The following is a 124,523-nucleotide window of genomic DNA, read 5'->3' on the forward strand; positions in this document are numbered from 1 at the left end:
AAAAAAGTTAAAAAGGCCAAATAAAGTACTAAGTTGAAGAGCATTGAGGACCAAAGTTCCTAAAAGTTTTGCCAAATACAGCTAAGGTAATCTATTCCTGAGATAGAAAAGCCTTAGTCTTTCAAAAATTCAAAAGTTTTGTAAACAGTTAATTTATACATATGACCATATCAATGATAATTCATGTCAGCACAGAAGTACTGACTACAAGTGCAATGCACAATATCTATACTGCAGTGTTTATTTATTCTAGAATAAATTTGAAGGTCAGAAAATCTACAAACCTTTCATTCATATTGCATACACATTCAGATAAACATTCTCTTCCAAAAGTATTTTCTGGGCATGGTCTGCAAGCTTCACCAATAAATGAAATGAAACCCTTTTTACACTCTAAAAATAATTAACACAAAATGATAATGAGTAAGAAATATGCTTACGGCGTATGATGACCCATACTAGTTATAGTCATTAAGTCATTTGCGGAAAGTTTTGGCAATCATACCGCATCTTCTTAATTTATATTTGTATCAACATTAGTCCATTAGAAAGGTCAGAATTTTATTTTAACATGAATAGTTTTGAATAGTGTTCTCTTATGAATTCATTTCTGTGTAACATTTCTTATAGGTAATATTCACGCTCAATATCCGGAGATTAGCTAAAACACTGTTGGCGAGTACCCATACAAAGCAAAAACAGCGCACAGTATACATTGCTACATGATTAAAAATTAGGATATTACTATCCGAAACTTAATTATGTGCCGACATCAATTACTAGTATCAATTTATTAGATAAAAAATAAAAACAGAAAATGAACTGTGCATAAAAGTGTATAGTATATACTAAATGTATAGCCATATTGCATATTTTACTGTATAAAATGGGGCTAATTGGTGTGTAGCGTTTATTTGGGTTCTATTGTGGAGGGTAGGGTGAAATATACTTATTATTCAAAAAAATGTAATTGCCTTTTCTCGTTAGTTATAATACACAAATTAACTTTTTTCATCATAACGTACGATTACTCCAATCGGATTATATAAAAACTCCTGTAGTATCGATTTGTCTGTAACTGTACGAGGGTTAAGACAGATAACAATTTAATTAGGTTTTCATTCTTTGAATTGTTTTACTTATAATTATAAGTCGTTAATTTAGAAATTTAAAATCGAAAACAGCGGCGAGGAATTCACCCTGTGTGAATATCTTGCACTGTGTTGTATGCTATTTCACAGTTTCGACGACTTTTGGTTAGTTCTAAAATACAGTCGACTCTCGTTATCTCGAAGTCAGCTGGACCAAAGAAATATTTCGAGATACACGTAGTTCGACTCAAACGAAAACCGGAAGTTTGACAGACCAAGGGACACAACTCTTACTTAGCTTGGTAAAGCTAAAATAAATCCGGATGAATATGAAAAGGGGATCGATATTCTGGTATCAGATCGATGTATTTGTATGGCATGGTCTTTCATTATTATTATTATTATTATAACATTATTTTTACTTATTCAATTGTTTCAGTTACAATTTTTTCCTATGGCTTTTATCCGAGAGAGGAATTTTCCAATCGATCTTAGCGTTATTTAGGTCATTTAAAGTTGACAAAATTGTTTATTCTCGGATACAAGAGATTTTAGAAAATTTAGATTTCTCTTCGTTTTCTTTCATCTCACTCTTTCTTTTCAAAAGAAAATACAAGACTAAAGACGAGAATTTGAGTCAAATCGATGAACATGAATTTAAGAGATAATGTCCCTTTGAAATTAGGTACTAATACCTTTTGCGAAATATAAGGCATTTACATTGCCATTTGTTTTATTCCTTGGACACACATCTTGATAAAAGACCGATACTTAAAAATGTATGTATGTTCTTACCAACACACGTTCCGTCCCTGTGTTCGAAATTGAAAAAAACACAAGTATTCATTTAAACTGAAAATAGAAATTGAAATAAATATTTACATATAATACTAGCCTATCTTAATGGTAAATATGATTTATTATAAAAGGTTGAAATAAATGAAAAAGTACACTATCCGCAATGGATGATATTATTTACTTAACTTTTGTATATTGTCCATTTCCAACATATTCGAGAAAAATATTAATAAGGCCTTTAAAATAGTATATACAATATATTTACCCAGATGAACAAATCTCCTGTTTACAATAAACTACAATACACAAATAAAAAACAATAATATAAACCATCGACATCATGTTTGTAGAATTAATCAAATGTATATATTTTTAGTAGGTCAGACAATAAGGAAATATTCCTGTAAAATAAATTTGAATTTCATTTCTACATCTAGTTCATTTAGGTTCAAACTATTGTGTAAATTAGAGAGACGAATCACATGAGTGTGTGATTCAAGTACTGTCTGATAGTCCAAGTATCTATTCGAAATTTGGAAGGAAAACTGTTTCTAACTTTAAAATTTCATTACTGATGTAAATTCGAACACAAAATTATTGTAATTTCTTTAAGTAAATGACAACTATCGAAAAGAAAGAATATAGATTGAATAATTTTTATTATCATTCATCACATAACACTTTTAGAACTATGCTAATACTTAAGAAATGGTCACAACTTCTCATATCTGATAATGCCTGGTAATGTTATAAAAGTGTGAATTATTCGAAATACTAAGGATTTTCTTATTCCAGTCATAGACTACCTTAACCCTATTTAGCACAACTTTTTGGAATTTTGGGTCCTCAATGCTCTTCAACTTTATATTTGTTTGGCTTTCTACTATTTTGATCTGAGCGTCACATATGTTTCTTTTTATAGACAAACGCGCATTTGGCGTATTAAATTATAAGCTTGGTACCTTTGATAACTATTGACACCACTGGGTCGATGCCACTACTGGTGGACGTTTCTTCAACGAGGGTATCACCAGCCCAGTAGTCAGCACTTCGGTGTTGACATGATTATCAATAATATGGTGTTTTTTTTTTATAAATCAACTGTTTTCAAAAGTATGAATTATTCGAATGACTAAGGATTTTCTTATCTCAGGCATAGATAACCGTAGTCCTATTTGGCACAACTTTTGGGAATTTCGGGTCATCAATGCTCTTCAACTTTATATGTTGTTATGCTGAAAGCAGTGTTGTTATGATGTCGTTGTTCAGTTCTTTTATCTGTTATTTTCAGGACGAACATCACTTTGTACGTTTGTAGTTTGTAGCAGGAATGTGGTTCAATAGATATAAGAAGATGTTGCATTAGTGCCAATGAGACAACTTTCCATCCAAGTCACAATTTATAAAGGTAAACCATTATAGGTCAGAGTATAAGTCAAGTTCAATTATTCTGCATTGACATCCTGTATACAGCTTTTTTTTAAACATTCACAAGATCGTGGCTTCCTGTTTTATGAATGTGCTTTTAAGTCATTTCATTTTACTCTTACTTCATTTTGGTCTCTGGTAGAGAGCTGTTCCATGGGCAAACATACCACATCTTCTTATTATTATATCTTAAGTACATGTGCCGATGTTTGAGTAAAGAATACCTTGCTTTCTTGTCATCAGATTCACTACTTTGAGATTGCTTACGGTAATTGATAGCATTCTCACGTTATTGTTAAACACTTTCTTAGAGTACATATTATGTTTTGTTATGTAGCTTACTATTATAACAGATCATGTTCTGATTGTTATTTAGAGTTCTTTTCTATACTTTCGTAATTCTACCCATAGTGCTACATTTGTGAATAACGTATTGTATATTTTAACCCGCCACATGGTTATGTTAGTGAAAAGTAAAATAAAAAATACAGAACTCCAAGGACAATTCAAAACGGAAATTCCTTTATAAAATGGCAAAATTAAACGCCCAAACATTTCCAACGAATGGAAAAGTAAATGTCTCATTCCTGACCCGGTACAGGTTCCTCCCAATGTATACCATGGTGGACTCAACCGGGCCCTATGTCTAGCTAAACCCCTGTGCGGCAAACGTCAATATTGTAATGTAATCTTAATCACAATAAAAAAAATAACTGTTTAAACAAAGAGACACAAAATGGCAAACATTGTATAAACAACGTACATCAGCAAAAATGAAAGACAAAAACTCAAAATTGACCATTGCACTATGGCGGGATGTACCAATCCATGTCATAAGTATATAATCCAAAATTGATAAACAGTTGTGGTTAAAAATATACAAGGACCAAAAAGGGGAACTTTGATACGTAATTAGGATGATAAACAACTTCAGTACCTAGAATCTATACTTTCAGACCATCATATATTGTTTGTGTAAGTAAGGAATAACAGTAGTGTAATTGAAAAGTTGTCACCGTCAAATCAAAATTGACGGTGGCAACTCTTCAACTACAGATCCTTTATTCTGATTCTAATGCATGGCAAAAAGAAATAACATGTTAGACCTTTAAAACATATATAAACTCTTTTATATGGTTCTGAAGTTTTGAGGCTTTGAGAATTCGAAAATAATTGAACAGGTGCATTTGAAATTTGGCAAAATGAATTTTAAAGGTTCGAAATACTACACCGAATGTAATGGTGTATGAAGAATGGGTAATGTTTCCTTTGCAAATCCGGGTAAAATGTAGAATGAGTTCGTACTGGTGTAAAGTTGTAAACAATATCAATAAACTCAGTAGTGCTTTGTACAGGCTGATGTTATCATTGAAGAATCATGGTCATTATGTTTTTAAATGGATTAATTTTGTAGAATCGATATTTAGCAAAACTGGTCTAGGTTATATTTTAATGAATCAGAATGGCTTTTGTCATAACATCTGAACAGATTAGAGGTTGGGTAACAAAATTAATGACATCGAACTTACGTATTCCAATCGAAATGTGGCGTTGACAAAATATACCTAGAGATTTTATGTTTTATTAATTTTTACTTTTGTGTTATGAATTTGTTGGTATTTTTATGTTTTATTTGTATGTCAACATGATTCTATTGTTAATTATAAAAACCAATACTTACCTAGATGTTATAGTATTAATCATAGAAAGGATTATTGTACATATGTCATATGGAAATCTACAAAGGACTTTCAGTTTTTATTAAAAAAAAATGCTTGTTTATTCTACAATATTTACAAATAGGTTTCTATGTGTTTAAATAGTACTGCATGCTCATTTCGTCATTTTATAGTTTATGTATAAAACTTCATATTGTATGGATGGCATGAGTCTTATGACTGTATACGTAAGTTTATAAACTTTATGAACTTAATCATATAAATTATAACAATCATGTTTTTACAGTCTCAATATATGCTATCATAATTCCAGTGGTTTAATTCTTTAAAATAGTATAATAGATTTGTAATATACAGTATAAGTGTATACAGCTGAAGGTAACAAATATCAATTAAGGTAAATTCAATTTGAACATGCACACTCACAATCAAGTGTAACCCTACCATATTCTATATGTACCTACTCTAAGTCTGGAGCATATAATTCAGTTATTGGTATGGAGCTAAATTAACTAGGCTATTCCCCAACGATTTATTTTGGTTCAGATTTTATTAGATCAATAATAATAATCGGCGGGTCTTGCAGAATGTCCCGAATATTATTTTTTGGTTTGAATTTTATAAAAATAATCGGCCGGTCGTGATTTTTAAAGTCGAATGTTTTATTATTGAAATAATCGGTGGGTCGTGATTTTTAAAAGCCGAGGATTTTTTTATTGAAAATAATCGGCGGGGTCTTTATTTTTAAAAGCCGAAGATTTTATAATTGATAATAATCGGCCGGGTCGTGAATTTCTAAAAGCCGAACATTTATTTTTATCCATGTATTTCTAAGGGAAAAATGATAATAAACGGGGGGTTCACTGTGGCTTTTAAATAATTCATGTACTGTGGATTCATTATTATTCGTTGGATACCAATTTTCGTGGATTTCGTGGGTACAAGTGAACCACGAAAATAAATGTTGAACGAATAACAAATTTTCTATAGGCTTGTATGCAGACTTCGTTAAAACCACGAAATTAAATATCCACGAACATGTACGTTTTCCTTAATCCACGAATATTGGTATCAACGAAAATAAATGAATCCACAGTATGTGGAATTAACTGTCTAACCATGATTACTGATCTAATCCAATTAAACATATTTGTTTATGTGTTCGCTATGATACATATTATTCCTCGAAGGCAAATATCTTTTGGTTAAAGATAAAGAAAAACTTTCTTAGAAATGTATGAATGTTTTTGAAGTCCAAAGAATCAATATCTATTTTAGTGCATGTTTCAAAGTGTATATTTACATCCGAAGTAACTGATATATCAAGTTATAAGTCTCTAATATTGTTTTCAGTAAGAGATACCTTGCAAATGTTTTAAATAGCTGTTTGAGTTCATGCAATATCCAAAGATTTCCTTTTAGTATCATGGTTATGTATAAGATTAGAGGGCTTACAAGTTCGGGGGGTAATTCGTGGATAAGGTCTTCAGTTAGATCATCAAACATATAAACTGTAAGTGTCTTTAAATATCAGCTGTATTTGTACTCGGGTCGAATCAGAAGTAATAGCTCGCTGATGCCCGAATTACACCTGTTTCTTAGTCCCTTACAAATATAGATATATGATATATGAAGACACTAAATAGTTATTGTGACGTCTATGTATTATATTCCATACAGTCAAAATGTTATTCAGATTAAAATGTTTGTGTTATAGACACTGTTGCAAATCTTAAGTTTTGAAACATTTTGCATGAGCCGACATCTTTAAAATGATTAATCAAAATAAAGCATTTTTTTATTCTTTTAAATTTCGTTTTCTTAAAAGATAATTTTAAATATTATGCCAAAATCAATCAAAATTGAACTTTTGGACGATTGACATTTATTGTTTATAATTTGTACGCTACATGTTCGAAAAAAACGCTCAATTTTATCAAATTGCTATGTTATGAAATAAGTACGGAGGAAATCAGCAATTGAACTTTCAAAACTTCATTTTGGTGTTGTAAAGTATGAGTTAACAGATGACAAAGCTAATGACAATGGGACGGAGTAACATTTGATAGTGTACAAACTGAACCACTGATCCAACAGTAGTGTTGTTACGGTATGATATTGATTTCCACTGTTATTCCGTTTGATGATTTTATAGAGTGAGTTTCCTTTATAAATTGGTTGTCATAAAGTCTATAAGGAGATATGAATCATTTAGGCTAGTGTTATTTATGCAACACGCAAAAAAAAAAAAAAAAAAAAAACTATACCAACATCTACCATCAATAGATATTTCTATCATTCAACAGCAGAATCCAACGTTGGTAAAATGTACATGATGTAGTATGGAAAGATTAATGTCACATTATAAACGACCTTCAGAAATACGAATGATGGATTGTGACAAGATTTTCCTTCAAACTATTCAGATGTATGCTTAAACAATGAACAGTTTTTCGTGCGTGATGTTAAGTACATTTGATAAGCCTTTCACGTTGATGATTCAGCAGAACTCGGTTTAGAAACCGGAAATTGTTACGTGCAACACTGAACACTAGAAATCACAAGGACGGACAGTTTATATACAATTTTAAATACCAGTTACCAATTTTTGTCAGCTCATCTTTATGATGTTGATTAGGAACTTATATCATGTTTGATATTTTACATTCACCATGCTCTTATCAGAAAAAAATCAGAAAAATCGAACCAAACAGATAAGAATAAAATTTCATCTTGACCTCGCATGCGCACCTACTAAATGTTTAATAAGTGCCGTTACATTGTTATCGTTAATGTAACTGTTACCACTTGATCGACCTCTGTTGGTAGTGGTTAGTTACCAAGTGTATAACTAGCACTGTAGCATTAACTTCGTAACTGTCATGAAAATACGAGTATTGTTTGATTGAAATTTGCATTTGAAGGAAACATTTTCAAATAAGATATGAGTCTCCTATTGGCTGTACTCTTGGTAAAGTCAGTTTTGTATTATTTGTAATAACTTTGGGGTTTTCAGAAATGTTGGCCTCAAGCATCACTGCAGGTACATAAATAGATTAAATGAGTATCTAGTGCAATACAATCACGTTGATTGTAGGTTGTTTCCTTGTTTTTTTTGTAAAATAGACAGAACAAAGTCGACCTAAAGCAGCGTTTGTTTCAGTTTTTATTATAAAAAAAAAATCCAAAATGTTTCTAATTGTATATTGTTTTGCAAGATATATATCCTTCCCGGAAAATATATGATTCAACAAATATAATATAGGTGAGACCAAATGTCGAGTACTATTCCATTATGTTTTGTTTTAAAATTTATCAATTTCATTCCATAACTTTTAATCAATATATCACCTTTCTAAGTCATTTACATGACAATAACAATTATAAATTCTATAAGTAAAAATAATTATTAACCTTATTCTTTGAATGCCCAACCATTCAACAACAAGAGAAATGTGTGCATTTCTATAAAATCTAACGACGCGTATTAAAATATAAAATAACCTAATAAACTTTGGAAAACTCACATGCAAGAAAAAACAAATCATCATAGATACCAGGCTTATAATTTTGTAAAGCAGACACGCGTTAGTCTACAAAAGACTCATCAGTGACCCTAGAAAACAAGAAAAAAAAGGCCAAACTGAGTACGAATTAAAAGAGTATTGAGAACCAAATATTCCGAAAGGATTTACAAATTACAGCAAACGTAATCTATTACTGATATCAAAGATCCTTAGCAAAATTACTGTTCTGTCTCTTCATTATATTGTATGTACATTTCAAGTTACAGAATATGTTAAACACATGCATATATAAATAATGGTACGACAGTTTTATGAAAAGTTTAACATGATTCACTTTAAATAGATAAGAAAAGAAGTATTATGAAAAGTTTACCATGTTTCACTGCAAGTAGCTGAAAAAGCTTTAAACTGTTTGGTCACTTTGATTGCCTTCAACTTTTCAAATGAAATAAAATCAGCTGTTATTGCGACGTAGTTACCAGTTTTAATGTGTATCGAGCTGCCGACATTTATATTATTTTCGAGAATTCAACATTTGATTTTTCTGTGAAACCTTAGATATTCATACATTTAAAAAGAAAGTCGACTAGGATATATCATTATCCTTAAATTTTGTCATAGAACAAATAAAACGTAAATGACGCAAATGTATATAACACCACATTGGGATAATTTATTGTCATTGCTTCTCGAGTGTGTCCGGCTAGAAAAGGGTTTTACTGTCGATTAACCTTGCAGTTAATCATTTAAGAGCATCTACATGTAAATGATTGTAAAATTGATTAATCTTATTAAAGAAACCCCTGTCATGATATGGTGTCCAGAACAATGCAGCATACATAAGTGGTTCGTCATGCTCAAATTCTATGAAAATAATATACAAAATGTTGCTACACTACCTTACACATTTTGTTCACAAAATTTAGAAACAAAATATATTTATGAAAGTCGTACTTACAATCAAACCTATATTTTTAGAGTTGTGTTCCATAACATTGGTACACCATCTTAAACTCCTATTCACCAGCATAGATTATTTTATAAAATATACAGATACACATTTATAAAACAGTGATGATTTTATTTACAGTTTTATCAAATTATAAACGTTTTTCAAACTAAATTTCAACACGTATGTTAGATTTATTGAACTGATTTGTATGAAACAGTGACACATTGAAACATTCAAATATCAAACGAAAATAACAATACATTTTGACAGTCATGATTTTTTCCTTTATTCGTGAAGTGTATCAGAACATTCGTTCTGATTTTTTGGGTAAATCGGTTTCTCTTGTTCATGTTCGGATTGTTCCAAATATGGTCCTTGCCCAATTGTAATTGCTTTGGATTAAAGAGCATGCTAGGGATTCAAATATCCTTCACTGTTTGTGCCACACATGCTGCTTTCCAAAATCGGACTGCAGTCACCGTTAACGTCTTGTCCTTCTTATTGTAGGATCGCGATTCAAAAATTCATCATTAACTTCTTTACATTCCTTCATTGCTCTTAGTGCATGTGAAAACTAGTTTCAGTGTATTATAGTTCAGAACAGGGCCCATGTCCAATTGTATTTTTTTAATTGTATATTCAGATTTGCTTCACTGTCTGTTCCACAAATGCTGCTTCAGGAGAACTTACACTGCGCCCTTTTCATCATTTATCGAAAATTCTTAACTAAACAAATCCATCGTCTAATTCCTCGTATTCATACGCAACCCATTGTTTCCACTGGTTTGAAGATTAGTTGGGATGAACGGACGAAGAGACGGGTTAACAGACAAACAGACGGACACGCGGTATGTGTTTGTCCCCCTCAACGCGTCACGCAGTTTTACGATAGAATTATTCCAGCGTTTTAAGGATTTTTTTCAATTTATAAGGTCCGTAAGTTTATAAATTGGTGCTTATCAGTTAGCATAAACATAAGTCTTTTAAAATACAACTAAACAGTAGGAATCGTAATGATGCAACTTGAATATTTAGATTGTACTTCGTTTTTCTTACAGGACAGAAACGAGACAGATGTCCCTTATTTTCTTTATTTCTTTTTTCTTTTCGGCACAAATATTCCTTCAAAATTATTTTATCTAGATTTCTTTCTGCTCCCGGAAGTGTGGTTCCTTATATGTTATTCCTTTTTTGAACACTTTAAAATCTAAATTAACTTTTTTTGAATTATTTAAAAATTCTATCGAACTAAGTTTAGACCGTGTAGCTACCTAAGGGGTTGCAAATTTTTAGAGTTTATCAATACAACCTGACGTCCGCCTGATTGTTGCTATTTATACCTATATATGTAATGAATACTGTATTGCTAAACTTTGCACATTCCAATAACCTGCATAATATGTATCAGTTTGACAAGTTTATATTATTCATGATTTGAGAATATATAATTCATTCAAATTTTCGTCTTTCTTTATCGACTATTTCAGAATATTACTTCTGAATGTTGAAATAATGTGTGTTCTCCTCTGTATGTATGAAACTGGTTTCTATGTCGGATAGTTCGGAATATGGTTCATGTCCCAATGACATTTCTATTGATTTCAGTGCATGATAGGGATTCAGATATCCGTCACTGTCTACTCCGCAAATGCCACTTCCCCTAGCCGAACTCCGACTGCTACTAATATCTTGTCCATCATTTATTGAAGATTCGCGATTCAAAAATCCATCATCTACTTCCTCGTACTCTTGAGCCTCTCCTTGTTGCAGATGGTTTCCTGATGAATTGAAATGCATTCTGTTTGTGTCAACTGTTCTTTGTTTTCTCTTCTTGCAAGATACTTCATATTTCCAACAAACACATGCGAGAGAGAGACAAAGTAGTAATATCAAAACTGTATTGGAAATTCCAATTGAAAGTATTAGCAGTTGATTTTCATCGATTCCTATCAAAAGATGAAAGGTTAACATCATGAATGCAAACATATGATCGATTACTCTTTCCACATTATTATTTGTCATGGGATCGACTTTATGAAACGATATACTAAACATTATGTTAACTATTTCAGCTTATGTATTGATTGACTAACAGCTTAACTCTCACCATTTCTAAATCTAAGTAACAGAAGAAAGTCTCATTTTAAGAAACTGCTTCATTCTTCATATGATTCACTTAAGGATGTTCGCTACTCTTGTTTTTCACTTTTTGTTAGATATTCGGAATCCTCTAGTTTAATCCATGTAGTGCAAATCAAAAAAATTGTCCACTAACCCTTACTTTTCTTTTCATAATTTTACAACATATAGTTTAAAACTCTATTTTTGAAAATCTTATCAAATCCTTGTTACTTTTTCATTGTTTTTGAAAGAAAAATGGTGTTAATGTTAAACGTATGAATAATCTAGAGAGAAATATTTCCCGCCAAATTTTCAATGGCTTACATCTCGAAAACAAGCACACGGACCCTTCATTTTTTCTGTTTTTTTTTTTTGTTTAGTTCCTTTATTTACATACTATCAAATTAACAGTCTTTTAAAAAGCTTGTTATTTTGAAACAGAGAAGCGAACATCCTTAAATCTAAGATTTTTCTTCTGTGTAAGAAAGATAATGCAGACATCATTTTTAAAGAAGAAATGTTATTTGCAAATTGTCAAAAAGTTCAATTGCAATTGGTAGCATCTAAGTAACACTATACAATTTTTGTTCTGTTTGATATGCAATATATCTGTTGAAACGTCAGTAAGTAATCTGATGGATGCTGGTTTAGTACATGTAACTGCCAGTAAAGAGTAACTATCACTTATCAATTTTTCAATAGTACGCACCTCAATATGGTCAAAATAGGAATGGTAAATTAGATTCTTCGTATAGGATGAGGATCCAATTTCTAAATTTAGATAATTTTTTTAAGTGTCTTTTTTTGGCATGTTGTAAGGCAAAATTTCAATCCTAACCTACAAAGCCTCATTTCCAGTGACAGTTCAAATTTCCCGTCATTTATTCCAATATGTTTTCCACGAAGAACCTACCTATTGTACTAATCTTTATTTGTTCTCGTCCTAAATATGCACACAGTACTTACTACAATACACATTAATCAAGTGTCAATCTATAAATGACGAACGCACAGGTTGAATAAATTCAGCACACTACCGATAACTAAATTATTATTTATAAATGTCCTTTCGCCGATCTTTATGCAGATCTTGCTTTCCTTTTTAATGACATCTTTAAAAATATCCGTAATTATATGTAACGTCATTGCCATTAACAACCTTCGTTTTCAAATTTAAACTTTTCGAACAAAAGTATTTCTTGAGATATTTTTAAATTAAAAATAAATTTGTAATGATCACTTTTATCGCTGTTCATGTCCTGGACCACAAGTGGTGTACATTATTATTGAAATAAGCTTAGAAAGTGATGAAAGTTTTAAAAGTCACACTATTATTCAGAATTAGTAAATTTCACATTATTTTGTAGAAAGGTTATCAAGTGATAGTAACTGGTCATCAAACAATTACATGCCATGCCGATAATTTGGCATCCGTTTTTGTGCTAGAATATGTTCAAACTGAGTTCCTGAATATGATTGTAATATTTTTGAAAATAATTTTTAACTTCATCTAACATAACTTGATTCCTCATAAGCATACTTTTATTTTAAATTTTACAAAGTTCGTAACTCACAAGTGGATAACATATCTAGAAAATTATGTTATGCGCCTCATGTTCACGTTCAAAAAGGTTAGTAGTTTCCTTGCAATATCAATATAATTTATTTCAATGAGTTGAGTTAATCCATATACATCTTATCTTTTCCAGTACATTTGAAATATGGGTAATTAAGAACATGAGAAGGTATGTTTAACATCAAATTTCTTTTTCAAAATAAAGATAATACATGAAAACTTTTATGAATATTGTGAATTGATCTTTTTTGTTATGACTATAAGAACTAGGAGGACGATACAATGTTCTAGGTAGAGCCAATTCGCTAAAATTATTTCACAGCAATACAATTTGTTGTATCATAGCTTCCTGTGTGTACTGTATGTTTGTTAAATCCTGTTTTTTACATGTCTTCTACTGATAAAAAAAATTCAGTAACGATGTCCGTCGGTAACAGTTTGTGTTCTTCTATATCATCTTAAAAACGTTTGAAATTAACAATTTTGTTTCATAATTGTTTCCTACGTTAATTAAAGAGAGAGGCGAAAGATAACACAGGAATATTCACAATGCAATGGCAAAAGACAAAAACGACCAAAGAGAAAAAAAAAGGAACCGTCTAAAAAACACAATGTAGAACATTTATTTGACGACTTAGCAACATAAATTCAATCAAAAACAACAATGGGTTATATCAGATGATTCGAAAGGTTAAGCAAATCCTGTCGTGACCGTTATGTTAGAAAAATTTCAGATATGTCTAATTTCATATTGTCGCATTCGAGTAAAAGAAATTGGTTTTGTGATTTCAACAATTGAAATAGAAGCGTCATAATGGTCAACCGACAGCTTCCGTTCAATTTCATTTAAAAATGTTTTAGGTATATTTTTAAAGAATAGAGAAACAAAACGGGAAATGTTTTTAACAGACAACAACACTACTAAGGAGTAGAAAATAGCCCAAAGCCACCAATGGTTCTTTGACGCAGCGAAAAAATCTTGTAAACGGAGGTTGGCCTCAGCTGGCCCATAAACATTAATGTCACTTGTTCAGCGAAATGGGTACCCCCCTTACTCCGAAACATATAAGTGAACCAAAACATGAAAAAAACGCACAAGACTAACAAAGGCTAAAGGTTCCCGACTTGGAACAGGCGCAAACATGCGGCGGGGTTAAACAGGTTTGATGAGATCTAAACCCTCCCCTATACTTCAAGTCAAGCGGGTAACTATAAAGGTTATTCCAAAAACATTTGGACTATTCAAATTACGACACGTTATTAAATACTTATGAAAAAATACAAGCCAAAAATGATCTTATCATATTTTGAAATAAATGCATTCTTAAAATAATTATGTAATCTATATTGCAATACTTCATCTTCTTTATCAAATTACCATTAATTTCAGAAAATAATTTGAAATTGGAGTATTTAAAACGAGTGTCAATAATTAAAGGCGCGAATCGTTGTAAACACAATTTTAATCACATTAATATAGGCTCAGGCAGTCTGTTATTTTACCTCCTGAACGTAATCGATTTATTTCTATCAATCAAATCAATAACTGTTAAACGTATATGGATTTACCTGTTTTGTCCTTTGTGTCTGCAGTAAGTTCTAGTTTTGACAAGGTGTGCCAGCAAATACGTGACATTTTGTTTTCATTAAACATCCACATCACACAAATTAAACAAATTGCATGGTTGATCTAATAGTTATTGGTTTGCTAAAAAAATATTATTTTTAATTCTCAAATTTTTGTAGAATTTTATTATTTTTCAGACATTTTTTTTTTAATCATTCAGATCTTCAGTATTGAGTATCTTTTACAAAAGCTTGTACAAATGCTAAACTCATGACGTACAGGTTAACTATTACTGTGTATGTAAAACCTCGTCAATAGGCAAGACTATAATTGTGCACGCGCTTTCGTATAAATAAGACTCATCAGTGACGCTCGAATCAAAACAGTTGGAAGGCCAAATCAAATACGAAGTTGAGGTGCATAATTTTGAAATTTCCTTAAAGTTAGGACAAAGTAGGCTAAGACAATGTATACCTTGAGATAGAAAAACCTAAAGCCCCTCGAATAATTTAATATTTTTATAACCAGTAAATTTACAGTAAAAATAACATATCAATGATAGTTCATGTTTACACAAAAGTTCTTACTACTGGGTATGTGATAAAATGTAATACTAACAAGAAAACTAAAATAGTGCGTTCTAACAAAGAATAACGATAAATGCGATATGGAAAACGTTAACTGACAACTTTGCCAAAAACAGTCATATTGGTATAGCCTTTAAAAAAGAGCCAAGGTGACAAGTTTTCTTTTTTTTTTTGACATGGAGTTTTCAGTTCATTTTCGACTTATGAGTTTTAATGTCCCTTTGGTATCATTTGCCATTCTTTTACAACAATAACAAACAATGATTGATGTTCATCCTTATGTAATAATAAAAGATATATCAGTAAGATATCAATGCATCAAAATCTTTATATTTTCTTCCAATGGACAAAGAACCAATCAGCTGACTTCATTTTCAGACAAATACTTATCAACAGATCATGTTAATTATGTTAAGTATCATCATAATAATCAAAGAAATCAACGAAAATAAACAAGTCAAAATGTCAACCAACCTTTCCTATGTAATTGGATCTTATGATTATTTGTTAATCAGAATATTTTACTGTCAATAAAGTATTGTAAATTAAAAAGATAAAAAGATTTATTGCTTTACATTCGTTAAGTCGAAAAACAGGACCCGTGTCTTTGAGTTTTAACATATAATATTGCATATATAGCATTATATAAACAATGTCCATTTCATTATATGTATGCTTGGTATTGGAATTTAAAAAAAATGATAGTGACACAATATTCACAAATACTATAATGTAATTACACTTTTGTCGTAAAACCGATTCATTTCATGAGGAAATGGCATTTGTATTGCCGAACGGAATGCCAATTAAGCATTAATAATTTCCTCGTTTGTGAAAATGATAAATAATTTATGAGCTCTTCAAGTATGTAACTACATGTACATGTTACATGTTACATGTTTATAATCTAGACCCATGTACCTGTTGTTTCAAATATAAGTGTTAATCATCTGACATGAGTGTTGTCTTACAAGGTCATTTTTGAATGGCACAAATAAAATATTAGTATTTTGGCGAAAATGAAAACTTTTCTTTTGTGTAAATGAATACTAAGTTTCAAAAACCAATTGGCAAACTCACAATATGCTCGACTATTTACAAATGTATTCACAAATTCAAAAATTGCAGGGCAGAATACCCTTATGTGTATGAAAAAAGCTTTAAATTATGATTGGTGAGGTAATACACTTGTGTCAGTTATTTAATGGATCGTTTTGTTGTAAAAAAAATGTATTTCTTAAATTCATTACTAGAGGCTCAGACAATCATTCAGTATTAGTTTAAACATATTGTACAGTCTGTGCGCCAAAAGAAAGATCGTTCTAAGAAATGTAATTACAAAACTGAAATCGTCTCTCTTGTATATTCAAGTTTCGATTTTTCCATTTTGTACCAATACAGTTATGTGAAAAAAATGACAGTAGTTGTCTGTTAAAAATAGCTGTATTATGCTGAGATTTGTTTTGATAAATACATTCAGCACATTTATATCATCTGCGAATTATCAGCAGTTAGTAAATATTCAAGGTTTCTTCTATTAATTTTTTTTTTCATTCATGGGAGATGATGTTCCTAAAATGTTTTGACATCCGGATTTGTTACGTCAAAGATTTTTGTTTCAGACGAAGGTATCTGTAAACACTAAATGACCTTATTTTAGTTATATTGTGTCACATTGGTGTTAAAAAAGATCATAAGAGAAGGAATGAACAATTACCATCAGCATGATCATCAGTTGTAACAGCTTCTGTATTAGGTAATAATTTTAAACACCCTTTCACGTGGTCGCACCTGAAATAAAGGTATTTGATAAATCTGTTTTATTTATTTACAATTTAGACTCGGGGTGTTATAATATGTGGACACCAGGTTGCACCTCTGTAAAAAAGGACAATTTATGTCCATACTAATTGTAGTAAAGTGATATTCAGGTAGACCAAGCAATTGATCACGTGACACAATATTTTTGCATTTACCACCCCAAATGTCCAAATGAGAGATAGTTAATTTATCGTTGAAACTGATTTTGCCCTATCACAATTCGACTTGAACAAATTCATTAAAGATGAAACGAAAAAAGCAATCTTCCGTACAATTAATTTTTAATTTCTTTTCATAAAATGATTTCGTGTAAAACACGTTTGTGTACTGCTTTTCTAAAGCTTTACTTGGGGCAAAGTCGTACAAATACATTGATAGACTATTTTGAAAAAAAAATTGTGGAGGTTTATAGTATTATCAACGCAATTCCAAATATATGTTCACTTATAAAGAAAGCGCTAAGTTACAAAATATAGGAAGAAAATTAGTAAACATAGTAAAATGTCTTTATTTTTTGTTTAAATTAAATGGAAGATAAATAAAAGTATTGACTTTATCTTGTCGTAGTAAATGAGAAAAATATTGAAGAATGCAGATTGAAGAATGCAATACTATTAACGCTATGTCTTTAATTGAAGCAAAATAGTGTCATACTGTTCGTCGAATTCTACCTTGGCATTCACTTTTTAACTAGAAATAAAAAAAAAATGTATTATGTACTTTGTTTTCTGAACTCAAAGAAAAATATAATGCTGTACAAATTGTTGGCTATCTGTGATAGATTCGATGAAAATGAAATAACATGCTCGAACCTTTGTGTGCAAAAGATTTTTTTGTGTTTGTTTATAGTAGAATAGTACATAATGAAAGGTTACTATTGAAATGCTATCCATTCAAGCGTAGATGTAAGAACATTTTGCCCACAAACTGTTGAAAAGAATGCTTAAACCATTTGATAAGTGTATATATAAATACTATGTGTTTTTTTCTTTAATATTTACCCCTACAAACAAAATTAAAATAAATTAGAAGTGGCAGTTGGTAGAGGACGCATTTAACAAGAGTGTGTGTACATATGGTACCATGCAATGCTGACAATATAATGTGTCAATGTTCAGTGAACCCTGAAATCGTCCTTTGGCATACAATTGAATCAAAAGCCGCACATTAAACATGCATCCTAACTTACAAGTTGTTTGGACCATATCCTCATGCTAAACTACTTTAACTAAAACTTTAACTGAGAATATTCTTCAAATTCAGTGAACCATTTTCTTTGGTTTAAAACACTTATATGGTATAAAAGATTACATCATGATATAAACTTGTGAACAAAGTTTCAATATGTTGCGACCTTGTTCCTTGATACATCTGATATTCTTTATTATCGTTTTAATTTTATAAGCGTAACAACATTTCTTATCATCACAATGATAGGAAATGTTGTTACGCTTATGAAAGTATAAAGATACTTGTAATTTCGCATGTTCACTTTGACAAATACAAAAATATGTTTGGAACAGGCAGAATAAAAATTCAGTGCAGTTAAAAAGCAGGTAGTTGGGTCAAAAGTGTACGATAAAATGAATATGAACTCACTGAATGCACGAGTGACTCTATTCATAAAATGATTTCGTGTAACACCCGTTTATGTAGTTTTTCTAAAGCTCTGATGGGGGCAAAGTCGTATAAATATTTTAATTGACTATTTTTATTAAAAAATGTGTGGAGGTTTATAATATTATCAACGCAATTCAAAATAAATGCACACTAATTAATGAAGATAGCTCTAAGTTACAAAATATTGAAAGAAAATTAGTAGACACAGTAAAATAACTTTAGTATTTGTTTAATTAATTGGAAGATAAAGAAACGTATTGACTTTATCTTCTCGTAGTAAATGGGGAAAATAATGAAATATGCAGATTGAAGAAAGCAATACTATTAACGCTATGCCTTTGATTAAAACTAAATATGTTAAAACTGTTCGTAGGATTCTACCTTGTCATTAACTTTTCAACTGGAAATTAAAAAAAAATGTATTATGTACTTTGTGTTCACAAATCCTAGAAAAGTATATAAAAATAAAGTACAAACTGTTGGCTATCTGTGATAGATTATATGAAAATCAAATAATATGCTATTACCTTTATGTGCAAAAGATTTTTTTAGAGTGTCAGAGGTTTTTGTTTAACATGTTGCCCGCAAAAAGTTGAATAGAATGCTTAAAGTATTTAATAAGTGTTAATAAAAATTTGTTTTCTTCTTTAATACTTTACCCTACAAACAAAATTAAAATAAGTTAGAAGTGGCAGTTCGTAGAGGAAGCATTTAAGGTAACACGATGGCATATCTCCCGATTTCTAAATGTTTTGGCACACTGGTACTTTGAATCGAGTTACATCGGAATATGAAATAAAAAATGGGGGTCACTATTTTTGTTTTCTTGTAATTTTTATAAGAAAACGTCAATTTTGGCGACAAATTTACATAGATATATAGGGAAAATGCCCTTCTTTTAACTTATTTTTTTTAGATTTTTCAATGAATGGCTATGTTCTTATATACGGAGAAAGACTAAAAACTAACATAATATCAAGGATTGCATACTGAATCCAGGCATGGATAGAAAAACATATGTCACCATCCTTGTTTTTTAGATACATTGCTTCAAAGTTGACCGATACGCTTAGAATTTGACAGAAAACGTGTGACGTTACTGAATACAGCAGAACGTTATTTTTTATTCAGAGGTCTTGAAAAAAAAATGTAACGGGATCTGAATGGTGTTTGTTATTTTGTTTCAATCTCCCTATCGTAAATTTCCTAATAATTCAATACAACATTCGACTGATTTCATTTTATTTCGTCCTAACTAGGAGCAACTTTAGCTTTTCAAAACTGAATCTTCAACTTAACCCACCAAACTAGACAATGGCGATATCACCGATGTATTCATGCATGAATAAAAAAAAAGCTGTAAAAATTTGGTTTTCTTAACAGTGATGTTGAAGCACAATTTGAATTGATTGAATGGTAGTTGAATAACGTCCAGTGGCAAATACTTCATGCATTTTCAGGACGATACAATACCATTTGAAATATTTGTGTCTATAAGACACATTTGATGCAGCCATCAAAAAAGGTTAACCATTCTGTTAGTTGTGAATTATATAAAACATGATCCTTAGAATATATATGCACCTTCAATATGACATAACTCCGCGCAAATTATTATCAAAATTAGGCAACCTGACATAAAAAAAATCTGACATCTTCAGTATATTTACTAACATCAGGTACATAATTTAAAGTTAAGCTAAAAAAAAACTGTACTAAGAAATGAGCCGTATAAAACCTATAAAACGAGTTGGGGACGGACAGTCGAACGGACACGGTTAAATAATATTCTTCCAGAATTTTGTCAAGGGAGCAAAATATATATTAGCATATATGATCATGTTCTATTTTATAAATCATTTGGAGACAAAATATCTTTTTGAATAAGCAGTTCATAGTGGAATGGTACATCATCTCTTTATTTCATAATGGATTGAGTTTTCATCTAAAATTCAAGAAGTTTAAAGACTTAAAAAATACGTACTAGGAGACTGAAATATGTTTTTGTTAAAAAATAGTCAAAATTTAACTTTTTTTAATATGTGATGCTATAATTTGATAGATATAATACTTGCCATACTAAATTTTTTTTGGGGGGTTTTGTGTGTCGTTAATTGTTGTTTTATTGTATTTTGTATATCCCTCATTTCCATTATTCACACAAAGAAATAACAACCCTTTTAATTTACATCAACACTTGTATACTTGTTGTAAAAACTCCTTATAAACTGCAAATACTCTCGGGCTTTTCCCGACGCCTATTTGAGCACTATGCCCATCACCGAAAGGCGCCTTTGCTAATCGTCTGTGAGTCGTTTTGTCTCCACACTCTTTGAAAAAATGCGTTTTTTATCAGCTGTACCTGTACATCATGTCCAACTCACATCATCAAAAACACATCCATCACCGAAGACCAAAGTGCAAATTAATATGAATCTAAAATCAAAAAATGATTTCAAGATCTCGTTGGATTTTTGTCCCCGCGCGATGTGTTGTGGTGGACATAGAAATACCAGGCGTCCGTCCGTCCGTTTATCCGTCCGGTCTTGTTAGCTTTCTAACTTGTACAATTTTTGCCAGATCTTTAAATAATTTTATATCAAAGGTTTATATCAGCATTGTCTTGTATAATTTCTAAAGTGAGTGCCGATCAAAAATTTTAAAAAGAGGTATATGCCCTTCGAAATATTGATTATATCGGAAATTGCATTGGATTTGCTCTGAATGCTTTCAAGCCTGCATTTCTCTATTAACGATATTTATAAAAAGAAAATCAAAGAACAAACCTTTTTTTTAAGTTACAATGGCCATTGACAGATACAATATGTACAACGCGGGAGTGAGGAGGGGGCACTGGAACTCTGTTCTATCAATTAGTTTGTTTTTGCCGTTTGAATATGTTAATGAAAGTATCTTTTTATAACTTGATTGAGTTCGAAGCACTTTTCTGGATTTACTGTCATCGAAGCCGTGACAGATCATTCATTTAATGTTGGGCCACAGGTCTGTAATGAATTGTTTGATTGTAAATTTCGAGAAAATTATTTATTTCAGAATGAAATTGAAAGAAAAAATGCCAGCAACGGGATCTGAATGGTTTGATATTATTTTGTCCTAACCAAATGCACATTTAGTGTCGACCGTGGCATCCCATATGTTTAAACCTTTTTTTTTTTTAACTTTCTCTTTGTTCCGGTGTAGCTGTCATATTAAACAGTGCTCATGAGATTACAATGCTAGTAGTTGATTTCAAACAAGCTTCCGAAAAAAAGTATCGGATTTCTTCTGTACAGTCCAATAAATTGCAGACTGTTTGCACTTGAAACACAGGGAAAGTTGTTCGGCCAAATAGCCAAATTCAACTACTCTTCTTTTTTCATTCCATTCCAAAAAACCATTTTCTGTCTGAGTTTCAACATATAAATATAAATATATGTGCATGGTATGATTGCAAATGAGGCAACTCTTCACAAGAGACCAAATGACACAGAAATTAACAACTATAGGTCACCGTACGGCCTTCAATAATGAGCAAAGCCCATTCCACATAATCAGCTATTAAAGGCCTCGAAATGACATGTAAAACAATTCAAACGAGAAAACTAAAGACTTAATTTATGTACAAAATAATGAACGAAAAGCAAATATATTACACAGATAAAAAAACGACAAACACTGAATTATACATCTACTTGTACGGTGCTTTTTTTTGCTAAATTCTATCGGTATTCTTTTCAACTATTTTATACCATACTGAGGCAAATTGTTTGTTTAATTTGTTCTAATTTATTATAAAACATCAGGTTTTACGTTTGCCGTCAATTTCATGGATGTTGACAACAGCAGAAACGATAACTCGTTGCGTAACGACATTCGGTATCGTGTAACCTTAACAAGAGTGTGTGTACATATGGTACCATGCAATGCTGACAATATAATGTGTCAATGTTCAGTGAACCCTAAAATCGTCATACAAACTGAATCAAATGCCTTACAATAAACAAGCATACTAAGTTACAAGTTGATGTGACTTTACTAATCTACCTTAAAGGGAAACTCCGCAAAAAAATGAAAAATTGATATGTTGTTCTTTAAGCAAAATAAAAAACTTTTATTCTCTATGAAAAGAGATCAAAATCGATTTTTGAAATTCACTATCAGTTCTCGACATATCGCCATCTTGTCGGCATGTTCGATCTAAAAAGTCACGTGATATCTATAAACCACAAAGACCAAAATGAATCGGGGATTTACCGACCGTGCGTTAAAAACTCCCATCATCAATCGGGGATTACCGTAGATGATCACCCATTGTGAAAATGTCTTATCAAGCGTACGGTTGTTCTGTCTGACAAGGTTATGACAAAAGTCTAAATAGTTTTCCCAAACCCACAAAAAAAAGAAAATAGTTAGGATCTATAGCAAGCACAAGTTGATGTGTGAAGACCATTTTGAACAATCTTGTTTCGAGGGAGATTTGATGGTAATTATACTTTTTTTAATAACAAAATAACCTAGCAGTTCTGAAAGCTATAGTTATCAAATCCTTATATGATAAGATCACGTTTATTTCAATAAAATATAGATTTGATGAGGAAGAAAAGTTTCAATTAAAAGAAAGACAAATGCAGTGTTCTTGTAACAATCACTGATTTACAAAAGATTCATTAGTATGCCTCTTTTATATAAAGTGCATTGGTTTATATAAAGAATAGTTCCGTATTTAGTCAAGATAATTTTTTAAATTAATAAAGTTATACGATAAATAACATTTTTTAATTATGATATTTAACGGATATTGACGGGGAGCAATGTTAGGAAGAGGTTTTAGCTAAGACAATATATGTTGATATAGTATAATATTCCCAGGTTATATAAATGTAAATATCGAAATATTGGACATCTCAATTTTAAAAAAAAAAAGTTTTTTAACTAATCTTTTAACTATATCAAATTGATACGAGATCAATTCGGAACAGTCACTTATAAAGACACTTTACAGTTAAATGTGTGACCCTATCTGGTATGTTTGGAAAAAAATGTATATTTTTTTTTTCTTTTTAAATTTTATTTACGTTATCTTATTATATATATATATATATATATATTGGCTTCCTCCCGAATTGATAATAGGTATGTCGATGTCGTGTCAGAGCGACACATTCAGTTAGTTATCCCAAGGACGTATATTAGATACACGTCCTTAGTTATTCCAGTGACATCCTGTCGACTAAAAATTCCTATTACACAATATATTATACAGGTTCATGCATGGCTTCTTAATTGAGGTACCCGACGTGCACAGGTAACATTTATTGAACCACATATATTTGTGTTCGACGTTATTTATCTTGTGCGTGTTTGAAATTATAATTCCACCTGTTAATGAATGATGTTCTGATAATAATATTATCCACTATTTTTGCTAATAATAAGTTTAAAAATTTTATAAACATGATCTTTAAAAAAATTTGTGAAATACATATACTGTTTTGTCATGATTCTGGACCCTTCTTTTGAAAAAAAGAATCTTCACGCAAATGCAAGCTTTTGACGATTGGCAAACATGCAGTATAAAGTAATGCAGCACTTATAGTCAGTATCAAATATTTATTTATTGAAGATAAGAGAGCTGCTTCTATGTCTAATGTCCCTATCTTTATACGGATTAGAACGACAGGTGAAACAGACACTGTAAAGGAACGGAGATAGAGTGGCATAGTGAAAAAAATTAACCGATTAGAAAAAATTATACTACATAGAGAATGATCGACGAAAAGGGTAATAGTTATTGTAAAGGAAAAGAGATAACGAGAGGCATGTTAAAAAAATGTTTGCTAGACAAAGTTACTGCTCGCTTTGATATTTTTATACAAAATCACACATCGTGTTCCAAATTGGTATTCACGTGCGTTAACTTGATGTGTTAAGTTTCTGCATACTCGCGGCATGGTTAAAAATAATTAAGTATCCCATTTGTTATATCGTAGTGTCGCTGTGTTTCTTTGTTCAATTTATTTAGTTTGTTAATGATAATGTAAATAAGAATAAATCTGTATAAAACTTCATACCCGTTTAGTTATTGCCTGTAGGCGTTTCATTGTTGTTACATTTAATATATACATAGAATCTTTCATACATCTTAAAGTAAAAGATGTGTGTCTGAGTCAAACGGCGACATGAGAAGCCTGTATACTAGTACGACTCGAGTATAGCATGTAAAAATCCTACTCAATATGGTTGTATTGGAAATCTTTTCATACAGATAGATAACTCATAGTCCGACATTTATGTAATATTTGCCACATGACGCTCATATTTCTTTCTACTATCATCATCTTATTCATTAAATATTGCTGTAAACATCGATGGTTCACACCCAAACCAAAATGGGGGTAATATACCTTTAGAGCTTCTCCGTGGTATACACTTGTCACAAATATATAGACGAAATTCGTTATTGAAGTGAATCTACATCTCACAAACACCATTTTTGAATTACGATTTTGAGTGAACACCCACCAAACCAATACAAAATGGCAAGATATAACCATGCAGGCATTTAGTTTTCGTCAGACACAAGATAAATAATACGCTCATATTGCTTTCTACTATCATCATCTGCTTCATCAAATATTGCTGTTAACAACGATGGTCCACACAAAAAAAAAGGAATTATATACAATCAGAGCTTCTCAGTGGTATACACTTGTGAAATATATAGACGGAATTCGGTATTGAGAAGTGAAATTACATCTCACAAACATTATCTTTGAATTACGATTTTGAGTGAACACACACCAAACCAATAAAAACGTATAGCAAGATACATAACCATGCAGGCATTAAGTTTTCGTCAGGTACAAGATAAACGAAATAATCGCTCTCATAAACGTACATGCATGCAGTTTATGATATCAAGAATAAGAGGTCGATGTCTGTAGATCATTGTTCAGTTCGTTTACTGACTGTTCAGAGTCAGACATGTCACTTATTCATTCTTGGAAGCATTCGTGTACCCCATCCGACGATAGGAACTCTTTTCCGATAGTGTTGACAACTATGCTTGTATGGTGATTCTGTTTTTCTGGGCAAGTGGTTGGCCTCCACTGACCCAACAAACAAACGAACGATACGCTATTAGTCTGCTTTGTCCTTTAGAAAGAACATCTGGAGCTCGTCTTCAACGGCGCTTATACCTCAGGAAAAGTATACTAGTACAGCTTGTTTCAAGGAGACGAACTGTTCTAAAATCGTCATTGTCAGCAATAATACATTACTAAGCTATGCCATTAATTACTACAATTACTATTTTGGATTAATGACGGCTACCCTGTAGAGTATTACACTAAATTATAATATAATATAAAAATGATTATATTTAATTTTCATATGTTCAAACCGTTAAAGACAATTAGAACACCTCATACAAAAAACAGATCAAAAGAAAAAAAAAGAAATAAAAATTTCCAGACGGAATAAACAATTATTTTAATAGCTTAGATTTATAATGAATGAAATAAATGATAATTGGCATTCTTTTCACAAATAATTATTCTAAGAGATTGTTAGTTGAATTTATTATGTAGGAATGAAATTTTAAAAAGAAGATAAAAAATCATGCATGTTGTACTATTGGTTTTTTTCAATAAAAACTTTTAAATTGCGATAGTTTTTCGATTGTTAGCATTTAAACATCGCCAGATTTAAATACAAGTTAAAGAATTCCGGTAAAGTAAATTAAACAGATGTGCAATTATTAATTGCGAAATGTTAAATTAATTTTCTTATAACTTCATATTTTAATTTTATGCTAATTGCATAGAGCGTAATCGAAAATTGTTCCATTTCAAAATACACTTCCGGAATTAAAAAAATTGAATGTTTATTTTCAATTGATTTATACATTTTAATTATTGTTTCTCTATTGTCATCGGGTATTTCAGCTTGGTGTATTAAACACGCTATACTCTTTCTGTTAATCCATTCATATGACAACATTCACACCTGTGTACGCTTGAATTCACACCTGTGTACGCCTGAGGCTAAATTGCTGCAAGGTAAAGTTCAAACGAATTCTCCTCAAATCGATAAATAAACAATGACTTTACAAAATAATATACACACTCTGTTCACAAATATTTTGCCTTGAAATGGTTACCAAAATTATAACGGTAAATAAAACGTAAAATATTTTCAGTTTAATATCAGTCAAAGTGTTCAACAGATATTTTATGAAAAAATCTCAACAATAATTTATGAAATTAATTCGAAAATATTTATATTTAGATAACTTCATATAGGAAGTTTTATACAATCAATACAAAACGGTACACACATATTCATTTTCTTTCATTCTTATATTGTGGTTATTAACTACGACCAACGGTCATCTGTGCGCTTTTAATTACGTAAAAATCTGATAGGCAAGTAAGACTTTAACAGATTTTATTTTTTCCCATGATTCAACAAATCGGGTTAAAACGTCACAACCCAGTGACGTAGGTCAACCAAAAAAGTTACAAATACTTGATTTTCTCCGTTATTAGAAAGAATATAAATTTAAAACTTTGTGAATGTGTTTTTTATGTTAAGATGAACATATTTAGATGATAAGTAAAAAATCGCTGACTTTCCCTTTAACCAAAACATTAAACGGAGAATATACTTCAAATTCAGTGAACAATAATCTTTGGTTTAAAACTGATATTTGGTATAATTTTCTAAAAGATTACATCATGATATGAACGTGTGAACACAGTTTTAATGTGTTGCGACCTTGTTCCTTAAGATATCTTATATCCTTTATTATCTTTACAATATTATAAGTGCAACACCATTTCTATTCATTGTGTCTAAAACTGTATTTCGCATGATCAAAAAACTTTGACTTTTTTTGCAGAATAAAAATTTAGTGCAGAGTTGAATCATACGGATACACATAATAACATGTAAACATGACAGACCAAAAACCGTTGCCAATTCTATCTTTTCACGAATTAAAAGGTTACAACGAACAACGTGAATTAAAACGTATTAGGACATTTTTGTTTGTTCCAAATATATAATTAAAAAAAACAATCGTGTCCTTTTTCCATCTTTATGCAAAATGAATATTAACGAACTGATTGTTGAATAAGGGAACATCTAGCAGAAATTGATAAAAAAAATCAATAAACTTACCTCTCGTGTATGTTACAGTCACAGATTTGGGTACACCATCTTCCGAAATATCCTTCGGTACAAGGTCTACATTGACTATTAACAATCGTTTCAAATCCATCCAAACATTCTAATAACATTTCAATAACCATAAAACAATTCGAATGGCCACATCATTGTACATTGAATAATGAAAATCTGATTGCTGGAATGATGTGATGTGAAACTAGTATACTTAGGTACACTGTAAAATTTTGGTATACAAATTTGGTTTGTCTGTTTAGTTTAGTGAGGAATGGTTTTTAAACAAATTATTTATACACTTGCAACAAGATCATCTGTTTTTGGTTATTTTATTTTGATACGCTGGTGGTATTTGCAGTTTGCTGTTATGTCTAGTATTGATCACTATACGATTTCAGGAGCCTTAAGTCAGTGGTGCTCTTTGGCTGCAGTCTGTCGTATAATTTTTTTCTTTTCATTGTTAATATTTGGTAATAAATCTGGCCGTTTTTATTTTCGTTTGAATGTTTGACATTTTTCATTATAGGGGCTTTTTTATAGTTGACTATACCGTATGGGTTAGCTTATTGTTGAAGACCACAAGTCTTTCCATTGTTGCAAACATTTGCGAAAATGGTGGATAGTTGTCTTATTGGCAATCATACGAAATCGTTTTATTTTTGTAAAAAGAACACATTCTTATAAAACCTGTATCAAAATGTTTATTAGAATTGTATGACGAAATAAAGTTACATGCTTCCCTCTTAAGTAATCTTCTAAGATTCTTGGCTTGACTATGTATTGTTTAAAAGCTTCTTAAGGTAGATAGGGTGTCTTCCTCCATCTTAGATTTTGAAATACCAGAAAACAATCGGTCTAGATCTTTAATAAAAGATGCAAATTTTGAGAGTAGTAGGTAATTCATGTGTAAGCATTTTCATTTCAATATATAAAATGACATATTTTATCATATTTATGGTTGTATTTTACAAAAAAACAGAATACTTTTGTTTGATTCTATTTTTTCCAACTTTGCCACATAAGGGGAGGCAACTCAAATGTAAGGGCAGATAATTCAGATAAAGTTACTTTTACAATAGAATGTGTTAGGAATTTACCTATTTTATTATGTAGCAAGAAAACGGGTCCCGTGACCCCATTTTTTCTTTTTCTTATCTGAAAGCATACTATTAGAGCTATCTTCTCATATTCTATCTCAAAATTCTATGGTGTAGTTTTCGTTTTATGGCAGAAAATTGGGTTTTCCATGCATAATCTATACAAAATCTGTCAATTTTGCACAACCTGTATCGTGAAAATAAGCCCCGTGACCCATTCTTTTTATTATTTTTTTTTAAAAAGCATGATATAAACTACATTTTGGCAAATTATTAAAAAATTCTATGGATTATAATTTAGACACCCCATCTACCTTAACTGACTTATAACCATATATTTTATTCATACTCCTATACATAAATGAACCACAAATCTGCAAACTTGTCCTGTTTGGATGATCAAAATATAACTTGTTTCTATTCGATTAGAAATTGTTGGCATTTCAATCGAGGAAAATGCTTAAAATTTTTATATGGAATCAACAAACATTATGTTTTAGCAAATATAACACTTTATTTATTGCTACTGACCACGTGAAACGTTATATAAAAATATTTACTTACAAATACAACATGTACAAGTACCGTTAACCTCTTCGTAATAATGGCAACAAATCCATTTTTCTTTTCCAGAACTAAAATAATATTACAATATATTGATGACAGACGTTCTCCATCGAATAACTTTTGGTTTTACTTGGCATTTAAAAAAATTGCACATATTTCGTCTGAAATTTAGCAAAATAATATTTTGTTCTTCCTTCAGGGGAATTTCAATCCCTGCTCATAGGACATAGTGACAACAGCGCCAGAACCATGACTAACGCCTAATACATATATAATGTACTGTTGCATCTAGATGATATTTAGCCCAATACTGTTAGGTTTGTCAATTTATTACATTCTTCCTCAAGGATTCAAGCCCCACTGTTGGGTTGTGATAGCGATTTCCTTAAAAACGAGATAGAAATACAGTGTATAATGGTCTTTCTTCACCTTAAACTTAATGCAAAATTGAATGATGAGAGAGAATTATCCCCCTTGACGACGTTGCATAAGGACGGAATATGTAATCTTTAAAATTTCCGTTAATGATGTAAGCGCAAGATATGTGAACGTTCATTCTGATTTAACGTTGACGAGCTTTGAGTACGAACTAAGAGGTGAACGCACGACACGACCTTCACAATGACCATACCGTTCTATTAATTATCGAAATATATCGGGTCCTGCTATGGTTAATGTGAAAGGTTTCAAACTAAACATAACTACTGGTATAATTACTTACAATAACACAAACCAATAAGAATGACAGCAACCAACGACTGCCACAGAGAGAATGCATAGGCAATAATATATACAAAAAGAGATGTGGTATGGTTGCCAATGAGACAATGTATATCGGAGTCGAATGAAGGGATGTAATTAGCAATGTTTGTGTGACCACGTAACATCCTGTAACCTTAAAAATATGGTGACGCAGCAGTATAAATCATTCAGAAAGGGATTGACTCATCATTTTGACACAACACAAGAAAATGCAAAAACATGGCGGAACCGATCTCAAAGTACTCGTAGTTACAGAAAGCCAGTTCGAAGCAAATTTAAACTCATAAACAATTTCTATTTTTTGGAAAACTATAATGAAAAAAAATATAACTATTTACCTATTTGAAAACAAATTACGGCAAGAAAAAGCTTAATTTAAACTGATTTTAGAGTGCATAATTGTGACCGCATAACTCATAACTCATTCACGTGGAGAGTGTGTGTCAATTATCCACGAAGCAGCAATTCCTCCTCATGCATAAAAGAAAAAAAACACACCACTCTCTTTTAAACATTGTATATTAGATTACATGTATATCGAAAAATGTATCAAACAAATACTTAAGTGAAATAAGACAGTAAATTAAACTTAAAATAAAATGATTAGAAAACACTAATCTAAATCTTAAAAAGAAAACCATTACATTTAAATCCATTGTATAATTGTAAAGACAGGGTCAATCGGGTCATACATGATTTTCAGTGTATTGTATTCCCCAATCCAAAGAACTCATACAATAGCACAAATTCAAATATTTGTAAATATTGACATTTTAAGATCACCGAGTTAAGTGGTGGATCTGCTCCCTATTCCCTGGTTCGGCTTGATATGATTTCAATGTATACACGGAGGATACGGTAACTATCGAAAGAATAATAACCCGTAAACACTATTAAAATATGTGAGCTTAAAAAAGCAGCTTTGATAATACACAATTTGATATTAATTATTTTCGGTAGACTACAGGACAATTATTTTAATGGGGATTTCTGTACAACTAATTGGCATTTTAATCCATAGACATTTATCAGCGTAGTTAGTTATGTATGAGATTGCAGACAACGTTGTCTAAAAAATCTTTTACAGATACAAAAAGATAAATAGGTGAAAAATTTACACTAAACCAGCACAATTTAGTGTAAAATTGAACATTATTGCAGATGATCTTCCTAATGGAGAAAAACAGAAATAAATAAATTCATAAGATATGTGAAGTCCTGAAACGGTTTCATCGTGAATCCATAACTGGGCATCAAACGCCTGATATCGAATCAATCATTTTTTTTTTCTGTCGCTGAATACTCTTTACACTTTTATTTTTATTTTTTGAATTTGTACGTATACTGGAAATCCAATCGTTATGAATCAAAGCCACCTTTCTTTGTTGAGTTGTATTTAATATTCACATGAATCTTAAGGAATTATTAGAACATTTTATTTCATATGAAACTGTATCAATCGTTTTGATTTAAATTTACAAAAAAAATATTTGTATTTTTCATTAGGTTAATTAGATACCCATTTATAGAATCTGTATCTAAAATCATAGTTAAGCTCTTTGAATATGTTTGAATTAATTTTTTTTAATACCTTAAATTAGAGAAAATGTTCTTTGATTACATAAAAACAGTTATCCATCAAAGAGTAAAAGTATAAATAACATATTCCACTGAATGCCGCTTATTTGTTGAAATTACCTTAATGTCCAGGGGGCAAATTTTTCATGAAAATTCAGGAAGAAAAAAAAAATTAATCAAATACGTTCGTATTACAAAATGAGTCGGACGGGTTGAAACGGCAATTGTCCTGATTCCATTACAAATAGTTGTGGTCCCCTCAGACACAACCCCAAGTAATATCGTTTATGTTTATAAATCATATTATCTTAACTTCTTGATTACGGAATTAGGTTAGGTATTTGTTATTCAATTAGAAATCCTACATATGCTCCAACAACACTTACAAACGAGGAAATCCTGAACAATCAAAGATCGGTTTTATGTTGATGATTTTCCTTTGGAATTTTATATTAGATGAAGAACCGGATCTTATTTCACTCTACATGATTCCTAAATTACGTTAGTATCCTCATAAAGAGCGTTATATTCCTGGGTCCAATTTCCCAAGAATCTTTTTTTGGAATTATCAACACCTATCGCACCAGCAATCAAAACTAGTTTTCAGAACTACTGTGAATACCTACTCATTCTATCTGGGTGGTGTGGATCAGATAATCAAAGCCCGTCTCTTCATGTGAAGTATAACATTTAACTTCTCGACACTCGACAGTTACATAACACAAGTAAACGAATTTCGAACTGAAAACCAATCTTTTAGTCAATTTTTAAAACTGGTCCACTGTGGTAAATTCGGTACTGATTAGACAATTCACTTACAGTCAATTAGAAATATGTCCAGTATATGTTCGGTCTATTTAGTAATTGTTATATATTTATACACAACAACAACATACTGAATTATCTGAAAAGCTACTGAATAGTAATGAATAGCAAAATGTATAAATAGTACTAAATTCACAACACGAAAATATCTGACAATTAACTTAAATTCTTAACAAGACTTATAACCTTCAACTGCTTTTTTATAGTTTGTTCTAATGTTGTACTGTTACACTACTGTCCGAGGTTACGGGAGGGTTGGCACGCCTTCACACTAGTTTAACCCCGCTACATTCTGTATGCGCCTGTCGCAAGTCAGGAGCATGAAATGTAGTGGTTGTCTTTTGTTGCTGTATAACATATTTGTTTTTCGTTCATTATTTTGTACATAAATCAGGCCGTTAGTTTTCCTGTTTGAATTGTTTTACATTTGTCATTTCTATGCCTTTTATAGCTGACTATGCGGTGTGGTTTTACTCATTGTTAAAGGCCGTACGGTGACCTATAGTTGTTAATTTCTGTGTCATTTGGTCTCTTGTGGAGAGTTGTCTCATTGGCAATCATACCACATCTTCTTTTTTTCATGTTAACGTTTTAGTTTCAGACTTTATAGATGATAGTAAGGTATAGAACTACAGAAAGAACATACGAGAATCTAGTACATATTTAAAAAGAATAAAGTTCCTACGCATAGCTGTAACTTTGTCAATAAGTACAATATTAGGTTAATTTTGTTATCAAATGAAGCATAAGGACTGTAGAACCCTTGTTGAAAATTTCTTTAAGATAATAAAATATTTATAAAATAAATATATATATGAAATAAATTGGAATATGAGGGTAGATTTGTCCTGTTGGTCAGATCAGACCAGAAGAACCTGTTTTTGTACTACCAAAGTTCCCGGATCCACTGCACCCTAATATTCAATTAAATTGAATGTTTTTAGCAGAAGTCAGGATAAGGTATAGTTTTGAAATGAGATGACAGTCACTTTATTTGATAATACAAAAATATATGAAATTAAAATAGGAGGTCAAGCCGTTATCCTTGTCATGTATGATATATGATGTATGATATGTTCAACCCGTCTGTTTCATCGATTGTAAAATTACCGAAAGTGACTTACATCAAGAAACAACTGAGTTTAACCCCAGTTTTTTTATGGAGTTCATGGTGCTCAGTCTCTTTAGTCTTCTGTGTTATGTTTTTATTATTGTTGTTTTTCCTTTCATCGTTTTTTTATTTTTGGCCATTGTGTTTCCTGTTTTGATTTTCTTTTGCCCCTTTTTGGTATCTACTCATTAGCTCTTTTTTACACTCTGAAAGCTCTTACATGCACATCAATTGTGTTGTCGTCTCATTGAGCTGTTGTAGTCTCATTGAGCTACTTTCATTCCTATCAAATATATATTATGCCTATTTTTTTTAATTTTTATTGTGTTTTTTATTTTATTCGAGGCGTTATCTGTTATCTTGGAAATTTAACGTTCGACGTTTGAGTGGATTGTATTATGCATTTTAACAATTACTTAAAATGTTACTTTGTTTAATCATAAATGATCCAAATACATTAATCTGTAAACAAATTTAATAAAGCAGTTGGGAATTTATAAGAAGTACTGGATTCGGAAAAGATAATCAAAGAGCAACGTTAGTAATGCTAGTTCACTACTTCTTATACATTCTGCCGACTGCCTATTTTTAGTTTTGACCAAGGAAATAACATTTCATGGTGTGAACTCAATACTATCTACAGCTCAGAAATGATTGTATTCATATGGTTCTTATCTATATTAAGACATTAGACAAGTTAAAGAAGTTAGAAACACATTTAACTTAAAATTAAATTCATTGTTCGAAGACTATATTCGATGCAGCTATTAAACATCATGTATAACCAAATTTGGTGGCACCCGTCATTGCAAGTAACATTTGATGATAAGTTTTATGCGGTAAAGTTATTATCGAGTAAAAGAATCGTCTGGTTTGGGGCTCTTTCGTTGCCTTCGTCCCGAAGGTTATTGTGGAAACTTAAAAATCGGTATCACACGTTTACAAATGAACTCAATTTGTTCACATTAATATAAAAATTTGAAGATTTAGTAGGATTGCAAAAAAAGCAAATATTCAGCAGAGCCCAAATAACATGTATGTAAGCAACTTAGTTTTTGCATTAAAATACAATTCCCCTTTCGTTTTTAGTGCAAATATTTCTCTTGTTTTTTTTCTGTAGAATTGTATTGGTAATGAATCTCTCTCTCTATCTATCTCTCTCTCTCTCATATCATGTTCTGATAAACGCATAATAACAAGAAACGACAGCCTGGTGTATAAATAACATATAATACAGTGTGATCAAACATTTGAAATCTTAATTTCAAAGAGTGACTTTACATGATAACATTTTAATCCTCATACCAAACGTGTATTTTCTCAAAATACTGAACATTTTTGAAAAACGAAAGTTGTCTGAAATTACTTCTTGAAGTTAGGATATACAAGTTTAAACAAATGGCAATAGTTTTAACACATCGTTTTAGATTCTAATTTAAATGATACTTTAACTGTCAGTAGATAAACAGTTTACACGAAAAGATTCCACTGTGTTAAATAATAACAGTAATTAAATTAATATAATCATTGCTAAATATTCATAAAGGCCTTTTACGAAAATATTTGATATTTTTGTTGGCTTTATCAGGAAATATTTTCGTAGCAGTAAAGTGTTTTAGGAAGTACATATTATCAAAACCATGTGTGTATTACTTCGTACAATTAAATACTTTGTTAATAATCAAAGTTAGTAATAGGGATTAGTTCAGGATGAGAAGCTAAGAAAGTCGCGTTCTCATGGAAAACAACTGCACTTGATTTCGGTTATAAAAACCATCACAGATATAATGCGTAGATGGTTTTTCTTATTTTGCAGCCGACCGTGCAAGGGCTGTATAGTCAGTCAAGGTCGTTAAAAACTTCCATTTGTTTTTGTTTGCAGTTACATGTTACATTCAAACCATCGTATTGGAGTAACATATTGGCGAACATTTCTGTGACTTGTTGATACTTTCTAACATAAATTGTTAGTGGTGTAGAAGTGTTGGAAAAGCGACAAATTGCTGCTTCGTGATCTAAATTGCATATTTTCAACCAGACACCCATCAGTATAGTTTGCTTTCATTTCAATTCAGATGCTCTATTCAAAGTCAGTACATCTTAACATCAGCAGTGCTTTTAAACTGACCTAAATGCTATTAAATAAATCAGATATATCATGCACAATAAGGATAATCATATCATAGAAAAGGGGACGAGATTGTGGTTCGGATGATCAACGCATATACCATTCTTCTGTGACACATATATTTGATAATGGTCAACCAATTTGTAAAGAACATAGTTTTGTTTTCCTATTTAAATTCATAGTCTTCCATCCTCTCCATATCATCTACTTATATATTGGACATTTTACAAGATCATACTACTATTGTCGGACTGTTCATGAATCCTATACACATAATGTGTTAGATGTGTACTGATAGATTCTCTAGTTTAAGAGGGCGAGATTTGATTTATTAACTTTAAACTAGCTTTCCGTATCTACAAGCTCACTTAGTTCTGTACATTGCGTCTTTTGTTTGCATGCCATTCTAAAAGAGGAGTGAAAGATACCAGAGGGAAATTTAAACTCATTGATAAAAAAAATAAATATGACAACGTCATGGCTACAAAAGAAAAAAGACAAACCGCTAAACAAAAGTAAACAAAAAAACACAACATAGAAAAAAAAGACTAAGCAACACGAACCCCACCAAAAACTGGGGGTGGTCTCAGTTGCTCCGGAAGGTAAGCAGATCCTGCTCCACATGTGACACCCGTCGTGTTGCTCATTATATTACAAACCCGGTAAAAGTCTAATTTGTTAGGTGACATTCGTGAGGGGAACGGGATTGAAGCTACGATATTATGAACATATACGGTATCATATGTGAAACGGATATTCCATAACGGTCAACCAACTTGTGATGGCGTCCGTACAATTTACGAAAGGATGATTTCAACTTCACCATTCAGAACTCTTGGTTTAATAGCTATCTTGTGAGCAGGAACCCTCTATCATGGAAATTATGATAGGAAATACAAACTTATGATTCAAGTCATTTCTAACATCTCAATACTTTTAGTATCTCACTTCATCTGTAGTATCATTTATTTCCAGTTTGATGGGAAAGATCCGTTTCACAAAGGTATCAAAATCCAAAAATGTTATGGATAAGACATCATCTATGTAGCAGAGTGTGATGTTGAATAATAACAATAGTTTTTTTTTTACTGATTCTGCCTTATTTAACTAAAGAGATTGTCAGTTAGAAGATTCACACAGTTAGTTCTCGTGGGAATTGGTCCTTCATTTGTAAGAAATATGTTGTCGATTCAAACAAAACTCGAGCATCTTAATGGTGTTATTTTCAAAAAATGTTTTGTTAAAAATTAAAAATGGAGAGCACTATTGTAGAGGCTAAAGAAGCCAAATATTTGTTTACTATTGCAATAAGAAAGAGATTTATCTTGGTGTAGTGTTTTATAAGTATCAACATTTGATTTACGTTTTTCCTGCGTATCATAAGTTGGCTGGCTTTGATTGTTTATATAATTGATTTATAAGGTTGTATGAACTAAAATGGCCAAATATAAACGTTCTTTGTTTTGAAGTTGTGTAATTTTGGCATGTGAGGAGTCAACAACAAATTTGTCAAGACAGATGTAAAGTAACATTTGAGAGTATGAAGATATATATAGTATGAATATTCATATACAAATTCAATCATTTTAATTCTAATTGGTATCAACATCCTCACATCTTTAACCAAGTTGGGCAGAGTAACAAAGCCAATACAAAAATGTACGCCTGGTAACTTTCGTGAGGTGTTTGGTTTGTCCGATTGGCATAATCATAGACTGAATGCCTTTTACAGTGAGCAAAGCCCATACCGCATAGTCAGCTATAAAAGGCCCCTAAATGACAAATGTATAACAATTAAAACGAGAAAACGGCCTAAAAAAATGAACGAAAAACAAATATGTAACACATCAACAAACAACAAACACTGATTTACAGGCTCCTGACTTGGTACAGGCACATACATAAAGAATGTGGCGGGGTTAAACACATTCTTTTTTCGTGCTGTCCAAAGTACTTCTATGCTATTCCTACTCACATACACGTCTATACATTTCTATTAATCTTGATCGAATTACCTGATCACAATGGGTCATTATGAGACAAAACAGTAGAAGTGAAATGGAAGTAAAAGTACAATGTGAAAAATGCCAGAGACACATGTCGAAAACAAACTTATAATTCCATGGCAAAACACGAAAATCGATGGGAAACTATAGACTGAGCAACACAATTTAAAACATTATAATACAAATCACCAATACAATTACAATATAATCATATCTTGCTGAGCATAACCTATATCGTTATTCAAAGTACTGACCAAAAAATGATTAGGTATCTGGAATATCCTAAAAACATTCACACGTTAGAACTCACAGCCAACTGTATGGCTAAATATGGAGTTCAGTTTTATTGCAAACATTTGTGACGGAACACTTTCATGTAACGTATTGCAAAAATCACAGTATCGGCAAACAGGACGTACTGACTGGTCCAGAGAGTGATTACACGTTACAACACAAACGCTGCTCACCAAAGATGAATTCGTTTAGTGTAATGGTTCCTCCTTAGGAACCAATGACGAAAAATTTGTTAAATGAAATAACAAACAGACTGACAGACAGACAGACGAACGGACAGAAGGACGAACGGATGGGAGAATAAGGTAAATGCAATATAGCCCATACTCCTTGAGCGGGATGGTAATTTAATATCGGAAATCAAGTCTTAATAGAATGAATAAATAACACAAGCGACATAAACAATACTAAACTTATGTATCAGACGTATCCCGCATAGAAATAGAAATATCATATGCCTTCTTTATTAGACCAATCATGGACCCTTGCGGTTTTTTAATTTCCTATCTTGATGTACATGCAACAACCAGTTACAAAATATAAATATAATGGATTGGTAATGTTAAGGAATTTATCCTGGTAAATGGGAGATAAGCAAAGTTTAGCCATGACACTTCCCGTTTTATAAAAATGCGTCATTCATTTGATATCTATGTTAATATAAAAAATAAGATGTGGTATGCTTGCCAACTATCCACAAAAGACCAAATGACACAGAAATTAACAATTATAGGTCACCTTATGGCCTTAAAACAACGAACAAAGCCCATACCGCATAGTCAGCTATAAAAGACCCCGAAATGACAATGTAAAACGATATTCAAAGGAGAAAACTAACGGCTTAAGTTATATACAAAAAATAAACGAAAAACAAATATGTAACACATAAACAAACGACAACCCCTGAATTATAGGCTCCTGACTTGGGACAGGCACATACATAAAGAATGTGGCGGGGTTAAACATGTTAGCGGGATCCCAACCCTCCTCCTAAATTGAAGTACAATAACTAAAGGTCATTTGTTACTGTCAAACAGAAAAACCAACGCATTATAATGCAACAAAGTTAGCAATCAAAGATTAACATTTTTGAACCATTGCACCGGATGTATATTTTTCCTTGTAAATATAGGGCTTACATGAATAAAAAAAATCATTTTACTGCGTTCATATTTCATTAAGTATACATTATATTGTGTCGTGTTTTTTTTTCTCCCTCTCCCTCTTTAAAGTTAGATATGCATTGTGCTTATGGTTTTACGTATCGAGTTTGCATTGGATATGCTTTTTCGAGATTACAAGTGGGTGTTTTATTTAATTCGCACAGAATTCGAGAGCTTAAGCAAATTAAAGATCTAACATTTCTTGGCTAAATTTGAGACAAATTATGTATCTACAAATAAATGAAAAGGATACGATGTGACGTATACGACATTTTTTATACAGATTTTGTTATTCAGGTTGGTATGATCTTGACAAAGTCCAACAATAAAAGTCAGTTTTCGTTTATTTGTTTTAAAGAATGAACAATTTAAATATATACTGAGTAAGTTATGGGAGTGTATTTTCCTTGACAAAGTACAATAACTAAAGGTCATTTGTTATTGTCAAACGGAAAAACCAACGCTTTATAATAAAACAAAGTTAGCAATCAAAGATTAACATTTTTGAACCATTGCACCGGATGTATATTCTTCCTTGTAAATATAGGGCTTACATGAATAAAATTAATCATTTTACTGCGTTCAAATTTCATTAGGTTAATACTTAGAATCCTATTACTTTTATTGACAGAAGTAAGTCCTGTTTTATTTAAACAACTGACAATACTACTACATACAATAAGGGCGATTGTTCTAAATGTGCTTAGATCTCATCCTTTAGATTGCGCCCAATACTATGATATTAGCAACCTATAAAATATCATTTGTCAAAACACTTTAAGTATATTGAAATATATACAAACCCATATCAGATAACGTACCTTATATAACACTTTATATAGAAAGACATAAAAAAAATAAAGGCAACAGTAGTATACCGCTGTTCAATATTCATGTACAATACTGGGGGAAAATATGAAGTATAAGCAAGATAAACCGATAAAAGTTGGTAAGTCCCAAAAAATACCAGATGTGATTATTGAAAAATAAAAGTCAAACTAAAACTTTTATCTATAAGGCAACAAAGCCAAACAAATGCTTTAGAATCAAATCAGTGAAAAGGGAATTCTCACGACTACAACCGAAAACGTACTACTTAGATTAATCTATAGACCATTTTATAACATAACAGAGAATACATTACCATCAAAGATGTTACCTAACCTTTGAAGGATAGTTGCTTTTCCAGTGTTTTCCTGGACATCAGAATAGTTTCTTCACTACTTAGAAATAGTTTATAAAGATAATAATATTATCTTTGTCATAATTTTGTATAACAAAAGAGGGACGAAAGATACCAAAGGGACAGTCAAACTCATAGATCGAAAACAAACTGACAACGCCATGGCCAAAAATAAAAAGACAAACAGACAAATAATAGTACAGATGACACAACATAGAAAACTAAAGACTAAGCAACACGAACCCCACCAAAATTATTCATTGGCAATTGTAAAAACACAAGGCAGAACAACCTAAACATATGCAGCTGAAACGGTGTCTGGATGCAGATTAATTTCAAGCAAATTAAATTACCAGTTAAATTAAAAGAAAAGAAGTGAAACTGTTTATGACTGAGGGTAAAAAGGCCAAGTTGGCATATTTGAATTGTTTACATCGTATTCTACAACGTCATCAAAAGTTATTGGAAGTGCAAAATTTATGACGTTTGTGTCTTATATATATACAAATTCCTAAAAGAGTGTAAGAAAGGCCAAGTTCGTATATTTGGATTGTTTACATCTACTTCTATAGTCTTTAATATTTTAATTCAAATGTATAGTTTATGTACTATATATACCAGGGTTCTTATGAGTTAACATATGTAAACAAACGAATCCAAAGGATGAGTTTGTTTAAATATGTTAATGAGTAAGACACGTGGTATATATAATTTGTAATATAAAAAAATGATTGACAGCTTGAACTTATGTTAGAAATTGATCACGTTACCTGTTTTATCCAAGTAAGTTTTGCGCCTAATATATGATCGTATGCGCAGGTAATTTCATTATGCCATCAAAAAGTAAAGATAATGTCGGAATTTCAGCAACAAGGATTGAATAATTATTCTAATGGCGGTAAGGGTTTTTTGGTGGTTTTCAAGATATCATACAAATCAGTTATATCTTACAGGTTGTTCATCTCATTGAATAAAAGGCTTATTTATACATTTAAAGTTTTCGTACAAACTGCTTTACTTCGTTTATTTATATGAATTCGATAATTACATTGTTAATTAAAACTGTTGCTGATCCAGGGAGCGTAGATAGTGTACGTCCCCCTATTTGATCACCAAAAAAAATCTTGTTTTTTACAATTTAAATGAATCTTAGAAATTAAATAAATCGTCCAAAAAGTGTTTTGTCTTGCTCCGCTCGCCGATATTTATTCCTTTTCCTGGAGTAACACTCCCCTGAATCTAAATTAAATGGAATTTCGAAAGGAAAAACTGGAACTAGTATTTATTTTTTTCAGAACTGAATTAAGGGAACTTGTAACAATCCTATTTAGCTTGAAAAAGGTTTCTTGAGATGTTGTACATGACCTTGTACTTTTTTCATTTTCCTAAATATTTCAGAGGCGGATATCTTTCAAAAAAGGAGTGGAGCTTAAGCCATGGAATAACATGAAAATGATTATGTTGTACCATTCACAAGAAATGCACAGATAAAAAAAATGGTATTTTTTCATGTTTTTAAATCAGATTATAGAATTTTTATGCTACATGAATAACTATTTTTTAAATTCACGTGAATTTCACGTATACAAATTTCATAAGATTTTTCCGTGAATTTCACATAAACAAATTTCATGTGATTTTCTTAAATCTCTTCTGAATTATTTCAATTACAAATGTGAGGGATCATAATTTACATATTAAGTTCAATTTTGAAAATTGAAGAATTATGCTGTAGGTAGAACTGTGTATGTACAAAATGGTTCCTATGCATGATTGTTAAGTACATTATGCATACTCCATCTCGATTTCATTCGATTTAAGCGTATGATAGGGATTCAGATATCCGTCACTGTCTATTCCACAAATGCCGCTACCCCCAGTTGAACTTCCACTGTTTCTCGTGCGATGAATATAATATATTGGGGATTCCCGATTCAAACTTCCATCATCTACTTCAATGTACTCGTGAGCCTCTCCTTGGTGTGCATGGTTTCGAGATCTATTGGTATGAATTGTGTTAGAGTGAACTGTTCTTCTTTCTCTCTTTTTGCAAGATACTTCATATTTCCAACAGACATACGTAAGAGATACACATACTAGTAGTAGAAATAATATCGAAACAATGCTGATGTTTACGATTTGAAGTATCGATAGTGGCATGACATCAATGCCTATCAAAAGATGTAAAATATACTACAGAGTATCATAAATTACTTATTTTTCAAGAAAATATAAAAAAGATATATTTATTATTTCAGTTGAAAAATAAATTGACACTGTAAATCTAAAACACATGTAGGTTTTTTTTCGCGACATTCTTACGATACGTTTATAGAAAAAGTTTTACAAAAATCATATAACTTGCAGTCAGGAGTCGGTATTTAAGAAATAGATGATAAAATTTATTTGCGTGCACTTGAGGTTCCTGCTTTGTTTGTGATGCACTTGACTTGTTCCTTATATATAAGAATGATAAATAGAGATACCAGATTTCAAGAAGAAATCATATTTTTGGATAGTTAAGAATTTCGAATGAAGTCGGTGGCATTCTAGTAAAATTATAAAACTTCCAATCCTATTTACATTCAGCACATTTTGAAATTCTGGAAGTATTCAATTAAGTAACAGTCAGACAGAAGTAATCCGTCACTTACCATTTTATGCACAAAAGAGGAATTATAGATACGCATCTGAATCCGGTTGGAATTGCAATGTTAAATCCGATGCCAGGTGAAGGGTGATGGCCTAGTCCCTGCATTTTAAAACAAGAACTTGCAGTTCTCCGCTGAGGCTCTAGAGATGCCAAAAATGTGTATCCATACCAACAAAGTCTCATTTTTGGCAGTCATACCTCGCAGAACATATACTAGAATTGTTCAAGTGTTCTTGTCCTGAAGATGCAGGCATGCAATAGTTGCCACCTAAGACATATAAATTACGCAAGAACTGAGCACATTGCGCATTATATCACTAATTTTTCTTAACGCTTATTATTTTGTAGGTGTTCATTTCGAAAATAAGAATCAAGATAAAAAAAAACTGATATCATGCTACCGAAAGGAACGAAAACGGGTGCCACTCCTGCTATTCACGCATCACTTGGAATGCGGATCTACATTCAGTAAAAATATCACAATCGGGTTTAAGTATTTAAAAACCACCGTAATAATAAATTTTGGTCGTTGAATTCAGCCTTTACTGTAACATAATATAGAAAACTGTAAAGGTTATGAAATGAAAATGCCGTAAAATTAAATCTTTTGTACTATTTTGAAAATTTTGGGGAGCAGATGCTCTATAAATTGCTATTTTATTTAGCATTCCAACTGTTTGGATCGAGGGTCACTGGTGAGTCTTGAGTAGACGCAATACGCGTCTTTTGTTTACGAAATACGCGTCTCATGTAGACAGTATACGCGTCTTGTGTAGACGAAATACACGTCTTGTGTAGACGAAATACACGTCTTGTGTAGACGAAATACGCGTCTTGTGTTGACGAAATACGCGTCTTGTGTAGACGAAATACGCGTCTTGTGTTGACGAAATACGCGTCTTGTGTTGACGAAATACGCGTCTTGTGTAGACGAAATACGCGTCTTGTGTAGACGAAATACGCGTCTTGTGTTGACGAAATACGCGTCTTGTGTTGACGAAATACGCGTCTTGTGTTGACGAAATACGCGTCTTGTGTAGACGAAATACGCGTCTTGTGTAGACGAAATACGCGTCTTGTGTAGACGAAATACGCGTCTTGTGTAGACGAAATACACGTCTTGTGTTGACGAAATACGCGTCTTGTGTAGACGAAATACGCGTCTTGTGTAGACGAAATACGCGTCTTGTGTTGACGAAATACGCGTCTTGTGTAGACGAAATACGCGTCTTGTGTAGACGAAATACGCGTCTTGTGTAGACGAAATACGCGTCTTGTGTAGACGAAATACACGTCTTGTGTTGACGAAATACGCGTCTTGTGTAACGAATTATAAGCGTTGTATCTTTGATGAATTGTGTGTCTTATGTTGGAGCTTCAATATTTTCTATTTTTTACAAAATATACAGATATAAATTAAATGAACAATGTTGACTGTATTGTTAACCTCATCTAGCTGTAGTACTTTTGTACAAATACGTTCACCTTGTGTAATGAAACTCAGAAAAAAACATTCTTTTTCTTCTTCGTCCAAATACTGCCCACATTCAACATGATGAATATTCTGGCAAGTTACGTTACTAAGGTATCCGCTATATTTAGAAAAGTTGAATACTTTCTTTGAATCTCTTCAGAAATTATTTGCATTAAAAATTTAAGGGATCATAATATACATATTAAGTTCGATTTCGATAATGGGCATTATGCGTTGAAGAATTATGGTGTGGGCTGGAATTTAATTTTTTTATCCTCACGTCGGAGAACAAATGAATAACTTCATTAATACCTTTAGTATGATCATCTGTTGTGACAGCTTCTGTGATATGTAATACATCAGATACACATCCTACTGCATGGTGGCATCTGAAAAATATCGATCTATCATAAATCTTTTCATTTCATTCCAAATATTTCTACACCGAAGATACTAGTTCTCAGTTGCTGCCTGTATATTCACTACTAGATGTCATTTGTGCTGCTTTTGGTGTGTTATTTATAATAGAAAACTATTATAAATGAAATCATACCATTTCATAGAATATGCACTAAAAAGACCGACCGTACCGACGAACGCACAGACCTCAAATAATAACCACCCCTACTAAATGTATCGTATGCTAGGCGTATAGAGATAATTCTTCTGACAACTGCATATACAAATTTCATTTAAGGTGCTTACCACTTATAGCAGACTTGTTTCCATCAATATTTTATGGTTATGCTTTTTCATGTCGACCTTAAAAATGGACGGAAGATACCAAAGGACTTTCAATTTTCATAAAATCATGGGAAAATAGCGAAAAAACGACGACAATACAAACAACAGTCTAATTATCGTATCGCCGTCATGGAGGCTATTGTAATACCTCCAAATCGTTTTAGGTTAACGCTTACTCAAGAGTAGTTTTTCGCAACAGACAATTTTCCTTTTTTTAACCAAAAAAAATGATAATTCCAACAGTGAAAGTAGGGAGAAAGGGTTAAAAGTAAAAAATTAATTCCATTTTAAAATCTATAGTGAAACTGAATACGAATAGGATCTAATTTAAACCGAAATTTACTAGTCATGTAGAAAAGTATATGCATCCGGTTTAAAAACACATGAGTGAATTTCTAGTTTTTGTTTTTTAATTCTTTATTTTATGTTTTCTGTTTATTGTTGTTTAATGTTGAATATCTGAAAGGTAATTTTTCGTTTAATGGTATTGGTTCTCTGTTACATATTCTTTTCTGGAATCTTACACAAAACATATAAATCAAACAGCAGTAACTGGATTGTATATTGTAACAGATACATTAAACATGTGACCCGAACCAACATACATAAGTGGTGCTTTAATATCCAAGCATCCCCTTATTCTCTTAAATATTAGAGAAACGTTAGTGAAGAAATTTAAGGTTAAGACTATAATAAAATAACCTCTCACAAATTAGTGCAAAGACAAGAGGTCAGATGAGAACAGAGGTAAACAAAGCATTATGGTTATTCAGAATACTAGACAGACATTTCAGGAACCTGATGTTCAGTAGTTGTCGTTTGTTGATGTGATTCATAAGTGTTTCTCGTTTTTTACATAGATTAGACCGTTGGTTTTCCCGTTTGAATGGTTTTACACTAGTTATTTTGGGGGCCCTTTATAGCTTGTTGTTCGGTGTGAGCCAAGGCTCCACGTTGAAGACCGTACTTTGACCTATAATGGTTTTTCTTTTACAAATTGTGACTTGGATGGAGAGTTGTCACATTGGCACTCATACCACATCTTCTTATATCTATTGATTTTCATCGCCGCATAGTTTGTATAATACATAGTTTGACAAACGATATTCAGACTGTCAAATTATTGACTTTATATGTAACACATGTAGTATATTTCCTTCATTGATGCAGCTGGAGATTCAAATAATATCTGCAAACCTTTCATTAGTTCTGCATGCACATTTACGTCTACACCTGTATCCATAATAAGGTTCTCGGCATCGTTCACAATTGTCATCGTCATATGTATAGAAACCAAATTCACATGCTATAACCAAAAAAAAACACATTAGTAAAAAGTAAAATAACAAAAATTACCGAACTCCAAGTAAGTAAGGTAGATAAATCAGATACTAGCATACACTCATTAGAATATTTAGAATCATATTTTTGAACATGAATTGAAATTTTTGTCTTAGGTCATGCATTTCTTTGGTGTATTAATTCCCAGTATTCTTAAAGTCAAATTCATTGAAACTGGAAATTGTATAGACAAATTGTACAAACCGTACACATACCTGCTTGATTAAAAAGGTAGGACAGACTTTCCTAATCTCTCTTCATCCTATTAATTGTTTCAAAGACTTTCCATTTGTCTAAATTATTAGCCTACAAATATTTTGAAATACGTTTTCCCTAGTTCTGATGGTGATATAAACTTCAACAATATTTTGTATTTACATCAAACAGTTTTCGTTTGTTCAAAAATTTACATTGATATTCTCTGCTTTACTTTCGACATAATTGATAAGCATTCCACGAGTTAAAATAAAAGACTTCTTGTTAACTTACATAAATAAATATACATAATGATAGATATACAATATTAAATAGAAATTGTGGTTTTATTTTGTGTTTTTGATAGTTTGGCAGTACTTAATTAATTATGTAAAATAGAAATTGATTGTTTTTCTGTATTATATATCTAAACACACACACATCGTTTGGGGTTTTGAAAGAAGACTCATACTGTCATGACTGTAATGATTATGCCATATATATGATCTTACCAACACAGCGCCCGTCCCTGAGTTCGTAACCGTCACAACAAATCTGTTCTTTTAAACTGCAAATATAAATTAAAACAATTTTTTAATATAATCTTTGTCAGTCGTGAAAGCTTTTTATTCAAAAAAGCATTATTTAAGGTTTAAACTGCAATAACTAAAAAAAGTACTATATCTGTTATTCATGGTAGTATTAAGTTTACTTCTGTATGATGTAAATATCTACGACATATTCTTTGATAAAGTATTGATGAGGTACAACATATTTACCCAGTTGTCGTTAGCCTTTTACAAAATCTTCCGCTACAATAAACCATGCAAGAGCACAAAAAGAAAACATTCACATAAATCACCGACATAATGTATGCAGAATTAATCAAATGTATATATATAGCAGTTATGACGACAGGGAAATATTTTTTTTTAAATGGTGAGATAGATTGGCTTTTTTTTTTTTAAATACTGACTCTTTGTGAAAGAAAATACAACGGTTTAAAAGTAAAAGTGCAAAAACACTTTTTATTAAAATTTAAGTAAAAATAATAAATTGGGTTAAATAACAATGTCATTTCGAATGAAGATTAGATGAAGTTGCTGTATGAAATGTGCTCTGAAGTACATTCACCGATATTAGAATGCAAGACAGCGTGCTTTCATATCGGAAGATTCAGTACTTCTTCTTTTACTATATGTTTAGCGCCGATGTCCAAGTTTAGAAAGTACGACTGTGGTCTAAATACGAAGGCAACCAACTGACTTTCTCTTTACCGATCTGAACAATCGACTATCAATTATTCGTTGTCAACTAATACCAAGTTTATCGGCACTTTTTCATCAATATTTTGTCTACGTTTGTAGCTCTGCCAGATTACTCTGCCGCATCTTTTTAACTTTCTTTCTCTTGCCGTTTCTCATTACGTCAATACTTGTAAGATTCATTGCTGATGATATCTCTTCTTGTTCCAAAGCTAATAAAATAATTATATATGATATACATGTATGGAAATGTATATAGTAAACGCTTCAGTTTAATGTTGACTTACACTATGGACCCTACAATTATGTTACCTTCCTTGTGCAGTGCTTTCATTATATGAATATCTTCTATCAGAAGTCCATTACTAGACTAGTAATGGACTTCTGCTTCTATCTATTTGTTCAAGTTGTTTGCAACGTTTTGACTGTTTTTCTGTGTCTCCATTTTTACAGAGGATGACCGTGAGGGAATTCCGGTGTTATGTTGCCGCAGATATTTCTACCCACGTGACCCACGTTTTTGACTGATAACCGAACGTATTATCGAGTGCAAAATAACATTCCTTATTGCTTGTTATATATTAGTTTCATCAATAAATATTCATGAAAATATTTTTTAAGAACATAGATAAATGATATGAAAATGTTTTGTCGTGAGAAATATATATCAATAACAAATCAAGAATACCGAAAATTTGTGTTAAAGGGGCACTAGCTGTCAAATTCATGTTCACCGATTTGACTCAAATTCTCATATTTGATTTACAAGGCCGTAGCGTAATGGAGGCAAATGAGGCAAACGCCTCACTTTTAAAACGACGATCAAACTTGAGAAACATCTATTTTCTGCAAAATTTGGAATTTTAAATTATCAATATGCGAGGTTCAAGCAATACACCGTTATCATTTATCACAGTGCTTTTCCATTCGGCGGCAACGATTAGAGCTTTATCCACACATTAGACAATTTGCTCTCATTAAAAAGTTGTGCAATACGTGAACTGATTAGATGTTTTTAAAAAGTTGACATACATTTGACGAATTTGTTGTGTGAAATGAAGACATTTATGGATTTCGTTTTGTACGACTGTTTGGAAATTATTCTTCAAATTCCTTACTTGTATCTATTTTTTAAAGAAAATGAAACAGATTTGAAGACTTTCATATTAAGGAAACGTTTAATCTGAATTAACTTGTACACAGGCAATTGCAACCTACCTTTTGAATATATAGAACAAGTTTGAAACCTCAAATGTTTACTTAAAACAACTTGTTTGTTCGAACAAATTCGCCTTCATATGTGTAATCTACTTCCTTTGGAAAATTCACAAAAATGCAGGAAGGGGATATTTTATTTCTTACACGATTGCCTGACAGACAGAAGGAAGCAGATATTATTTTAATCAGGCCTGAGAAATTGAAAAAAAATGTTTTTGAGAAGATCACCTATATGAGGAATACTGATCTAAACATTGAATTAAATGATTTGTTACAAAGCTGTCGTAGTTTGCGCTTTTGAATACAGCGTGTGTTATGCATACTGACAACGAAGCTGTACATATAGCGACATAGACATCTCTTCTGTCGCTGATTCGTCCGCGTCACACTTTGTTGATCCAAATCTCCTTTAAAACGGATGAACGAAATTCTAACAAAATTAAATAGCATTTGCTAAAGGACATGCAGTTGTGCACTTGCTATAGTTACTTTTGATCTAAGTGATTTTTATGGGTTACCATACCAAAACCAAAAGCATAGACTTTGCCAGTTCTGCTAGAAAATGAGATGGCAGGCGACATACATCTTCTGCCTTCGGCTGTTGTCTGCTCTATGGTCGGGTTGTTGTCTCTTTGACACATTCCCCATTTCCATTCTCAATTTTATCTTACTTAGAAGACTCACATATTTTGTTCAGAAAACTAAATCATCTCTTATTCAATTTATTACTCAATTGCTAATTTATTCTTGCAAACCACATACAGGTAGTCTTTTATAAACATTTACTTCAAATAATTTTTATCACATTGACCAGAAGGTTTAAATTATCAGAAAGTCATCGCCCCAACGCTATAGAATATCGAATATCAACGTCTCTGCAAATTCCTTCATACATGTATCTCTAGCCCTTTTAGAACTCAAATTCATATTCATGAATCAACAGTTTCATTTAAATCTCGATCTTGCATTTTACACTCCTCAAGGTTGCAATAAAAATTCGATTTTCCAGAGTTAACTAAGATTTTTTAAAAGATTTATCGGATTCAGTGTGTGTTTGTTTATTCTACATTGGCTAGAAGTATAGGGGGGTTGAAGTCTCACAAAACATGTTAAACCCCGCCACAATTTTGCGCCTGTCCCAAGTCAGGAGCCCCTGGCCTTTGTTAGTCTTGTATGTTTTTTTTAATTTTAGCTCATTTATATTTTTTAGAGTTGAGTATGACGTCCATTTTCACTGAACTAGTACACATTTTTGATTAGAGGCCAGCTGAAGCCCGCCTCCGGGTGCGGGATTTTCTCGCTGTGTTGAAGACTCATTGGTGGCCTTCGGTTTTTTTCTGCTCTTTGTTCGTTTTGTTGTCTCTTTGACACATTCCCTATTTCCATTCTCAATTTTATTTGTAACTTTATTTTCTTGTAAGATGGGTAAAAACTGGATACGATAGATTAGTCACAAGGATACGATAGATTAGTCACAAGTGAAACAAGATAATACCAATGCGAGATGATGTAGGAAGTCTTCAAGAAACAATAAATCTTGATGAAAGAGACTTATATACTAAGTTTTTATTGTATTAGAAATTCTTCTTATTCTGTCGTTGACCCACTCTCTTGTGAAAGATCTTATTATGTTTACGGCGGCTGAAAACCTTGGAACGAACTGCAATTGATGGTGATAGACTTAGTAGTTAGAAATAAACACATAATTTCATGTTATTTCTTATTATATATGCACCAACCGTTCCTTTAGTTTCCTGGCAGGAAAAAGCAAGTTAACAGTTCAATATAACGATTTTTTTTCGTCCCAGACTCCCTTTGCCTCAATTCCTTTAGGGGTGCGCTACGACCGTGATTTATAACAATGTAAAACATTTATCCAAACTATTAAAAGTCTAAAATAAACAGTTAACAGGACATGGGCATGATAACACGCCATCTAATTAACTATCGAGTTGACCTCCAAAGTCATCCGATGACCATATAAGCGATGTAAATATAAATAAAGATATAAATAGATTAAGCGAACTCGTGCTATTGGATTTTTCTAGGTCTGTTTAATTTCATATTATAGATTAAAATATATGTTTATCATCGTTTTTACCTGTATAAGAATGATTTTTTGTGGATCGGATCAGTCAATCAAATGATTTACCTTTGTTTCACTTTCAATGTTGACATTCTTTTCCTTTAAACAACTTTACGCATACAATTCACGTGTTATCCATCTCTAACTAAGGGGTTAAATTGAAGTTCACATGAATACGGATTCAATGATATTTTCTTTTTCACTTTAATTAATGATTGAACAACAAAAAAATCATATATTAGATTTTTTATATATCTCGTAGCTAGTGCCCCTTTAACGCATGCGGAAGAATATCTCAAGAACGTTTTGCAACAAACGCGGGAAAATATGAATGCCTTCTAAAATCCAATCTATTAGAAAAACGAATTATTACAGAAGAGTGTCCACCACTGCACTATCATTAGAATAGTAGAATAGAATGATATACAAATGGATGAAAATTATATATAACTGTTATACAAATATTAATATGATATATAACAACAAACCAGAGTATACTGATAACAAATGATTATATCACTACAATATAATAGTTATTACAGTGAGGTTGAATTCCCTGTCATTTATTCATCATTCACACAGGAACTTGTCTCAGAAAAAAATATATCTATGTACCCTAACCTAACTCTCAGGTATAGAGATGTGATTTTTTTTTCGCAGACAAGTGCTTGTGACCATCCACCAGAACTTGCGGTCACCCGATGTTCAGTACTTCAGTACTTTGCTTAAATATTGATTACCCAGTTTAGGTAACATAGTTCTTTGGAAAGGTATGCTAGCGTATACGAAATAATTCATATAAAATTGAGAATGGAAATGGGAAATATGTCAAAGAGACAACAACCCGACCAAAGAGCAGATAACAGCCGAAGGCCACCAATGGGTCTTCCATGCAGCGACAAAATCCCCCACCCGGAGGTGGGCCTCAGCTGGCCCCTAAATAAAAATGGTACTAGTTCAGTGAAAATGGACTTCATACTAAACTCCAAAACATATAAATGAACTAAAATTAAAAAAAACATACAAGACTAACAAAGGCAAGAGGCTCCTGACTTGAGACAGGCGCAAAAATGCAGTGGGGTTAAACATGTTTTGTGAGATCTCAACTCTCCCCCTATACCTTTAGCCAATGTACAATAAACAAACACACAGTAAACACACAGTAAATATGCCATCTTTAATGACCTGACAACAGTATCGTAACTATATCCCTTCTGATTAAGTCTGTTTAAAGGTTTGGTTAGCTTTTGAGGTGAATGCTGACATTTTTGTGCTTTGTAAAGAATATTACCTTAAAAGATTGGATGTGAAATACCTGAACGTATAAGATGTCTACATGTTGATTTATATTTACGAATGATGTCCTTGTACCGATGATAAAATTTAGTAAATGTTATACCGGAGTTCAGAAATTCTCGTATGATATGCCGTCCAGCCTAACTTTAAATCACACCTATCCTAATGAAATTGCATTTCTATTAGTTGATTTAAATCAGGTTAAATTGGATGATATATTAGAAAATAAAATAGAGTTTATTTCACAGTTGCACTTTTGACTTTTGAAATAGGAGTTGTCATGCTTTGGTCAGGAATAAATCATAACAATTTTCATAGTATTAAATGTAGAAGAAGTATACAGACAAGAGTCATAGCGCTTTGTATCTTTACAGTAACGGTTGTTGTTATTAAAATGATTGCGTATATATATATGTGAATTTCAGTTATATCATATATTTTGTATTTGTCACAAACTTATTGTTTAAGGATGTTCGCTACTCTGTTTCAAAATAACAAGCTTTTCAAAAGACTGTTATAAATTGATAGTAAATAAATAAAGAAACTAAAAAAGTAGAAAAAAATGAAGGGCATTGAGAATTTGGCGGGAAATAATTCTCTCTAGATTTTTCATTATTTATAATAGGCACCTTTTTTCTATCAAAAACGATGAAAAAATAACAAGGATATTATAAGAATTTCAAAGATCACAGTTTAAACTATATGTAATCAAGTTATGGAATGAATAGTAGGGGTTAGTGGACAACATTTTGTAAATATCACTACAAGGATAAACCCAGAGGATTCCGAATATCTGGCAAAAATTCAAATGGCAATAAACATTTGAATTGAATTGGATACATTTGATCACTTATGAGACGGGTTGTTTTCTAGCAACTGGTTTGTTCATTTTAACTGTGTCTGGTGCGTTTTATTGCATGTTTGATTCATGTGCCCTTTTCTTGGATAAACCTCAACTCCTTGCTTTTTCCACCTATCCTTTCTGCTATGCGTTGAATACCCCTTATTCCATGCATTTAAAAAATTTGATGACCTGTACAACATGTACATCTTTTTTTAACTTCTTCACAAATCCATAATAGATTTGACCAAATGCAGCTTAGAACTATTCGATTTCGACTACAATCCTAGATGTCGATCTAATTGTGTGTTTAAAAGAGAGGCAAAAAGATACCAAAAAGATATTCAAACTAATAAGTCTAGAAAAATTTCAATGTCATGACAAAAAAAAAAACGACGACAAGACAAACTACAGTACACAAAACACAACATAGAAAACCAAAGACTGAGCAACACGAACCATGAACCGGGGGTGATCGCATGTGCTCAGAAAGAGTAGGCAGATCCTACTCCTCACGTGGCACCCATCGTGTTGCTTATATAAATACAAACCCGGTGATGAGTCTAATTCGGTTGGTCACATTCAAGGAAAAGAGTACGGGGTTGTAGTTACGACGATTGGAACATAACCGTTGTCATATGTGAAACAGATATGCCATAACGGTCAACCAACTCGTGATAGCCCCGCAAAATTTTCGATTGGATGAGTTCAACTTCAACAATTGGAACTCTTGGTTCAATGGCATCCTTGTAAGAAGCAACCCTCTATCAAGGAATTCATGATAGGAAATGCAAGCTCTGGAATGTCGTATCAACTGGGAGATACTCCATATGCAGGTGCTGCTGGAATGTTCCTATATATAGATATGGAAAGTTCAAAACTTGGCAGCTGAAATCATATCTTTAGTTGTAAAGGTTTGTAATCAACCGACGCTCATTGTCAATTTTCTAGATGTCAAAATATGAGGCAGACTTAATAGTATCCTTTATTTCGAACGGAAGCCGAGTGGTGTAAGTAGTTCAACTACTAACTGCCTGTCAACACCGAGATTGTGAGGTTGAACCTAGCTAATGGCAGGTGCGCTCGACTCCAATCTTAATTAGCTGGATTGTCAGTTTCCTGCCGTAGGTCGTTGGCTCTCCGGCTTCCTACAACCGACACGAAATAGCCTAACGTGTTGAAAGGGGCGTTTAAACACCAATCAATCAGTCAATATTTATTTCAAGTTCGATAGTATAGATGAGTTCAACATATACACCTTTGAATTATTTTGTGAGAGGAATATATACATTCTATATCTATATAACGGAATGTTAAGTTAAAGGATAATGCTAGCTTCCTTTCATTCTTCCTAAGGAGCTCTTGTATAAAGAATATGATTACAGTTGGTTCCCATTGTAATGCCGTTTGTTTGTTGAAAAAAAAACGTTCACCAAACATAACTAATATGTTGTCAATCTTGATGATGTCAGTTTAAGAGAATTTGATTTTTAAAGTCAGACTGATTATTTACAAAGTACGATTTATTCCTACCTAAGACAAGATAATAGTACCTATATACAATAGCCATTCTTTTTCATGAAACAAAGTTGAGTAAGCGTTGTCTATTGAATGTATATAAGATGACGAAATCGACTGAATTTTTAATTAACTGGTGTACATGGCGAATGACAAAATCAACCAAAGATGTAGGTAACTACGGGTACCGTATTTAAACTGATACCGTATGGTGAGGACTCCGGTATGACAATATGTGAAGGATTTAAACATTGAGAAAACGTATAGTCGGCTAGCTTATTTACTAGCATTAGCATTTCTATATTTTGCTTGCCAAATAAGAAACAATAGTGCGAGAACATAAAATTCAACCAGTAACTTTTCATGTACGTAGTACAGTTCTCTATGATTATCACCCGCCTAAATCATTCAATTGTAGAATTTCTGTGAACCTCATAAAAATAATCAGCACATTCAGGAAGAAATATCATTTTGGTATTAAAAAAACAACAAATCTCTCTCTCTCTCTCTCTCTTTCTCTCTCTCTCTCTCTCTCTCTCTCTCTCTCTCTCTCTCTCTCTCTCTCTCTCTCTCTCACACAATTCTTTCTAGAACCTGTACAGAACTTAATAAGTTCTCTCCTCTGCCTGCTATAGCAGTTACCTTTCGAAAGACGTCTCGAGACGGTAACGAAGTTATACTTTGTCTGCGAATTTTAGTTTCTATCAATTTAAATTCCATTAAAATCATTAAACGGATTTTAGGATTAATTTTATATACATTAAAGATTAATAAATCTACCGAAACATAAATATTCCTCAAGATTCTAATGTCTCATATTCGTTGTTTTTATGACTGTCCATTTTGTATCAAAATGGTACACATCAATTGAAACTAGATTTACGATTGAAATCCTTGTAATTTTTTTCATGATTTTCATGATAAATTAGGTATTGGGCACATTTAGTGTTTTGAACCTCTTTAAAATGTGTTTAAATTTAAATTAAAGACGACGGCGTCGATTTTTGTCAAGAGCAATGCAGCTGTTTTTGTTGTTTGAAATTTTATGGTCAAATCGAATATCATAAAGTTCTACTTGAACTTTTTTATTGTCCATTCACGTGAATCTGTATCCTTGAAGTCACAGAAGAAATTCTTTAATTCCTCTTTTTTACCTTCTGATGAGAGAAAAGGATCCCGCATAATGTAATATAACTTTGTTTCTTTTTTTTTTTTTAAATCAAAACAAAAACAAAAACTTTTGTTTTAACAATAACATACAAGAATAAGACGTTTATTAATTTATAAATATTGTTTTAATTTTTTTATGTAATTTCCAATACATGCAATTTATTTTTCACTTCCATTTTGAAATATCTTTTTTCTTAAATTTAGAATCAGAAAATTAACATAAAAAAAAACGTTCCCAGCCATCCCTAAAAATCAAATGAAATTCGTTGCCTTATATATAATCTTGCTTTAGGTAAACGAGTTAAAACACAGTTCAGACTACTTACATTTTAGCAACACTTTCCTAGAGAAGTACACTTTTGTACATATGTAGGGGATATTTTCCTCAGAAGTTCATGGTGTATTCTCTTTTTGATGACTTATTCATCAGTTTTACTTTTTCTTAATTATTTTGGACGGCAATGAAGAGGATTTCAATTTTGTCGACACCAACAGAGTACTCATATTAACTAAAAGAGTTGATGAAATATCATGTCTTATGATTTAATTCACCTTCACGAAATGTGTGTTTGTTCGAAAAAAAGATCCGACCACATCAAGTTTCCTTTGTACAGTAGTTTGCTCCGTGAATGTCTTGATTAAAATACCAAAAACAAGAATTTTTTTTAAGTTTCGTCGTCGCTCCTTTTCCCTGAATGTTAACATATTAAACTTTTTTTATCTTAGTTTTTTTTCTCTCTTTCCTTGTGAAAAGTTGAGGTCATCCTCTTGAACGTTTTACGGAAGCCATCAGGACTTGGTTTCCCGTTATGTAATATTTGATTAAAAAATGACAACTGATATATGCAAATTTTCGTAGTGACAATCCCGTCCTTTTTTCCCCGATTGTGACATCATCGACTGAGACTTATCATTGATATTTATATTTGCCATGAGAACACGACGGGTGCCACATGTGGGACAAGATCTACGTACCCTTTCTAAGCACCTGAAATCAACCCCGGGATTTAGTGGGGTCCATGTTGACTCTTGGGGGGCCCCCTCCCCCCCACTCTTGATGTTTCTGTGTAATGTTTTGTAGACTGTTGTTTGGTTTTTTCGTGGTTTTTCGTTTACAGTGGTATCGTCGGTTTTTCTTCGACTTATGATTTTTTATTATCCTTTAGGTCTCCTCGTGTATATTTTTACGTATACACTGATTAAATAGAATCCATTATAGATGTCTGAAGTTGATACATTCTGTCCCCTTCCAGATTGTATAGTTAAAAAAAATGCACTTTATAATTTTGGTGTGTTCGAAGCGTTTTTCTGTATTTACTCTCATCAGGAACAATCAAATTTAAAACTTTTAAGGTGGTACCTAACACTACAGGGAGATAACTCTGTAAAAATCAGCTAAACGTTTTAATTACGTTGTATTGTTAAGAAATATTAAGCTTCTCAACGATCAAAATTAGTGTTTGTCAAACTGCTATATAACCAATGAAATTTTTCTGATAAAATGGTTGGTTCAAATTTTTTGAAATTTTTATATTTTGTCAAAGGGTCAAAGTAAACATTTTGTCAAAATTTTATGAAAATTAAACGAGCCAAATTAATATTAGTCAAGGTGTTGGGTACCACCTTAAATGCAAGAATGTTTAAATACTGAAATACTTGAGAAGCTATATGACAAAAAGGGACCTAAAACAAAAGTATAATCCACCGGAGGTCAACTTTATCTAAGGTAGCTGTAACCCGATTTTGTTATAAACTTCTGAATTTATCAAAGCAGAATTTAAGAAAAGTATCTTGTTAATCAAGTCAGTACTAAAGCACTGAGAATTGAGATATATAAGGCATACTAGATGATTCCTTGTTCTTTTTGTTGTTAGTTTGCTGACTCATTGATCTTTATCCTACCTCGCCTTTTATTCATATACACTGAATATTTAGGGAGGGAACCAATCTAAGTAAAGGCAGAAATCATTTAATGTTCTTTTAGTATGATTTCAGTAACTGCTAGTATTCTTTAATACAGTATATTATTATACTTGTTATTGCTTGTATGCACTTGGGATATTTTAACTACATAAATTAAATATAGTTGTTTTAAAGATAAAGGATTTCTTTCCCATTTTATTTCGGTATTTTGGAGTTAACGGCTATTTTTACTGATCTTTATTGTATACAATTTTGGCTTTCAATTATTCGGCTTTAATCATTCTTGGTAAATGTAAATCCCAAAAAGCGCTTCGGACGCATGAAACTTATAAAGTGTTTGTTTTCATTTTATGATATCTTTTCTTTTTGTTAGGGGTTAAGGGACGACCATTTGATATTCTGAGGAGGAGTGTGGTGTAACAGGTCAGGAGTATTTTTTTGCGGATTGAAAATTCATTTTCATCTGTTGGTTGCTGTTACGCCGCGGAAAAGCGTTTTGTGTTGCAAATATTCATTTTCATTCATTTTCACAATTTCAAAATCCCCCCCCCCCCCCCCCCCTGAAAATCAAATGGTATTCCTCTAAACGACAGTACATAACTTTGATAGTCCTAAATCAATTTATTCTTGAGGGACTTTTTTACACTGGACGATTTAGAGCATGATCTACTATATAGACACATGCATAGAGACTGTAATTTGAGCTCTAGTCATCTTTAGGTATTTGTGTCGTTGGGTTGCTGTCTCGTATAAAGTATAGCACACATCTTATAATTCAATTCAACATGAATCTATAAATAAAAAGATTGTTTATTTTTTTACATTTTTTTCTATTCATTTTAAACAGGGACTTAAGCCTAAAGGTTGACTTTTACAGAAGTAATGTTAACATTGACTTCTCTCATTAAGGAAGTTCGCTTGTCATGTTTTGGAATTTGTGTCAGGTTTTCGGAATCCTTTGGTTTTATCTATTTGAATGCCTTTAAAAAAATTGCCCATTGACCCCCATTTTTCTTTTTTAAAATATTTTACATGCATAAGTATGAGCCATCTGTAAAAGTCTTATGAAATCTTAATTATATTTTAATAGTTTTTGAGAACTTTAACTTGTCAATGATAAAGCTATGAAAAATCAAGAGAGAATATTTTCCCGCCAAAATTTCAATGGCTAATATCTCGAAAACAAGCACATTGACATATATTTTATTTTTGCTCTTTTTGTTCCTTTATTAATCCCCTATCAATATATACTAGTGTTATGAAAAGCTTGTTATCTTGAAACTGAGTAGCGAACCTCCTTAAGGAGTAAACCCTTGCTGAGGAAGGCGTCCGCCTTGATAGGCTCAATTTGCAAATACTCAGACGCGTTCGCTCCTAATGTGGAAGTCAAACTCGATGTCATGAGCTAGGAGAGTATATATAATGATTGCTCTTTGTATATAGAAGACCCGTGTTGCAACAACTCTTTGAGGGGTCCGTATGTGGTCTGCTACAATGCAATGGTCTGTCCCTATCCAACGTACCCTCATTTTACAGTGGTATCGAGTTCAAATTTATCGTTTTTCCATCCCGCAGGATTACCTTGGAAGAACCAACTTACATGATTTTTGTTAAATTTATTCTTATCATGAATATGCATGAAATATTTGCCACTGGACTATAAACAAACAATAATCCTATATGAGTCGATTTGGAGGCAAACACTAAGCCTCTGCCAAAACTAAATGATAAAGATATTAAACTTTTGTTTCCACAGTAAAAATGCTGAATTTGCGAGGTGTGTCTTTGTGATCATAAATGCACCAACTCAAGCGCAAGACATAGTTAATGTCGTGTGTCTAAAATTATAATATTCATAAATCTGTGTCACTTTTTAGAGTCGACAATTAAATTATATTAACATAAAAAGCTTTAAAAACAATTATATGGTAAGCCCGTTTGCGTGATGTGTATGAAATTAAAATTGACTAGAAGTACATAACTTGGTATAATAAGTTTTGTTCAGTTGAAAACACGCTTTATAAATCACGCAAAGCTGAACACAGTTATGGAACATTATAAAATATTTGATAAAGCCTCGATTTATTAACCTTTTTGATGTAAAAAAAATAAAAATAAACTTTTTTATATTTCCTTAGTAGTTTGATACCGCATCTCTTGTTTTTATTATATTTTTTTCATTTGCAAGTTTGGTTCATTTGACTATTAAATCTTCTGCAGTCTACATATGTTTTTTAATGTCCCGTTTTAATTTTGAACAAAAAGTGCCTTTTTATGTTTTGAATTGAATAGTTTGTTTTCTGGTACAGGTGTAAACAATTAACAATCGAAGAATATAACCTTTTGTTTTATTTATAAAAAATTATTAATTGTTGAAATATCTTCAACATACAATTCATAAGTATTAGCTATAACCAAATACTAGGTTTAGACAGGGTTCACATATCTTTACATGCACAACAAAACGAATAGACAGCATATATTATTAGTTCGCATGCGCTGATGGCGTTGTGACAGTTCCTGCCAATGAACTATGACGTCGCATCACTTATGTTAGTAACGTCTAAAAATGGAGGAACAGACAAATGGTCAAAACGTTGTTGATAAATCAAACGAAAAAATAGAATGGAAGTTTGGAATAAACACAAGGAAAGAAGACGGAGTTGAAGGGTCAACTGTGCAAATCAACACAAGACGAAGCGTTGGTGAAAAACATTTCGAGATATCATATATTACTATTTTATTGGCGAAGAAACAAGAAGAAGTATCAGCCGTCATGAAGGTTACAAGTATTGATGTGACGAAAAAGAGGAAGAAAAAGAAAGTTCAAAGGTGTTGCAGAGTTATGCGTCGGACCTTGAAAGATAAGATAAATATTGAAGAAAATTTTAAGGCAATGAAAAATTGGAAATTTGACAACACAGAATATATAATATGCCTTCTAGCAGAATTATACAGAGAAGGTCAATTGGCTGACTTTTTAACTAGTCCACAGTGGGCATCTCTGAATTTGGACATTGGCACAACGAGAGATAGAAGAAATAAAGAACAAAAGAAAAAGAAAGGCATTTGGAAGAGAATTCAACGTATTTTTACAGACACAAAAGGACATTATTCAAATTTATTTTCTTGTTTTAATTGATCTTTGAATAAAAAATTTATGTTATTGCTTTTTGTGATTATTTAAAAATGGAATGCTCTATCGAAAAATAGATTCTTATTGCTTTGTCTTGATTAAAAACAAGTTCAAAACACAGAGTCGTAGTGTCACTTGAATGTAAAGGGTACAAAGGTCTTCTTAATGGTGTGTTCGGAGAAGGAAACATGCGTACACAATGTCGTATATCTGTAGTATTTTGTGTACAGGAATTACCTATTTGATAAAGAAATGAATATAAATGAATGTAACCCAAATAAGAAACCATTTTATCTGCACATTTTATAGTATTTTGTGTCTCGTACCGATCGTTTGAGTTAAGCCAATTGCAACTGATTTTTACAGTGTGATCTAATGTTGTGCTGTTGCATCACTGTCCCAGCTAGGTTAGGGAGTGTTAAGCGCTCACAGACATATTTGATCCCGCCACATTCTTATGTGTCTGTCCAAAGTCGGGAGCCTCTAGTTCGGTGGTTGTCGTTGGTTCATGTCTGTCATATATGTTTTTCGTAAATTGTTTTGTTTTAAATCATGCCGTTAGTTTTCTAGTTTAATTTGAATTGTTTCACATTTTTCGTGTTTGTGCCTTTTATAGCCAACTATACGGTATGGGTTTTTTTCATTGTTGAAGGCCGTACGATTGCCTATAATTGCTCATATACACTTCATTTGTCTCGTTCGCAATCATATCACATCTCCTTGTTTTTTATACAGTAATCAGAATTGTACCAAAACGAAACAGTTTTGTACCTTATATTTTGAATACTTTATAGTTTTGAAATGATTTGCTGTCGTCTCGGTGCGGCTCTCGATGCAATTTGCTAGCCTCGATTGTGGGAGATCTTGGGTTTGAACTTGGGAGCTTCAAACCAAAGACGTCTAAAGTGGAAATGTGTTGTCTCTGTACCAATTAAGCTCTAGTAAGAGCACAGACTGGTCGGCTTGTAGTCAAAATAATGTATTCGGGTAGGGTGACATGTCTTCCTATATGAACTGTCACATTGCAAACAAGCACGTGAAAAAATCCAACACAGCTTGTTAGCCTAGTACATAGCAGGGTTCATATTCAGAAATCACATAAAGAAGTTCTCGTCCTGGATGGTTTTTTTTTGTCGCTGGACGACTTAAAACACCAATCCATTATCTACATTATTCAACATGTTTGAAGAACAGTAGTGTTTAACTTAATTTCGGTTATTGCACATGCGTGAAACTGAACGTTTAGGCAATGTGCTGAATAAACTTTTGATCGATTACATGGCTTCCTAATATTAGCCAACCAATTTCTGCTGGATGTCCGAAATAACATAAAGTTAATTTAAGCAACCATTTTGTTAAACACTTGAACAACTGAACTCTAGCTTACATGTCAGGTTCATTCCAAACAGAGAACGTTTAGATCAAAAGAAAAAAGCTAGCGACGGATTAAATAAAGAGAATCTAAAGAAAAATATAGAAAGAGTGATTCAAATGAGACCATCTTTTAAGTATTCTGAAATTTAATTATAGATACGGCATTGTCATATTTGAATTTCGGGCACGCCGTCTGGACACAAAACGTACAATGGTCAATGTGTGGTTTTAATTGAGAGTCAGCAATTGAAAACGCGAAAATAATAAAGTCTGTTTGCATGGTCAACAAGTTTTGCTTAAATGAAAACTTAATTTGACAGTGAAATAAAAGTGATTTTGTTTGTTAAATTGAAAGTTAATTAAGTGATTATCATAAGAGTAGCATTGGTTTATTGTGACCTTTGAAATGTCGCCCTGCCCACTGTTACATGCGGTGAATACTAATTGGTATTGAATAAAATAAAGATTACTTGACTCTCATCTGTATTAAGCTGTCAGATAAAACATCTCATATCTTAACAATTTGCAGAACAAGCACTTTATAATATGAACGCCTTTGCTAAGGAAAAGTTGTGTCTGGTTTCTATTTTCCGTAAAAGAAAAACACAAATATATGAATCATCTTAGTTAATGATATTCTACAGACCTAAGCAACTAATAGTGATATGAAATTCGGGTATAATTTGTCAACTCCCTATGGGTATGCCGGCTTCAAAAATCATAAAGTAAAATATTTAAGATTCATGTCAGTACATTTTCGACCATTGAAGAAAACAATTTTTCATCAACATCTAAGCTACAGAAAGCATTACATATACAAAGACACCCATCAGCGCATTTGCTTACAACGAAGATTATATGTGGAGCAGAAAGTTCTTAAATCTTTTTGCAGCACCTGAGTTCATCCACGATATGAAGTGTTTACTTTTGTGGATTGCTAATGTATGTTCGTCTGTTAATTCTCCGACGTATGGTATTTCTTGTCAACCCCCTTTTTTGGAACTCTCTTCTTTTTTTCTTTTTCTTTTTAGATTAACAATGCATCTGTTTCACCAGAGACATATATACACATGTCTCTGGTTTCACTTTATAAAATAGAGTTTTGGGCAAGTATTATTTAAATAATTAACTTTTGCATAGAGTTATGTCCCTTGAGTTAGCTACTTTTTGAAATTGTAAACTTGGTATCAAGTGAACCTGCTATTTTATTGTGTAATATTTGTATAACACTTTGATTACTGATTTCAACCAATAAACATCTTTATTTACTAGAACTTTCTCTCTGACTACTTAGTTGACAATAAACACCCTTTGGAACAAGCAGTCCACAAGCAGCGGTATCGAACCAGTGCAGGAATTGAAAATGAAAGCTTATAAATTTGGCGCGTCCGACGCGCTCCCTGATTTACCTTCATAGCTAGAGGTTCTTCGTTTTACTTGAAATTCATAGCTTACCAACATACTAGCAGGATGTATTCTGTCCGTTATATATATTTTTTTTTTATTGAGTGAAATGCCACTGAAGATTCATGTGTATTAGTAGAATATACGAAAACAGTCAACTTTCACACGTATCTTGACCAATAAACGGAAATGTGTGTTTACATCAATGGGACAGCTACCCGACGACAAAAATAATTGCATTCCTTCGATGATGGTCTTTTATTGGCAAACAATATTTATATATAGACTTGTATTAAAAGACCAGATTTCAAATCATCATTATTTATCTACATTAAACATGTTGAAATGATTAAATATACTCAGAGGCTGCTTAATTTAGAAATTACTTAAACCTTTCATCTTTCAAGATTAAAATGTTTTGATTCTATATGGGAGGTTTAATGTATACACTTAATAGTACTATTCAACTTTGAACTTTTTTCATGCAAGAAATGTTATGTTTTTATAATGTAGTAATTTTCCGCATCGTATTTCAAGTTTGTTAGCATATTTAAATATCGTTTTAAACATTATAACTCGATTTGTATGATACAAAACAAATTGTTATGTGAAAGTTCTACAAAAGAAACCTATTAAAGATGTTTCAGAAGATTATTTTAAGTGCAAGTTTTGGGAATATCTGTAAGGCTGAAACTGCGTTTGATTTACCTCGGCAAGGAATCATCTAAAAGTTTACTGAGTTATCGGATTATATATTTTTTCTTAAAAATCAGGCGTTCTCTCAATTTATCAAGTCAAATCAAGGCTTGCAAAATTGACCTAGGTACAGACATATTGTCATGCTCCCATCCGGCAGTAAAACCCCAGGACAACGAGCGGGGGTGTCGGTTTGGCTGATCGGGTAAACTGGACCCCTGTTGTGTTCACTTATCGTTCGGTGCGAAGCTTTAGATGGAATGGCGGACCAGTTTAGCTGATCGGGATGTATACAATACGCAGCCACAGCAGGTTAGCATTGGGACGTGAAAAACCAAAACCTCGTGTAGGACTGCCACTATACACTTAAACAAACCGTAACTGTTGCGAGGAAAAGTGCTTTTGGCTATCAAATATACCCCCTTTTCCGACCTTCATCCCAGTCGACCAACTTTACAGGACCTATATATATTTACGGATTTATTGTTATTTCGTTCTGAAGAGGTGTGAAATAGTTGCCATCAAACGTGGAGCACAAACAGCAATCAATTACTCAACTAATTCATATTTCGTGAAATTCGTCACCAGCTGCTCCAAATCAAGCGTTTTCTCTTACGTCCGCTCTTTGTATAAAGTATGAAATGTCAAGTTTATGTTTTAAAAGTAATCTTAATGGATACGTAATAATAAGTGTTGAAATAGATCATACCATTAAATGTGTATTATTTCACATTATAAAGCATACGAAATAAATGCACAGTGAACGAATTTTAATGTGTTTACTAGTACTTAAAATAACTCTATTGTATGAAGAGAGAGAATCTAGTCCATCGCACCTCGCAACCTCTGTCTATATAACGGCTCACAAATATATAGCATTTACCCATATGTAATTTTTGGAGAAGACGACTAACAGAAACGGAACATGAAGGCCGTATGGTGACCTGCAGTTGCTTACATCCATTTTAGGGAAAACGGTACTATTACATTTTCCCAGCATTAGGTTGGCCTTTTGTGTACCCAAGGCAGGTGAAGGAAGTCAACTTTGGAGCGCTGTGATTGGATGTTAGGGTACAATATATTTTTTTTTTATTTATCTATGAATAACTGCAGGGTGTATATTTACAATATAAATTTTGAAACCTATTGAAATATTTTCTAGAGAATTATTCGAAAAGACTTCAAAAATTTCATAAATTTGGTGTAAAATGACGGTGTGCATGGATAACATTAACAAGCTCCGCTGGAAGTTGGTCATGATACTATTTGGCTTCAATTTTTAAAACAGAATAATAAAGTACTAACACTACACATAACTGTTTTATCCCGGTTTTTATTATAAAAAGTGGTAAATTTAGAAAATGTTAGTATTGTCGCCTATGGCAGAATAAATAGTACCGTTTTCCCTTTTTTGGTCTCTGGTTGATAGTTTTTATTTTATAATTATACTATTTTAACACATAGTAATCTCAGTGTTATATAAAGTCATAGTCGTGGTATTAGGTTTACGTCAAATTAATTAGGTTTGAGACTACTAGAATGTTATAGTAGTCTCAGATTAGGTCAAAAAGTGATTTTTATCTCTATCGCGAATCTACAAATGAATAAAATGCGAATATAATGCATATAGTATGCTGAAGAAATATTATACACTGCATGGTGTCAGTCTTAAATCAAGGGATTTGCCGGCATCAGTTGATGATTCAATTGTTAGAAATCGAACTTTCAATTTAAAAACTAATGCCGGAAATTTAAAGACTGATATCTCAAGTTACACCCCCTATATAACTAAAGAGGCTCGAAATCGACTGTATCGCTCATATGACATATTATAGAATAACTATACTTTGTCTCAAAATATAAAATCTATTTGAACAAGGCATAGAAACAGGTAGAATGAGAGGCTTTGTCGAGAATTTCTATCCTGTTTCGATCCAAGTACAGATTCAATCTATATTTAGAGACAATCTACGGTTGTTCTCTTTATACCGCAACTCATACAAATGTTCCAAATGAAACATTTTGGGTCAAAAACATCAATTTTGAATTAAAACGGACGTTGTGGAAATTCTGCCAACATGTAGCCTTTTTAACGTCAAAAATGAAACTACGGAAACGGGATATTAACGTCACAAACGTACGATAGTATAACCATGAAATAAGAGTCACAAACAAGACCAAACAAGGCGATATACGGTCAGTAACTGAATATCACAAATGAATATGCCGAGGAATATGCATAGTTGCAGTATAACTATACATATTATGAACTTGTGTCCATCTACTATAGTAGTCTAAGGTCTATCCCAGAACTCGATAAGAAGAAAAAATTGATTTATATCTTGCTTAATGTGGCTGGTCTTCGTGCGTTTACCCGACACTGGCTAGGATATTCATTTTCAAAATCCACCTCCCCCGCCGGAAAATCTAATTGTTGTCCCCTTACACATAATGATGTATTTCGTTTTCCTTTATACTACCATCTTCTTCTTTCATCTTTCATCTTTCATCTTTGAAGGCCTGTAACCAGTAACTACAATACATGTGTCTCTGATATTACTATGTTCCCACCGTAAATTTATTCCAGTAATGAAAGTTTGATCTCAAGACTCAAGTAAATACAATAAATGGAGCTGAAAAGTCACAATTTCTAATGTTGACATCTATAAAAAAAAATTACCATTTGATTTCTATAAGTAAGGACGTAAAACTAATATATACGCACGTCCTTGCTAAAGGGGACCGAGACACAAGTACAATATTTAGAGTATTAATTTGGTATAGATCCGCTCTATTCGTCAAACTTTAGAAATCTTTGAGTTACCGATTATAGTTTTTTATATTGTAATATGATGTCCCATTTTCAGTTTTGTGTTATGTTTCACCAAAATATTCAATTCAATAAACAAAAACGTCATAAATGTATTTAATGACATCGTCTGATGATGCAGAATTTCACTGATCAGAATCTATTGCATTCTGAAAAGGTTTTGATACGTCCTTGATAATAGAAAATCCACCAATGATGTGACATTTTCATTAAGTCAATTTTGGTGAATTTTTGTATTAGATTCTGTATATATAATAGATTGAGTAAACTCATGGCATTCTGTTTACCCCAGATTTTAACAAGTGAAGACCCTACTTTTCATTTTTACCATGAATATACATAAATATTTCCTACTGTAATTATTTCTTAAATTTCAATTTACTACTAAAGTATAAACATAGTTTATCACAGTTTGCTAATATCAAACATTTAGTAGTACAATATCTATGGCATTCAGTAGCAATTTTGTTGGAATGCCACAATCATTCACATTTATACCTATATACTTAATTTTGGTTTAAAGGCATCCCCGAAGAAAACATTTCTGATAGCAACTCTTACTATCTTTTAATAGGATGCTGAAAAATTATGGAGGAGATTCTAAAAGAATTCAACCCTTAGAGTTATATCATCAACAGTTTTTGGTCTTGCTGGAACATTTTGATGGACTCATCATTAATTTCCATAGATTCAAGCACAAATCTAGGATTTGATGCAAGAGGGGATGCCTTAGAATAAGAATTTAGAGGTCCTTATTTTGACACAAAATTGTCTCAGTCTTTTTCTCTGTACTGTTATGGAGACTTGTCTTTTAATTTATTTTTTTTGTATTTTGTCATGGTTTTGTCGGTTCATCTTTGACTGTTGAATTTTGATTGTCACTTTGATATCTTCTACATCTTTTTTTAACATTCATAAATGTATATAGTTCATGAGTGAATTATTAGTGATGTAAGGGCTTGAGTTGAATATCTTTTTATATTTGAATTCTTGGATAATTCGTTTTGTTTTCAATTCTTTGTTTTTATTGTAAATAAGTGGAAAAACAAAAGGGAACTATATCTTTTTCAATATGTTCATTCTGATACAACTTCATTGACAATGTCTTGACAACACCTTATGTTGTATGACAGCAAGAGGAGGGAAGATACAGGGTTTGTTGTACATGCAAATTTTAATATTTTTATGTTTTATTTTACTAGGAAATCATGTCGGTTCGTTGCAACAAATTAATGACAGAATAAAATTATAAAATTTCATTTGTCATTACCTGGGACTAACAGATAAATATATAAGTCCCAAGTCACTAGAGACGGTTGAATTTTGCATGTTAACCTTCAAGTTTTTTTTTGTATTTTTGGGTTGCTGTCTCATTTTATTTTACATATATAAAGATAACACAGGTTATAGTTATTTCATGTTTTATTTTTGTGAAAAAATAACATCTCTTTTATTTATTTCATACAACAAAATAAATACATCATTCTTTGTAGATCATCATGTACATGCTTATCAGTATTAAAACAAATGTATCATTATTAGACCATTGATGTTAACAATTAATCATTTATAACACAGATACATTTTTTTTGGTCATTTTTCAAAAAAAAAAAAGACTAAGGAAATGTTTATTTAAATGCAGGATTTTAAAAATTGGTTCTATAACAAAAGGGAATGTTCTAAAATTTGTCAAGGAAACAAATAAAGTCATTTAGCACCTTTTTTAAAGCTTACAAAAAGAACTTATAGCACCATGTTTAAACAAAAGTATTTATACACATATAATCAGAAATTCATCCATCAGCATGCTTATTAATGGACTGTTAAAGCTACAACAAATATCATGTGTAAAAGACTACCCAGCTGTCATTTTGTTTTTCAAGTCTAAAATGAAATTTTCTAAATATCCTATTCACTTTATAAACAAAATGTTCAATTGAGCATTTGATTAAAGGAGATCATTCAATTTTAAATTCTGACATATTTTTTTTGTTTTTACAAATTCTAGAAATAAAGAATTTTTGAATAATTAGTATAAATAGTCAAAAGGTTTTGAAAATTTATCATTTCAATTTTTTTAGAGGCTAAAATATGTGACTGCATTATTTGTAAACAGAAAACCATTTTAAATCATAGTGGTGTACAGTATCATATGTTGAGCAAAACTAACTATACAGTTAATTCTCAAATAACTGTACAGACTTAAACAAATTGCAATTTACTATACAGACAACAATGTCTATGTTATAAATGCAAGGTACAATATCACATGAAAATATGTAACTTTTCTTATTTAAAATATAATGAGATTCATAATATCAAACATTTGTGTCATAATTAAACAACTGTGACCCTCTTCACAAAGAATCTTCCAAGTAAAAATTTGGGTATATCTTATAACCATTTTTTGGTGAAAAGAGCCACTGGATTTCATCATTTTTAATATTTTATGTACATGAACAGCAGTTTTTAATTACATGTAAAATGGAAGACAATAGATTTCAAAGGAAGAACGATTGAATTCATTCCAAAATGCTTATTTGATATAAATTATCAAATGTTTGTCTTGATTTTTTTCTCTCTAAACAATCATATTTAAATTTTTATCAAATGCAATTTTCCTTAGAAAATAAACAATGAAAAGATTTCTTTTAATAATTATAAAATTCATTTATTATATTGTTTAATCTTTCATTTAACTTTTCTGATCAATTTAATAGTTTAAGAAATTTCATAGTCAAATTATTCTACAAGTATAAATTAAATAAATTCCAATTTGAAAAATTGTATAAAAATATGGATGCATAAAAAAACCATAAAAAATTAAAAGTAAAATAAAACAGCAGTTGTATTAATAACATTGTATTAAGATGACTATTATCAAAGTTTTCCACTGCATGAAGCATTGCTTACATTAGTAAGAAATAAAGTAAAATTAAGAGTTTACAATAGAGCTGTCTAACAAATTATGCTACATGATAGCAGTGATTTAAAAACATATATAAAAAGTCAACAAATATATAAATAAAACATAAAAACATCTTCTTCAGCAGGGATGACTAGTTTTTGGTCTTCTATGTATTCTTGACTTCGAACCTGAAAACATAAAGGGTAGAGAATCCATTAATAATAAAATATAAATAAATAAAAAAAGCTGAAAGGATGCATGTCAAACAGACAGCAACAATTAAAAAAAAAAATAGATATCTAGAATCAATATTTTGTAATTTAATAATTTTCCTATTATATGTTTTCTTGTTTTCAGATTAGCATCTTACAGGCATCTCTATTTAAACTGAAATTTTGTTTAAAGAATCTATTCCACACTAGAAATTATATCTAAGTGTTTCACTTCAACTAATAATATATGGAATGGATAGTCCATTATTACAAAAAAGTATATTGAACTTTTTAAAGCTTCCCATTTGATATAATCTAACAGAAGATATGCTACTGTAAAGTACAATTATTCAAACTTACCAAGAACACTGAGATCATCAAGTGGAATCTAATCCCATATGATAACGAACAAGTGCTGTCAGAAGATATAATGCTGTAAAATTCCTCCTCAAAATATACATGGCACAGTTGTGGCTGGACGGTTTCTTTTAAAGCTTTGTTCTGAACACATTTAATGTACAATGTTTGATTGCATAGGTTTGATTTGCTACACGTACGACGGTGACCACTCATCTGATTGTGGTCTGTCTGGTAGCTGGTTATTGTCTCTTCGTGTAGAGGAATTCAATTTGTGTTTGCGTTCAAATGTTTCTCTTGGGGTCAAGCCACCACTACTTTTAGCACTATTTGAATAATTGTCTGAGAACGGACGATTTAAACGTCCTTGATTGTCAAATGGACTTGAACATTTGTGAAAATCTCTATTGTTGTATCCAAATGCTCTACTGTCATCTGAAATAAAAATACAAAAAATTACTATTAAAATACAATATAATCACTATACACCAATATAATTCAAAACTTGATGACCCATTTTTGGTTCCTAAAGGTCCAGTGGCAAACATTTCATGCATTTCAGGATGAAACATGATTCATAAGATTTCTAAAACAACCAAGTAAATTGTTTATTTTTTATGATATAGTGTTTAAATAATACAGGTTGGTTTTGTGTTGAAGGTACTATATCATGCTCTCATTTTTGTCACAAGCATCCCTTATATTCCGGAAATGTGTGTTGTGTGATGATGCAAATCAAATGTATACATTTTTAGATCAATGCTTATGAGAAAAGTTACATATAACAGAACATATATATATATATAAAAATAATGAAGATGTGGTATGATTGCTGATGAGACAACTCTCCCAAAGAGACCAAATGACACAGAAATTAACAACTATAGGTCACAGTACAGCCTTCGACAATGAGGAAAACCCAGTTTATTTTTGTTATTTTATCCAGTATAATCTTTATTTCATTTTATGTTTGAAAAGTTAAGACCTGTCTGTAAAAAAAACCTTTTTTCTAAGATGATTTTTTTTTAATTACCTGGATTATTAGCACTATTTGGCAATTCTGATTCACTCCCTCCACGACCACTATCACTACCAATCGTTTCTGCCGATGTATCACTGCCTGTATCATGTGATTTCTGTAAACTTTTTATCTGAAAAAAAAATTAATACAATAATTGTCAGAACTGACTTTTTTTTAATGATATTTGTTTATAATTTATATAAAAATACATGATTTGCTACATGAAACTTAATACAGTCCCCAGCATTATGTAGCATGATTGAGAAGAGGTACTGTTTGATAATGAATGTATATGCACTTCTTTTAAATGCAAACATTTTGCTATAAGAGGATTAAGCTGTGAACATGTTATGTACCTAGTTGCTATAAAAAATGCATTTTTCAAATTTTTACTGAGTGAGTATTTTTACATCAAATTCATTCTTTAATTGCTAGCTTAATCTTTCAGTTTTTTTTTTTTAATAGAATAATTTTTAACAAATTGATAAACTTGCAAGTGCAGAAATAGAACGAATTTTAAAAAAATTTTTTTTTGCTATCTCTCATTGTCTATTTCATCCACACAGACCATGTCTGTTATAACTTCTTCATGTTAACCAACTGACCAAATTAACAGATTTTTTTACCATTCCTTTCACTGGACCACAAATATTTATTAAGATTTTATGAGATGGAAGAAAATTAAAAAGACAGATGGGGCATTGTTCTTTTCTGACAATTATTATTTTTATATCTCCTCCAAACAAAGGTCAAACAATGGTGTCAGATGGAAAATATTTTTTAGCCAGGTAAAAGTGATTTTTTCTGACCATAATGGTCTTCTTGGTCACTGCATGATGGTTTTATTATGCATTTTTGATAGCTCTATTAAGCTTATATATTGTATTCAGTGGACATTGAAATTAGTATTTGGTACAAACTGTCCAATCAAAAGATTTCAGTGCCCAGTGTATCATTTTCAAATTTTAAATATGGTTCTATATTAAGGGCTTATAAATAAGTGCTATCTCATCTGAAGTTCAGAGGTCACAGGCTTAATTCATATGCTTTTAATAATAATCTTAAAATATGTGAGATTTGGACAGTCACATGCAGATCTATGGGTTGGGAATTTCACAGAATTTTGATATGCGACAAAAATCTGCAATTAAGTTGTGATTTATCTAATCGGGTGTACCGTACCCGATATTTAGCAGTTATTTAAACCCTCATAATAGAGTTTTATGTCCAGTTCATTACATGAGAATCAAGAACAGGGGTAAGATAGGGTGCTGCTTTATAGGGACCTCCATTGTGTCCAAAACACCTAACCTGTAAAAATAAATATGTTCAAACAGAATTTTAAACAGCCCACAATCTGATAAATCAAAAGATAGGCTATGGTCATCTTCTATGAAGCGTCCATTTTTCCCCCCTGGCTGAAATGTACATTTCCATGGTCATCATCATCACTGGTCAGTTGATTGGGTGGACAAGGTCTGACAAACAAAACCATTAATGACGGTCGGACTACAAAGGGACTGACCAGATGACAACACAAGATAAGTTTGTTAGTAGTAGGTCCGGTTGTATGTTGTCACTGGTCAAAGTCACTGATTCATAAACATATAATGTCAATTATACCCCTTGATAATACACTATATCCTGTAGATATTTAGTATTTTTGTTTCATCTATGTATTGTGTAATGTTACATACAATTTGGCTGACACTAATACATAATAAAGGGGAGATAATTAGAATTCCATTAAAAAGGTCCTGAAGATAAACTATGAGGAATTTTAAAATAACTGTCTATTAATGGAAATTTGTGGAATATGTAATGAAGCTTGCTGTTATCAAATTGTTTAATCAAGATTTTGTTATCCCTTTTTTAACAAGTACATACAAATGTGTAAAAAAAAAAAGGAAAATGTTGATTTCAAGACCGGTTTCTTATGTTGTTTTGTGCTTAAACATTGATGTAAATTTGTGTATATTTATTTACAACCTGGCATACATTAACTTGTATGTCTGGTTTTTTTTTTAGCCATAAAAAGATATATCTGTCACATGTAAGAAACAAATTTATGTTTTTCGGTCAAATTTTTGTCAGAACTGGAGACAAAATACTACATCACACTGGCCTTTTTTATTCATATAGAAGCACACCAGATTAAAGTCTGATGGAGATGAACCATCAGATTTAAAGAAAAAAAAATTATCAAAACATTTCATGACTGATGCAGAAACACCAACTTCTGTGTATGTGTAGATGATAGCATCTGACAGACTGACAGACATCCTGCACCCTCACACCACATTTATATTGAATAAATATAGTACCTGTTTATCTGGCTGTATTAAAAACTGTTGGAACTGCATAGTGTTGTTCTTGGAGGGTTTCTCAAATTTAGACATGGAGTTATGCTGAAAAATAAAATAAATAAATATATAAATAAATAAATGTATTAAGTTGTATTTAATTTACTCTAATGTACGTGGCACTTATCAAATTTAAAACAATATATTATTTGCATTAAAAATCACATACATGTGGCAATAAAGCCTTCAAATCTTAAACAATATCTTGTAATACTTATCATTGGAAATGGCAAGTCTCATTTATGATCATTGCTCATGCCAAAGAACAAATCCTAAAAAAATCAAAGGGCCGATTATGACAAAGCATTTTTCAGCTTTTTATATCCAATTTGTTAAATGCTTCATAAATAATGATTTTAAAAATTAAAAGATTGTTAACCATATCATAAACCTGTAGTTTTATCAAAAACCAGGAACTGTTCCAATTTCCTGACGAAAACAAATCATAAATCAATCCAATCAACAAGTACTAAAAGTTCACCACCTTCTATAGATTTTACAAAATAAATGTCAATCATTATATCAATTAATGTCACCAATTGCATGACAATTGACAAATTTATGTGTGCTTGTCAATCTAATTTGATGTAAATCATACAAATATTCCATAAATATTAGATATTCATATTTTTTGTGGTTGATTTCTTACTGTTGTGTATTGGAACATATCAGCTTATCAATTAACAATAAAATCGAAATTTATATTCATTTCTTTTGTTTACATATAATATGTCTAATGTAATAATATCACATTTTCATTAATTTTCCTTTAAAATTTCATGAATAATTTAGTTCTCTGGATTTTTCATAATAGATCACCATTCTTTATTTCTAAATGATTCTTTACTAATAAATGAAACTAATGTTCATCTATTTGTTTCAATTAAGATCTATTTCTATATAAACCAATAGTAACTTGATCATTAAATTAAAATGTCATGGTTACCGAACTCCCAATCATAACATTTTTTCATATGAAACTTCTATTCCTAATTTCTTCATTCATTTTCAAATTTATTCACCCATTCATTTTAGAAACCCTTGCGCTCTGTGTGGCTGTAATTCCTTAGATCAACAAATTGACAGTACCCATACACAGCAAGTTAAATCTAAATCTTATTTTTGGTCAATATTTGTCAACAAGCTTAACATCATGAATAAATATTTTTGCTAGGAAATTTAATTGCATAGAAGCCATTTGTAATTGTTGAAATGACAAAAAAAGTCAAATATAAATGAAACAGGTTGAAAATTACATTAAAAGAGTTTCATAATTCAGGATGTGGATTTTTCTCATTGTTGAAGGCCAAACATTGTCCTATAGATGTTTAGATCTACATCCACTGGTGTCTTGTGGAAAATTGTCTCATTTGCAATCATAGGTCCACATATCTTTATTGTTATCAGAGATGATTAACATTTATTATTTATTTTCTATTCAAAATTTTCTAAATGTGAGGTTGAAATTGCAATAAAAAGCAAGAGTAATTCTTCTTATTTCACACACTAGATCAGGTGTTAAGCCAGTTCATAAAAATAAACCACTCAAATTACAAATTAAAAGGATAAGTAAAGAACATAGGAGACAAAAATATTAAATTGCAAATAAAAGATCATTGTTTACATTGGCACATCATTAAACTGAATAAGAATTCAAATTTATTTTATTTTCAAGTACCTATTAAAAATTCTTAAACAATTACTCATTTGAACTAACCATCAAATTATCAAATTAACAATCTTTTTAAAGAAGTATCGAATTTTCAGAAATTCGATTCGAAACATTGTGTTTAATTTGAATTAAACAAATTTGGATAAAAATCTTCAGAAAATCTTCAAAGCTCAGATATATCCAATGACCCATTTAAATCTACTTGTCCATTATGTCGTGATCAAAGAGGGACCCATCGCTGAATCAATCTGTCTCCGATCATTAACTACATTTAATTCCAATCAAGATTATGTACACAGACGATTTCCGATGACAGAAGTGCCAACCACATTTTTACAAAGTTCCAAAGGTCCGCTCCTATCTAAATGTCATGAACCAAAAGTTTAAAGGTCTATCTTATATCGGGATAATTTATTTGAATGTTTCCACTTTGTATCTAAAAACCAAATCCCTTGGAAAAATCTTTTCGATAAAACGATAATTTAATAAATCAAACTTTTTTGTAGGTTACATAGATTTGACGGATCAATCTTTTTAATCCCCATCTATGACACGTTATAAGATAGGAGTGAATTATAATCTGATCTTCAATATAATGTTTATACTATAATGTATAAAGTTCACATAATAATCTTGTAATTTCTGACCCTTTTAATAAAAGATGATGATAAGTTCCCCTTAATTCTTCTTATTTTCAATTGGCGGGAAATTGCAATTAATACATCTGACAGGTGATACAATACTTGGATACATTTTAGATTCCCAATCAACATAAACAAACAAATAAAATTAAACAACAAAAATTGTTTCAATAATGGTTTTAACTTTTTTTCTCTTCAGGTTTCTTGTGGGGGAGGGGGGATTTTTAAATCAATTTCTCCCAAAATTAAGTGTGTTAGAATAAGTTTAAATTTAAAGTACAGGCTTGATGAATACCTAAACAACTGAAATCACAGAGTCAAATGATTATTCTGAAAGTTAGCCAAAAACAATTTTTTTTCCATCAAATTAAAAAACTATATAATAATCAATAGTTAATTTAATGTAAATTCTCTCCAGAAAGTAAATTTTAATCAATTTTTAATATTTTTCTAAAATAGTTCTTTTATTAAACTACTTATTGTATGACTTACATCTCTATCATCATAAGGGAAACTGGAAACATCAAAAGCATTATCTAGGTCATCTTCTAGTGAGAAACTGACTTCTTTTTTCTTCTTGCGTGTAAGATCTCCATGGTTTGGATCATAACTCACGGTACCATTCATAAAAACATCACCATTTGAATTTGCATGTTTGATTTTTTCTCTTCTCGATTGTTCAGCTAATTTTTTATCATTTCGTCGTAAAATGATTATAATCGCTATTATAACTGCAGACACTAAAGCGGTAAATGCCACAACTACTGCAGAAATTACAACATATTTATTCCCAGCAGAGTTATCTTTCACTGGCGAAACTGCAGCCATATTTGCATATATTAAAACTATAAATACATCCTGGGTCGTTTCCTTTGGATTAACTCCCTTGTCTTTGACAGATATTACAACAGGAAAAACTGTATCCTCTTTTATCATATGAGTACTAGCCAGAATTATCTGCCCATTTTTATTGATGTCAAAGATTCCCAACTGGTTGCCTGCTACAAGGGAGTAAGCCAGATCAGCATTTATTCCAGAATCAGCATCTGTGGCATTTACAGTTGCTATGACAGAGCCTACAGATTCTAAGTAAACAATAGCAAGTGTTTTATTGTTACTATTTGGAAAATGGATGACAGGGTAATGATCGTTGCCATCAGCAACAATAATCCTTACATCCCTTTGAGCTACATTCGGAACAATGCCATGGTCACTTACAACAATTCTAAATCTATATTCACTTTTGTCTTCACGATTCAGTTTTTGTGTGGTCACAATAGTCCCATTAGGATAGACATGAAAGGGTAGGTCTGCATTATTGCCAACAACAGAATATGTCAATCTGGCATTTTCACCTTCATCTAAATCGAAAGCAGTCAGTTTGCCAACTAATGTTTTTGCATCTTGGTTTTCTAAAACATGGAAATTGAATGCAGTAACATTAAACGTCGGTGAATTGTCATTTACATCCGTAACATTAACAACTACAGTTGCTGTCCCAGTTAATGGACGAGATCCTGAATCAACAGCTAAAACCCTAAATGTCAATCGTGGATTAATTTCACGATCGAAAACCTTCTTTGTGTTAATAATTCCTGTGATATCATTGATGACAAAACTGTTCACACCATCGGCATGCAAGAAGTAACGTATAATAGAATTATGGCCAGCGTCACAATCTGAAGCAGTTACCTGCGTTACAAGTGATCCTGATGTACTATTTTCAGAGATAGATGCAAAATATGCATAATTCACATTAAACATAGGTGTACAATCATTCTCGTCAGCAAGCTGCACTGTAAAACTCTCCTGCGTTGTCATTGGTGGATTTCCCTGGTCATTACATGTGACAGTGATAGTATGGGTATCTGCTGTTTCACGATCCAACATTTGTTTGATAATAACAGCATACTTCCCTGCTGACAAAGATTGCAGTTCAAACTTATCATTATTAATCACACATGTCACCTGCCCAGATTTACCACTATCGGAATCTTGAACGTTTACGATTGCAATTGCTTTGCCAACTTTTTCTGCTTCAGAAATGTTCACAGTGTTTGAGTTGATCTTGGACACTAAGTAACTAAATGTGACGTGAGGAGGGTTGTTTCCGTCATCTTCTACACGAATCGTGACTAAGGTCTGCGACCACTGTGGATCAGTTCCATGATCACTAGCATCAACATAAAACTTATACAAGTTTTTCTGTCCATAATCAAAAGCTTGCTTTAAATTTATTTTCCCTGTTTCCGAATTCAAGCTAAAAACTTGTTGAATGTTATCTAAATCAGATTGGTGAGGGCTAAAGCGGTAAAAGACTCTTCCATTTTCACCGATGTCTTTATCAGTAGCCAATAACTGTAAAAGAGTATTACCAACACTGAAATTTTCCTTGATGGAGATATTATAGTCCGACTGGAATTCTGGTTTATTATCGTTAGCATCAATGACTTTCACATCAACAGTCATCGTTCCAATATTCGGTGGAGAACCGCCATCTTTGGCTGTGACATGAAACTGATAAAAATCGTCAACTTCCCTATCTAATTTTTGTCGCAGCTCAACTCGCAAAATGAAACTCTGATCTAAATTTCTCTCCACGTTCAAATCAAATGTGCTGTTTAAAGGTGAAATTTCGTAACTTTGTATGGAATTTTTACCAATGTCCTTATCTTGTGCACTATCCAATGAGTATAAAGTTCCAATACTATCATCTTCATGGATTTCAAGAGTAATCGAATTCTGTGGGAAAGTAGGAATGTTGTCATTTTTGTCGATTATTGATATTTCAATAGTGTACAATGCGAAAAAGTTAGAAAATGGGGATGAAATTGCTACATCAAATGTGATTACACAAGTTTGTTTAAGCTTGCAGATTTCCTCACGATCTATCACAGTTGTGGTTTTAATATCCCCTGTATTTTCAACAATGCTGAATAAATCGGCATTGTTTTCACTATTAGTAGAAACCCTTTTATATTCCAGCATATTAAAATCCTGACCTGACATATTAGACGAAAGTCCACTGTTTACTGCAATGTTACCTACGATTGTACCAATTGCTTTCTCTTCTTCAATTGAAAATGATAACGTTGAGCCGTGAATGAAGTCTACGAGAAGAAAAAGAACAGCAGCGAAAACATTCATTGTTCCCATCTTCTTTTTTTATTCTGCTGAGTAAGGCTACTTCTTCATCTGGTCAATCTGAAAATGAATATGCAATTATTAAAGAAAATCTTTAAATAATGATTAATATTTCTAACAATTTAAAAATCATTGAGCATAAGCTTTTTGGTTAAGCTGATCATCTTCATAGATTAACCTTTTGACAGCAGAGCTGCATTGTCCACAAAATACAAGTTAAATGCTGAATCTCACCTCAGGTTATGTCTGATATAAATGCTGATTTTTTAAAACTGAAAATCCAAAGTTTCAAACTGTGCACTTCATTGACCACTGACACAAAACTATGAATTAATTTGATGATAAGCGACTTTCATGGGCTGAAGTCTTAAGACGTAAGCCTCTTACATGTAAAACTAGCCAGTGGCTTTCTTAAATGCACATAAGCAAGCAAAAAATAACAAAGATTGCTTTAGAAAGATGATAAAATTTTATAATGATGTATTTGAATCACCGAAATTCTGAATGATTCATTTCATGGTTGTATAAAGGCAATTTATAAATGAGGTTTTTATTATATTTTTTTCAACAAAAGCTGTTCAAAACATTAGAAAATGCTGTGCCATCATATTGAAGTTATGACATTTTTAATGTTTTTACTAAAGTAGTGAATCGAAAAAATATTATTTGCAAAAATAACAAATTGTCTTTTAAAAATGTTGAAGTCAAGCAACATTTGAAATCGATATCCTGTAATTTTCATTTCGTTTCGTAATGGGGTTTTTTCTTCAGATATAATAGCTTGCATCTCTTGCTAGGTACAATTATTTAAGGTTTAAACAAAGTTCATTTCAAATGCTTACATCCATTTCAATCATAAAATACTATTAATCTTAAAATTTGATTCAACTTCAAATGTGCAAATTTAATTTCATAAATAGGAAATTATTTAACCAAATAGGTACAAAACAGTCTATCTATATTTAAAGAATTTAAATTAAGTTTCAAAAAGATGTTATAGTTGAATTACTTAAACTATTTCAAAAGTTTTATTTTTTATGAGAAAAGAATTTTTTGTTGATTTAAATTTGATTCATGAACTACTGTGTTAAAATCCAACATTATGTCTACAGTTTGAGGCCTTGAATAGATGCTTAACATTTGGTAAAAAATATTTTCACCAAAAATTAAAAAAACAAAAAAATCTCGCTTTATACATTTCCAGTTTTAAAAGTTTCTTAAAAGAAAAATATTCAAACCTGTATTGATTGCACCACAATTATAAAATTTCAAAAAATTCGTAACATCCGCAAATACATTTATAAAATGACATCACTACTTCACGACCATATGTACCGCATTACCTACGATTATTCACCTGCCTCATTGTAACACGTAAAAATAATTACTATTCAAAACTACAAATAATGTCATCCTCATTATTAATTAATTTAGGAAAGGCTCCTGTCATCGGACACAGTGAAATATATGAATTTATGATGTTTCGTCCATCACATCTGCTTCCTCAGGTTGCCCAAAGGCCATTTTGAAAAATTGTCCATTTATCATCCATCCTGTATGAAGCCCAATATAGGTGTGGAGTCGGTTGTTTTTCAATTTGCATAAATAAATGACAAGAGTTTTCATTGTTTTTAATATATAATATTGTTTGTTTTGGTGCATAAAAATTAATTTGATTTAATTAATGTTTGAGGTTTACAAAATGTATGTCATTTAACCTTTTAACTTCCTTGTTCATGTACTTATGAACCGATAAAAACACGAATGTTGGGTCATACAGTAAAAACCACATAAGACTTAAACCATAACATTTTAAGGATAGTTTCAATTGTTAAAGAACTCCCTCAATATTACATTAGAAAATTTTCAATTTTGTAGAAATTTCATGTTTTTCAAATTTATTGATTTTTGCAGACAATTCATGTTCTATAACCAAGTAGATGTTGGTATAGGACAAACTGAGACAGCAACCTAACGACACAATCACTACTAAAGGTCACTTTAAAGCAAAACGGTGCATTTTTCTTTTTCTTTGCAAATTATGTTGCATTATGGCATTAATCAGAGAAGACTCTTAGTAATATATGGCCTTTCAATTTTTTGTCTATTTTTGTGTCTATCATAGTTGTTGAGTTGCTGACTGCATTATATTTGGTATTTGAAAACCTATACAATTATTACATTTCAAGCCATGGCAAAATATTTCTTGTTATAATAATAAATTGAGCATGATGCTCTTTCAATTTTATATCTAATTTCTTTCCATTAAAAAAGACAAAGAAGAAAGAAAGTTTTATTCACCTTCCACACAATTCAACTTTAAATTCCAATTTATAAATCTTATCTGTTTCCCAAATTCATATAAATCAGTCCCTTGAAATCTATATGAGTGAAATGCTACCTTTCTGAAATTTGTCCAAGAATGCTGCCTCATACCCATACACAACAAGATTAGTTATAACTTATATTCCAACAGATCAGAATAAAGAACTTTTTTTCTTGAAACCCGAACAGTTTGATCCAAGCCTATTACAATTTGATTTTCACACTACACTCAGCATGGTGTGAAACATTTCCTTAAAGAGTGTGAAAAACAAAAATTATTTACACATTGACATTTGTTGTTTTTTTTAATCCCATGTCAAGATGTTTATCATTAAGATAGTATTATGGATTAGGATAATCCAAATTGGCCATAATGACTTATAATTCCTATTAATCTGTCTGTCTTCCTCCTTATTACAATAAATGATATCCTTTTATTTCCTCCTTAAAATTTTAATACTGAAAATTAAGAGATTATTGCAATGTTTTTTTTAGTATTTTGCAAATTGTGAAGAATTCATTATAAAATTTCTCAAAAATAAATAATATCTATATTTGATAGCATGTTAAATCTTAGAACTCATCAATTCTTTAAAATATAGCTATGTTTCAAAGTCTGTTCTAATATGATCATTTTCAGCTAAGCATAATTCAAATATTTTGACAAATTGTTAAGTTCAATCAAATAATAGTGATCATTATAAGTTCTAGTTGAAAATTTCAATTTATCTTACAAATTCAAATTAAGAATGAATGGAAAGTTTCAAATCCAAGCCTTACCTTAAAAACTTGTTGGTCCATTTAATAATCTTATAGCATTGATGTGTTGAAAATGTAAAAGTATATCTTTTTTTGATAAATTCACGTTATTTCTATCACATTGTTGGTCAAGAAGAGGTCATATTTATATTGTTTAGAAATTTCCTGTCAGGAAAAAATTTAATTCTTCAAACACAAAAGCTACAATGATTGACCATGTTTACAAAACTGATATCTTAGTTTTTGGATTAGAAAAGCTATCATCTTCAAACACGACAGTCAAACAAACTTTAAATACCCAGTGCCCACCTCGTAGGACACTATTATATTTAATCTTGCGCTATACTTTCCAATTTAAATATTAGCTCGGAATCTATTTTCTGTTTATATTGTCTTAATGAGCAAACAACTGACCAGGGAAATAAATAAACTCTAACGAAAACTTGACAGAGAAAGCAAACCTAGAGACGACAAGTGGGTACCTCCTGGTAAGTGAAGTACCGTGTTTTGACACTCAAATTAAATGACCCAATGGATCTAATTGATACTTATATAATTACGGATTGGTCAGCACTTGTATATAATTGATATTTACTGTTTCGAGTGTCAACTTTTGCTGGTCATTTTTTGTTTGCTATAAACACAAACAAGACAATTTCTGATTAGAGAGACAAACATTACCGGTTAAGCTAAAAGAACTTAGATTCTACTAGGATATTGTGAAATTTCAATGTTTCTCTGTTCAAGAAATTTAAACTTTGAAATGTATCAAACAAATGCAGTTCCTATTTTTTTTCATTTCATTAGCATACAATTTCAGGGATATGTGTACAAGTTTTCTATTTTAGTCTGTCTTTTTAAATTAATTAGTTAATGTTTTTTTTCCATTTCATTAGAATACAAACTATCAGCTATAGATTAGAAACATTAATATAAAAACAAGTTTTATATTTAAGTCTGATTTTTTTTTCAATTATACAAAAAAAATTCTTGTTTATCATAACTTTTAAAGTATTAAACTGAAAATATGTGTCTTGAACAGTAAAAGTAAAGAAAAGAAAAAGAAAAAAATTACATTGCCTTGATTCTTCTTAACAAATTATCTGAAAAGTGGTCTTAAATTTAAGTCTTGATTATATTTTTCGACCTAAAATTTGTTATGTTTTGTGTACTTTTGTTACATGTTATAAATTAGGCTAGTATAAAAAGATTTGTAAAAGAATGTATTCTTGTAAGTTGAACAAACTAATTACATAGAAAAACACTTACATATAATAAGAAAAAAATCTGCACAAATTTTAAAGTACATCCATTATACAAGAATATCCTAATGCACTAAATAACACAATATGTTGTCCTGTTTCTGTCCATCAACACAATAAAACCTATAAATAATAATACTGTCCTTTTCCCCCAGGTAGCCACTTCAATCAATTAAACATATCTATGTCCATTTCATGTTACTCTGATTTTTACCTGTCGAGATCAAACAACTTACCTTCAATACCCAGGTAGGAGATAAGATAAACGACTCATTCTATCATCCATATCCCAGATACCGGGATAATTCTATTAAACCTGTATTGTTCCAATATAGAATTGAAGTGTTCTATTGTTCCAATATAGAATTGAAGTGTTCGGAAAAGGCTGATAGTTGCTACTGAAGAGATTAAAGAGGGTTGTTCGCTAACTAAAAAGAAAATCGTTTTCTTTGGCCGGGGTAATATTTCAAGATGATTTTGACATCGTCTATTGTCAAGGGCTTGTCATCAGGTTAAAAATGATGTGTTATCTACAAGCTTGTGTTGAAAATATATGTCTTAATCAGAAACTCTTGTACAGATTTGGCAAACAACTTGTGTAACACATAATAGAACAGAAACATTTCTACCAATTTCTTCATAAATCATTCACTATTCATATTGAACACCTCAACATATAAATATTTTTCGCCACTTTCTTATTTTAATATCATACAAACACTAACTAAAATTGGATCATAATTTAAAGTCATTAAGCATATTTAAAAACATAAAATTGCATTATTGATATAAATACAAATAAAAATGGTCACACATCTGAGTGTGATTTTCAAAATATTAACTGAGCTTTCAAAAATAAAAACCTTTAAAACTGAAATCTTCCTTCCTGTGCCCATGTAACTTTTATTTTTATATTAAAAAATTCTAAGGGACATATTAAATGCATAATTTAAATTTCAAGTATGTAAATTCTTGAATCCCTTCAATTCAAATTTATTAATATGATACGAAACCAGGGTTATGGCCCTTGTTTCAAGATGATATTGATGAAATGTTTTACCATCTGTGGCTCTTATTAATGTGATATAATTCAAATATTAACACCAATTCATAACAGCAATTTATTGAAAAGTTTAAAATGATTACTTGTTCAGTTTCATATTTGTGGAGACAGATGGGTTCAATTACCATGAAATTATTTATCATATAACATATTCTGCTGAGACACATTGCTTTTATATTTTTAATTTCTTTGAACCTATTTACCTATACAATTTTAGAAACCATGAAAACAGTCACAATATTTTTCAAGTGTAAAATCAAAATTAATTCATTTGGTCTTTGTTTACCCTTGACTAAAACTGACCTGTCAGATTGTAAGGACATTCAGAACTCAGGAACACAAATTAAATGTAAAAGTACATTAATATAAAACAGTTGTATTCAAATTCAACAATTATTTTGTTTTTCATAAAAGTAATTGTACCAGTCTAAATTTTCACTTTCAACCTCATAATTTAAATTTTTTAAATGAACATCCTCTCGTTACTCAAATATCTACCTACATGGAAACATTTTTTTTGTCGATAAAATAATTTTTTCTCACCCAAAAATACATATTTTACTTCAAAAAATTATAAAATTAATGATTTCCTTACCTTATCTTGACGACATGCACTTTCTAAACTACCTTCCATGAGAAAAGTTTCATATAGCTTACCAGTGTAACAAACTCGTTACAAGCAGCATAATTAAATATTATGACATTTTAATAAATAACAAGTATATAACACTTTTAATTATGTCACATATATATCATTATAATTCATAATTCAAAACAACTGTTAGCATACAAACTAGGCTGTCTGGGGAGAAAGTCATGTTGACTTAAAGGATCTGAAATTTTAAAAACAAAGAATGTGCTGTTTAATTTGTTTACTTTTTAATTATTTATGCATACATGCAACTTGATGACATTACATTCTTCAGACTTGCTTTCGACAATTGACACTTATAAGTGGAATAAGACTAGATGGCAATGCTGCCTTTCAGGAACTAAAATTTCAATTATCTTAACTATTTCTTTACTTTTAAATGTGAAAGCTTACAAAAAATTACCCCCCCCCCCCCTCTCTGTGCTCTTAAGACTACTTGAAAAGCCGTGAAATTGGGATCAAAACTCTAATTTGACATTAAAATTAGAAAGATCATTTCATAGGGAACACATGTGTACTAAGTTTCAAGTTGATTGGACTTCAACTCATCAAAAACTACCTTGACCAAAAACTTTAACCTGATGAGGGACAGATGGACGGACAAACGGACACACGGACCGAAATGCATAATGCCCCTCTACTATCGTATGTTGGGCATAAAAAGTTTTTCAGACACTTAAGTTACAAATATTTTAAGATCACACTGCAACATATTCAGTTCAACATTTGAAAGTAAAAAATATGAAGATAAAAATTCTTTTACTTACAATAAAACATCTCAAACTGAAGTAAAATATCAAGTCTCTTTCAAATAAATATTCACAAAGAATAGTGGAAACCTGTGTTATCCAAACAAAATCATGTAAAATTTCACAAGTTACTGGAATATATGCTGTAAGGATTTATTTATCCCCGAACAAACATCCTTGGTGAAATAATCATCTTGTTTACTCAGAAATCTGTATAGGTTACAATCATTCGAAATAAAAACTTAAACAATGAAACCTGTGAAATGGCTAATTACCGACACAGCCACTTATCAAGGATCCAATACTAATCCTGATTGGGTACAATTGATTTCCTTAGGACTGGATAAACATTGGATGATAGGGTCCTTTAGTCCCCCTCTTTTCATCATTAGAACTCAAGATAAAATCAAGCCATACCCTCCGACAGATGGATATCACCTATCAAATTTAATCCCTTCTTTTGTGCATGTTTCTGTTAGATCTTAATATGATCAATTGTTCTGGGTTTCTGTGATTAGCGAAGGTGTTAAATTTCCACTTGATAACACGAGATAGCTAACTAAGAGACTTTTAAGATGTGACCACTGCCATGACGAAATTAGAATGATAATTTTTCTTTAACCCACAAATAGTCATTAAAATAATGATACTGTTGGATTTAATTGTAATTGCCTTTAATAACAATAAATTATAACAGTGAAGTTTTGTTTTAAGACAATCCCATACTGAGACCATTATAAGTGTTCTTATTTCATTCAAAATTCATTGGACTGCATTGGAAATGCCACCCCCCCCCCCCTTTTTTTTCTAAATATTTTTTGTCTGCCTGTTTTAATTTTCATTTTGTAAATATTCTTTAATATCTTAACTTATTTTCACTTATTCAATGTGTTGTTGCTCTTATTCATACGATATTAAAATGATAGTATTTTATAAAGATGACCGATGACCCTTTATTCTTATTTTTCACAGCACTAGTATCAAAATTGTGAATAGTGTTTTTTTTTTTATACAAGTGGGGTTATCAACCTTGTGTAAAACAAACCATAAACAACATACTCTGACTCTTATAGAGAGAAAGAAGGGGAAAAAAAGGAAAAAAGAAAGGAAGGATTGATTGATTGATTGATTGTTGGTTGCTTAACGTCCAGTGGGGAAAGGAAGGAAGGAAGGAAGAAATATAATGTCAAATAAGACTTATAAAAATAATTCATAAAAGTTGTGGCATTTTTATTGATTCATTTTGGTATTGTTATAATTATACAAGTCATCCATAAAAAATATTGAATTTGTCCATTCTTTTGCTGTTGGTCATTCTCGATTCCAATTAAGTTTGATAATTAATTATTAATTTTTATTTACTGACTGATTAATGATGACCGGTAGCTGTGAAACATTTATGATGGTTTCTTGTCAAAGATTATTGTTATAGGGTCAATGTTACTGGTTTCTAGGGGTCAATGAATTCTGGTTTCTATGCATCTGTCGAATGTTAAAAAGTTGAATCTAGCAGAATACAATTAAATTAATGCAATTCAGAGGATCTTGATAGAAAATTCAAACGGATCAATACAAGCATCTCTCCTGTGCACATCTTTAAACAAATAGCCTCAACACTGGATCCATTCTTCCCTTTTAATTTTAAATATCAAATTTATAAAGATATGAAAAAAAAAAAAAAAAAGATACATCATAATGAAACTATATTTCTCAATTTCTGCTTTCTTAAGATTCTGAATCACCCTATTTTTCAAGCAACAAACAAGGCAACACTTCAATTTGATGTAGCATCACTAATTCCGCTTAAACTTTTAAATCTTAAAGGGGTATTAGCTGTCAAATTCTTGTTCAACGATATGACTCAGATTCTCATATTTGATTTATAACATATTAAAACATATATCAAAATTACAAAAAGTCTAAAATAAAGAATTAACAACGCATGGACTCAATAATATGTATCAGCATTTCATGTGTATTTTTGTCTAGACGTCATCTTAACCATCGAGATGACCTCCGACGGTCATATAACCTGATATAAACATAAATAAAAATACAAATAGATAACGACCACATGCAATTGGATTTTTCTTGGTCTGTTTGATTTCATATTGTTGGTTAATAAACCGCATAGGTCCAACCCTGAACAGTTGGGGCAAAAATAGACACAATATTCAAGCTTGATACAGGTCTGAATTTGGATTGTAATTAAATATTTGACACATTATAGGTTTCTGACACAGAATAAATGTAGTCAAAGAACTTGAAATTGGTTATATGATTTGAATTTATATTCAATTGAAGATTTCTTGGTGTTGTGCAATACACTGTGCTGTTGCGTAATACTTAGTAAATCTGTTTTCAGACTATATACAAAGAATAAGCAAAATAAATTGTGAACCCCAATTTTTCTTTGGAAAATTGACAATTTCTTAAATTTTGAGGGAAAAAAAAATTGACCCCCCCAAAAATAACATTTGAAGACATTTTCTTTTTGTAAAATGTGGTACTATTTAAGAGACTTCCATACACTTAAACACAAGTTTATTTATTGTCTGAAAACTAAAAAAATGCTTGTTTTAGACCTTTTTGGCCCCTAATTCCTGAACAGTTTGGGCAATTTCCCCCAAAATGAATCCCAACCTTCTACTAATGTAGTATTGAACCTTGTGGTACAATTTTAGAGCAATCAAAATACTTGTACACAAGTTATTTTCCTGAAACTAGAAAAATGCTTGTTTTGGGCCCCTTTTTGGCCTTAATTCCTAAACGGTTGAGACCATCACCCCCAAAAACAATCCCCACCTTCCTTTTGTGGTATTGAACCTTAAATTTCAAAGAGATCCATACACTTAAACTAAAGTTATTGTCCGGAAACCAAATGTCTTCGAACAAAGACGACGACATGATAGCAATATACGACCCCAAAATTTTTTGCGGTTGTATAAAAAGTATGTTTATCATCGTTTTTATCTGTATAAGAATGATTTTTTTGCAGATTGAATCAGTCAACCAAATGGTTCATCCTTGTTTTACTTTCATGTTGACATTCTTTTCCTTTTAGGAGCTGAATACATGCATTATAACCAATCTCCAGCAAAGGGGGTTAATTTGAAGGTCACATGAATACGGATTCAATGAGGATTCAGGGTTGTTTCTTATCTTATTCTGACAAAATTGAACCAAATTGGCTGCTAAAAGTGAATTATTATTTCACTATTTCAATTTCATTAATGACTGAACAAAATCAAATCATATTTTATATCTTTGTATCTTCATATCTCGTAGCTAATGCCCCTTTAAACTTATAACTTAAAGAGAGACACTTTTTAGAAAGTTCTGACTATTCAATATCCTTTAAACAAAAACACATGAACTTACATATGTACTTATGATTTTGAGATCAATTCCTGAATATGAAACATCTTTCATCACAGAAAACTGATGAAGACAAATGATTAAATAAATTGACAGAAAACATACAGCTATAATACTTGATACTTTTTCTGTTATGAATATGAAAAATTACTGTTTTTCCGTTAAGAATATGAAAAATTACAAAGTAATTATTAGATCATATTACACATGATGTATTTTCCGTCAAGCTCTTTTCATTAAAGCAAACAGTTTGTTTAAAGGGCATGTAACTACTCAGATAATATCGCTAAAATATGATATTAAATCTCCGATATAAATATTTAATTTGATTTATCAAATCAAAATTAAAATGTATGGTGCAATTATAGCGGCTGCCTAATGGTCTAGTCTCTTGGTATTTAGGTACTTGTAGGAATCCTTGGTGGAAATGGTATCTTAATCAATTTAATTATGAATTATTACTTGCAATATTATGAGAAATTGAGTCTAATCCATGTCAAAATTAATCATGTCATAAATGAATTATATATAAATATATGTGTGTTTAGGAAGATATTTTTTGTACTAAATTTTTTACCTGAATTAACATTCAGTAAATCTCGACTTATTCCTGTGTACCCAACATTAAATTTTAATTTTCCCATGGTGTGCCTTTGTGAGTGCAGAATTGACAGACAGACTGCAATTCTTCTTTACAAAGTGGCACCTGGTGCCTCAGAGAGTTAACCAAAAGATCTGTTTCTACATCATTAACTTTCAAAATTAAAAAAACTTTAAGGTTATATTCAGGCATAGCTCCAGGATTTGATGTTATGTGAGGTGCTTCTGAGAATTAGGAGTAAGAGGACTATATTTTAACAACAACAAAAAATTGGCTGTAATTTTAACTATTTAAAAAAAAAAATTTAGGGGGGACACGCTCTTCTGATATTGATATATATGATTGATAAATATCAGGTTTCTTGAAGTGGTTACCTCTCATTCAACCATTCCATTTGAAATCTGGGTGAAGAGAGAGGATGAAGGTCAAAGCTCACAAACAAAATCTTTTTGAAATTAATGGCAATCATAGTATAAATTATACAATTTACAAAACATTTTCCCCATCTCTTTTACATTTTATGTATCTTTCCTTTTGCCACTTCTGTATTAAAAAGTAAAAAAAGTATTATGATGTGTATTAAAAAAAGTAAAAAATATTTTTATAAGTCAAAGACCTACCTTTTAAGAGCTTCATAAGTACCAAAATTGCTTTCAACAGCTAATAACTGTCTTATCCACAACCACAAAACCCTTTCACTTCTCATTAAAGTAAATTATATATACAGTTACAAAACCCCAAGGCACAACTTTACATTTAAACTTCAGATGTCGATTTCTCTTCACTTTCAATGTCAAATTTCAGTAAGAAGATCGCTGTCACAGCAGGTTGGACGATCCCCAATCATATTTTTTATGCCATCTTCTATCTATTAGATTTTAAGTGGGTAAAACGATGCCATCCCAATATTGACCTGACTTCTATTAAGATTATCACACATTGTTAAAGAGGGAAAGATTTATTTGTGTGGAAATTAACACATTGTTAAGTACCCTGTACCAATGTTTACATATCTATTAGGTCATGGGACCTTTAGTTTAGCCTGTTCAAATCTGCAAGTTTTTTAAATACATAACTAGCTGTCTTATTTGCTTTTCAGGCTAAGATTGTTTGATACTGTGATTACAACACAAAGAGATATTAATACAATATATTTGTAACAGTTCTTGAAACAGTATTTTTTATATACGAAATTAAATACAACTTTTAGAGTGTTTTTATTTTTTAATTGGTCCAAAGTATAAAAAAAGCACTTATAAGAAATGTAATGTGGAACGGGATATACTATGCACAGGGAAAAGCTATCCCTTCACACTGAATATCAAATATATGAACGTGTGCACTTGTTTTGTTTGAAAATATAGGAACAGAAACGGGATCTGAAGCAAAATTAAAATAAACAACCATGAAATAAACTTTTACAACAAGGCTCTAAAAACTTCAATATATTTATCAATTTTTGTAATTTCTCTTTACACCTATACTGCTCTTGTTTGCAATCTAACTTCATTCAACTTTTGTTTAATGCCTAGTTCAAACGATAAAAAAAGTCTTTTGATATTTTTTTTTTATTTATTAATGCTATTTTTAACATAAAACTATCACTTGATACATCTTGGAGGCTTACTCAACTTAACACTTGAACTACATGATAAAAGAATCAGATTAAATATCAATTTCCTATTTCATTAGTGAATTTGGTGAGAATTTTCATAGCAGTTGTGCAGATTTTTTATTTGTCATTTTTAAAAACTGTTTGACTTTCAAACTTTTCTGAAAGTTTTAAAATATGTCCTGAAGAAACAATACGATAAGGAGGATACATGATATTTTGTTTTACATAAATATTTGCAGTAAAACAAAGAATTATAATAGTACATAAATACATTAAAGTCCTTTATCAAACAAGCTTACTTATCGCACATTTGAGTTTTTTTAAATCCCTTAAACAATCATTCAAATATTCCAAAGTCCTTAAAATAATTTAAAGTATTCCCCTATATCCCTTTCACATAAACATTCCATATCAAAATTAGACGTTTCATTGATGTACATCTCTATTTTATTATTTTCTTTTACAGATAAAGCAAATTTTGTTAATTTAATGACTTTATAATCTCCCTTTATTGATAATGGGTCATTTGAAACAAACTATCATACCTGATTCTTTCAAAGATTAGAATAAAAAATAAATCCACAACCACTGATGCAATGTATTCAGGACTACTTTTTCCATTATACAAATAATAACAGAATCAAAAACACACCAACCAGAACTGATTCAAAGAAGAAATGAACAACACTTGATTCCCGCCTTTTTTTTCTAGGTTAAAGTACATTTGAAATTTGTAAACAATTTCTTTGTTTCAAACTGATAAGATAACAAAAAACATAAACAAAAAGTTAAAATAAGAACTTTATGTGGGGTGAAATACAAGATTTCAAAGTTCATTTAATTTTCTGTAGATTTTAATCATTAGAAAAAAACAATTGGTAGGGTTTGATACAAATCAACTACTATTCAACTGTTGACTAATAGGACTACTGTTCCTAATAAAAAAAATCCATTATGAAATGGCACAGAACATTACGTGCAACTTCAAACAATATACTGGCATTGTCCTGATGTGTTTCAAGGCTTCCGCTAAACTTCGATACTTCTATTATGGGTGAATGGTCTTTTGCACTTAATGTTGTATCCATTTATAACTAATATTAGAACAAAACAAGCCTGAAACAATTGTTACTGATGGTCGAAACAAATGAGCTAAAATTGTGGTTCTTTTAAAGTTCTCTGAATTCAATCCTTCATTTAGCATTGTTAACTTTTAAGCGACAGTCCCATTAAATACAAGCTTTCAAAAAGCTAGCTTTTAGTGACTCTTAAAATGAAACATTAGTTACTAAATTCTCCCTCAAATATTTATCAAAATATCTCAATTCATACAGACATTAACATCCACATTTAGCATCCCTACCATCTGCAAGCCTAAGAAAAAAGAAAGGGGGGAGGGTGTCACTTAGTCTCCAAAAATTACAGATAAAAAAATCCCACTTAAACAACTTAGGATATAACAGGATATTGATTGGCTTGCATGTTGGGGCCTTTTATAGCCAACTATACGGTATTTGTTTTTTCTCATTGTTGAAGGCTGTACGGTTGCCTATAATTGCTTACATCCACTTTATGTGAAACTTTGGTGGATAGTTGTCTCATTGGCAATCATACCTCATCTCCTTATTTTTATATTTGAAATTCATAGCCAATTAAAATTAATTTGTTTTCAACATTTATAATCTTTAAAAATGTTTCTTTATGGATTTTTCTAGCAACCAAGTCATTTATTGAGCTAAAGTTTACTTTCTTTAATCAATTTTTCAAAATAAAAAAAAAATAAATTCCCAATTCATTTTTCCTTATTAAACATCCTTTTTTCAAAATTTCTGTTTCACATCGTCATAATGTTCAGTTTGAGTTTTTTTCTCAGAAAATTAGTTGTCCTTTCACCTATTAGGAGCTAGCACGTTCATTAGTGAACTGCCGATTTCTTGTTTGACACTGACACTATTATTATGATCTCCTTGTATTCGATAATTCCACCTCTGATGAGCAGGAAAATCTTGTTTGAAACAGAAAGTTGCAAGTCCCTTTTGTAATGACAAAATGACAGTGACACATCCATTTAAGTGGTCTACATAATAAAAATTCTTAGAGACAGAAATTCTCTTTTTCAAGTATGAATTTGATAAGGAAGACAATTTTGACAACTTTTATTTAAACATGTTAAATGGTATTGGTCGCTACTAGAATTTTTACCCTACCAAGTTTACCTTAAGATTAAGTGTTCTATTAAGAAACGATACAACTTGATCCAACTGTTTTGCAATCTATGGGCAAATATTGACACATCACTGGTTTCATCTTAGTGAGTTTGTCCCTTGTATTGACAATAACGTCAAGACGCAATGACAAAATTGACAAAATATATCCCCGCCACTTACTGTATCAAATGAAAAAAGGTTATCACTTCTTTATACAACACAGCACCTTGTTTGAACAAGAATAATTAATTTCAAAAACCGTTTTATAATTAATCTCTTTCAATCCTGTTCGATGCAATATTGGGACCCAAGTGAGACGTTTGATAAAAAAATGTGGATGTTTTCACGTCACAAAAGAGATTTTCGTTGATAGTTTGTTTGAAATATTGCAAACTTAGGAATGAGTAATGGACAAATAAAAGGTGTTGCATTTCAGTTATTTAGGGCTGGTTTTCTCTCTGGAATGTCTAATATTTTCGACAAGTCCTGGACATTCGAAGACTTGAGAGTAAAAATGAAATTTTTGAATTTTTGAAATTTTTCGAAATATGAATCTTGTTATTGCTTTTCTTCAAAGCATGAATATTTTGAAAAATGATTAAAAAAACTTATTCGTAAAGCACAAAGTTCTATTTTATTGTATTAAGGCATTTTTATCTAATTTGGTTTATCAAATCATGATTATAAATAACATCTAACTATATCATGTATATGCGCTATTTTGGTATTTGCAGTTTATCAAATTTAATTTCTAGTGATATCATTGTTTTTAATAGTCTCTTCTAAGTTTTTAAATTTTTATATGATCCTACCATGTTTTAAATATTTTTGATTCGTTCCAAATTTTAATCACTTTCTTAGTAAAATTTAAGCACAAAGTTCTATTCACTATAGACATGCTTATCTAATGCTTTGTAAAATCATGATTCCAAATATACCCCTATAATTTTCCACATGATCAATTGCATACTAAAATATCTGCACAAGACTTGAGTATTTGACCTCTGAACCTGCAGGTGAGATGAACAAAAATATACAAACCTTCTTCAAGAATTCCCTTGCACAATAATTGTAACAAATCCTAAAAGTCAAACAAACAAACAAGTTTTGCATCTATCTTACACTATCTAATCATACGAAATCTATCATGATACCTACTATCTTGTTACAATATGTACATTTCACTGACAGTTTTATTTGTATGTATAATGTCAGATTTCGATCTGATATACACCTCCCCCTCCAGGGTCCCTGACACCCCCTAACAAGGGAGGATATTAGGAAGTATTGTTAATTGCCAATTATACCCACTGGGAATATACAAATATTTTGACAAGTTGGTGATTGGAAGTTTCAAGTTACTGCCAATGGTAAAGTAGTTAATTTTGACTGATGGTTTCCTATAATTGAACTGATGAAAATAGAACTTCATTCACTGATTTGAGTTATACAAATACATAATTATTTTAGATTATGAAATGTTTTTTACATTCAAATTACTCCAGAAATAATAACATTATAATATCGAAAGAAAATGACACAGAGGCTTGATATTTTGTGAAGTTACTTATAAAAAAATAGCTGTTAATTCTTTAAAAACATTTTCGAACAGTATTATTTGGCTTAGAAATATTACCTGATATGAGATAATCCCCTTTCTGAGAAGGGTAGCACTTTTTTTACTGCAATAAAGGACTAACATATGAAGTCGGGACAAAACTTTCAATTTCATTTAAAAATAGTTTCAGTTTTATGTTGAAATTTTTTACTATAAGAAGTTAGCTGGAAGTTAATTTGGATCAAAAGAAAACAATAAAATGAAAAGAATAAAATTAGAGAGAGAATTAACACAGAATGTCTTGCTCTTCATAACAGCAAAACCTTCCTAAAAGGGGGAATAACTTCTTTCATACAAATGATAGTCAAGTGAAAGGGGAATAACTCATATCTAGTAAATCCAGTCAATTGTCAGAAAAAGGCTGATGCTTATACTTTTTAGTTGGTATTGTTCAGTTAGTATACAAGATCAACAAGTCTGATTGTTGAACGACCCAATGAATCAAGTTTAGACCTTGATCTATTGATAGGAATACTGAAAATAGATCAATCTGTTTATTGACGTAACCTGGGACTTATACTTCTTTTGGTCCCAGGTGTAAACTCTTTAAACTCAATATGTATCTTTGGCTACTGCATGAACAATCGTAAATCATGGTTTATTTTATCAACTAGCCAGACGCATTTTCAAAAAAAATTAACCCAGATAATAATACACCAGACAAATACAATTTTACTAATGAAATTTTAATTCAGACTATTCCAAAAATGGTTTCAGCAACCTAATTAAAATTCCAATTTTAGCAGTAACATGTCTACCGGAAACTAAAATTTAAGCTGCCAGTATTCAGTTTCGCAATAAATCTTTAAACAAAAATAGAACTTCCTCAAATATCGGTTTTCCACCAATACATATTTTGAAATTTCTATGTAATCTGATTAGAGATAGATTCTAAGATTCACAACTCTTTATGAAAATTTTTACAAAAAAAAACCTTTGAACATGAACATTTAATTCAGCTAAACTTAGACCATAGATTTTCATTTAAAGACTTTTCGTAAAAAAGAGCTCCAACAGAGTCTGCAGATCTGCCACAGCAGAAAATTACTTTTTTCCCAACGTAAACGGAAACAATCGAAAGAGATCTATAAGCCTAGTAAACACTGAATCAAATGCCATAGTAACATCTGAGACTCTTTAATGACATAAATCTCTTGATAACAAGCTACAAATCCTTCAAATTCTCTAACTGTAAACATCCAACTGTTTTACCATATTAAAGTGCCATAAAACAATCATTACCCCAGAGGTATTTCACACCCTATATAAGTGTGGCATGATGTTCTCTATGCCATGTAATACATTGTTTATTATCAGTTACCTCCCTTTAGTAATTAGGGGTAATTTACATGTGACAGGTAGAATGAAATGTCATTTGACTGTCTGGGTATTTCAATTTTACAAAAATTATGAAATGCTTTATTATATTAATTGATACTCTGGTAATTTTTATCAATTTAATCAGCAACGTTAATATTGAATGTTTAAGATTTAATTATCAAAATTTTTTAAAATATACTTTATTTTTTTATTTCTGAAATATGTTGTAAATGCATATCAAATTATGGTTCTACATTATAACTGATTTAAATTACTCAAATTATATGCTGAATACTTTATATAATTCTCATTCTAGCTGTGTACTCAGTCGGTCATCTCCTAAAAAGCAAACCTACCTAATAACTATTTTCATCCAATTTTACTTGAGAAAAAGAAATTAAGTTTACTTTCCTGATACATACATGTACATGTATTGTCCTTGTGAGAGATATTTATGAAAGCTTTTTTATCTTCAATTTTAGCTAATTTGTCAAAAGTTATATAAAAACATTCTTATTTTTGTTTCAGGCTAAACTCGGAACAAAAAATAATGATATAATTGGAAAGATATTCTATTTATCAAAAATATGAAACTTTTTAAAATTTCATTTTGGCTCAACTCAGAACAAAAATTTTGATATTATCAAAATCTACAAATTTCCTGGTCAATTATACAAGGAAAACCAAAATCCATGCATGCCTCACACATAGTTTAATGACATACAATACTGAATAATATTCGTTTAATTGATATAACATTGCACAAATAATGATTTATGTACATAAATAACAACTTGTGAAGGTTTTGTTAATTGCCTCTTTGTCTTTGATTGTTTACAGTACTAGAGTGATAAATGTTTGTCACTTTTCCAACAACTGTTAATTATCCTTGTCAATATTGGTTTAGTTCCAAAAGGGAGGTAATTTATCAAGAGCCATAACTCTGCATATGTATATATAATCATAATGAAAAAAAAAAAATTTGAGCAAACTTCCTTAGCAACCTGGTTTACCAACTATTCATTTTCACTCTCATTTTTAGGGCTATATTTGAACTTATCTAGAACATTTTATGATGATAGGTCTCCTTAAAAAATTTATGGGTAATTTTGATATTCAAATTTAAAAGAATCTGAAGCAGTCTGCTCCTTCTATTAAAAGTTTATGTTTTATATAATTATATAAAAAACTAGATATCAAACATGTATGGATAAAAGTATATTATTCAAACATGCTTAAAAAACAGCCCTTTTATCAGCCCAGAATACAACCAATTTCAATGTAAACAAATATTCTAAGAATCGACTTACCTAATCGAAAGACTTATTCCATGTATTTCAAATCAAAGTAAACAACAAAAAAACAAGCCAGGATAATTTTTTTGTCAAAACAAGCTTCATCACGATGACTTGAACCAATGATTATCCTGCCGAGACAATTATCACATTCCACAGAAAACACTTGAAAATTGATGTCTATTTCCCCTTCTATAACTGGATGAAATTGACAATGTTTAACACCTGCTTAAACATTCAAAAGACTTGAATAATCTGTATCAAATACAAGCTCTGTCAATGAAACCAATTCATTCACTTACTCTAATTACTTGCAACTTCCTCAGTCTTGACTCCTCCCACTAGGCTTAGATTGTATAAAAAATGTTTAGATTTTCAAGTATTAGCTTTAAGATACTGCTTTTCTATTAAGAAACAGCAAAATTGTTGACCTGTTGGCTTTTTTCGATTGTCAAAAGTTCATAGTATTTGGTATCAACAATCAAGATGTTTTCTTTCTATCAGTAATTAGTTTTGAAAGAATAACAGATGAATGAAGTAATTGTCAGAATGTTCTCTTTTACATTATTGTAACTTAATTAGCATAAAGCCGATTTGTTACTAAGTGTGTATCTTCTTTAATTCCTTATGAAATAGATTATATATTAAAGCATATTGGCAAGAAAATTAATCTTAAAATCAAACAGATAGCAGCTACGATTTTCATTAAATTATTTTTTTTAGTTTATATGCTGGGTATTGTACTAAAAGTATATTAAGTATAAATAAAAATATATGAATTGAAAAAAAAAAATATTAAAGAACAGAAAAAATGTGCTTGATATATATATGTTGTAAAAAAAGTTGGAACAAGCATGTTTTTGTGAATAACCCAAAGAGCATTCATGATTTAAAAAAAAAATGCTTTCACACACTATAACATTGTGAAAATCAAATCTTTCCCAAAGACCTTCAGACATACACACATCAATCTTACAGATAATTTCATGTCCAAATCACATCTTAGAAAAATATACAGATAAATCTAGAGAAAGAAAACAGAAGTCAAGCATGTTTTACATTTTTCAGTAAGAGAATTGTATCTTCTTATCTTCAAACATATCTATCAAATTTCTACCTACTTTGAAGAAATATCATCGATACTTTGACCCCTACCCTCAATTACAAAACCCAAGATTGCTTCTAAAATAAATTATGTCATCAAATCTATGACCCCTGCCCTGCATAACAAAACGTGAAATTGCTACCTAAATACTTTTCTTATAGTAACTATCCGTAACTATATTATCACACAAAACATGTGTTAAGGTAAATTCCTTTAGATCTATCTTAAATTACCTATAGAAGTGCTAATTTCTTGATAATTTGATGTAATTTAGGAAAATTTGTTTTTTGTATTGGGTGAAAGTGATCTCGGATCCTATGGATCTCTTTCATATTATAGTTGACTCCCCTATTAAAAGCTCGTTGACCTACCACTAGTAAATTACTACAACCGGTAGTTATATTTCTGTTGTAAACAGTGATCCTACAATCATATCAAACCTTTAACGATTTTATCAGTAGTATTTATGACATAACTTACTTGACAAACAAATTTGAAATACTACAATGTCTTTTATAGCAAAAAAAAAGCAATACATGTTTATTTTTGACAAATATGACATAATTTGTAAAGTCTAACAAATCATTTTTCTAATTTAGCTCATAATTAAAATTTTTGTAATATAATAACTCTACCTAACAAAAAACACTTGACTATGTGGTCTCATTTCATAAAATCAATACTAAAAAATTTGACATGCGAAAAATTATTATAAACCCATATTTTTTATTGTCATAAAAATTGAACTAGTTCTTGGTAATATTAAGTATTTGAATAGATTTAATAACTAATGGCATTTATTATGTTTCTATACAGAACTTCTCAATTCGATAGGTTTTTTTGAGTGGGCAACAATTGTTATAGATATGAAATCCAATGTCAATTATCTCAGATGCATGTTAAAAATTCTAAACAAATTTTCAAAAGCTGTACAATTAAAATACAAGAGCTCAAAATTCAGGGTGCACAACTTTTGAAGTATTTATTTAAGCCTTTTCAATCCCCTGTTATTTGTGTATTGAGCAATCTATCAGTTATTCTGGGTACGTTGATGATAATTTCAATCAAAAACTTCATACAAAATTTAATCATGTCAATTTCAACTTGAAATTGATCATTATTAATTTTGTGATGTCACATCGTGAATGATGGACAGACAGAAGAGACAAGTACTGCACCTGAATGCACCATAAGATGACAGAACAATGTCGTGGTACTGAAATACCAGAAGTGGTTCGAGATTTGGACTCCAATGAACTTCTTATTACGCCTCAATCACTAAACTACTTGCAGATCTTGTAGTTAGTTTTTCATTGCTTTGAGATTAATAAGCAATAACTTTGTGCATGTTTTGAAATATTTTTTTTTTATAAACCTCAAACTCAAGGAAAGTTCCCTAAACAAATCTAACTTTTGAAAAATCTATTTAAACTAACTTAGACTCTATTTTTTAACAGCAACTTTTTGAAGTGACAGGTTTGCAAGAAAAAACAGAACATTAAGAGTATGTGTACTATCTCATTCAACACATAAATGAACAACGAACCATTCACAACTTCCATAAGCCAGAAAGGGCCTGTACTTCCTCTATAAATCACAAGGATTTTAGGTACTACAGTTCTAAAACATACCTTTGAAATTAACCTTCTTTTAACTCTTTCTTCCAAAATCTATTAACATTAGACCCATTAATGTGAATCATCAGTTAAAAGAGTACATTTCATCAGTGGGATTTACAAAATATCCATTTTCTTTAATTAAATATAAAATTAAGCAGTAAATAGAAAGTAACAGATTTGTTGAAAAACAAGTGCCATGCAATCATCGTCTTACATAAACCATAAAAATCTAAACGATCAGCTGTATTTATTTTGATAATTTCCCTCTTTCTTTTAATTACCAAACACCATGAAACGAAGCCAGTTTAATTTAAGTCTGATGCCCAAAATGTTCCCACATGTTAAGGGTTGAACCAAACTACAAGACAAAAAATATTAAACAGTTCTTCAACTTTTCATCTCCGATTTAATGAAAGTAATTTTCTGCTGTCATTAATTTATAAATAATTTGAGCTTAGCTAACGTTTCTGATAGTAACCAGATTGGCTTTAATTCCTTCTGATTATTTTCTTAGGGAAGATGAAGAATTTGTTACTTATCATCTTACGGAAACTCATTTAGATACTTAATTAGCCTAATCTGTTGCTTTTAGATAGAATTAGAGGATATGGTTGCTTCCTACCTCAAACATTATTGCAAAAATAGAATGTTTTGGAAATATGCAAAAACTTTGAGATCAAAATGACAGATTCTTAGAATTTGATATCATAATTTTCTGATATTAAGATCTATAAATATAACATATTACTGTACTGACTTTTTTATTTAAGCTATTGAGTATCGTTATATTCAAAATATAAAAGATAAAATTCAATTTAAACAAGATAAAAGTTTTCAACATTGGAAAATTCTTCGTGAAGATTTTGTGTATGCCAAAAACCTTAGCAGACTTTTATCAACCAGTTTTATAAAAATAATTTTTTCCAATGTATTTTTTTAATACAGCCATGAACTATAATCCATTTAGGACTAAATTATTGTAAAACTTTTCAAATAAACTTACCTTCATCACAATAATTCATTCCATTGTTAACATAAACTTAATAAACTGGTCACCAGTTAAAATGAAGTCATAAGACAGTGTACCAAATCACGTCCATATCACATTAAATCAATTACTAATTAAAATAAAATGTTCTTTGTGGTTTTAATTTTAAGATAAACTTGCCTACCTGGACTTGTGTGCAGCAGTCATGTTATACTCAAACAGGAAATAAATAAAATATAATAAAAGAAAAACCGCTATATCCACCTCTGCGATTTAAAATATTAAGATAGATGCATGCAATATGGGGGACCTCACAACAAAAAACGGTTAAACTCAGAGGAAACTGATACCCATGTCTAATCAACCGACCAATCAAGGATCATTGATTAAAAATAAACAAAACAACAATTTTGACGGGGAGCCCTTTAATAACATACTATCGTGGCAATCAGCATTTATTATTATTTGCTTCCGATTAAATCTGAGTGACAAACAATCGTGACTTGTTTTGTGTCTAGAGAAAAAAGACCTAATCAAAACCAGAGCATAACAGGTACAATGATACAAATAGAAAATTAACCAGACAAATAAAAACAGCTTGTGGTCAGTGTATTATAAGGATGGAGTTAATCTAAAGTTTATTTTCTTATTGTGTCCAGGTGACAAAAGTTGCACTAATATGTTAAAAAGTTAATCTACTTAAAGGCCAATAGCAGGTTTAAATATGTTGCTTTCAATCAAAAATAATTTTCTGACCCATTGACTATTACAAAAGTATTGGTTTATGGGATAAATTTGCAGATTTAGAGATTTAAATGCCTTCATTCATGATCTGGTTGACACGTTTGGAGAAAAGGCGAACAAGAGGCTTCTGCCATTCGACAATAGTCTTAAAATTGAAAGCTATGTTACACGAAATCCATCAGTTTTTTGTACCTTTTTAAAGATGACATTTAGCGTATTTTTATGACGTTTTGACACAAAGAAACATATTAACACAGCAAATTATCTTTTAAATAGAAGATCTGGTGTGTCAAATGTGACCATAACATTCACATAAATGAGGTATTTCTAAAAAGTATTGCAATAAAGTTTTTTTTTATAATTTTCAAATGTCAACAATTTTTACCCTAGATTAACACAAATGTATAACTTGAGTATAAAAAAGAAGTAAAAAATACTGTTTAAAATCACCAAATAATAAGTTTGTATACATTACAAGATTTGACACCACTATCTTAACATTTGCACAATGTTTAAAACAGTGACCAGTTTAATTGGTTGAAGAAACCTTACAACCCAATTTAGTAAAGTCTACCGAAAATCTGTTAGCAGCTATGGGCTAAATTAAATGATGATAGATCCATTAGTGATTTTCTTTAAAAAAAAAAAACATTAATGAGACTCTCAAATGAATATCATAGTGGTCAATAACTGTAGGTTAAGTAAATTTTCACCAAATCCACAACTTTCTCTGACTATTCAGGGACTGAGGTCTTTATTTCTAAGGTCCCACATACTAAAATAGATTATACCCCTACATGTATATACAACCGATTCTCTAAGATGGAACTTAAAATTGAACCTAAATTGATGATAGGAGTTTTTAACGACCTTGACTAGCTATACAGCCCTCCACAGTTGGCAACCTAAATTTACTCTTAATTAATCAATTTGTTAGCAGTTTTACTAAACATGACTCAAACTTTGAATCTCTAAAGAGGAGAATAAAATTGGTGAATACTGTAACAACTAATTCCACACAAGACTACTCAGCAAGTAAACTATGAAGAAGAAATAATAATGAAGGTACAACTTCTGTGGTTTATATGAAATCATCATTGGTTTATGTGGTTTTAAGATTAACACATTTGGACCTATTAATGGAAAATATAATTTCTTTCGTACAAAATTTACTTAATTGTGGTTGGAAGTAACCACACAAAATATTAGTACCCAGCAAGCCATTATACTTTCAAAGCATATCATTCATTGAAGTTTCATTAACTTACCCAAATTTACTAACCTTTAACAAATTCTGTTCTTTTCTATTCAACACAAGGAATACTTGTTATTCAATCTGAAACAACAAAATGACATAACTTCCTTATATAACTTCACATACCATGATACTGAATTTTAAGCAAAATCTCAAGTAACAATCTGACCTAAAAGTGGTGTAAAAATGCCACCTGACTGCTTAAATACAAGACTAACAGGCCAATTTTTTTCCCTATTAAATTTTCAACTTTTGAATAAATTGTCACTTTTCTATTTAAATAAGGATTTGAGCCTATTCAAATTCTAATCATGTGTATTGTTGTCATGATATGCAAATATAAGTTGACCAAAGCAACACCATTTGTCTCCAAATTACAGGGTATCAAATTCGGTATTTCTACATTATGTTAATTTAAAATTTGTCATTGACAGATTGTTTTTCAAAAATTCTTTTAATTCTGGTTAAATTGAACTTGTTTCAAAATATTTACAAAAATTCATTTATTTGAGAAGTGTACGACAACTCAGCGTGTTGACTTCTTTTGAGGAAAGCTATAATTAGGTGACTATTCTCCTTTTTTGACAGAAAATATAAATATCAACCCTATTAAATGCTTGTAAATTATTTTAGAAAATAACCCACCACACTTTGTTACGGCTTTTAGCATATTTAACCTTGAAGATGATGAATTAAAACTACATTATCACCATTTACGTCAGTGATATGACTATAGGGATCTTTCTATCCCAAACTTTCTTCTTTTGTCAGGTTCCTGTATGCCTTTGAATTTAATTGACGGTTCTTTTTATTTGATTTCAATGTGCAGCTATTCACTCGTTGAATATTTTTCTCTATTTGAATTCTTCGATTAGTTATTCTATAACTATCAATGATCAATTTGTTTATCATGCGGACTAGAGCTATAAAACTGATATCGAAATCTGCTCTCTAATTATGACATGTTCCATCATACAATCATTAGCATATAAAGACCACTCCTTGTAAATGGACCAAATATGGAATAACAAAGGCTTTGTAAGATACTGCCTTACAGGTTGAAATACAATAATTCCAAAAGATATTGGATTTGACCCTTCCTCAGGCCAAACGGAATGTTTGAAAATGAAAAAAAAAAGAAAAACATCTTTATGTAAATCGTGTGTAGAGTTGTTATGAAGGTACATAAGATTACATAGAAGGAACTTTTTTTTATTGCCGTCTTTCATCTTAACAGTTGCTTAAAGGATGAACTAAAAATTTAACATCTGATATTGGCTATATCATTAAGCCGGACTGGTGAATTTTTCAAATGAAATTACATCTTTCATGAAAAAAAAAGAAATGTGGGGCACTTTCAACTGATATAGCAACTACTGCATGATGACATAAAAAGGGAAAAAAAACATGTATATAATCTAAACAATACAACCCAACAAAATAATGAACCTAGAGCTGCTAATTTGAGACAAAAATAAACAAAATGCAAACCAATTTACAATTATTCAGTACACAAACACATGATGTTTATGGTTTAAGACAAGCCAAAAGGTTTTACAATTAGCAAATGATATGTTTTTCTCTTACAAAAACAAATTACGGCTGTTTTCTCTATTTCCCATTCCTTCTTATCTCGCATTGCATAAATATTATCAAAACAAAATTGTGTCATTTCTTCCACTAGTGAATTCAATTAATTTTATCAGCTTGTTTTACAAGAAAACAGAAAATAATCCTTCCATACAATTCTCAAAGGTGTGTTTGAATAATCAAACAGACCTAACTATTGTCACCTGTATAATTCATTATGAAGTAAAAACTTCTATCATTCCTCTCATCTTGACAGCAAACAAATTTTCCTTCTGTCCAATTTGTTTACTTAATTTATCAATCATCTGTTCTGTTAATGAAATTCTGACCAAGAAAAACACTTGAAATTATTTCTCAAATTACTTAAATGCCCAAGGGGTGTTATAAGTGATATTATCATCCCCTAAATATTGACTGGTCATTCTTCATTAATTAGGCATGGTCAGTTGTTGAAACCATCTGGTCAACAGGTCATTCAATACACAAATAATTATTATCATGTGGACTGACACTGATTCTTGGTGATATTGTTTAACTAACACCTGAAAAGATTGTTTATATTTATTTTCCACACCTCCTTGAAGCTTAAAATTGCTGACCAATTCAAAGCTTGTTTGACCAATAACTTACAAAAGAAATTTCTAATTCAACATCTGAGTATAGTATAGATATACAAGCTTTTATGGTTTGTAGATTAAATATTTTGGTTGTTTGTGGCTACTTAGAAGTTGAGATTATAAATCTGACACTCTATTGCAGCTATATATAGATACTGGGCTGAAAGAGGGGGTGGTGGGTGTATAAGGGTGAAGACCTCAGTCAGTGGATTTTGTTCTATTGCAGCTATATAGATACTGGTTTGAAAGAGGGCGGTGGGTGTAAAAGGGTGAAGACCTAATCAGTGGGTTTTGTTTTTTGTTTGTGTGCCTATTTATAAACAAGACATTTGGTCACAATGGTTGTATCTGAATATCAAATTGTTTCACAGGTTGTCTAGACTAGACTCTAGCAAAGGATCCCAGTTTTATATGAGGGTCTGGATTTGGGGGGGGGGGGGGTCTTTCATTTCTGCATTCTTTAATTCTTAAATTTTTTAGACCATTTTTCTCTATTCTTTATACTTTATGTCCACTAATCTCTTACCCTTTACATTTTAGAATCTCATTATTCTCTATTCTTTATTTTATTGGTCCAATTTTCTCTATTCTTAATATTTTTTGCCCATTATTCTCTATTCTGTAAACCCCAATCCACACCCTCTTATATACTAGTAACACTAGTTGGACTGAAATATTATAAAATAAGGCGATGAGGTATGGTTGCTTATTAGACAACAATTCAAGAGATTCCGAATAACATGGATTTTAAGCAATTATAGGTCAACATACAGTCGTCAACTATGAGCAATTCCCATATCGTATAGATAGCTTTAAAATTAAGGCATGGCAAAATGTGAAACAATTCAAACGAAAAAAACAAACAGCCTGATTCTCCCTTTATAAGAATTGATTTTGTTTGCTATGTTGCTAGACTTCTTTCTTTTGACTTTTATCGTATTGTGTCATCTTATTTAGATCAGTAGGTAGTCCCAGCCAAATATTTTGTCGTTTTAAAGCAAGTGAAATATTTTTGAGAAATCTGTTAATATAATTTATATTGTATCATATTTGATTAATGCTAAAAGTTTCAAGCTGTTGCCGTGATATTCGCTAAAAGCATTCTAGTAATTATTAAATAAACAAATTTCTCTATGAATTTTCTGTGCCAGGAGCTAAGTGATGAATAATAATTGAATTTTAATGTATCTAAAAAAAAAAAAAAAAAAAAGACAAAAAATAAAAAATAATAGACAAAAAAACTATAATCAATTTAAAATTTTACAGAGTCTTCATTTTTTATGTTCCCTTTGTTCCTATGGGACATAATTGATGTTATATCATTACATAAGTAATGTATTCTTTTCTGAGTCACAAATTTTTTGTTTTTTTTTAAATAATATATCTTATACATCTTTTTAAATGACACAGGCAGTGAACTCCCCCAAAAATTCAAAAAGCATCTGAAATCTATATAAATAGGTTAAATTTTCAAGTTTCATCATGTTCATTACATTTATAGCACCAAGAAGAGAAATGATATTTTGATAAGCAAAGGAGGGAAAATGTTAAGATGAGGATATCATGACGCTAATATGTCCCAGGGAGCACACTTAGTTGAAAGCGTTTTTGGCGGATGAGACTTAATGGAGAAAATGTCCCTTACAAATGTATACAGCTGTTGACTCATAAGTTTTGTGAACTTATGAAACATTGTATTTTTGTCAAATTGTGCATATTTGATTTCATGGTTTTACAAAAGTCTGCATACAAGCCTTTAGAAATTTTTTTCTTCCTTCAACATTTACATTTGTGGTTCACCAGGTGTATACCCACAAAATCAATGAAAATTTGTATCCACCCCAATAATAATGAATCCACGCTATTACATTTTCTTATGTGACTAGAAACTAAAAGATAATGTGCATGTGCATGTGTCTTTCTATGTTGTGATGTTACACTATGTTTCAGAAAAAGGGTGAAGGTTTTATACCATTAAAACGTTTAAACCCGCTGCATTTGTTTGCACCTGTCCTAAGTCAGGAATCTGATGTTCAGTAGTTGTCGTTTGTTGATGTGGTTCATAAGTGTTTCTCGTTTCTCGTATTTTTATATAGATTAGATTTTCCTGTTTGAATGGTTTTACACTAGTAATTTTTGGGGCCCTTTATAGCTTACTGTTCAGTATGAGCCAAGGCTCCGTTTTGAAGACTGTACTTTGACCTATAATGGTTTACTTTTTTAAATTTTGACTTCTATGGAGAGTTGTCTCATTGGCACTCATACCACATCTTCTCATATCTATGGATAAGAAATATACAATATACTATTGAAGTAACAGAAAGTATGAAAGATTGACACTTCTAACACTTCCTGACACTCACAGAAATACTGTAACCCAAATTATTTTTGCAATTTCGAAAAGTAATGTGAATTTCAATAGTCGCCAGTGTATCAAACTAGGATTTTCTCTGACATGAATATACCAACTAAGTTAGAAAATTACAAAAATAAATCGATGTAAAATTGGCTGAAAAGAGATAAATTAAAAAAAAGAGTATCTGCAAGCATAAATTTAATTTAACCTTAAAGCACAGTTATTCATGCCTGCAAATTTTTTTTTGGGAAAAATGTTTTTTTATATGCAGCTACATCTGGAATTATAAGTTACAGACGTACTCACCTGTTTTAGTCCAGGTTCTTTCTATAAACTGGTAACAAATGTCAATATTCTTTGTATATAATCCAAAAACAATATCAAATCAAGATCGCTTCTGAAATCATAAATACAAAATGTCAAAAAATCACTTAACTGTATTTTTCCATAAAAAAATCCAAATTAATTGACATGTTACAAATATATCCATCTAAATCAAAACAGTGTTTTAATTCTGGTGATGTAAAATCTCGATTTGGTGTGAACAATGCCTGTCTGTATTCCCGACACGACACCTTGTTTTTCATATGTGGACCATTGAGATTGATATCGTAATATTTTTTCAAATCTTTTAAAACAACTTGTGATAAAACATCAGCAACATTTTCTTTCACATCTTTTAGCCAATTGTTTTTGAAATATGATTTGAATCTTTAACTATTTATCAGCTGTTTTGAAATTTTAATCAATTTTGGGAATTGTAAAACAGGTGTTTGTTTGTCAACAATAAGAAATTTGAAACCTCACCATCTGAACAATGGGTATTTAAAAACTCAAATCCCACATGTTATATATATTGTTGCAACTGAATTTCAAAATATTAAATTAATTGAACAACAATTGATTTAAAGCAAAGACACCAATGCAGATATTTTTTGCACATTATGTTTGCCAATTTTTCATAAAAACATGCAATTTCGTAGTATCTATTTTAGGACTGAGAAGTTTCAAATGGTCATGATCGACATTGAACTGCAAATTTTTAATTTTCTTTTTAAATCGTTCAAGATCCTCATGACTTTAGAATAATATGTTTCCTTTACACAGATAGAGACTTCTTGCATATTTTTAAAAGAAAAAAGGGGGAGGGGGGAACAAGGTTTCACCCAAAGGGTTAGAATCAATACAAATTAGCAAACCTAGCATAACTCAAGGACATTTTGGATAAATTATTGCTGACAACAGAATTTTAAAGTTTTAAAAAGATGTTTTCTGCCACTTAATGGCCGTTAATCTTTCCCTACAAGATCCTAATGATAAACAACTTACATAACAGCAGGTACTTGAATTAATTCTACTGATGTCTTTTTCATATGAGAAATGTACATCCCAAAAGTAACGTAAATTTCAATTTTATTGACTTAAGAAAAAAGATTCTAAAACCGGATAAAATCTCCATTTGCAAAAATGGTTAGGATATCTTTTGCTGGTAGACAATTTCACACTGAGAAGTACATTTCTGATTTAAATCGTACAAATAATGGAAAGTAATCTTACGGAATGATCTCTTACTGATAATTTAATGTTGCAATATGAATTATTTTTCCAGATATAACATTTATTCTAGCTGAATTGGGATTACATATTAATAATCTTATGAATTTTTGGGGAAACTGACTAAGAGTCTCAAGGCCATCTAAACTGATGTGAATAAAAAAAAATCTGGGGTCAAGGCATGAATAGCTTAGCAATCCAACAAAATATTATGAAAAATCTTACAATAAGACATATATTATAACATTTTAAGTGAGCTATCATAATCTTCTCCAAAATTTATCTTGTCTCTTCAAATTCTCTTGAGCCAAAATTTGGGACACTAATGATACTCTATCAGAGCAATATTAACTCAGTACTTTTTTTTAAGATACAAAAGTGCAAAATTTCCTCAATTTTGAGTATGCTATGCCAAATTGCCTTTTTATTTCAACATAAGGACATTATGTTTGGAACATACAATTTCCGAAATTGCATTTTTACAATAAACAATTGTACACTATATATGAAAATCTACTAAATACAAATCTTAACTTTACTTTATTGAAATTGTAGTATTCACGAAATCACTACTTTGACGAAACGAGATATGGGTGAGGAAAAAACTTTTAAACTTAAGAAGAAACCAGATCTGGGTGAGGAAAAAACTTTTAGACCTTTTACGATATCTGATCATTTTGTTGTAATACATCTTTGTTTTACACTAAGTGCAAAACTTTTAATATCCTTCCTTGCTCAATACACATATTGTAATTTTATTTTCCTTGTAGTGCTTGTAACCTATATTTATCACAGATGTGTTTCACTAATTTTATTACAAATGCAGGTCTAAGTTCCAAGGGCAAATTTAGCAATTGAACATGTGATTGGTTGATTCATTAAGTGTTGGTGTTTAAATGCCACTATGAGCACTATTAGCTATACCATGGAGTTCAGAGTTTTTATTGGTGGATGATGCAGGTTTGCCTTGAGAGAACCATCAATCTTAGGCAGGAAAACAGACAATCTTAGTCAACAATTAGAGTTGAGCACACCAGTGCCAAGTGTCAGGTTCAAACTCACAACCTCAGTGTTCAGGGGCGGGTCCAGGTGAGGGCATAATGGGCCCCCCCTTTTCAAAAAAAAAAAAAACTATCGTAATCTGCTAATATTGTATTGAATATGGCGATTTATCATATTTCACAATTATTTTATGTTTTTTGCAAGACTTGCCCATAACACTAAAAAAGCTGAGATATCAGTTAAATTGTTGACAATACAATATTCAATAAAACATAAAAAAAAATGTTGGAAAATGTCAAACAGCCGGAAGAAAATTGCAATGAAAAGACATAACTAAAGGCTCTAAAGAGCCTGTGTCGCTCACCTTGGTCTATGTGCATATTAAACAAAGGACATAGATGGATTCATGACAAAATTGTGTTTTGGTGATGGTGATGTGTTTGTAGATCTTCCTTTACTGAACATTCTTGCTGCTTACAATTATCTCTATCTATAATGAACTTGGCCCAGTAGTTACAGTGGAAAATATTTTGTAAAAATTTACAAAAATTTACAAAATTTATGAAAATTGTAAAAAATTGAATATAAAGGGCAATAACTCCTTAAGGGGTCAATTGACAATTTTCGTCATGTTGACTTATTTGTAGATCTTACTTTGCTGGACATTATTGCTGTTTACAGTTTATCTCTATCTATAATAATATTCAAGATAATAACCAAAAACGGCAAAATTTCCATTAAATTACCAATTCAGGGGCAGCAACCCAACAAAGGGTTGTCCGATTCATCTGAAAATTTCAGGGCAGTTAGATCTTGACCTGATAAACAATTTTACCCCTGTCAGATTTGCTCTAAATGCTTTGGTTTCAGAGATATGAGCCAAAAACTGCAATTTACCCTATGTACTATTTTTTAGCCATGTCGGCCATCTTGGTTCGCGGGTGGGGTCATCGGACACATTTTTTAAACTAGATACCGTAATGATGATTGTGGACAAGTTTGGTTAAATCTGTTTTAGTAGTTTCAGAGGAGAAGATTTTTGTAATAGATTACAAAATTTTACGAAAAATGGTTAAAAATTGACAATAAAGGGCAATAACTCCTTAAGGGGTCAACTGACCATTTTGGTCAATTGACTTATTTGTAGATCTTACTTTGCTGAACATTATTGCTGTTTACAGTTTATCTCTATCTATAATAATATTCAAGATAATAACCAAAAACTGCAAAATTTCCTTTAAATTCGAATTCAAGGGCAGCAACCCAACAACGCGTTGTCCGATTCATCTGAAAATTTCAGGGCAGATAGATCTTGACCTGATAAACAATTTTATCCCTATCAGATTTGCTCTAAATGCTTTGGTTTCAGAGATATAAGCCAAAATCTACATTTTACCCCTATGTTCTATTTTTAGCCATGGCGGCCATCTCGGTTGGTTGGCTGGGTCATCGGACACATTTTTTAAACTAGATACCCTAATGATGATTGTGGCCAAGTTTGGTTAGATTTGGCCAAGTAGTTTCAGAGTAGAAGATTTTTGTAAAAGATTACAAAAATTTATGAAAAATGGTTAAAAATTGACTATAAAGGGCAATAACTCCTTAAGCGGTCAACTGACCATTTTGGTCAAGTTGACTTATTTGTAGATCTTACTTTGCTGAACATTATTGCTGTTTACATTTTATCTCTATCTATAATAATATTCAAGATAATAACCAAAAACGGCAAAATTTCCATTAAATTACCAATTCAGGGGCAGCAACCCAACAAAGGGTTGTCCGATTCATCTGAAAATTTCAGGGCAGATAGAAATTGACCTGATAAACAATTTTACCCCATGTCAGATTTGCTCTAAATGCTTTGGTTTCAGAGATATAAGCCAAAATCTACATTTTACCCCTATGGTCTATTTTTAGCCATGGCGGCCATCTTGGTTGGTTGGCTGGGTCATCGGACACATTTTTTAAACTAGATACCCCAATGATGATTGTGGCCAAGTTTGGTTAGATTTGGCTAAGTAGTTTCAGAGGAGAAGATTTTTGTAAAAGATTACAAAAATTTATGAAAAATGGTTAAAAATTGACTATAAAGGGCAATAACTCCTTAAGGGGTCAACTTACCATTTTGGTCAAGTTGACTTATTTGTAGATCTTACTTTGCTGAACATTATTGCTGTTTACAGTTTATCTCTCTATAATAATATTCAAGATAATAACCAAAAACGGCAAAATTTCCATTAAATTACCAATTCAGGGGCAGCAACCCAACAAAGGGTTGTCCGATTCATCTGAAAATTTCAGGGCAGATAGATCTTGACCTGATAAACAATTTTACCCCATGTCAGATTTGCTCTAAATGCTTTGGTTTCAGAGATATAAGCCAAAATCTACATTTTACCCCTATGTTCTATTTTTAGCCATGGCGGCCATCTTGGTTGGTTGGCTGGGTCACCGGACACATTTTTTAAACTAGATACCCCAATGATGATTGTGGCCAAGTTTGGTTAAATTTGGCCAAGTAGTTTCAGAGGAGAAGATTTTTGTAAAAGTTTACGGACGACGGACGACGGACGCAGGACGACGGACGACGGACGCAAAGTGATGAGAAAAGCTCACTTGACCTTTCAGGTCAGGTGAGCTAAAAACGTAAGATTGAGCGACACCAATTCCACTGTAAAATTAAGCAGAAAATGAAATTTAAAATTAAATATTTATTTTCTGATATATTTGTTTTAAGATAATATCCTACTTATTTCATCTTTTCAAACCCTAAACTCAAATTATATTTCTCAAATCTACAATTAAGAGATCTTTCAAAAATATCTAAGGTTTTTTTTTGGTCCTTTAGGTGACTACTCAAGCTTCCCAGAGTGTCAAAAGTTTTATCAGATCAGACCTTGGATATTGGGTCACTGCTTGCCACAAACAATACAGTAATTCTCTGTTTGCCATTATAACAATTCCACACTTAAACAGTGAAATTAAACATAAAAGAAACATTTATGAGTATTTACAATATCAATGGTGTTTAAATCGATGATTTCAAAATTTGTAATATGATAACCCTTTTATTAAAACACTGGTGCAATTTTCAAGTACCAGGCGATCTGGGAGATTTTAATCTTATCTATTTTAGTGTTTTCGATTATGTATTTGATAGTTTAGTTACATTAGCGGATATCTATAGAAAGTCAAAGTCCATGAAATTTACATCAATAAACGCCAAACTACGTATCTTTTCAAACAAGAAAAGACCATGTGTTAAACAGATTAGAAGATATATCAAATTTGTTGTGTTCAAACGACTCGTTTCACAAGATTTGAAAATCTATGGGCCTTTATGTTACCCAGGAGTACAAAATGGGGTAGAAATAATGTGTTATTTTCACGAGATGTAATTGTAAAAGCTTGAGATGATAGTGATAGGGACTATAATACTAGGGTACAGACAGTGCAGTTTTCTTTAAACTGGTATCTCTGTATCAACAGGGTCATGGAGGATTATAAAGTTGATTACCAAACAAATTTAAGCTACTGATGATCCTTTTTTCTTTGAAACTGGAGCTACAGGGAAAGGAAAATAAGTGTAGGATGGTAGTATAGAAAACTTATTCTGTAAATTTCACAACAACTGTCTGGAAACAAATAGGAAGGTCTGGATGGGGGGAGGGAGAAGAGCGGATCATTTCTCTATTCTTTTATATCTTAAGCCATTTTTCTCTATTTTCTATATTTTTGTCTTTTGTTATCAATTCTTTATATTTAAGCATCTGATCATTCTCTATTCTTAATCCCTATCGAGACCCTCAGACAAGTTTTTTCAAACTTTTGAGAGTTTCATTAGGGGGCGGTGTATGCTGTCCCTGCCCCTATGAATACACACTTAATTAAAGGAATCAAGCAGCACCAGGTCAGTGAAAACAGATTCAATTTGAATACACTCCGAATATGTAGGGATTTCATTTTCAGTCACAGCTAGTTTAAAATTGATTAAAACAAATGCTTGTATAGTGATTATGAAAATTTATGTTTGCAACATGTTGCAAAAATCAAACTGCGATAAAAGTTAACTGCCAAAGTTTTATTTTAATTCATCTTTCATCAAATTCTTATTTATAAATAAAACATCACACACTCTTCTAAAAACAATTCTAATTAACCAGAAATATGTAAAAAAAAATTGTAGTGATAATTTTGCACATGATGTTCTTATATATTTCTTAAAAGAAAAAGATTAATTAAATGTGAAATATTGTGTAAATAGGATTCAGTTTGATTTCAACTTGAAAGGCAAATAATTTTTGAAGAAATGATTAATAAACTGTTTACTTCTCCACATCTGTAAAATATATTTTGTTTTTCAGTTGATTAAGCCTCTTACATTGTACTTTGACCTTTTTATGACAACACAAGTCAAACCTAAGGGGCAATAATTATTTACGATGATGTGAAGTTTCCCACCTTGAACATGTACTTTTTTTTTTAAATTGGTTTGTATCAAAACAAAGAAATCAAACTCAACAAGAAATTTACAAAAGATCTTGAAGTAATAGGTAAAGATATTGCTTTTAAATATAATTTTTTTATCAGGGAAAATATAGTTGAATTTCTATAAATTGTATTGAGATAGAAAAATTAAAAAATTACAAAAGACAGTTATTTAAAATTCTTCTTTGAATACAGGATGATTCTAGGGATACATCCAGGCCAAAAATAAAATTTAAATTGATTGATGTTTCCTACCTATCCACCTAAAAACACCCTACCTAAAAAATTTAATGGCACAAATCGTTTTTAAAAACGTTTTTTTCATACTTTAACATCGTTTTCTTGTTTAAAACATTTAACTTATGTTTTTGGCCAAATAAAAAAAAAATCCCTTCCTACCTACCCAACCCTACAAGGCATGTTACTAAGGCAACACCAAACAAGGAATTTGTTAAAGGTGGCCCCATAGATATATACACATCTGCCCAACATACAATAAAAAAACTTAGAATCTCCAATTCTTTTAAACAAGGTAACATTTTGGTGTATTATTTAACTATATTCTTTCTAAATATGAAAGTCTCTCAGAACTTTCAGCATTTTGCCCAAAAAGGATGGCCTTGTTTTATTTCAATCATGTAAGGACTGTGAAACCTGCCCTATTATCTACAACTATATGAAATATAAAATTAGGACTTCTAGCTATGTATGAGTACCTCAAGTAACATAGGATCGCCACAACAAGGCTGAAAAAGAACAATGATATATCATCTGTAACACCTAGATAGCGACAAAGGTTTCTCCATAAAACTATAAACATGACAAAATTTATTTCTGGCCGACAAGGTACTACGATCACAGTCTGTACAGTGGGTGAACACAGGATGTTTTATCTCCGTGTTACTCTGTCACAATTCAACCTTAGTTTATAATCTGTCATCTTAAAAAAATAATTTATCTTTTTGTTTTTGTTTATATACTAGCCCCTTGTTTGTTTTTATATATTGTCCTAAACATTCTTTTTTTGTTTTACTTTTAGTTTTTAAGTAATTCAGTTGAAATTGGTAAGACTGGAAGCTCCCTCTAAATTATGAATTTTTAAAATACAATATAAAAAAATTATATTTTAAAACAAGATTGATTTATTGTGGGTTGCCTAACGTCCAGTGGCAAATATTTCATGCATGTTCGGAGTAAGGATCAGTGGCGGATCCAGAACATTTGGGCCCCCCTGGATCCCCCTATGAGGATGAATTTAAAAGTAGAACTGAGTAAAGATGTTTTAATTTATCATTTGAAAAACAAATTTCAAGAAATACACAAATCACCCTGGGTCGTTCTTTTATACTTTAATTCTTGTTTATTTGTCTTTTTTTTGTACCATTGAATTTAAAATGTTTTTTAATTCAAAACTTGCCTTTTCAAATGATACATTACAAAAAGAAGAGTAATTTAGACTACAAAATATGGCTTTGACTTATTCTATCAGAAATGTAATAAAAAGGATATGGTCAAGGCTAAAATCTGTTATGACATTGAAAGACTGTTTGCATCTTCCCTGCCAATATCATCATCTTCCATGTCAACATTTGACAATTTACATAAATGTGCAATAATTACAACAAAATCAAGTGTCAAACCATCAAAAACACGATGTCTAGATGCATAACGTATTGTATTTTGATCTCGCTAAACATCATCAACAGACACACTTGAAACATGACACCATGTTAGGAGTGATATTAAAATACATGTCATGTTTTTTATTTGGAGATTAATGGTCATTCTACTAGCTTGACGATTTCTAAAGACTAATTTTTCATGAAGGTCTGTCATCATTTACATACTAATTAATAAAAACACGGCCATAAAAACTTATAGCATTGCACGCTTGGGAGAGGTAAAAGTTTACAGACAGCTGCGTGATATTTTGATGTGATGTTAAATGTTTTTTCTATGAATAAAAAATATAATTTTATGCTGACTGTCACCGTAATTTAATTAAGTATAAATAAAATTTGCATAAATTAAATACTGAAAAGTCAACAACTAATTATTTTAGCAGGTTAAAACTACAGCACTGAAATATGTAAGAATGTATATTGCTTATATTTGTTATGCCAATGGGCCTGGCATCCATTGGAATATGTTAAAAAGTTAACTTATTAAAATTCAGAAATTTAAGCAAAGCAGGAATCTATCTAATGATCCACTACATGCAAATGAAAAGTTCTTTACAAAATAAAGATTACCTGTTAAATATAACTGACAGTCAACCCAATATAATAGTGAAAAAAAATGTTTTTAGTAGTAAAGATTACTTATTATTGTAATGTACTAATATCTTATAAAACACCCATTAACCAATTATCACCTAATCTTACTGTAATTATCCCTTGAATAAATTTCTGTTTATCCATTGAATGATTTTACAAGCTTCCAAACCTCCATTAACAGATTCTAGATAATCCAATCATAGTGATTACAAAATCCATTTGAAATACCCCAAGTGTTGAATACAGAATGATCAGGTATTGTTCTGACCAATGGTCAAGCGTCAGGACACACATTAGCATCTGTTACAGTTACAATACAAGACCGGAACAAAATGGACATAAAATGTTATTTTTAGGATTTTTCCATAATAGAAAACTTTCTCCTTTTCTTCTATAAAAGGCAATTTAGGTTGTAAAACTTTGTATTATATTTAACAGTAACTATTATAGCAAAGCCCATAAAAAAATCAAAGGATGAGAATGTCGAGTTCACGCTGACCATCAACAGATTAGCGGTGAACTAACTATAAATGTTTATAGCTGTAAGGATGTATGCAACTTGAAATGACTAAAAGAAATGGAAGTACAAAATATTAAATCATGTTTTAGAATGCATTTGTTTATGATAGTTACATGCCTTAAAAACATTTTTTTCAACTTGGGAACATTTAAGTATCTATCAGGATCTTGATGGGGGGGGGGGGGGGGTGTCTTTTCTATACATGTATTCCTTTTTCTATTTGCTCATATTTCTCTATTCTTTATTTTTTGCCCATCTTTCTCTTTTCTCTATTTTTTGCCATCTTTCTCTTTTCTCTATTTTTTGCCCATCTTTCTCTTTTCTCTATTTTTGGCCCATCTTTCTCTTTTCTCTATTTTTTGCCCATCTTTCTCTTTTCTCTATTTTTTGCCCATCTTTCTCTTTTCTCTATTTTTTGCCCATCTTTCTCTTTTCTCTATTTTTTGCCCATTTTTCTCATTTCTGTAAACCTAAATATTTAGATCCTCATCTATGTTAATTTTCAATGTTAGTGAAAGTAATTATAGAGCAACTGTTGATGAGACAGTGATGCTAAACAAAGAATACACAAAAAGCCCCACAAAACAATGAGCTGAGAATGGAAATGGGGAATGTGTCAAAGTGACAACAGCCCGACCAAAGAGCAGAAAACAGCTGAAGGCCACCAATGGGTCTTCAATACAGTCAGAAAATCCTGCACCCGGAGGCGGTCTTCAGCTGGCTCCTAAACAAAAATGTGTACTAGTTCAATGAAAATGGAAGTCCCACTAAACTCCAAAACATATAAATGAACTAAAATTAAAAAAGTCTTTTTTAAATCTATTCTATATTGGTATTTTTTTTTCTATTTATAGTTTAAACATATCTAAAAATAAGAATTTTTTTCAATAAAATCATTCTTGTGAAATGATATTCTCTTTAGCTGTGGCCTTGCTCACAAAATATAAACCCTGTACAAAATATCACTATACTGTAAATTTAGAAATTATTGCGAGATTTTACTATTGCGAATAATGCGACTGGGTGAGAATCGCAATAATAAAAACTCGCATTCTGTTATCTGATACATATATAAGTATGCAGAACTTCCTAAAATCGCAATAATAAATCTCGTATCTTTGTCTTTTCTTCAATAATCACAATAATAAATGCATGCAATAATTTCTGAATTTACAGTATCTTCATAAATAGTATACTACATGCATCTTCAAAGGTACAAAATTTAAAAGCGTTTATTTATTCCAGTAGTTAGAACATATCTTTTTCTAACCATTCACATAAATTTCATTCATCTCATATTACAAATTATTTTAAAAGAGGTCAAATGTATTTTTCTTATATTGATTGTTAAACAGAGTTCATTTAAATCAAAAAGTATCACTTCAATATATGCACAAATAACATAATAAAATTGTATTGAAAAATTCATACCTGTATTCACTGCAAAAGAAAATGACAATTTAAACACATCTGCACAATAATAACAATGTCTTCATTTATTTTAATAGTTTCCAAATAGGGGACATTATAACAAGTGCAATAATACTGATCAATATCTCAAATGGTGCAAAACAACATAAGGCCCCATCAATAATGGTTTTATAAATTTAACAAATTATATAATTAATTGCATTTTAAACCTCAAATGTTTAGATTTCTCATTTTTCACTTGAACTAATCTTATAATTAAAAAAGAAATTGATTTGTTTAATGTACAGCTCTATTCTTTCATCTTAGTAGATAAGATTTTATCATGATATATTAAAGGTGGTCGAACAAGATTATCTCCCCTTGAAGAACAGTTACTTTTGTCAGAAGGGGTATGAGAACGAGATGTGTATCTTATTTGTTTCTTAAAACTTTTTACCTTTTATGTTAGCCACCTATATCTGCAGGAAATTCCATTAAAATTTTTTGATTGTAATCTTAAGTGTTAAGGGAACAATAGATTTCACAGGTTTGAAAGCTATTGAGATGACTACTACAATCTTTTTATGTTGTATTTAGACACCCTGGGGTGTGGTGAAAACAACATTTCAATCCCCTGACCAATGGTAATAGACATTTAATTTACTTCTAATGAAGTTACTGTAGTTAATTTCTGCTGAATTAGGCAATTATAATCAAATTTTTATTCATCAAAGAAGACATTCATAAATGATTGACCTGAGTCTAGGGCAATGAGAACGAAATGAGAATGAAAATCTCCATGTCCTTTTTTACTTGTGCCAATTTTCTCAACATTCACTCATTGTTAGATTCAATACTATTTTACTAAATAAAACAATTCTTTGTGGTATGTTTAACACATGTCACATTAGTGTAGTGGACCATTTTGAAATTTTATTTTTTGTAATTGATCATGTGAAATAGATGCACAGACAGACAGTGACTGGCCACAATGAAATTTCTATGTCTGCACTCAATGATATATGTCAAAAACGTGTTTGCAATTTGCAGCAAATTTGCTATCCTCCCTGTCAATTTAAAATGAAACCACAAAACAAATTTAACTATTCAAATACTTATTTCTTATTGAAAACAAATTTTCACAAGGTTCTAACAATTTTTTAACATGTAGATCTATGCAAACTTCATACTGAACAATTTCTAATTAGGTTCAATTTCATTGGGTATCATAACTTTTGGTGGTTTTACAAATTGAAGAAGGAAATATAACATTTAATAACGGTTTACCACAACTTATAATTAGTCATGTATAGTAAGACTTACTATACAAATCCTTGTACAAATGAACATATAATATACTGTGAATTCATTATTTTTTGGTGGTTACTCATTTTTTTTTTTAGATTTTGAGGTTATAGGTGAACATTTAATTTTAGTGTTCAATTAAATTAAAATTTCCTATGTAATATTCGTCAAAAATCATGAACTCAAGATTTCATCATAATGCAATTTTCCCAATTCGTGGACAATTCGTAGCAAATAAAGTAAATGAATAAAAATGTATCCTTTATATTAGAAGTGACCAGAAATTTATCTTTTGTTTGAACTATTGAAATTACACTGTAAAGTATGATATCAGACATTTAGGATCTTCTTGAAGTCAGAATTGCCTGTTTTCTCAATAGATAAAAATCCATAAAAAAGCAGCATATTGGCAAGCATTTACAAACAAGAAAGCAAAATGCAAAGCAAATTTAGCATTTCTGTGTTTTAAAAAAAATATGATGGTTACTTCAGAAATGGTTTGAAAAAAGGTTGTTAAGCAGTGATTGAACAAAGGATTAAAAACTTAGGAAGATTGCACTTGGTTGACTCAATCTAATTAAAATGAGCTCTAATTATATTTTATTTGTAAACACAAACAGAATACAGGACCAGACCTAAGCTCCCCAGGATATGAAACAATATTTTCATTAAACCTATTGATTCTCTAGACTCTATCCCTGCCACCCTACTGTTAACCTGCCAGAAACTTGCTTCATTAAATTACACCACTTCAGAATGAAAATTATGTACCAGAATACACGATCTTGCTAATTAATGTTACTACACAATGTATTTATATTAGCACCGAACCCTGTTATTGCCATCGACTTTAGAATGATGAGAAACCAAAACCTACTCATTATCCAAAACCAATTATACAGTTTATGCTTCCCTTTCATAACATTTTCACAATGCTATTTCTCAGATAACGGGATGACTTTTGCAGTTTTTTTTAATATAAAGTGCACTTTTGTGAAACTTCCTCAGCTGTAATTCTCAATAACTTCATCACAACAGTCTTTTTATGCCCCACCTACAATAGTAGTAGGGGCATTATGTTTTATGGTCTGTGCGTCCATTCGTTCGTCTGTCCGTCTGTCCCGCTTCAGGTTAAAGTTTTTGGTCAAGGTAGTTTTTGATGAAGTTGAAGTCCAATCAACTTGAAACATAGTACACATGTTCCCTATGATATGATCTTGCTAATTTTAATGCCAAATTAGTTTTTGACCCCAATTTCAGTCCACTGAACATAGAAAATGACAGTGAGAGTGGGGCATCCATGTACTATGGACACATTCTTTTTTATACATAATTTTAATCAAATACAAATATTTATGATATTGGGAAACTACAAAGATATATTTTTACTTCATTACTTTTAATCTGCTTCAACAATTCTTTCAGTGCTTTGATTATGAGCTGATCATCTTTTTTAGGAGAACAAGAAAACCAGCTTAAGATTGCAATCATACCATGAAAATGAAATTACAGTCAGTGAGTGATGAAATATTATAATAAGAATGTGTCATAGTGCAAAAGCAATTACAGCATTTCCTAACATAACAAAATATTCAGAAAAATACTTTTTGTCAATTATTTTCAACAAAATTTCAACACTTAGTTAAAATGGATAGTTTCTCGCTGAAAGGTGTCTTTACTTTTGCCCACAGTAATTAATCATTGAACACTTACATAAAAAAATGAAAAATAAAGAAACAATTTATTATTTCAAACTCCATTTCAGGAGAAAATACAGTGAGTTACATAAATTTGGGTTTTAGGCATTAAAGTGAAGTAATTAATCAATTAAAAACTACATAAGATAAAAAAAAATAAGGATTTTTTTTCAATTATTTTTTTTTTAAACTGATCCATATCAAGAAACAAAACAGTCTCATAAATCTTTGTTTTGTCTTATTTATAAATGAAAACTAGATTTTTGGGTTATTTTTGTTCTCGGGATGCAGACATCTCATTGACCACTGAAATATACCCGACATCTCTTTTTTTCCATTTTTCATATTGATGACTCATGCAGTACATCTCCATTATGAAAATGACAATATTTTACTTTAAATAAAATCTTGATTTAATATATCAAAAGTAAAACTTTTAAAATGTATTGTCAAAATTTAATTTTCAACAAAACTTTTGATTTTTTTAGAGATAAATCAGTTTAACCAATTAAACTCTGTCTTTTATAAAACCATTATCTAGTCTATCCATCACTACATAAAACAAACTCATCTATCAAGAATTTAGTCGATAAAGAAAATAAATTTGACAATAAAATAAAATGTATCTTTGACAAATTTTAATGTTATAGAGAAGATCCATACATTTTAAAATGTAAAATATATTAAGCTATCAAAAGATTAAGATGGAAATGAAATTGCTTCTAATGGGTCAAACCCTTTAAGATAATAGCGATAGACTAATAGCCCATTTCTCGGTTTGTCTCCCGATTTTCTCTGTGATCAACCGAGCATCTATCCCTGCATGCATATAGAGAAAATATAATATTTTAATGACAAAATATATTCAGCCTTTGAGCTTCGTCAAAATCTATTTCTCATCCATAAAAATATGAATAATTTCATAAAATTTTCAGTCATATACCGTAAATGAGTGTTTTATGACTAAATGCTATATATACAAACTATCTAGATATGTTTTCCCA

General features: G+C 31.0%; 2 protein-coding genes across 5 annotated transcripts in view; both read right to left on the reverse strand.

Annotated features, from left to right (window-relative positions):
* The window catches only part of LOC127714429 (uncharacterized), a 13,167-nt gene extending 10,912 nt beyond the window's left edge, over positions 1–2,255 (reverse strand). Inside the window, exons 1-3 of one of the 2 annotated variants that reach the window (XM_052220488.1) lie at positions 2,155–2,236; positions 1,887–1,943; positions 285–393 (exon numbers count right to left, since the gene is read on the reverse strand). In XM_052220488.1, the coding sequence (XP_052076448.1) occupies positions 285–393; positions 1,887–1,938 (161 nt within the window). In that variant the 5' untranslated portion in view covers positions 1,939–1,943; positions 2,155–2,236. Of the gene's footprint in view, positions 1–284; positions 394–1,886; positions 1,944–2,154 lie in introns of both variants that reach the window. The other variant, XM_052220489.1, reaches the window with a different exon arrangement.
* Positions 2,256–69,235: 66,980 nt separating this feature from the next.
* Positions 69,236–102,991, reverse strand: LOC127714425 (protocadherin-7-like). Of its 3 annotated transcripts, none has more exons than XM_052220483.1 (6): positions 102,890–102,991; positions 77,498–80,209; positions 74,654–74,737; positions 72,342–72,459; positions 71,312–71,743; positions 69,236–70,927 (listed from the first exon to the last, which is right to left on the reverse strand). In XM_052220483.1, exons 2-5 carry the CDS (start codon positions 80,159–80,161, stop codon positions 71,499–71,501), a joined length of 3,111 nt encoding a protein of 1,036 aa, XP_052076443.1. In that variant the 5' UTR covers positions 80,162–80,209; positions 102,890–102,991; the 3' UTR covers positions 69,236–70,927; positions 71,312–71,498. The 3 variants fall into 3 exon arrangements, with proteins under 3 accessions (XP_052076443.1, XP_052076444.1, XP_052076442.1); XM_052220484.1 differs by lacking the exon at positions 102,890–102,991 and adding an exon at positions 102,721–102,810; XM_052220482.1 differs by lacking the exon at positions 102,890–102,991 and adding an exon at positions 86,154–86,208.
* Positions 102,992–124,523: the final 21,532 nt, after the last annotated feature.

Source organism: Mytilus californianus, unplaced genomic scaffold, assembly GCF_021869535.1.
Source record: "Mytilus californianus isolate M0D057914Y unplaced genomic scaffold, xbMytCali1.0.p SCAF_9, whole genome shotgun sequence".
Taxonomy (NCBI): domain Eukaryota; kingdom Metazoa; phylum Mollusca; class Bivalvia; order Mytilida; family Mytilidae; genus Mytilus; species Mytilus californianus.

Coding starts and splice junctions, on each gene's coding strand:
- LOC127714425 (XM_052220483.1), bottom strand. CDS start 80,161: ATGGGAACAATGAATGTTTTCGCTGCTGTTCTTTTTCTTCTCGTAGAC. Junction 74,738..77,497: donor TCCCTTATGATGATAGAGAT/GTAAGTCATACA, acceptor TTTATTTTTCAG/CATAACTCCATGTCTAAATT. Junction 72,460..74,653: donor TAATACAGCCAGATAAACAG/GTACTATATTTA, acceptor TTTTTTTTTCAG/ATAAAAAGTTTACAGAAATC.